The sequence below is a fragment of the Balaenoptera musculus genome, chromosome 6, assembly GCF_009873245.2.
Source record: "Balaenoptera musculus isolate JJ_BM4_2016_0621 chromosome 6, mBalMus1.pri.v3, whole genome shotgun sequence".
Taxonomy (NCBI): Eukaryota; Metazoa; Chordata; class Mammalia; order Artiodactyla; family Balaenopteridae; genus Balaenoptera; species Balaenoptera musculus.
The window spans coordinates 59,554,298-59,698,476 of record NC_045790.1 but is presented as its reverse complement, the minus strand read 5'-3'; the positions used below and the strand labels follow the sequence as shown (position 1 = coordinate 59,698,476).

General features: G+C 37.6%; 2 protein-coding genes across 3 annotated transcripts; both read left to right on the top strand.

Annotated features, from left to right (window-relative positions):
• Window positions 1-12,449: 12,449 nt before the first annotated feature.
• Window positions 12,450-13,154, top strand: TPD52L3 (TPD52 like 3). Its single transcript, XM_036856631.1, is given in 1 exon segment — window positions 12,450-13,154. A coding segment is annotated over 1 exon segment (567 nt). The 5' UTR covers window positions 12,450-12,587.
• A 53,992-nt stretch (window positions 13,155-67,146) lies between these two features.
• Window positions 67,147-143,978, top strand: UHRF2 (ubiquitin like with PHD and ring finger domains 2). Of its 2 annotated transcripts, XM_036854794.1 has the most exons (16): window positions 67,149-67,624; window positions 73,345-73,578; window positions 81,881-82,140; window positions 101,058-101,276; window positions 117,468-117,577; window positions 119,850-120,036; window positions 124,221-124,344; window positions 124,613-124,720; window positions 127,406-127,510; window positions 130,187-130,293; window positions 133,527-133,689; window positions 134,378-134,518; window positions 136,442-136,535; window positions 136,840-136,997; window positions 140,376-140,474; window positions 141,500-143,978. In XM_036854794.1, the coding sequence occupies exons 1-16, from the start codon at window positions 67,472-67,474 to the stop codon at window positions 141,644-141,646; spliced, it is 2,409 nt and encodes an 802-aa protein (XP_036710689.1). In that variant the 5' UTR covers window positions 67,149-67,471; the 3' UTR covers window positions 141,647-143,978. The 2 variants fall into 2 exon arrangements, 1 of the variants encoding a protein (XP_036710689.1); XR_005020237.1 differs by lacking the exons at window positions 136,840-136,997; window positions 140,376-140,474; window positions 141,500-143,978 and adding an exon at window positions 135,168-135,485 and having other exon boundaries at window positions 67,147-67,624; window positions 136,442-136,525.
• Window positions 143,979-144,179: the final 201 nt, after the last annotated feature.

Below are 144,179 nucleotides of genomic sequence, written 5' to 3'. Positions count from 1 at the left end.
AGAAAAAACCCCAGAAAAACAACTAAATGAAGTGGAGATAGGCAACCTTCCAGAAAAAGAATTCAGAATAATGATAGTGAAGATGATCCAGGACCTCGGAATAAGAATGGAGGCAAAGATTGAGAAGATGAAAGAAATGATTAACAAAGACCTAGAAGAATTAAAGAACAAACAAACAGAGATCACCAATACAATAACTGAAATGAAAACTACACTAGAAGGAATCAATAGCAGAATAACTGAGGCAGAAGAACGGATAAGTGACCTGGAAGACAGAATGGTGGAATTCACTGCTGCAGAACAGACTAAAGAAAAAAGAATGAAAAGAAATGAAGACAGCCTAAGAGACCTCTGGGACAACATTAAACGCAACAACATTCGCATTATAGGGGTCCCAGAAGGAGAAGAGAGAGAGAAAGGACCAGAGAAAATATTTGAAGAGATTATAGTCGAAAACTTCCCTAACATGGGAAAGGAAATAGCCACCCAAGTCCAGGAAGCGCAGAGAGTCCCATACAGAATAAACCCAAGGAGAAACACGCCGAGACACATAGTAATCAAAGTGGCAAAAATTAAAGACAAAGAAAAATTATTGAAAGCAGCAAGGGAAAAACGACAAATAACATACAAGGGAACTCCCATAAGGTTAACAGCTGATTTCTCAGCAGAAACTCTGCAAGCCAGAAGGGAGTGGCATGATATACTTAAAGTGATGAAAGGGAAGAACCTACAACCAAGATTACTCTACCCGGCAAGGATCTCATTTAGATTTGATGGAGAAATCAAAAGCTTTGCAGACAAGCAAAAGCTAAGAGAATTCAGCACCACCAAACCAGCTCTACAACAAATGCTAAAGGAACTTCTCTAAGTGGGAAACACAAGAGAAGAAAAGGACCTACAAAGACAAACCCAAAACAATTAAGAAAATGGTCATAGGAACATACATATCGATAATTACCTTAAACGTGAATGGATTAAATGCCCCAACCAAAAGACATAGACTGGCTGAATGGATACAAAAACAAGACCCATATATATGCTGTCTACAAGAGACCCACTTTAGACCTAGGGACACATACAGACTGAAAGTGAGGGGATGGAAAAAGATATTCCATGCAAATGGAAATCAAAAGAAAGCTGGAGTAGCTATACTCATATCAGATAAAATAGACTTTAAAATAAAGAATGTTACAAGAGACAAGGAAGGACACTACATAATGATCCAGGGATCAATCCAAGAAGAAGATATAACAATTATAAATATATATGCACCCAACATAGGAGCACCTCAATACATAAGGCAACTGCTAACAGCTATAAAAGAGGAAATCGACAGTAACACAATAATAGTGGGGGACTTTAACACCTCACTTACACCAATGGACAGATCATCCAAAATGAAAATAAATAAGGAAACAGAAGCTTTAAATGACACAATAGACCAGATAGATTTAATTGATATATATAGGACATTCCATCCAAAAACAGCAGATTACACGTTCTTCTCAAGTGCGCACGGAACATTCTCCAGGATAGATCACATCTTGGGTCACAAATCAAGCCTCAGTAAATTTAAGAAAATTGAAATCATATCAAGCATCTTTTCTGACCACAACGCTATGAGATTAGAAATGAATTACAGGGAAAAAAACGTAAAAAGGACAAACACATGGAGGCTAAACAATACGTTACTAAATAACCAAGAGATCACTGCAGAAATCAAAGAGGAAATCAAAAAATACCTAGAGACAAATGACAATGAAAACACGACGACCCAAAACCTATGGGATGCAGCAAAAGCGGTTCTAAGAGGGAAGTTTATAGCTATACAAGCCTACCTAAAGAAACAAGAAAAATCTCAAGTAAACAATCTAACCTTACACCTAAAGAAACTTGAGAAAGAAGAACAAACAAAACCCAAAGTTAGCAGAAGGAAAGAAATCATAAAGATCAGAGCAGAAATAAATGAAATAGAAACAAAGAAAACAATAGCAAAGATCAATAAAACTAAAAGTTGGTTCTTTGAGAAGATAAACAAAATTGATAAGCCATTAGCCAGACTCATCAAGAAAAAGAGGGAGAGGACTCAAATCAATAAAATCAGAAATGAAAAAGGAGAAGTTACAACAGACACCACAGAAATACAAAGCATCCTAAGAGACTACTACAAGCAACTTTATGCCAATAAAATGGACAACCTGGAAGAAATGGACAAATTCTTAGAAAGGTATAACCTTCCCAGACTGAATCAGGAAGAAACAGAAAATATGAACAGACCAATCACAAGTAATGAAATTGAAACTGTGATTAAAAATCTTCCAACAAACAAAAGTCCAGGACCAGATGGCTTCACAGGTGAATTCTATCAAACATTTAGAGAAGAGCTAACACCCATCCTTCTCAAACTCTTCCAAAAAATTGCAGAGGAAGGAACACTCCCAAACTCATTCTATGAGGCCACCATCACCCTGATACCAAAACCAGACAAAGACACTACAAAAAAAGAAAATTACAGACCAATATCACTGATGAATATAGATGCAAAAATCCTCAACAAAATACTAGCAAACAGAATCCAGCAACACATTAATAGGATCATACACCACGATCAAGTGGGATTTATCCCAGGGATGCAAGGATTCTTCAATATACGCAAATCAATCAATGTGATACATCATATTAACAAATTGAAGAATAAAAACCATATGATCATCTCAATAGATGCAGAAAAAGCTTTTGACAAAATTCAACACCCATTTCTGATAAAAACTCTCCAGAAAGTGGGCATAGAGGGAACCTACCTCAACATAATAAAGGCCATATATGACAAACCCACAGCAAACATCATTCTCAATGGTGAAAAACTGAAAGCATTTCCTCTAAGATCAGGAACGAGACAAGGATGTCCACTCTCACCACTATTATTCAACATAGTTCTGGAAGTCCTAGCCACGGCAATCAGAGAAGAAAAAGAAATAAAAGGAATACAAATTGGAAAAGAAGAAGTAAAACTGTCACTGTTTGCGGATGACATGATACTATACATAGAGAATCCTAAAACTGCCACCAGAAAACTGCTAGAGCTGATTAATGAATATGGTAAAGTTGCAGGATACAAAATTAATGCACAGAAATCTCTTGCATTCCTATACACTAATGATGAAAAATCTGAAAGAGAAATTATGGAAACACTCCCATTTACCATTGCAACAAAAAGAATAAAATACCTAGGAATAAACCTACCTAGGGAGACGAAAGACCTGTATGCAGAAAACTATAAGACACTGATGAAAGAAATTAAAGATGATACCAACAGATGGAGAGATATACCATGTTCTTGGATTGGAAGAATCAACATTGTGAAAATGAGTATACTACCCAAAGCAATCTACAGATTCAGTGCAATCCCTATCAAATTACCAATGGCATTTTTTACGGAGCTAGAACAAATCATCTTAAAATTTGTATGGAGACACAAAAGACCCCGAATAGCCAAAGCAGTCTTGAGGGAAAAAAATGGAGCTGGAGGAATCAGACTCCCAGACTTCAGACTATACTACAAAGCTACAGTAATCAAGACAGTATGGTACTGGCACAAAAACAGAAACATAGATCAATGGAACAAGATAGAAAGCCCAGAGATTAACCCACGCACCTATGGTCAACTAATCTATGACAAAGGAGGCAAAGATATACAATGGAGAAAAGACAGTCTCTTCAATAAGTGGTGCTGGGAAAACTGGACAGCTACATGTAAAAGAATGAAACTAGAATACTCCCTAACACCATACACAAAAATAAACTCAAAATGGATTAGAGACCTAAATATAAGACTGGACACTATAAAACTCTTAGAGGAAAACATAGGAAGAACACTCTTTGACATAAATCACAGCAAGATCTTTTTTGATCCACCTCCTAGAGTAATGGAAATAAAAACAAAAATAAACAAATGGTACCTAATGAAACTTCAAAGCTTTTGCACAGCAAAGGAAACCATAAACAAGACGAAAAGACAACCCTCAGAATGGGAGAAAATATTTGCAAATGAATCAACGGACAAAGGATTAATCTCCAAAATATATAAACAGCTCATTCAGCTCAATATCAAAGAAACAAACACCCCAATCCAAAAATGGGCAGAAGACCTAAATAGACATTTCTCCAAAGAAGACATACAGATGGCCACGAAGCACATGAAAAGATGCTCAACATCACTAATTATTAGAGAAATGCAAATCAAAACTACAATGAGGTATCACCTCACTCCTGTTAGAATGGGCATCATCAGAAAATCTACAAACAACAAATGCTGGAGAGGGTGTGGAGAAAAGGGAACCCTCTTGCACTGTTGGTGGGAATGTAAATTGATACAGCCACTATGGAGAACAGTATGGAGGTTCCTTAAAAAACTAAAAATAGAATTACCATATGACCCAGCAATCCCACTACTGGGCATATACCCAGAGAAAACCGTAATTCAAAAAGACACATGCACCCGAATGTTCATTGCAGCACTATTTACAATAGCCAGGTCATGGAAGCAACCTAAATGCCCATCAACAGACGAATGGATAAAGAAGTTGTGGTACATATATACAATGGAATATTACTCAGCCATAAAAAGGAACGAAATTGAGTCATTTGTTGAGACATGGATGGATCTAGAGACTGTCATACAGAGTGAAGTAAGTCAGAAAGAGAAAAACAAATATCGTATATTAATGCATGTATGCGGAACCTAGAAAAATGGTACAGATGAGCCAGTTTGCAGGGCAGAAGTTGAGACACAAATGTAGAGAATGGTCATATGGACACCAAGGGGGGAAAACTGCGGTGAGGTGGGGATGGTGGTGTGCTGGATTGGGCAATTGGGATTAACATGTATACACTGATGTGTATGAAACTGATGCCTAATAAGAACCTGCAGTATAAAAAAACAAACAAAACAACTAATACTAAACTTTCATTGGGTTATTTGTATGGAAATATGTTAATATAAATGTTTCAGACATTACATGAAATTTCTAAAAATCTTATATTTGTATTTGTATGGAAATATGTATGGAAATATGTTAATATAAATGTTTCAGACATTACATGAAATTTCTAAAAATCTTATATTTGTATTTGTATGGAAATATGTATGGAAATATGTTAATATAAATGTTTCAGACATTACATGAAATTTCTAAAAATCTTATATGTTCTGGTATAATGTTATAAGTAATAATCCTAGTTATTACTTTAAAATGTATATCTCAGAAATAACTAATTTTCTTGTCAACTGCATTATTATGAACTTTCATCAAATCTTTAACCGTGGTCATTTTTAAGTCTTTTGTCATTTACAGACAGTTCTGGGTGTACTCTGATGATTTTGCAAATATGTTCCTATAAAAGGGTTTCATCTTCAAGAAATTCATGGAAAAGACTCTGACAAGTACAGGTTTCTGGTAACTGACTGTACTGCTGAACTGAATGAATAAGCATTTTCAGAACTCTAATGAAAAACTGATGAACTCATAAAAGTGCTAACAAAAGATCAAGATGAAAAAAAAATTAATTACATGGGACTGAGTGAACTGATGAGGATGAGTATAATTTTTGTGACTTTCTGTCTGAATTTAAAAAAAAAAAAATCCCACAAGGACTCAGAGGCAAAGAATATACAAATCAATTTTTCACTGCAAAGTAAAGGAGCTGTTACAGTGGAGGATTACTGGACTGAATGTCAATATTATGACATAGTATGAGTGTGTTTCATGTTTGGTAATTGCAATCATTGTTGCTTTTGTTGTGGTCATCCATGTACAATGCTTGGTGTCAGTCTATTTATGTCTTGTAAAAATAAAATACAGTGTGTGTGTGTGTGAATAAAAAAAAAAAAAAAAAAATAGTGACAGACGTTAACTAGATTTATTATAGTGATCATTTCCCAATAAAGTTGACCCTTGAACAACACGGGGGTTAGGGATGCCAATCCCCTCAGAGTTGAAAATCTACATATAATTTACAGTTGGCCCAATATATCCATGATTCCACAACTATGGATTTAACCAATTGTGGATCATGTAGTACTACATACAGTACGTATTTACTGGAAAAAAATCTATGTATAAGTGGACCTGTGCAGTCCAAACCTCTGTTGTTCAAGGGTCAAGAAATATATAAATATCAAATCATTATGGTATACCCCTGAAACTGTTATGTGTCAATTATACCTCAATAAAAATAAAGTTCAAAAACTGGCAAAACTAAGTAATACATTATTTATAGACACAAAAGGAGGTAAAAACTTATGAAGAAAAAAAGGAATGATCACCCCAAAATTTGGAATAGAGGTTAACCGGGCGGAAGGAAATAGAATGAGAAGGACACGTATCATGCTTCAAAAACACTGGAAACACTATTTGTTAGTTGAGTGGTGAGTACATAGTTATTTACATTTATAATTTTTTAAAGTACATATGTATACTTTTACATGCATATTATATTTCAGAAGTAAGAAAGATAATAAAGAGTTTTAAGTATGAGTTTAAAAAAATGAAGCAGCCCTAGGTTTATAGAGTAATATCGCAAATTTGCTACTTAATAACTATGTGGCAAGTTATTTTCTGTGCATCTCAGTTTCTTGATCTGCAGAAATGGGAAACTGAGTCTCACAGAGATTAATAGTATTTCTAATACCTACCTCTCAAGATTATTATGAGGATTAAATGAAATAACACATGTGAAAGCACTTAGAACAATTCCCGGCACATAATAAGTAGTCAATAAACATTAGATATCTCCATTATTTTTATTATTGTAGAAGATATTTAATAAATGCTAATTTCCCTTCTGTCTTTTCTTTCAGAAAGAGAAGAGGAACCAGTACAAATGAAAGTCCATTCTGAACTCCAGTAGAAGAATCAAGCGGAGCCATTAGTGTTTATAGTTTGCTGCATTACTACTGTATTTCTTCACTTCTAATATTCACATTTTGTGGCGTTTTAATGTTTCTAAAATTGGGATTGCATGATTTAATCAGTGTGTGATTTAATACAGGTTTTTCCTCCTAGAAACCTCTTATTAAAATGAAGATGTGTCTTACAATTGATTGTGTCTCAGAATCGAGGAAATAAAGTAATTATGCTGTTGCCATAGCAGGCATGACAGATTTAAAACAAGAATAGTTAAGCAACTACGGAGTAGAGTCCAAGCCTTAGGTTTTATGTGTTATAGCAAATTCACCACAATGGTCATAATCTTTAAAAGATTGTGAGTTTTCTATTAGCAGCTTGATTGCCCCCAGGTCTCTGCAGCCACTGGGTACAAGTGAGTCAAACTGCTTTGGCCCCCACATTTTGCTGGTTCTAAACCCTCAGAGCCAAGCTTCAGGACTTAAGCACACCACCACCCCACGCCACCAAGTCTCCCCAGTCACTTCTTGGAGTCCTCTATGCTCAGGACCAGCCCTTACATGTGCTTCTAATCTGTTCTCTCTATGGATGTCCAGTCTGTGCCCAGTCCCTTGAGGGAAAGTGTATCTCTTAGTACTCAAAATCTGAACATCCTCCAGATAAATTTTCCTGCTTAATTAAGGGTCAAGTAATCTGGGTCCCTTACAGACATTTTAATAGCAGTCTACGCCTTTGTTGAAACTGCATGTAATTCAGGAAGTGTGTTGGCTGGGGAGGAGGGTGATAGTGAGAAGCAAGTGTAAAAATGTCTTTTTACAACCCCCTGTTCCGTTTTAAGGAATCCTCCTAATTTCTAGATCCTGACTAGAGAAACACACCGAACCCTGGGTTCCTTAGCAGAGCACAGACAACCTATTTCTACCAGCCCATAATTGACCAAGTCTTTACTGACTCATGTGCCAGCTTCACCTACATTCTTCTCTTAGATGACTCCCTACTGTTGTCCCCAGGACTTACCATCCAACCTGCTATCCTCCAACACGTAAGGAGAAAAAACAAAATCAAAACTTCTGGGAAGGGATAATCTGTTCCCCCCACTTTCCTCATGCAAATGAAAACAGGGAATGAGAACACCTTCTGTTGTGAAATTCCCCCTAAAGTCTGCTCATACTGCCCTTTATTTAGTTTAGTTCTTGGGCTTCTTTGCCCTTCATCTTCAGCATTAAGAGGGCAGTTTCTGGTTCAGTCTGAGAAAATTCTTGGAACCACTAGTGTTTCTGCAAGCATCAAAAGAAAAGTCCATTCTCTGGAACAAAATAGTGTTTAAAGAGCCCTTACTACCCTTTGTAGGTCTTTATATATACAGCCTTCATGTTTTCAACAGGAAGAATCTTCATTTTTAATCTAGGGACGTTCCTATATCTTTTGATCATTTTCTTTTCCCTTCTCTTCGCCCCTCCACTTCCCTGTCATTCCTCTTCTTCTACCTCTGAGGATCCATACGTAAAATTCCTCCTAACAAGCCCCTTCATCCCGTACATATCATCTCATGCAAATGCGGAGAGGAGAACATTAGTTCTTCAGATTCAACCAGATTCTGAATTTTAATTTGATTCCCCCAAGGATTCTGGCTACAATTATATACACCACCAAAGAGAGTGAATAACTCTCCAACTTAAAATAAGCTCCAATTTAATATCCTGATAGTATGTTTGGGCTTCAGAGAAGAAAATCCTACGCTATAATATACCTCACTATTTTTTTAAGTTAATTAGTCCATGTAGAAGGGCTGCTGAAAGGAAATGTCACCCTGGTTCTAAATGAAGACCAACTGAACTACTGAAATGTGAGGACTGTTACCTATAACCTGTGCAGTTGTAAACTGCAGCAAATATTCCAGTTCATGCTGGAGAATATCTATGGGGAAGGTGACTCACTGCATATATTACAGATGGAGCTGGGCTATGATGTGAGATAGTTATGAAAATAACTTGCAAACTGAAATCAAATATAATATTATGGCTTTCCACAAGAAAAGCCTAACTACCAATTTTCTTCTCCTACTCTTGAAACATTCTTACTGGATTAGGTTTTCAACTATATGCCTTATTTTCAGGCCCAATTAAACATTTAAACATTTTTCCTGTTTTTCAGCTAAAATGAACAAAACGTTCATGGTAGTAGTTCTGTCATCATAGAAATAAAGTCCTAGAGAACTCACTATGGTTAAATCTAGCAGTGCAAATGACCGGATTACAGGGTGAGTTGTCAGTTCTTTAGAAGCAGTCTGAACCACCAATGTGGATTATTTTACAAGAGCTGATGTAATCAGGAAGCTCTGCATTGACCTTCCATAACAAAAGAAGTCAAGTGGTTAAAACGGCTGACACTGGTACAAGTCCCTAATCATTTCTAGACTCAAGTATCAATTACTACAATCTCGCTCCTTCCATCCCCAAACAACCCAGACCTGGTGAGTGGTATGACTTTGCTTTTACATTCAAGTTTCAATAATTTATTTCCAAAACATAACACACAGGCTTCTAAACATTAAGAGAAAAAAACCATTTTGTTGTATCATTTACCTTTACATTTACAAAGGATTGGTATAAATCCATCATCCTTACTAGAAAAATAATTCAAAGTTTATTCTTTGCTAAAAATAGGTCAATAACGTCTTTCTTGGGAAAAAAATATAGCAATCCATTGTGGGATTAAAAATAATTTTCAAGCTCTTTCTTCAGAGGTTACTGAATCAAATATTTTGGCTGTTTTTAGTGTGCAAATAGCATCGAAAAGCTTTCAGTTTCAGATGAACAGTTTTGTGAGCCTTTCTGTGGAATACTGATTATTTCATTGTCTAATCTAGAGAGCTGAGGTTCTAAAATCATGGGGCAATAGTTTGGTATTTTACATCTTAAAAAGATAGTTTATTCAAACAGTTGGTTAGATTCATTATAAATTAAGTAAAATTTCATTTGATAGATCTACGTTTTCAAAACATATGTGTTGTTTTGTATGTGGTTATGCATAAGCCTAACAAAATGGACTGTTCCATTGTGTAACTTATTTTTCTAGGCCTACTCAGGAGGTCAGAATATTACTAGCTAGGAGGCCCCTTTCCAGAGGCCATGTTTTTCTTTGTTTGTTTTGTTTGTTTGTTTGTTTTTAACATCTTTATTGGAGTATAATTGCTTTACAATGGTGTGTTAGTTTCTGCTTTATAACAAAGTGAATCAACTATACACATACATATATCCCCATATCTCCTCCCTCTTGCATCTCTCTCCCATCCTCCCTATCCCACCCCTCTAGATGGTCACAAAGCATCGAGCTGATCTCCCTGTGCTATGCAGTTGCTTCCCTAGCTAGCTAGCTATTTTACATTTGGTAGTGTATATATGTCCATGCCACTCTCTCACTTCATCTCAGCTTACCCTTCCCCCTCCCCGTGTCCTCAAGTCCATTCTCTACGTCTGCGTCTTTATTCCTGTCCTGTCCCTAGGTTCTTCAGAACCTTTTTTTTTTTTTTTTTTCATATATACGTGTTAGCATACGGTATTTGTTTTTCTCTTTCTGACTTACTTTACTCTGTATGACAGACTCTAGGTCCATCCACCTCACTACAAATAACTCAATTTCGTTTCTTTTTATGGCCAATATTCAGAGGCCATGTTTTGATTTGGGATATGGAAACGAAGTTTCTCAGAGAGGTCAGGTCAATTTTGCTATGAGGGAAATCATTACTCTACCAAAAAGAATCACAGGTTAACAAAAGATTTCATACTTTGAACTGAAGGGTGAGGAAACATAGAAATAAGAAAATAGGCAGTGAGGTTGGTGGCTGAAACAATTCAGAGAAGGATAATCAAGTGCAAGCTCAAATATGGTTATCTGGAGTCTCAACTTGGAATAGACAAATGTATGCTCCGTGTAATTCAGGGGTTTCTTTACCCTTCATCCTCAGTTTTCAAAGAAGAGCACTGGTTCAGGGTTAGAACATTCCTGAAACCACTAGCGTTCTGCAGGCAACTGAGGAAGAGTTCAGCCTCTGGAACAAAACAGTTTCTAGGCAGTCCTTACTGCCCTTTTCAGGCCTTTATACACACAGCCAAATCCCTCATTAGCCTTCATGTTTTCAACAAGGACAATCCTCATTTTTTAATCCAGGGAGGCACATACTTCAAAGTAAGACAATAATAAACACTACTGAGCTATATGAAAGGATTATTAAGTATAAATCCAAAGGTTTGAAGTTGGTTTGGATGCCCAGCTAGATGCTTAATTATAGCTACATAGACATGAGTATGGCAAACAGCTGAAATTTGCTGAGGATCATATCAGGTTCCACAAGATCATGCTTGCAAGAACTACCAGAATATCCAACAAAACCACTAGAAACTAAGACTTGCTCAAGGCTATTCCCTGGTAATGAGCAGCCAGGCAATGAGCTAAATGATACCTGACCACCTGCCGTTACTGGGTTGAAGTCCTGATTTTTCCGCTGTATAAATTACCAGCTCTGAATAGAAAGAAGTAGGGGATATGGTACGTTGGCATCCTGACAGAGCCTGTTCAACTTCTACTACTTTTCTGTGCAGACCACCTCCCACAACTGATAACCATGTATATGGACAGACATGCCTTCAGAAATGTAAGTGGATGCTTGGAAAAGAAAGAAAATGCAACTGCAACATTGAAAACCCATGCACTGTCTATTTGCATATATCTTATTTCTTCTCTCTTAAATTCTCATAGTACAGTAGCGTTTGCTTTTCTTAAGCTTAAACTTGACACAACTATTATAGATTTACTCATTCTCCCTCCCTTTCCCTCCCTAAAATAGACAATTGTGACTGGTCAGACTCACTTTCTAAGTTCCACTATCCCAAGCCTCTGGCACTGTTGATACTTCATGCCATGGGAGCACTGTTAGACTTAAGAGTTTTGAGGGGCCTTCATATACACCTTATGAGTGGTGCCAGGAGTTTCTCAGGCCCCTTTGGGAACCTGGGAAGGGAAAATTGGGAGGGTACAAGAACAGGAGTCCTAGACTCCCTGCCCCACTTTGAGGCAGTTTTTATTTATTTTATGTATGAGGCTTTGTCATAAATTTCTGTTAGCACAAAAAGTTCAACTGATTTTCAAGGTTTTAAAAATGGCTGCTGTGGTGGAAAGAGGTCCGTAAGGGGAGTCAGACTTGGTTTGAAGGGCAGGACCAGTCACCTCTGAGGCAGGAGGGAAAATACCTCTCCTCCCTGACAACTGTAGCAGCACCTGCCTCACAGGGACGTTGTGATGTCTAACCCACTAAGAGCATTGGAGGTGCACAGGCTGAGTCCAAGTTCTGTCCTCCGCGGCCTTCGGGCCAGAAGTCCCACCTCTGCCTCCACGACCTCAACCCAACATACCCTACCCCCCAGCCACACCTCCAACCCCATCCGGAAGTGGACCCGGTAAACCAAGGCATCTATTCCGCAGCCAGGACACTGACCCACTGGCCACAGCGTCCATTCCACTGGCCAAGTTATGGATCCGTCCCACCCCACCCTACAGTCTGACCCCGAAGGCCTAGACTTCGATTCTGCTGGCCAAGACTACTTTTCCTCTGGCCATGAGTTCGACTATCTCTACCAAGAATTGGACCTGGACTCTTTTCATGAAGATCTTCTTTCTCAGCCTATGCCAGGCGCCATGATAGAGACCTCTGCGGCCACGTATGAATCCCACCGGACTGCCGAACCAGAGGATCTCACAGAGGCGGAGAAAAAGAAGCTCAAATCTGAGGTTGGTAAATTGGAGGCAGAAATTGTAACCCTACGCTGTGTGCTGGCAGCCAAAGAGAGACTCTGCGTGGAGCTCAAGAGGAAGTTGGACCTGACGGCCTTGGTGGGGCTGAGGCAGAATCTGTCCAAGAGCTGGCACGATGCTCAGGTCTCCAAAGCCTAAATGAAACAAAAGAGGTGAGCTGCCCTGTCCACCATGGGCTCTGCCATCTGCAGGAAGCTTGGAGACATGAAGAAATCGGCCACATTCAGATCCTTTGAAGGTCTTCTGGGGACAATCAAGTCCAGAGTCGCAGGTGGCAGAGAGCTAGGCAGTGACTGCCTTCCTTCTTCAGCGGGGAGTGGGGATGATCTGCTCCCTGTTTCCGGGAGTAGGGATGATCCGCTCCCGGTTTCAGGGAGTGGGAGTGATCCAGTTTCGGGAAGTAGGGATGACCTACTCCCCTTTCTGGAGCCAGAATGAGCTCCTTGGTAAACTTGCCTGGCCACCTGACCAGTGCAAGAACTCCCTTCCCTCATCCCAATTGCACCTCTGCCCACCAAAAACAACAACCAAACCACAATGGTAAAGTTAATTCAGGAAATGGACAGAGTCCAGTTTTGAGAAAAGTAGCTCCCATTTGTACATAGATATTTGCTGCTGTTGAGATAAAGAATCCAACGTTTTGTATCCAGTTATTTTACACTAAAGTTTATATGTGAAATGTATCACTATACTAGCCTTCCTGGGGTTGCATTTAAATGGACAGGACAATGGTTCCAGAGGGATTTTAGGCCAAAGCCAAAACTCCTTTTTTGGAAAAACCAGTGCATCAAAAGGCCAAAGTAGGTTTCTGTTTAGAACTGGTAAAAGGTATGAAATAATCTGCAATTTTATCCTCTCCCCATTTCCTTCCTTCCTTCCCTAAATCCTAGAAAGAAGCTTGAAAGCTCTACCTGGCCTACGATTTTTATCTTAAAAAGATGATCAAGAAAAATGTTGTTTTTCTCTGAGACCCTCAGAAAGGGGGAAAAATATTAATAGACTAATTGGTACATAATACTATGACTTTTATGAAGTGATTTTTTTTAACTCCTAATTAAGCAAAATAACTTTAGCTTCAATTTAGGAGATTGTCAACTACTTTGGACTCAAGCTGAAATTGCAACTTTATTTTGCCCCGTGCTTTGTTTGTAATCTTTTTATATATCAAAATGAGAGTTTTATAATTGAATCCTTGTGGCCATGTGTCTCTGCCACAGCAGCATGCTACCTAAAAGAAAGAAAATTGCTTCTCCGTTCTGCGGCGATTCCTTGTTAGTTATCACCTTCAGCTGAGGGACTGAAGGGAAAACAGCATAGCCAAATTCAAGAAAGATAAACCCCTGTCTTAAACGACATTTAAAACAGAATGTCTATCCCCTACAATTCTGGCCAGTATGCCTTTTAACGGACCTAACTGATTGTACATCACTGGTCACCTTGACTCCAAGTTTGTCCTTCTTTATAGCTAACCCCAACGGAGAAGGAAACAAAACCCAACCCTCAGGGGATATCAAGATAGTAGGAGCCTGTAGGAACAGGAACCTGGTTTGGGTTTGTTCGAACTTTCTCATATCTGATTTTCACAGGAGCTATGTTTTGGATTTTTTGTTTTTTTGTTTTTTGTTTTTTTCTATTTTCAACATGCCTGGACCTGGCAGCTTCTTTCATTTCCTCCAGTAACAATGCAGGTTAAAAGTTTGTGTCTTATATTGGCTTTTAGCAGGGGGACTAGAATCTTTATTTTCTTGGGTATATATATTGATAATGTCTCACTGTCTAAAGGTAGTCCCTACAGCCTAAGAAAGTGATCCTGTTTTGTTGATTTTTGAACGCTCCTCCTATGTTCCTTTGGTTTTCCTACAAGCAAAACCAAATACCACTATAAATGCAAAAGCACTTGGTAAACTATAAAGTCATTGATGTAAAGTCCACATATTTCTGAGGACAACGTTTTGCCTGGATTAAAATAAGATGTTCAACTATTTTACATGTTGTGTTTTAATTTGTTGTAGTTTTATGTGCTGAAGAACTAGAGAGAAACTTGCAGCATTCATGAAGCCAAAGTAGCCCAACAGGCAAAGGCTTTGACCCCATATTGCAGAAAGCCTTGTGTTAGAGAAAATCTCCAGCTGACATGATGAGACAAACCCAGAACATGTTCTATTTTATGTAGTAATTCAAACAAATGCTGTAACAGTTTCCCCCAATAAATCCTCAACCCCCTGAGAGCAGTGAAGAACACAACTATTTTTGTTTATCATTGTATTCCCATGCCTGGCTTACAGTAGATGTTCAATAAATACTTGTTGAATTAATGAAGGAATCAATATCACACACTTCAGACATCAAATCTTGAATCCAAGAGATTATCAACATGAACTTGTTGACAAGTTTCTCCTGCTTTTAAAGCATTTCACTTCCCCATTCAGAGATAATTTGAGATCCTACTATGTGTCAGGCACTGTGCCAGGCTCTGAAACCACAGAAATCAATTAGACATGGCCCATGCTCTCTAGAAACAGATTTTCAAATCATTACAACTCATTGCAGTAGGTGCTAAAATAGAAGACATATGTAAAGAACTGGTGTTCAACTCTGCCTTGGTAGTCAGAAAAGAATTCAGAGAGGCATAAAGTCTTAGAGGACTAGTAGGAATTTGCCAGACATACAAGAGTAGAACATTCCAGACAATATACAGAGGAACTAAGTCATGAAAGAATGTAATAGAATGGCATGTTCCAGGAAATACCAATAAGTCATTGTGGCTAGAGAGAGAGGGGAAGTGGTGAGAGACGAGGATGGAGAAATAAGCAGGGGCAAGATCACAAATAGTCTTCTGTATATGCTATCTGACATTAGTATTTAATCCTGTAGGAAATGAGGAGGATTTGAAGGTACTTAACTCAAATACATGTTTTAGATGTATCACTCTAGTCACCATAGAAGTAGATTGAGAAGTATTTAAGAGATAGAATCTCCAAAACTTAGAAAGCAACTGCATAGGAGAGAGGGAAGGACAGATTTGCAAGTTGATAAAGATGTAGAATTGAAAAGACTTGATACTGACAATGCTGGAGCTGCACATTCATTTTGCTTTGGCTCTTCTATTGGATTCCAGCATACCTGCATCAACAGCCATGGATACCAAATAAAATGCCTTCATGAGCATGTGGACTGTGGGTCAAAGGTTTCCTCCAGATTTTCTTTCTTCCACTTGCTTCTACCCTTCGCATGCATTGCTGACCCTCATTCCCTAGCCTGTTCACCTTTATAATTTGATCACTTCTGCTCATCTAGCCCTATTTGGATTTTGTAGCCTAGCCTCAGTCTATTTTACTTTAACTAGGCCACTTCAGGATGCAATTTCCAATAGTTCTCAGAATATGTGAACCCTCAAAGATGCCCCGTCTGGCTCAACCCCTGAGAACCACTGGTTGAGAGTGATGTTGGAACAAAATTCCCTGAGGCTCTCAGTTTTCTTGGTCTTCCATTGCTCATATGAGTGAAGGGTCTGGAGTGGAAGGTAGAGACAAGGTTGAAAGTTCCAACTCCCACAGATGACACTCTCCACGCAGCTGGCAAGGATGGGAGTAGAGTACCAAGCCCTTGTTCATTAGCATCATACATACCCCAGCATACTGCAAGCATCACTCCCAGAGAAATTCACCTGCACTTCTGGAAACTACTTTATTCTAACCTTCAGATTTGAGAGAAAATATATCACATACCTACTCTCATGAACTGCATGGACTGCAGAGAGCTGAGCAGTGATCCAGAACTGTGTAGGTCTTCTGATAGTGCTAGGCAATGTGCTTGATGGCCCTACCCATCAAGGGCACAATGATGCCATTTGTTGATTCTGCTAAGGAATGAGGTCAGTCGCATCTGGGCCATGGAATTTCAGTTCTTGTCCATGAATTCCAATGTAAGAAAAATTGATGAGTGCCCCTCTATCAAAATTACTGGGGCCACAGTTACCATCTGAGACCATGTCCCACTCCTGACCAGATCTATTGATAGGAGGCTTGATGATGCCATGACTTCCAGTGCCTAGAGCCTCATTCACATAAGGCAAGTGAAAAGTGGCAGAATGCCTTCAAGATGATGCACCTTGGCCAGCTACTATGAGACATTATCATGGCACTTGGTCATCTCTCAGAAATTACTAAGCAGGTCCCTAAAACAGTCAGAAATGTCTGGCAATTCCTGAGAGTTCACCAGGTAATTTAAAAGTTCCTTCCCTGTTTATCTATACTATCACCCAAATAAATGACCACCTCAAGAAGAGAAGTGGGTTCTTCTGGAAGTTGAAGGTTTTGGTCACCTCTACCCCAATCCTGGCTACCCTGCCTCAGACCCATGGCATTAAAACTTGCAGTTAATTGGAGAAAAAAATGTTACCTAAGTTAGAGGAATAATTCATAAACTTGGCTAAGCCAAACTTTCTTTCTAGAACATTATAACTAAGAGATTAAAAGTCTCAGTTGGGTTGAAACTGGTCTCTACAGTCATATAGATATAGATTTTTCATGTTTTAACTTCATGGTATGGCTTCAAATATCCTAATATTGACTTAGAAACTTGTATTGTAACCGAGGCCACCCACACTTCCAACCAACTGGCTACAAACCTTCAGGGTTCTTACTACTCCTTCAGACACCATAATTCACTGGAATGACTCACAGAACTCAGGAAAGCCCTGTACTTATGATTACAGTTTTATTATAAAGGATACAAATCAGGATTGACCAAATGAAGAAGCACAAAGAATGAGATCTCAGAGGAAACCTGAAACTTCCATGTCCTCAGGATGCATCATCCTGCCAGCACATCAATGTATGATTACCAAACTAGCAAGCTCAGGTGTCCAGCTTCAGGTGTCCAGAGTTTTTATTGGGGTTTCATTACATGGGTATGATTGATTGAATTATTGGCCACATGATTGAACTCAGTCTCCAGCTGCCTTCTCTCTCCAGAGGTTGGGAGGTCAGGTTAATATAATGTGACTCAAATCCCCAAACCTTAATCACATGGTTGGGTCTTTCCAGCACTGCCAGCCCCCATCCTGAAACTATCCAGGGACCTACCATGAATAACAAAGACACTCCTATCACTCAGGGAATTCCAAGGATTTAGAGTCTTCTTACAAGGAATCAGGGACAAAGACCAGCCAATTTTTTTATTATACAGAAAAACAAGCAACAGGAAGCTGCCCTACAAAATGGTCCCTCAATCTCCACAAACACAAACAAAAGGCACTATGCCTCCATGCCAGCCTGTAAACACTTCTTACAGACAATTTGGCTGGTCAATGTTCCTTATCACCACAAAATCTCATAATAATTCACAGCATTGCTTCATTACCCAACATATACCATTCCATAACTCTTATAGCTTCCAGACTGTTATTTACCCCAAAATTCCTGATTATTAGTAACACCCTAGTGGTTGGTAGCTAGAAAAGCCACAGACTACCAATGGAGGTGTATAAAATACCTTCAAAGGCACCAATGACTATTGGATTGAGGCTGTACTGGAGATGAAACATCTGCTCTACTCATCCCTGCATAAAAGTGAAATATGTCTTCCTTAGCATATTCAAAATCTTTATCCACCCTATGGAAGCTGATATCTAATTATTCCCATCTCTGCATATTCATCCCACCTTCCATTGGTCCTTGCTGAGCCTAGTCCATCTAGACCTTTACCCACTTTTACATATTATCTCCCAGTCCCAAAAATAGAAATATTAGACACCTGCTGGTTGGCACCTTGGCTCCCTCTCCCATGGTACTTAATGCCATGGAGATTTTATGGAGCTAGAAAAATGGTAGTGGGAATCAGCCTCCCACTGCAAAATTATCCTAGACCCTGGCCAGGGCCTTTCATGAAGCTCTCCTGAGGGGGTTGGGTGGGGAGTTTAGGGGAGTGGGGTGAAGTGTTGCAGCAGCCATCCTGAACACCATCTCATTTCTTTCTGGCCTGCTGTCACACTGAACTCTCCTTCTTCCTCTGTACTCTGCCCTGCCTCTGTCTGACTCCAAACCTTTGGTCCTCTACACCCCAAACTTTGAACCTACCTCTGGCCCTGTGAATTTTTTATTCAAACCAAGTGTTCCCATCAAATGGCTCTTATCTTTTCCTAATGGACTTAGTTTGCCCTTTGATTTGTGACTCTGTGTTGCTGTCTGTGAAAGCCTGATAAGCCCATCTGAACCTTACAGGAGAGGAGATAGGCAACTCACACATTTAGAGTTACCAAAGATTGGCTAGTTGGTAATGTATATAATTTCCAGGAAGGCAAACATTTATAATAATAAGAGCTAACATTTATCTGCTACTTACTATGGACCAGAAACTATTCTAACGCATTTCAGGCTTTAATTCATTTAATCCTTACTATAGCTCTTTGAGGTAGATTCTTTATTATTCCAGTTTTACAGATTAGGAAACCAAGACTCAAAGAAGTAAAGTAACTTTCCAAAAAATCCACAGCTAGTAAGTGCAGAGCCACATGCAAACTAGGAAGAGAAGTCTCACCAGAAATCAACCCTACCAGCACCTTGCTGTTGGACTTCCAGCCTCCAGAACTATGAGAAAACAAATGTCTGCTATTTAAGCCACCCAGTCTGTAGTATTTTTTTTATGACAGCTCTACCAGACTAATATAATCTCCTTCAAATTTTTACTCAAAAGTCACCCCTTTTGGCCACCCTATGTACACTTTTAACCACCATCTCCTCATTTCTGGGTTTAGAACCATATATCACAGATTACATTTTTGCAATTTGTTTACTGTCTGCCTCTTCAACTAGAATGTAAATTCCATAAGTGCAGAGATTTTTGTCAGTTTTTTTCACTAGTATATCCCCAGCATCTAATGCAGTGTCTGACACATAGTAAGTGTTCAATAGATAAATGAAAGGAGGGAAGAAAGTCCAGGAGCTGACTGGCTTGGTCCTCCTCATATCTCACCAAACTCTACAGGACAGAAAGGAGTCAGGGTTGGGACAATAAGTGAAACCTGGTCTGTACGTAGAATGGGGTCAGCATGATGGCAAATATCAACTTCAACAAACAATCAGAGTAGCCAGAGTCAGAAAATCAAACTAGGTCCAAACCAAGGAGATGTCTGAAGTCGTTAAAAACTTAAGGGCATCTAGGCAGCCAGTGACCAACTCTACCCTATACCTGGTTGTTAAGGCTTCTGGCTTTTATTTCTGATTATTTCACCTGCTCAGATATCTGCATTCAAAGGCTTCTCACTCTTATTTTACCACTCTTGTCCTTAGCTCAGGCAGACTTGGTGGTGATCTGAGGAATGATATGCAAGTTTACTCAGTGCCTTCAAAAGTTTCCTTCCCTTATAAAGCTTGAGAGTCCTAGAAAAAGAAATGCTTATAGTGTTCCCCCAGGTAGCAGCTAGGAGTCTCTCCAGGGTACACCAGGAGTCCCTTGCTTCAGCCTAGCTTCCTCCACTGTCTATCTCTCATTGCTGGCCACCTGGATTTCACCTCTCTCCTCAGTCTTTTTTGATGGCATCTTAGTTTTGGTTTCATCCCTGGATGCTGTCTCTTGAATTACTTTAAGCACTTTATTCATAAGTCTCTTAACAGCTGAACCCAGGATCTCTGGATCCTACTCCTGCATGAGTGGATTGAGAGCAAAGCAATAAAGACAAACCCTGCGACACTCCCCTTCTCCCAGCCACCTCCCCTCTACTTACAGCTTCTTCTCAACACTAGGGGGTGCTACTCACACTGTAATTTTACCCTATTTTGTGCTACACAAACCCCACAGTCATGCTCTTCATCCCTAAACTTCCATCAGTCACATCTCGTGATGAAACATTTATCATTAAAGCCTAAATCTATGACTCCCACTGAAATATGGATAAACCTTGCACCAGTTCCTTATGTAGAAAAAGACTTACCATTAACTAGGGTTTTGACCTTAACCTATAGAACCTACTCGCAACACTGAGAAGAAGGTCAGGGGGAAATTTTTTTGTTAATGTCATAGAATATCTGACTCTATGTATTCTGTGTATTCGCTTCAGGACCAGGCAAGTAGAGGGGACTCCTTGTTCTGATCCAAAATGAGAAGAGAGAAATCCTTCTCTGAAGGAAGAGGTTGTTTGTGGCAGTAGAGGGAGAAGGAAGAGGATCAATAATTGGGATCAGTGTATGAAAAGAAAGAAAAAAAGAAGGAGGGTCACACATGCCAAGGACTGAGGGGGTGGAGGGAGTGCAGGCATGGTGGGATTTGAGGGCCACCTGCACCTAGGCGCCTTGGGTAGGTATCGCCGGTCAGCTGGGGTGCTGTGAGCTGGGAGTGTGGCACACTGTTCTGAGGTGGTGGTGGTTGTGGGAACAAAGGAGGAGCAAGCGCCTCGCTGAGTTCTTTGGGCCAAGCGGCTGTGGTGGTTGTTGCCATGGAGACATCGAGTAGTCAGAACAAGTCTGTTTTGGTTTGTATTGTAAATACCTGGGGGCGGAGACAAGACGGTGGAGTAGAAGGATGTGACCTCACCTCCTCTTAAGAAAACACCAAAATCACAACTAACTGCTGATCAACCATCGACAAAAAAACGCTGGAACCTACCAAAAAAGGTATCCTACATCCAAAGACAAAGAAGAAGCCAAAACGAGACAGGGGCAAACAGCAGAAGCAAGAAGAACTACAACCCTGCAACCCATGGAAAGGAAACTGCAATCATAGAAAGCTAGACAAAACAAGATGGCAGAGGAATATGTCCCAGATTAAGGAACAAGATAAAGGCCCAGAAAAACAACTAAGTGAAGTGGAGATAGGCAATCTACCTGGAAAAGAATTCAGAGTAATGATAGTAAAGATGATCCAAGATCTCAGAAAAAGAATGGAGGCACAAATTAAGAAGTTACAAGAAATGTTTAACAAAGACCTAGAAGAACTAAAGAACAAACAGTGATGAACAGTACAATAACTGAAATGAAAAATTCGCTAAAAGTAATCAACAGCAGAATTAGTGAGGCAGAAGAACAGACAAGTGAGCCAGAAGACAGAATGGTGGAAATCACTGCCATGGAACAGAACAAAGAATATGAAAGAAAATAAATAGGGACTTCCCTGGTGGTGCAGTGGTTAAGAATCTGCCTGCCAATGCAGGGGACACAGGTTCGAGCCCTGGTCCGGGAAGGTCCCACATGCCGTGGAGCAACTAAGCCCGTGCACCACAACTACTGAGCCTGCAATCTAGAGCCCACAAGCCACAATTACTGAGCTCATGTGCCACAACTACTGAAGCCCATGCACCTAGAGCACGTGCTCCAGAACAAGAGAAGCCACCGCAATGAGAAGCCTGCACACTGCAACAAAGAGTAGCCCCGGGCTTCCCTGGTGGCGCAGTGGTTGAGAATCTGCCTGCTAATGCAGGGGACACGGGTTCGTGCCCTGGTCTGGGAAGATCCCACATGCCGCGGAGCAACTGGGCCCGTGAGCCACAACTACTGAGCCTGCGCGTCTGGAGCCTGTGCTCCGCAACAAGAGAGGCCACGATAGTGAGAGGCCCGCGCACCGCAATGAAGAGTGGCCCCCGCTTGCCACAACTAGAGAAAGCCCTAGCACAGAAACGAAGACCCAACATAGCAATCAATCAATCAATAAATAAATCTTTAAAAAAAAAAAAAAAAAAAAAGAGTTGCCCCCACTCACCGCAACTAGAGAAAGCCTGCACACAGCAACGAAGACCAAACAGAGCCAAAAATAAAATATAAATAAATTAATTAATTTTTAAAAAAGAGATTCAAATTTAAAAAAAAAGAAAAGAAAGACAATCTAAGTGACCTCTGGGACAACATTAAACACACCAACATTCGCATTATAGAGGTCCCAGAAGGAGAAGAGAGAGAGAGAAAGGACCTGAGAAAATATTTGAAGAGATAATAGCTGAAAATTTCCTAACATGAGAAAGGAAATAGTCACTCAAATCCAGGAGGCACAGAGAGTCCCAGGCAGGATACACCTAAGGAGGAACACACTGAGACACATAGTAATCAAATTGACAAAAATTAAAGACAAAGAAAAAATAAAAAGCAACAAGAGAAAGGCAACAAACAATGTACAAGGGAACTCCCATAAGGTTATCAGCTGATTTCTCAACAGAAACTCTGCAGGCCAGAAGCGGGTGGCACAATATATTTAAAGTGGTGAAAGGGAAGAACCTACAACGAAGAATACTCTACCCAGCAAGGTTCTCGTTCAGATTTGACGGAGAAATCAAAAGCATTACAGACAAGCAAAAGCTAAGTGAAATCAGCATCACAAGGCCAGCTTTGTGACAAATACTAAAGGAACTTCTCTAGGCTGAAAAGGCCACAACTAGCAACAAGAAGAGGACGAATGGAAAGCTCACTGGTAAAGGCAAACATACAGTAGAGGTAGGAAATCATCCACACACAAATATGATATCAAAACCATCAATCATAGCTCTATTTACAATAGCCAGGACATGGAAGAAACCTAAGTGTCCATCGACAAATGAATGGATAAAGAAGATGTGGCACATGCATACAATGGACTATTACTCAGCCATAAAAGAAATGAAATTGAGTTATTTGTAGTGAGGTGGATGGACCTAGAGTCTGTCATACAGAGTGAAGTAAGTCAGAAAGAGAAAAACAAATACCATATGCTAACACATATATATGGAATCTAAGGCAAAAAAAATGGTTCTGAAGAACCTAGGGGCAGGACAGGAATAAAGACACAGACATAGAGAATGGACTTGAGGACACGGGGAGGGGGAAGGGTAAGCTGAGATGAAGTGAGAGAGTGGCATGGACATATATACACTACCAAATGTAAAATAGATAGCTAGTGGGAAGCAACTGCATAGCACAGGGAGATCAGCTCAGTGCTTTGTGACCACCTAGAGGGGTGGGATGGGGAGGTTGGGAGGGAGACGCAAGAGGAAGGAGATATGGGGATGTGTGTATATGTATAGCTGATTCACTTTGTTATAAAGCAGAAGTTAACACACCATTGTGGAGCAATTATACTCCAATAAAGATGTTTAAAAAAGAAAAAAGAAAACAGCAATTATGAGGAGAGTACAAATGCAAGATATTGGAAATGCATTTGAAATTAAAAGACTAACAACTTAAAACAATCTTATCTATATATAGACTGCTATATCAAAACCTCATGGTAACCACAAACCAAAAATCTATAATAGATACACACACAAAAAAGAAAAAGGAATCTGAACATAACACTAAATATGGTCATCAAACCACAAGAGAAGAGAACAAAAGAGGAAGGGAAGAAAAAACACCTACAAAAACAAATCCAAAACAATTAACAAAATGGCAATAAGAATATACATATCAATAACTACCTTAAATGTAAACGGATTAAAGGCTCCAACCAAAAGATATAGACTGGCTGAATGGATACAAAAACAAGACCTGTTTATATGCTGCCTACAAGAGAGCCATTTCAGATCTAGGGATACTTACAGACTGAAAGTGAGGGGATGGAAAAAGTTATTCCATGCAAATAGAAATCAAAAGAAAGCTGGAGTAGCAATACTCATATGAGACAAAACAGATTTTAAAATAAAGACTGTTACAAGGGACAAGAATGGACACTACCTAATAATGAAGGGATCAACCCAAGAAGAAGATACAACAGTTGTAACTATACATGGACCCAACATAGGAGCAACTCAATATATAAGGCAAATACTAACAGCCATAAAAGGAGAAATTAACAGTAACACAGTAATAGTGGGGGACTTTAACATCCCACTTTCATCAATGAACAGATCATCCAGACAGAAAATCAATAAGGAAACACAGGCCTTAAATGGCACATTAGATCAGATGTACTTAATTGATATTTATAGAGCATTCCATCCAAAAGCAGCAGAATATACATTCTTCTCAGTGCACATGGAACATTTTCCAGGATTGATCACATGCTGGGCCACAAAATGAGGCTCAGTATATTTAAGAAAACTGAAATCATATCAAGCATCTTTTCCGACCACAACGCTATGAGATTGGAAATCAACTACAAGAAAAAAAACTGTAAAAAACACCAACACGTGGAGGCTAAACAATATGCTACTAAAAAACCAATGGATCACTGAAGAAATCAAAGAGAAAATCAAAAAATACCTAGAGACAAATGAAAATGAAAGCATGATAATCCAAAACCTATGGAATGCAGCAAATGCAGTTCTAAGAGGGAAGCAGCAATATAGCAATACAATCTGACCTCAGGAAACAAGAAAAATCTCAAATAAACAACCTAACCTTATACCTAAAGCAACTAGAGAAAGAAGAACAAAGAAAACCCAAAGTTAGTAGAAGGAAAGAAATCCTAAAGATCAGAGCAGAAATAAATAAAATAGAGACGAAGAAAACAATAGAAAAGATCAATGAAACTAAAATCTGGTTCTTTGAAAAGATAAACAAAATTGATAAACCTTTAGCCATACTCATCAAGAAAAAAATGGAGAGGACTCAAATCAATAAAATTAGAAATAAAAAAGGAGAAGTTACAACGGACACTATAGAAATATTTACAAAGGATCATAAGAGACTACTACAAGCAACTATATGCCAATAAAATGGACAATCTGAAGAAATGGACAAATTCTTAGAAAGGTACATTCTCCCAAGACTGAACCAGGAAGAAATAGAAAATATGAACAGACCATTCACAAGTACTGAAATTGAAACTGTGATTTAAAAACTCCCAACAAACAAAAGTTCAGGACCAGGGACTTCCCTGGTGGCACAGTGGTTGAGAGCCCACCTACCAATGCAGAGGACACAGGTTCGATCCCTGGTCCAGGAGGATCCCATATGCCATGGAGCAGCCAGGCCCATGCATCACAACTACTGAGCCTGTGCTCTACAGCCTGCGAGCCACAACTACTGAGCCCACGCACCACAACTACTGAAGAACACATGCCCTAGAGCCCACATGCCGCAACTACTGAAGCCTGCGCACTCCAGGGCCCACGTGTCACAACTACTGAGTCCACGTGCTGCAACAACTGAAGTCTGTGCACCTAGAGCATGTGCTCTGCAACAAGAGAAGCCACCACAATGAGAAGCCCATGCACCGCAACAAAGAGTAGCCCCCACTCGCCACAACTAGAGAAAGCCCGCAAACAGCAATGAAGACCCAACACAGCCAAAAAAAAAAAAAAAAAAAGTCCAGGACCAGATGGCTTCAAAGGCAAATTTTATCAAACATTTAGAGAAGAGTTAACACCTATCCTTCTGAAACTATTCCAAAACATGGCAGTGGAAGGAACACTCCCAAACTCATTCTGTGAGGCCACCATCACCCTGATAGCAAAACCAGATAAAGATACCCCAAAACAACAAAAATTACAGGCCAATATCACTGAGGAACATAGACACAAAAATCCTCAACAAAATGCTAGCAAACCAAATCCAACAATATATTAAAAGGATCATACACTACGATCAAGTGGGATTGATATCAGGGACTCAAGGTTTTTTCAATATCTGCAAATCAATCAATGTGATACACCACATCAACAAATTGAAGAATAAAATATGATCATCTCAATAGATGCAGAAAAAGCTTTTAACAAAATTCAACACCCATTTATGATTAAAAACTCTCCAGAAAGTGGGCATAGAGGGAACATACCTCAACATAATAAAACTTATTTATGACAAACCTACAGCTAACATCATACTCAATGGTGAAAAGCTGAAAGCATTTCCTCTAAGATCAGGAACAAGACAAGGCTGTCCATTCTCACCACTTGTATTCAACATAGTTTTGGAATTCCTAGCTACAGCAATCAGAGAAGAAAAAGAAAAAAAAAGGAATCCAAATTGGAAAAGAAGTCAAACTATCACTGTTTGCAGACGACATGATACTATACATAGAAAATCCTAAAGATGCTACCAGAAAACTACTAGATCTCATCAATGAATTTGGTAAAGTTGCAGGTTACAAAATTAATACACAGAAATCTGTTGCATTTCTATACACTAACAACAAAAGATCAGAAAGAAAAATTCAAGAAACAATCCCATTTACCATTGCATCAAAAAGAAAAAAATACCTAGGAATAAACCTACCTAAGAAGGCAAATACCTGTACTCCAAAAACTAAGAGACACTGATGAAAGAAATCGAAGATGACACAAACAGATGGAAAGATATACCATGTTCTTGGATTGGAAGAATCAATATTGTCAAAATGACTATACTACCCAAGGCAATCTACAGATTCAATGCAATCCCTATCAAGTGGCATTTTTCACTAAACTAGAAAAAAAACCTTAAAATTTGTATGGAGACACAAAAGACCCTGAATAGACAAAGCAATCTTGAGAAAGAAAAATGGAGCTGGAGGAATCAGGTTCTCCTGACTTCAGACTATAATACAAAGCTACAGTCATCAAAACAGTATCATACTGGCACAAAAACAGAAATATAGATCAATGGAACAGGATAGAAAGTCCAGAGATAAACCCACACACCTATGGTCACTTAATCTATGACAAAAAAGGCAAGAATATACAATGGAGAAAAGACAGTCTCTTCAATAAGTGGTGCTGGGAAAACTGAACAGCTACATGTAAATGAATGAAATTAGAACACTCCCTAACACCATACACAAAAGTAAACTCAAAATAGATTAAAGACCTAAATGTAAGGCCAGATACTGTAAAACTCTTAGAGGAAAACATAGGCAGAACACTCTTTGACATAAATTGCAGCAAGATCTTTTTCAATCCACCTCTTAGAGTAATGGAAATAGAAACAAAAATAAACAAATGGGACCTAATTAGGCTCAAAAGCTTTTGCACAGCAAAGGAAACCATAAACAAAACGAAAAGACAACTCTCAAAATGGGAGAAAATATTTGCAAATAATGCAACCTACAAGGGATTAATCTCCAAAATATACAAATAGCTCATGCAGCTCAATATCAAAAAAACAAATAACCCAATCAAAAAAATGGGCAGAAGACCTAGACATTTTCCAAAGAAGACCAACAGATGGCCAAGAGGCACATGAAAGGATGCTCACACTGACATCACATTATTAGAGAAATGCAAGTCAAAACTACAATGAGGTATCACCTCACACTAGTCAGAATGGCTATCATCAAAAAGTCTACAAACAATAAATGCTGGAGAGGGTGTGGAGAAAGGGGAACTCTCCTACACTGTTGTTGGGAAGGTAAATTGGTACAACCACTATGGAGAACAGTATGGAGGTTCCTCAAAAAACTAAAAATAGAGTGCCATATGATCCAGCAATCCCACTCCTGGACATATATCCAGAGAAAATGATGGTTTGAAAGGATACATGCACCCCAATGTTCATTGCAGTGCTGTCTACAATAGCCAAGACTTGGAAGCAACCTAAACGTCCATCAACAGAGGAATGGATAAAGAAGATGTGATACATATATACAATGGAATTTACTCAGCCATTAAAAAGAATGAAATAATGCCATTTGCAGCAACATGGATGGACCTAGAGATTGTCATACTGAGTGAAGTAAGTGAGACAGAGAAAGAGAAATATCGTATGATATAGCTTATATGCGGAATCTAAAAGGAAATGATACAAATGAACATATTTACAAAACAGAAATAGACTCACAGACTTAGAGAATGAACTTATGGTTACTAGGACGGGAAGGGTGGAGGGAAGGGATAGTTAGGGAGTTCGGGACTGACATGTACACACTGCTATATTTTAAAAGGATAACGAACAAGGACCTACTGTATAGCACAGGGAACTCTGCTTAATATTATGTGGCAGCCTCGATGGGAGGGGAGTCTGGGGGAGAGTGGATACATGTATATGTATGGCTGAGTCGCTTTGCTGTGCACCTGAAACTATCACAGCATTGTTATTTGGCTATACTCCAATATAAAATAAAAAGTTAAAAAAAAATAGATAACCAGCAAGGACCCACTGTACAGCATAGGGAACTCTGCTAAATATTCTGTAATAACCTAAATGAAAAAAGAATTCAAAAAAGAATAGATACACGTATATGTACAACTGAATCACTTTGCTGTACACCTGAAACAAACACAACATTGTTAATCAACTATACTCCAATATAAAATAAAATTTTTTTAAAAAAAGAAAGTAAAAGACAAGTGTGTCAGGAGCTACTCTGAAGCTAAGCAAGGGAGAATTCTCAGCTTCTCACAACACATCATACTCTGGTCCCCAGACTCTGAAAGCCTCCAGCTCCACACCTCATTAACCTCCTCCCAATCATCTCTTAGGGAGATTCCCTGCCCTAGGCAACAGAGGCTCAGAAAATGGGGGGTGGGAAGGAGGGAAGAGACTCCATTCCTGGCATGCTTAGTTGGACCCCTGAACATATTTCCCTGTAAAAATACTGCTTGTTGAATGGCCACGTCTTATAGTTCTGTTGGAACTCCACTTCAAAGCATTATAGGTTAAATATAGCTAACCACCGTGTACAACATGGTTTCTATGGAGAATGCATTCTGAGTTCCACATAACTCACTTCTACAAACAAACCACTGGAATTCTGGCATTCCAACAGGGGGACTGCCTGTGCAACTCTCAAATGAGAGAGGAAGATATATTAATGTGTTTTGGGACTGTTGGCTTCATCAGACAAGGAAAGATTGTGTGTCCTTTTTGCTTGACAGCCTTCTTATATTGCCTCCTGATCATTCTAGAGATAAAGAAATACAAGAGAACAAGTAAAATATAAGAGAACGAGTAAAAGTTGGAAGGAGGTATAATTTTAGCTTCTTTGGGCATTTTGATCATGAAAACTACTAAAGCAAATCAGATAAAAGTAAGCTCAGAAAATTAAGTTTACCTAAATTCAGATTATTAAACTGTACTTTAGCCACTTTAGTATAATTGTGGGGGGGGAAGGAATTGGGGGGAAGTGGAGAAAATGACTCATGCAGTCTTCTTACTGAAGCTGAAAGTCTACTAAACTCTGAAAAGATGCCATTACTAAGTGAGCTATAGCTCACTGTTTATGTGCAAGCTTAGACACCAAATCATATTTATTCTTTTTGGGGGCCCTTAGCAAAACAAGACATTAAACTTCTAGTACCTGGAAATATTTCTACATTGCAAGTTATTTTCTGGGAAAAAAAAACAAACCATGATTTGAAAATAGCAAGAGACAAAACAGGCTTTTTAAAATGATTCTTCAGTAATTAACATTTTTACATATAAGAAATGTCTGGCAAATATTTAAAGAGCATTCGTAAGTGTCCGGACAGTGACTTTTTTAAAAAGTCCAATAAACCTTGATATCATTCATCTGAGCACTTCCTATGTGCTAAGGATTTTACTTCTATTATGTTCTTTAATCCTCACTAAAGTCCTGTAAGGAAGAAAGTAACTCTCCCATTTCATAAATGAGAAACTTAAGGTGGAGAGACTAAAGAACTTGCCCAAGTCTTCGAAGCCTGCAAATGGCAGAGTGGACACTTGAATCCAGGTGCATCTAACTCAAAGCCAGGCTCTCAGCTACTCTGTTGCCTCCCAAATAGCAGAAGTCCAGCTGCCACTATTAAACATTAGCCATTATTACCAAGGACTGCCCAGGGGCATCTTTATAGTGCAAGTATCATGTGCAAAACACTTCCAAAGGGTTTCTCAGTAGGAAAGAGTGCACTTGCCAGAGGAAGGTGTTTTTGAATATTATTACCAGTAACAAATCCTTAAAATTAATCTATACTTTTTGTGCAATTAACGATCTTTAAGCAAGTACCTTTTTAGAAATAGACCATGAATAATGCAATCCGCATAAAAATAAGCACAATGTCTTATAGGGATATAGGTGTCCTGCTTGGGGGAGCTGGCAAACAGAGGGGGGACAGGCAAACACAGATGCACGCATGTGTGCACACACATGCGTCCACCTTGAGGAGTGGTTCTGTTATCACCCAAGAGAAAGAGGGAGTCACGGTATGTTCTAGTTCCATCTCTAGCCTTATACAGAGGCTTGTTAATATTGGAAGGCTCAAGCTTGGTGACCTGAACTAGTTCGTTGCATAATCCACTCTTGAGGCTGTCGCTAAACTGTGGTGGAAGTTTGGATCATTTCCCCCAGGATAGCCCATAAAGCTCTAGAGCTGTCAATCCTTTCTCCTGGCAGATGAACAATGCCTATCAGTTCTTGTGGGTGGAACTTCATTGCTCCCTCCTCCCCCCGGACATGACTGCTGGGCTTCTAAAGTTATCACCCTCCACATCTCCTAAAATGCAGTATGTCAGAAATGCAACCAGTTTGCACCCAACAGCATTCCCCACCCCAACCCCCCACCAATTCCCAATCAGAGCTCTGGATATTCATGAATCATTATGACTGCTTAATCTCAGAGAGTTTTACTCAATTCCCTCTAAATCTCTCTGGATGGGTGAACAAGGATGGGCTTAGCTGCCCACAGCAGCTGCTAGACCCAGTATCTGTGAAAGCAGGGTCTGTATCTACATCCCAACCTCCAATGACTGAATGGACCCAGAAATCTGTCCTCAAGACTCTAAATTTTCCTTCTGTAGTGTCATATTCCCCAGGCCTAGGGAGTAAAGGAAAGCAGAGCCGTTGCCTTTTTGCCAGGGCAAACAAGCAGGTGCTCTGAATCCAGCGGTTCATAACAAAATGCTCAATTTCTCCTTGTTTGGGAGGCAGAGGTTGTTCTAGCTAGGGTAGAAGCTAGATTCCAAGTGGTCAGAACTGGAACAGTGTTTGCCATGTGGCATCAGGAGGTCAGATGGGCCAGCTAAATCACAATCCAGTAGGGAAAGCTTACATTGGAAAGCAAGACAAAGAGCTAATACATAACCCAAAGGCCGCAGGTTAGGATTTCAGAACAAGGACTTGAGAATCAGACAAAATGTGGTTCAGTTTACAGGGAGGTAGAGAGCAAAGAAAGGTGTCCAAGGGCACTGCTGTAAAGAACCTTAGAGTGTTTGTAAGTGAAACCAAAAGGATACATGGGCAGCTTCACAGCAAAGTGTGCATCCTTCTACCTCATGCCCAGTCTTCAGGTGAGTTGGAACAGGTCCTCTTTCCAGTTCCAGGCCCAGGGGTATGCATCATACTATACAAAGCTCCTTCCTCAGAGCTGCGATATCACCTTGGCTCCATCTGAATATTTTGGTCTTCTTTGACCTCTGCTTGACCACAGACTAGCTGAAATCTCAAGTCCCTTCTTTCAGAAGATCTTCTGTCCAAAAGCTTTGCAGATATGCCTCAGACAAGGTCCCAATCAACTCTCATTTAAGGCTCCACAGACCTGACTGCAGTCTGACTGGCAAACAAGATACCAATAAAACAAAAATCCCATGCCGCAGAGCAGCTAAGCCCGTGTGCCGCAACTACTGAGCTTGCACTCTAGAGCTCACGAGCCACAACTACTGAGCCTGTGTGCCACAACTACTGAAGCCCTCGTGCCTAGAGCTCATGCTCCGCAACAAAGAGAAGCCATCACAATGAGAAGCCCACGCAAAGCAACGAAGAGTAGCCCCCACTCACTGCAACTAGAGAAAGCCTGCACGCAGCAACGAAGACCCAACACAGCCAAAAAAATAATGAAATAAATAAATAAATTTATATTAAAAAAAAATCCAAAAGCCTTTTCATGGTCTTCAAAGCTTAGATCATCAATCTCAGCTTATTACCACAGCTTCCCATGCTTACCTCCTTCTAGCTTCACTAGTCTTTTTGTTCCTTGATCATTCCAAGCTCCCTTTCCACCCCTAGACCCAGGCCCTGCCCTGAGTCCTGTACTTTATACGGTCCCATCTAGCCTTCCTTCATTTATGTCCTTCCCTATAGGGCAAGGTCCACAAGACAAGGGACATGCCCACCAAGACCCAGTACCTCCCTATTAGATCACCCTATGAGATAATACTTGGGATTCCTAGGACAACAGAAGGTTCTGACCAAACAGCCTCAAGTCTGTCCCTAGAGCCTACAAGGACCTTTTCCCTATGTTCATCCTCCTGAAGGAGCCACTCCCACTGGTATGTACATCTCTAGACTCTGTGTTACACAGCATGTTATGGAATACAGTGACACAGAAAGTAATTATTGAACAAAGAAATAAAATTACTCAACATATTTGGTTAGGTCTTCCCAGAAAAGAAGAGTTAAATTAAATGCAGTGCCTTCAGCTGTGCCCTGCCTGAATGTCAACTCATTAAAGCTTTGTTAAACCAGAAAGCCAGGGAAACTCAAAGCTCAAGCTACCCCCAAGAAAACTTTTGTTCTTGCCTCTTTTGATGAAAAGCCAGGAACTTGCTCCTAGTCTTCCAATATACGCAGTGCTTCAAGGTTTGAGGATTAAACCCAGCATTTGACAAGGCCATTGCCGAACTAATGCTGCAACACAAACTTTATCATTCACAGTCAAGACCGTCTTTTTAAAATATTTTCCAAATCAGAATGTCAATCATATTTGGATTCTGGTGCAGAGATTAGAATAATTAGTACCTGCAATCTTGAAATAATTGCTCATGGACACTGGTTTGCTGACACAAACTAAATGATAAATGTAAATTAAAATGACCAGATGCTACGTGGCTATTCAGAATGTCTATATAGAGAAGAGCAGCTGTCTTTCAAAACTTATCTCTGCTTACCTACATATTTATGTTTCCCTTTCGGTTCAACCACTTGGAGTGTGTGGAGGGCCGTTTTCTTAATTCAGATTTATTAGAAAACAACATGAAGCAAAATTGTCTGCTAATTCTTCATTGGAGGCAAGGAAGTCCCAGGTAGGCAAAAGTGAAGGGAAAAAGGCAAGTGAGGCAAGGAAGGAGAAAAAGGTAAATATTGGTTTGGTCAACCCAATACAATCTTTTTCGTATTTACTGAGCTGGCCATACCTTTAAAAGAGACTTAACAAGTTGTTTGGTAATGTAGGATATCTCCAGAAAGGCATTTTTGGAATTACTTCATCTTGGAATCTTTGAAGGGCAAGAAATGTATTTTTCAGCTTTTTTTCCATCTCCTCTTTCACATAGGGCATTACTTCAATGCTGTTCCTGCCATGTAAAGACAAAGAGATTTTGATACTTCCTCCTGGTGGGAATTGGAAGAAAAGCATTTATTAACTGATACTTGCATGGCAAATGCCAGAGGATAAATCGATGTGCTTCTGTAAAGATAACCATATCCTGCCCACCAGCCATGACTGGGACTGTCACCAGACTGGATGCATGGTGACCCACCAGCATCCACCATCATCCATCTGGTTTTGAGAGAATATAGAGGTGAACTGAAAGGGAATATGATGGGGACCGCCATCCCCACATCCTTCAAGTCCAATAGTAGCACTAATTGCTGCAATCCTTTCTCAGGTGAGGCATTGTTTCTAATTTACATTCTTGAATGGGGGTGGGAACGGTCAGTTTCTGGCACTTCCACTTGGCCTTTCTAAAAATAATGGCCCTTAATCTACATAGTGCAGGGAACCCATGTAAGAGTTCTGATATCTATTCCAGCTAATACCTATTCCATTTATATACTCAAGGACTAGGGAACTAACTACAGACTACCGGGCAGGTCTGCTGACTCACTGGTCCTACTGTGAATTGGACTTGGGCTAATACCCCATTTATCACCTGGCTACCATAACTTCCATTCTAACTAGAAGATCAGGATGGTATTTTGGGTCTCCTAATATCAGTGCCAGAGTCACCTCAGACCTCATATCTAACAGATTTGAAAAGCCTGAGTATTGCCCTTTCCTCTGGCGCAGTTACTCTGGTAAATGACCAAAGGTCCCCTTAGGGAAGGATCAGAAAAATATTTTTCATATATACTATGGTGGCATTGCCAGACTCTTCCTCAAGGGGACCTGGTCTCCCCTTCAGTAAATGGATTCTGGGTCTATAAACCAATTTAGTTCTAGAAACTGGGTGATTTTTTCATTGTAGCATTGATGTCAGCTTTCCAGCTCTCAATTTTCTATTATACAAGTCAAGCAATGCCCTGGTCAGTTCTCCATCTATCTCATCTCTAAAATCACCATAGATCCATGTAGACCAAGGCACTCTAATTGCTACTCTGATTTTGATTTCCATTGCAATAATTATGTCCATTGTGCCTCTGAGAATTGTCCTGCCACTCGTCTCTGTCATTCTGAAATCCCATCAACCTCATTGATATTAGGCAGCCTAACTTCCATGCCACATATGCAGGCATGGTCTGCAGAGAACAGGCACCACCAAGCTTCCTAAAGAAACTGGCATACCTAGCACTAGTATATTTCTTACTGCCTTAGAGGTGGGAATGAGCTCTGGGTCCTTCAGGGAACATAATCAGTGATAGATTCTCAGGCTGTACATGGTAAATCCATTCTAACATTCCTGCTTCCCTAATGCATATACGTCCTTTTTGCTTAATGTAATGCCAAGTTGACTAGCAACATCACCTCACATACTCTAGGCCACTGTCATGACCAAGTTTCAAGGTGCCAACTTGACAGTGTGCTTAAACTAGCTCTAGGTCCTAGAGCATTGAATCCTTAATCATGGGAGAATACCCCCATATCAGTGAATTCTCCCCTATCCAGCCCTATATTATTCCCCCCATCTAATATCCCCAAAACCCACTCTTACACATATTCCCTTGTTTCCTGCTGATATATAGTGGCCAGATCCTGTCATTTGTTTGATAGGTAGTCTATTTCTCCCCTAAGCAGAGACTATACCTTTCCTCTCAGGCTGTGTTGAAATATAATCCTGGTTACTTGCCTGTAGCCAATAAGGTATAGTAGAGGCAGTTTTGAGGAGAACAAGTATCATCTTGTTAGGCCATTGCACAGCCTCTAGGAAAGGGGAGGCTGCTTTCCTTTGTCAAAGAAAGCAGGTAGATTCCACTGGCCCGGGAACATTCCAGGGAATTTTTTAGTTCAGGGTTCTTAGGTTTATCCACTCAAATATCCTCATTACACAGGTCTTTCTGCCCTCTAGCATATTCATGGAAGCTACAAATTTAATTTCCTTTACATCTCTACTGTCTTTATTATTATAATCTGGATCTGATTTTCAACCCATTCTACCCTGAGACCAGACTGCCAGTGACATCTCTGGTTTTCAGAGAATCCTTTAAGTTAGCAATTAGCTGCCCCGAGTCTATCATTTTCTTTTAATAAGATTTCCACTGCCACCAAAAGCAGCCACCCCACATAACAAGTCTTATAATTACCAATTTCCACATAATGATCTCACAGTGCCTTGCCTTCTGCCTTGCATCTCCTCCCAATTAATCACGGGTGAAGTTTCATTAATTGTGATCCCACTGCCAGGGGTCATTATTACCCCAGTTACCACTGGGCAATAGGGTCTTAATTGCTTTTAGTCAAGTAGGCAATCCAACTCCAAAATTCCATCCTGAGAGTTTGCTATTTATGGCTAATCCTGGAATCTATTTTCTTAGCTTCAATTCCCTAAAACACAGAGCCTGAGGCAAAGCTTTTGTGCTACTGTTTTATTGGGAGTGCAATTCCAGGGAAGCAAGAGGAAAAAAGAGAAGTCAGCTAGGGAACGAGAGAAGGCAAATACAAAGTAGAGCATTACTAAGTTGACCACAGCTTCATAAGGTATACAGTGGATTGTCCAGTGGTCATGGGACCTCTCTAGAAAAGCCATAAGAACCACTGTGTCTTGAAATCACTCGTTAGGGAGAAGAAAGGTAGGCAATTTATCTACTGATTCCTTCCTGTTTCCTACTCTATTTAGACAGGTTTGCCTCATATAGCATTAATGCCCCTGCACTTCTACATTCCCTCTGGACATCCACTGGTTCCAGATGGATCAGACAGGCCATAGAGTTACTGTGATAAGCAGCCAAGAACAATGGAACATAATGGATCTGAGAAGACATATAACCTAGGTCTTATGTACCCATAGCACAAATAGGGGAAAATGTCATCTCACAGCTAGAGCCATTCAAAGTTATTGTTAAAACTCTCAAAGAGAAACAAAGCTGGATGCTAGTTAAAGGCAGTAAAGACAGATTTACTCAGTAACTACTGCTGTAGTTAAGGGAGTCCAGTATAAACCAAGCTCAATTTTGATCCATGTAGAGGTGACTGGGCATTTTAAAGGGAGAATGAGGAAGTAGACAAAGAGAATACGTAGGAGCTCAACAGAGTCAGGGAAGAGGGAAATTACAAAAAGTGGGTAGGCAGGTTGGTCAGTATGATTAGGCCATCTGAGTTTTCTAACTGGTTCTTATTGAAGTTAGGTACCCTCCCACAGAGACTGGGAGACAGGGGCCCTATCTTCAGATGTTGACTGAAACAGTAAATTCTTTTGGCAGATTGAGCTTTCCCAGGCAGGTACTTAAGGGGGGGCTTGAACATCCCAGGTATATGGCCTTGAGCTGTTAGAAACCATGCTTTTGTTCAAGGGTTTGTTCAGGTCTCTTAGTGTGGAAGGCAGTGAATGAAATTGTTTGTGCTTAGGGTCTGCAGTCCCTATAGGCCAAGCTTAAGGCCTAATTGAAAAGAGGGCTCAAAGGAACCTAAATTTGGTCAAGGAAACAGTCTTTGTCAGTACATCCATGAACTAAGGACTATGATACATATCCCTATCTGACATCAGCCAGTTCTGTAGGCTAGAACATCCCATACTATAGATGCAAAAGCAAGTCTTATAAAGATGGTACCTTTTACTGCAACCCTTTTGTCTTTTATTTCAACCATTTTTTAACTTCCTGAGGGATGATGACAATGCTAAATGAGAAGATGCATATAAGAAAGCATTCAATAAATGTTAGTTCCCTTACCTGTTAAACTTTACCAAGAGACCTTCTTTGCTCCCAAGGGTGATTTCCTCACCAAATGACCTCTTCAGTAGAGCCCTGGACTTTCAGACAGATGCTCATATACATTTAGCCCCACACTTCTCTAAGAAGGTTGGGGCCTTTAACAGTTCAGGCCTGGGCTTCCCTGGTGGCGCAGTGGTTGAGAGTCCGCCTGCCAATGCAGGGGACACGGGTTCGAGCCCTGGTCTGGGAGGATCCCACATGCCGCGGAGCAACTGGGCCCATGAGCCACAGCTACTGAGCCTGCGCGTCTGGAGCCTGTGCTCCGCAACGGGAGAGGCCGCGACGGTGAGAGGCCCGCGCACCGCGATGAAGAGTGGCCCCCGCTTGCCGCAACTAGAGAGAGCCCTCGCACAGAGGCGAGGACCCAACACAGCCATAAATAAATAAATAAATAAACCCAAAAGTTAAAAAAAACAAAAAACAAAAAACAGTTCAGGCCTGACTCACAGATGGAAGCCTCAGCCACCTTAAAATAAGGACCCCTAATATAGCCGCAGATAGTCTCTTCAGATTTCAACTCTGTCCTGACCTCTGGGCATTCTCTTCTGACATCCACCGACTCCAGCAGGCCAGCCCTGGCTCTCCAAGCTAACTCAGTGTCCTAGAGCCCTAGTTAGGAAAAAAAATTCAGAAACCCCAGTAAGAAAATTATCTTCCTTTGCAGTTGAGTACCAAGCGTGACAAAACAGCAAGAAAACCTGATAAACATCCCCTCACTCCCGACTCTGCTCTATAAGACACTGGTTAGATACACTGCAATTAGTCAAGATTCATTAAACTCCTAAACCTCCAGAGGTGTTAATGAGATAACTCTGGTTTCCTATGGTACAGAGAGAAATGGGTATTTTGTTGTTGTTGTTGTTGCTGCCGCTGTTTTAGGGGATAACAGGCATTACCTCCTATTTATTATAAATTCATGTGTTAGTATCATTGACTTATTAGAGACATAATTTTTAAAGAACAGTTTCCTTCATTTAACTGGCTGTTGGTTTATTTAAATTCAGTTTAATGGCAAAGCCACCTGCATAAAAACTGAGAGGTTGCCCCTTTGAAATTGTTTAATACAGATACACAGTCAAAAATCAGAGTTACCTCTGAATCCTAACCCAACTCTGAAAAACCCACCTGGTGTGCTTCAGAGGATCTACCCTCTACTGTTAAGATGCATTTGGACTTTTCAAACATCTACCTTCAATTTTTTAAAAGAAATCTGAATATTAGATTGTGAAAATCTCTATCACAGAAAACCTGGACCAACAGAATTATTTTCCGAAGAGTCATTTCTCTAGTAATAATACATTGGATCAAGGAGGGAAAATAACCTAGATGGGTTATTTTGTTATCTTAACCAAATTTTGTTAGAAGACTGTGGGCAAATGAGAATCATAGAATCTCATCCTTAAGTTAAATATTTTGACTAATCACCTGCCTAACAAATGTTTGGTTTGTATTTTGCAGGTTCTTGGGACTTGCCCCAAATCAGAATCTGTTAGAATAGTGTGTAAAGAATCTGCATTTTTAACAGGCTACCCAAGTCATTCTCATGGCCATTGAAGTTTGAGAACTAGCGTAGAAGGAGGTAAGCACTCTCATACACTGCTGATAAGAGGGCAAATCAATAGAACTTTGTTGGAAGGCAGTTTAGTAGAAACTCTCTCAACCAACCCTGGATTAACTACGTTATTAGATAAACTGCACTCTATTCTTTCTATAAAACACACTGCTGGCCAGGACCCATCAAGTCCTTGATACCAGTATACTAGTCTTTGATCTGCCCTTTCCATTCTGAATTATCTGCTTACCAAAAGTCAGTGTTTTTTATTAAAAAAAAATACTTTTATGCCAATTATACTTGGTTTTTTTAAAGATTTATTTATTTTTATTTATTTTTGACTGCGTTGGGTCTTTAGCTGCCACGCGGGCTCTTCGTTGCAGCACACAGGCTTCTCTCTAGTTGTAGCAAGCAGGCTTCTCTCTAGTTATGACATGTGGATTTTCTCTCTCTAGTTGTGGTGCAGGCTCCAGGGTGCGTGGGCTCTATAGTTTGTGGCACGCAGGCTCTCTAGTTGAGGTGTGCGAGCTCAGTAGTTGTGGCGGGTGGGCTTAGTTGCCCGGTAGCATGTGGGATCTTAGTTCCCTGGCCAGGGATCGAACTGCATCCCCCGTATTGTAAGGCGTTTTCTTTACCACTGGACCACCAGGGAAGTCCCTGTACTTGTTTTATAATTATTTATTTGATCAATATTATGTAAAAGAAAAGAAGAAGAGTTCTTTCAGGGAAAACTAATTTGAATGATTTAGACAGATTCTAAAGGCACACATACAAATGTTGTCAAATTAGGAGTAACAGAACGGAATACTACTCAGCCATAAAAAAGAATGAAATTTTGCCATTTGCAACAACATGGATGGACCTGGAGGGTATTATGCTAAGTGAAATGTCAGACAAATAAAGACAAATACTATATGATATCCCTTATATGTGAAATCTAAAAACTAAAACAAACTAGTGAATATAACAAAAAAGAAGCTGACTCATAGATATAGAGAACAAACTAGTGGTTACCAGTGGGAAAAGGGAAGGGGGGAGGGGCAATATAGGGGTAGGGGATTAAGAGGTACAAACTATTTATTATGTATAAAATAAGCTACAAGAATACAGGGAAAATGTCAATATTATATAATAACTATAAATGGAGTATAACTTTAAAAAATTGTTAATCACTATATTGTAGACCTATAACTTATATAATACTGTACATCAGCTATGTTTCAATAAAAAAATTAAATTAAATTAAAAAGAAAATGGGGTTATGGATAATAAACACTTAAAATGAGATAAAGTTTTTTTTATACAAAATTCACTTTTCTTTACTACCAGAACTTGTTTAAAAAACTACAGTCTAATGTCTTTAATTGAAAATTGAGAAGTTTAAGCTATTTGTTAGAGAACATCTATGTCTAATTACAAAGGTTATTAAAATCAATTGAGAAAAAAGGGAAAACTACAAATCCTAAATAATTCATTGTGGAGGTCATTTATCCAAGAAACATTACATGAAACTTTAATCAAGGGTCCCATTGTCAAAACAATAGCAACAACAAATTCCTTATATCTGTGAGTCTGTTTCTGTTTCGCATATAGATTCATTTGCATTATTTTTACATTCCACATATAAATGATATCATATAGTATTTGTCTTTATCTGGCTTACTTCACTAAGTATAATATTCTCCATGTTGCTGTAAATCTATTTCATTCTTTTTTATGGCTAATATTCTATTATATATATATAATAATATACACACACATATTTTTCTTTTTTTTGAATTTTATGTTTTTGTACAGCAGATTCTTATTAGTTATCTATTTTATACATATTAGTGTATATATGTCAATCCCAATCTCCCAATTCATACCACCACCACCACCATTTCCCCCCACCACACGCTTCCCCCCCTTGGTGTCCATACGTTTGTCCTCTACATCTGTGTCTCTACTGCTGCCTTGCAAACAGGTTCACCTGTACCATTTTTCTAGATTCCACATATATGCATTAATATACAATATTTGTTTTACTCTTTCTGACTTACTTCACTCTGTATGACAGTCTCTAGGTTCATCTACATCTCTAAAAATGACCTAATTTCGTTCCTTTTTTATAGCTAAGTAATATTCCATTGTATACATGTACCACATCTTCTTTATCCATTCGTCTGTCAATGGGCATTTAGGTTGCTTCCAAGACCTGGCTATTGTAAATAGTGCTTCAGTGAACATTGGGGTGCATGTGTCTTTTTGAATTATGGTTTTCTTTCGGTATATACCCAGTAGTGGGATTGCTGGGTCATATGGTAATTCTATTTTTAGTTTTTTAAGGAACCTCCATACTGTTCTCCATAGTGGATGTATCAATTTACATTCCCAACAACATTTCAAGAAGGTTCCCTTTTCTCCACATTCTCTCCAGCATTTGTTGTTTGTAGATTTTCTGATGATGGCCATTCTGACTGGTGTGAGGTGATACCTCATTGTAGTTTTGATTTGCGTTTCTCTAATAATTAGTGATGTTGAGCAGCTTTTCATGTGCCTCTTGGCCATCTGTGTGTCTTGTTTGGAGAAATGTCTATTTAGGTCTTCTGCCCATTTTTGGATTGGGTTGTTTGTTTTTTTAGTATTGAGCTGCATGAGCTGTTTATATTTTTTGGAGATTAATCTTTTGTCCATTGATTCATTTGCAAATATTTTCTCCCATTCTGAGGGTTGTCTTTTTGTCTTGTTTATGGTTTCCTTTGCTGTGCAAAAGCTTTGAAGTTTCATTAGGTCCCATTTGTTTATTTATCTTTTTCTTTCCACTACTCTAGGAGATGGGTCAAAAAAGATCTTGCTGTGTTTTATATCAAAGAGTGTTCTTCCTATGTTTACCTCTAAGAGTTTTATAGTGCCGGTCTTACATTTAGTCCTTTAATCCATTTTGAGTTTATTTTTGCATATGGTGTTAGGGAGTGTTCTAATTTCATTCTTTTACATGTACCTGTCCAGTTTTCCCAGCACCACTTATTGAAGAGGCTGTCTTTTCTCCATTGTATATCCTTGCCTCCTTTGTCATAGATTACTTGACCATAGGTGTGTGGGTTTATCTCTGGGCTTTCTATCCTGTTCCATTGATCTATGTTTCTATCTTTGTGCCAGTACCATATTGTCTTGATTACTGTACCTTTGTAGTATAGTCTGAAGTCAGGGAGTCCGATTCCTCCAGCTCTGTTTTTTTTTCTCAAGATTGTTTTGGCTATTTGGGGTCTTTTGTGCCTCCATACAAATTTTAAGATCTTTTGTTCTAGTTCTGTAAAAAATGCCATTGGTAATTTGATAGGGATTGCACTGAATCTGTAGATTGCTTTGGGTAGTATAGTCATTTTCACAATATTGATTCTTCCAATCCGAGAACATGGTATATCTCTCCATCTGTTTGTGTCATCTTTGATTTCTTTCATCAGTGTCTTATAGTTTTCTGAGTACAGGTCTTTTACCTCCTTAGGTAGGTTTATTCCTAGGTATTCTATTCTTTTTGTTGTAATGGTGAATGGGATTGTTTCCTTAATTTCTCTTTCTGATCTTTCATTGTTAGTGTATAGGAATGCAAGATATTTCTGTGCATTAATTTTGTATCCTGCTCTATACCAAATTCATTGATTAGTTCTAGTAGTTTTCTGGTAGCATCTTTAGGATTATCTGTGTATAGTATCATGTAATCATCAAACAGTGACAGTTTTACTTCTTCTTTTCCAATTTGTATTCCTTTTATTTCTTTTTCTTCTCTGATTGCTGTGACTAGGACTTCCAAAACTATGTTGAATAATAGTGGCGAGAGTGGACATCCTTGTCTTGTTCCTGATCTTAGAGGAAATGCTTTCAGTTTTTCACCATTGAGGATGATGTTGGCTGTGGGTTTGTCGTATATGGCCTTTATTATGTTGAGGTATATTCCCTCTATGCCCTCTTTCTGGAGAGTTTTTTCCTAAATGGGTGTTGAATTTTGTCAAAAGATTTTCTGCATCTATTGAGATGACCATATTGTTTTTATTCTTCAATTTGTTAATATGGTGTATCACATTGATAGATTTGTATATATTGAAGAATCCTTGCATCCCTGGGATAAATCCCACTTGATCATGGTGTATGATCCTTTTAATGTGTTGTTGGATTCTGTTTGCTAGTATTTTGTTGAGGATTTCTGCATCTATATTCATCAGTGATATTGGTCGGTAATTTTCTTTTTTTGTAGTATCTCTTTCTGGTTTTGGTATCAGGGTGATGGTGGCCTTGTAGAATGAGTTTGGGAGTGTTCCTTCCTCTGCATTTTTTTGGAAGATTTTGAGAAGGATGGGTGTTAGCTCTTCTCTAAATGTTTGATAGAATTCACCTGTGAAGCCATCTGGTCCTGGACTTTTGTTTGTTGGAAGATTTTTTTTTTAATTAATTAATTAATTATTTATTTATTTATGGCTGTGTTGGGTCTTCGTTTCTGTGCGAGGGCTTTCTCTAGTTGCGGCGAGCGGGGGCCACTCTTCATCGCGGTGCGCGGGCCTCTCACTATCGCGGCCTCTCTTGTCACGGAGCACAGGCTCCAGACGCGCAGGCTCAGTAGTTGTGGCTCACGGGCCTAGTCGCTCCGCGGCATGTGGGATCTTCCCAGACCAGGGCTCGAACCCGTGTCCCCTGCATTAGCAGCCAGATTCTCAACCATTGCACCACCAGGGAAGACCTGTTGGAAGATTTTAAATCACAGTTTCAATTTCATTACTTGTGATTGGTCTACTCATAGTTTCTATTTCTTCCTCGTTAAGTCTTGGAAGGTTGTACTTTTCTAAGAATTTATCCATTTCTTCCAGGTTGTCCATTTTATTGGCATAGAGTTGCTTATAGTAGTCTCTTATGATGCTCTGTATTTCTGTGGTGTCCGTGATAACTTCTTTTTCATTTCTGACTTTATTGGTTTGAGTCCTCTTCCTCTTTTTCTTAATGAGTCTAGCTAAAGGTTTATCAATTTTGTTTATCTTCTCAAAGAACCAGCTTGTAGTTTTATTGATCCCTGCTATTGTTTTCTTTGTTTCTATTTCATTTATTTCTGCTCTGATCTTGATGATTTCTTTCCTTCTGCTAACTTTGGGTTTTGTTTGTTCTTCTTTCTCTAGTTACTTTAGGTGCAAGGTTAGATTGCTTATTTGAGATTTTTCTTGTTTCTTGAGGTAGGCTTGTATTGCTATAAACTTCCCTCTTAGAACTGCTTTTGCTGCATCCCATAGGTTTTGGATCGTCGTGTTTTCATTGTCATTTGTCTCTAGGTATTTTTTGATTTCCTCTTTGATTTCTTCAGTGATCTGTTGGTTATTTAGTAACGTATTGTTTAGCCTCCATGTGTTTGTGGGTTTTACGTGTTTTTCCCTGTAATTGATTTCTAATCTCATAGCATTGTGGTCAGAAAAGATGCTTGATATGATTTCAATTTTCTTAAATTTACTTAGACTTGATTTGTGACCCAAGATGTGATCTATCCTGGAGAATGTTCTGTGCACACGTGAGAAGGAAGTGTAATCTGCTGCTTTTGGATGGAATGTCCTATAAACATCAATTAAATCTATCTGGTCTATTGTGTCATTTAAAGGTTGTGTTCCCTGTTTAATTTTCTGTCTGGTTGATCTGTCCGTTAGTGTAAGTGAGGTGTTAAAGTCCCCCGCTATTATTGTGTTACTGTCAATTTCCTCTTTTATAGCTGTTAGCATTTGCCTTATGTATTGAGGTGCTCTTATGTTGGGTGCACAGATATTTATAATTGTTATATCTTCTTCTTGGATTGATCCCTTGATCATTATGTAGTGTCCTTCCTTGTCTCTTGTAACATTCTTTATTTTAAAGTCTATTTTATCTGATATGAGTATTGCTACTCCAGCTTTCTTTTGATTTCCTTTGCATGGAATATCTTTTTCCATCCCCTCACTTTTAGTCTGTATGTGTCCCTAGGTCTGAACTGGGTCTCTTGTAGACAGCATATATATGGGTCTTGTTTTTGTATCCATTCAGCGAGCCTGTGTCTTTTGGTTGGACCATTTAATCCATTCACATTTAAGGTGATTTTCGATTTGTATGTTCCTATTACTATTTTCTTAATTGTTTTGTGTTTGTTTTTGTAGGTCCTTTTCTTCTCTTGTGTTTCCCACTTAGAGAAGTTCCTTTAGCATTTGTTGTAGAGCTGGTTTGGTGGAGCTGAATTCTCTTAGCTTTTGCTTATCTGTAAAGCTTTCAATTTCTCTGTTCAATCTGAATGAGATCCTTGACAGGTAGAATAATCTTGCTTGTAGGTTCTTTCCTTTCAGCACTTTAAATATATTGTGCCACTCCCTTCTGTCTTGTAGAAATTCTGCTGAGAAATCAGCTGATAACCTTATGGGAGTTCCCTTTTATATTATTTGTCATTTTTCCCTTGTTGCTTTTAATAATTTTTCTTTGTCTTTAATTTTTGTCAATTTGATTACTATGTGTCTCAGCGTGTTTCTCCTTGGGTTTATCCTGCCTGGGACTCTTTGCGCTTCCTGGACTTGGGTGGCTATTTCCTTTCCCATGTCAGGGAATTTTTTAATATAATCTCTTCAAATATTTTCTCAGGTCCTTTCTCTCTCTCTTCTCCTTCTGGGACCCCTATAATGCAAATGTTGGTGCGTTTAATGCTCTCCCAGAGGTCTCTTAGGCTGTCTTCATTTCTTTTCATTCTTTTTTCTTTATTCTGTTCCATGGCAGTGAATTCCACCATTCTGTCTTCCAGGTCACTTATCCATTCTTCTGCCTCAGTTATTCTGCTATTGATTCCTTCTAGTGTATTTTTCATTTCAGTTATTGTATTGTTCATCTCTGTTTGTTTGTTCTTTAATTCTTCTAGGTGTTTGTTCTTTAATTCTCCTAGATTTTTGTTAAACATTTCTTGCATCTTCTCGATCTTTGCCTCCATTCTTTTTCTGAGGTCCTGGATCATCTTCACTATCATTATTCTGAATTCTTTTTCTGGAAAGTTGCCTATTTCCACTTTGTTTAGTTGTTTTTCTGGGGTTTTATCTTGTTCCTTCATCTGGTACATAGTCCTCTGCCTTTTTATTTCGTCTATCTTTCTGTGAATATGGTTTTCCTTCCACAGGCTGAGGAATTGTAGTTTTTCTTGCTTCTGCTCTCTGCCCTCTGGTGGATGAGGCTATCTAAGAGGCTTGTGCAAGCTTCCTGATATATATGACATCTTCTTCATCCAATCATCTGTTGATGGGCCCTTGTGTTGTTCCCATGTATTGGCTATTGTAAATAGTGCTGCTATATCTTTTCAAATTAGAGTTTTCATCTGTTTGTATATATACCTGGGAGTGGGATTGCTGGATCATATGGCAACTGTATTTTTAGTGTTTTAAGGAACCTACTATACTATTTTCCATTGTGGCTGTACCAATTTACATTCCCACCAACAGTGTGGGTAGGTTCCCTTTTCTCCACACCCTCTATGGCATTTATTATTTTTAGACTTTTTGATGACAGCCATTCTGACAGGTATGAGGTGATATCTCATTGTGGTTTTGATTTGCATTTCTCTAATAATTAGAGGTGTTGAGCATCTCTTCATGTGCCTGTTGGCCACCTGTATGTCTTCCTTGGAGAAATACCTATTTAGGTCTTCTGCCCATTTTTTGATTGGGTCATTCGTCTTTTTCAATGTTGAGTTATATGTAGTGTTTGTATGTTTTGCATATTATCCCTTTGTCAGTCACATCGTTTGCAAACATTGTTTCCCAGTCCATAGGTTGTCTTTTCATTTTGTTTGTGATTTCCTTTCCTATGCAAAAGCTTTTAAGTTTGATTATGTCCCATTTGTTTATTTTTGTTTTTATTGCTTTTGCCTTGGGAGACTGATTGAAGAATATATTGCTATGATTTATGTCAAAGAATGTTATGCCTATGTTCTGCTCTAGGAGTATTACGGTTTCAGGTCTTACATTTAGGTCTTTAAACCAGTTTGAGTTTATTTTAGTATATGGTGCAAGGGAGTGTTCTAATTTCATTGATTGGCATGTAGCTGTCCAACTTTTCCTACAACACTTGTTGAAGAGATGGTCTTTTCTCCATTGTATCGTCTTGCCTCCTTTACCATAGATTAATTGACCATAGGTGCATGGGTTTATTTCTGGACTCTCTATTCTATTCCATTGATCTACATGTCTAGGGAAGGATTATGCCTCCAGCTTTTTTCTTTTTCCTCAGGATTGCTTTGGCAATTCTGAGCCTTTTGTGGTTCCATATAAATTTTAGGATTATTTCTTCTAGTTCTGTGAAAAATGTCATGAGTATTTTGATAGGGATTGCATTAAATCTGTAGACTGCTTTGGGTAGTATGGCCATTTTAACAATATTAATTCTTCCAATCCAAGAGCATGGGATATCTTTCCATTTCTCTGAATCATCTTCAATTTTCTTTATCAATGTTTCATAGTTGTCAGCATATAGGTCTTTCATCTCCTAGGTTAAGTTTATTCCTAGGTATTTTTTTGATGTGACTTTAAATGGGATTTTTTTTAAACTTTCTCTTTCTGATATTTCATTATTAGCGTAAAGAAATGTAACAAATTTCTGCATTTTAATCTTGTATCCTGCTACCTTGTTGAATTCATTTACTAGTTCTAATACTTTTTGCATGGATACTTTAGGGTTCTCTATATAGAGTATCATGTCATCTACAAATAGTGACAATTACCTCTTCCCTTCCAATTTGGATACCTTTTATTTCTTTTTCTTGTCTGATTGCTGTGGCTAGGGCTTCTAATACTGTGTTGGAAAGAACTGGTGAGTGTGGGCATCCTTGACTTGTTCCTGAATTTAGCAGTAAGGCTTTCAGCTTTTCACCACTGAGTATTATGTTGGCTATGAGTTTGTCATAAATGGCTTTTATTATATTGAGATATGTTCCCTCTATGCCCACTTAGGTGAGAGTTTTTATCATGAGTGTATGTTAAATTTTGTCAAAGGCTTTTTCTGCATCTATTGAGATGATCATGTGATTTTGTCTTTCCTTCTGTTAATATGTGTTGTATCACACTGATTCATTTGCATATGTTGAACCACCCTTGTGACCCTGGAATGACTCTGACTTGATCATGGTGTGTGATCCTTTTTTGTATTGTTGGATTTTGTTTGCTAATATTTTGTTAAGAATTTTTGCATCTATATTCATCAAAGATATTGGCCTGCAATTTTCTTTTTTATAGTATCTTTGTCTGGTTTTGGTATCAGGGTGATGGTGGCTTCGTAGAAGGAATTTGGGACTGTTTCCTCTTCTTCAGTCTTTTGGAATAGTTTGAGAAGGATAGGTATAAGTTCTTCTTTGTATGTTTTGTAGAATTCTCCAGTGAAGCCATTCGGTCCTGAAGTTTTGTTTGCAGGGAGTTTTTTCTCTTTTTTTTTTGTTGTTGTTAATTACAGATTCTATTTCACCTCTAGTGATCAGTCTGTTCAAATTATCTGTTTCTTCTTGACTCAGTTTTAGCAGGCTGTGTGTTTCTAGAAACTTGTCCGTTTCTTCTAGGTTGCCCAATTTGTTGGCATATAACTGCTCATAGTATTATCCTTTGATTTTTTTGTATTTCTGTGGTATCAGTTGTTATTCCTCCTCTTTCATTTCTTATTTTGTTTATTTGGGTCCTCACCCTTGATGAGCCTGGCTAGAGGTTTGTCGATTTTATTTATCTTTTCAAAAACGAGCTCTTAGTTTTATTGATCTTTTCTATTGTTTTTTAATCTCTATTTATTTTCTCTCTGATATTTTTATTTCCTTCCTTCTGCTGACTTTGGGTTTTGTTTGTTCTTCTATTTCTAATTCTTTTAGGTGGTAGTTTAGGTTGTTTATTTGAGATTTTTCTTGTTTCTTTTTTCTGTGTGTGAAATAGGGAGCATTTTCTTTTTTTTTTATTTTATTTATTTATTTTATTTATGGCTGTGTTGGGTCTTCTTTTCTGTGCGAGGGCTTTCTCTAGTTGTGGCAAGCGGGGGGCCACTCTTCATCGTGGTGCACGGGCCTCTCACTATCGCGGCCTCTCTTGTTGCGGAGCACAGGCTCCAGACGCGCAGGCTCAGTAATTGTGGCTCACAGGCCCAGTTGCTTCACGGCATGTGGGATCTTCCCAGACCAGGGCTCGAACCCGTGTCCCCTGCATTGGCAGGCAGATTCTCAACCACTGCGCCACCAGGGAAGCCCCTTTTCTTGTTTCTTGAGGAAGACCTGTATCACTATGAACCTCCCTCTTAGAACTGCTTTTGCTGCATCCCATAGATCTGGTAAGATTGTGTTTTCATTTTCATTTGTCATGAGGTATTTTCTCATTTCTTCTTTGATTTCACTATTGACCCATTTTTTTTTTAGTAGCATGTTGTTTAGTCTCCATGTGTTCATTCTTTTCCTGTTTTTCTTTCTGTGGTTGATTTCTAGTTTCATACAACTGCAGTCAGAAAAAAATGCTTGAAACAATTTCTATCCTTTAAATTTGTTGAGGCTTGTTTTGTGATCTAGTATGTGATCTATCCTAGAGAATGTTCCATGCACACTTGAAAAGAACGTGTATTCTGTTTTGTTTTGTTTTTTGGGGGGGGAGGATGTAGTGTCCTGTAGATATCAATTTCATGTAACTTGTCTATTGTGTCATTTAGGACCTCTGTTTTCTTTTTTTCATTTATTTATTTATTTACTTATGGCTGCATTGGGTCTTCATTGCTGTGCACTGGCTTTCTCTAGTTGCAGCGAGTGGGGGCTACTCTTCATTGCGGTGCATGGGCTTCTCATTGCAGTGGCTTCTCTTGTTGTGGAGCATGGGTTCTAGGCACGTGGGTTGCAGTAGTTGCAGCACACAGGCTCAGTAGTTGTGGCTTGCAGGCTCTAGAGTGCAGGCTCAATATTTGTGGTGCACGGGCTTAGTTGCTCTGCGGCATTTGGGAGCTTCCCGGACCATGGCTTGAACCCATATCCCCTGCATTGGCAGGTGGATTCTTAACACTGTGCCACCAGGGAAGTCCAGGACCTCTGTTGCCTATTGAATTTCTCTCTGAATGATTTGTTCATTGATGTCAGTGGGGTATTAAAGTCTCCTACTATTGTTCTGTTATTGTCAATTTCTCCCTTTACGTTTGTTGGTATTTGTTTTATAGATTTAGGTGCACCTATATTGAGTGCATATATGTTAACAACTGTAATATTCTCTACTTATATTGATCCCTTTATCATTATATAATGCCCTTCTTTGTCTTTCTTTATGGCCTTTGTTTTAAAGTCTATTTTGTCTGATATGAGTATTGCTACTCCTGCTTTCTTATCATTTCTATTTGCATGAAAAATCTTCTTCCATCCCCTCACTTTCAGTTTGTGTGTGTCTTTCAGACTGAAGTGAGTCTCTTGTAGGCAGTATATTGTAGGTTCTTGGCTTGTTTTTTTTTAATCCAATCTGCCATTCTATGTCTTTTGATTGGAGCATTTAGTTCATTGACATTTAAATTAATTATTGATAGGTATGTTCTTATTGCCATTTCAATCCTTGTTTTATAGTTCTTCTTTGCTCATTTCTCCTTTTTGTTTTTCCTTTTGTGGTTTTATGGGTTTCTTTTGTAGTATGCTTGAGTTCCTTTATTTTTGGTTTTTGTGAATCTATTGCATATTTTTGATTTGTGGTTACCATGGAGTTCAAGTATGTTGTGACCCATAACTATATCTACTTGCTTTAAACTGATAGCCTTTTGAGTTCAAACACATTCTAAAAGATCTTTACTTTTATACTCCCCTTCCCCATACTTTGTGATTTTGGTGCCATATTTTATATCTTCATGCTTATCCTTTCACTGTTAATTGTAGTTATAATTGCTTTTATGACTTATTTTTATTGTATTTTAATCTATGCACTGGCTTATTTAAGTGATCCTCAATCCTCTTATATACGTGTCTTTCCTATTATGATTTTCCCTTTCCTATAGATTCTTGCTTGTCTTCTATTTTGCGAAGACCCTTCAACATTTCTGTTACGGTAGGTTTAGTATTGCTGAATTCTTTTAGTTATTTTCTTGTCTGAGAAATTCTTTATCTCTCTTTCTATTCTAAACAATAATCTTTTGGGGTAGAGTATGTTAGGTTGCAGGTTTTCCATTTTCAGGACTTTGAATATATCATGTTACTCCCTGCAATAGGCTTTTATTATTGCTTTATAGACTTTTGAAGTGCATTTATTTACCAGTGTCAGAGTGGGAAAAAATGAGAAGGGAATGACTTTCTCTTTTGATTTTTATAAGCCATTCTAGAAACGATTAAAGTGAGGCATACAGGTATATAAACATTTCCTTTGTCCCAGAAAACATCATTGAGCAGCAATAACAAAAATATCTTACCTGGATTTTCAACAAAATTAAGATATTTGCAGTAGTCATTATCTGTGGTTATAGTTGCTGGAGAAAAGGAACAGATTGTAAATTTTTCTAACTTGAATTTTGAAAAGTAAATTAAAAATGTCTTTTATATCTATAACTTTATGTGATCATGACATCATATTTTAAACCCTAATGAAAGGTTTGGATTTTCAGAATAGGGAGAATTTCTGAGAACAAGCACACCAAAACTTGCCAGCATGCAAGAGCCACTCCAGATTTGCAGACAAACCAGCCAAGCAACCACAGGCTTCTTCTCTTGCATTCACATCAGGAAAGCCAAATCAGAACAATTATTTTTCAAAACAATTTGTCTCAGTACACTCTTTTTATTCTAAAACCAATATCTATTCTTAAGATAAAACATATGTATAGATTCTGTCTCTTTTGGTTATGTATACAAAACTCTTTCTTTTCTCACTACCTATTTTTAGAAACTATTAATTTGAATTATTGAGTTCTTTGTTTTTTAAGAAAAACATTTCATCTTAACGATCTAGCTTTAGAAAGCAAAATTCTTTACTTAAGCTATTTTAGGATTTATCTGATCTATTAAAAGGAAAAAGAGCTCTGAAGATAATCTCATCTAGTTTCTTTTTCTTTTTTTTGCAAAGTAAAAAAGATCAGATCATTGTATTCTTTCTCACAGCGTTTTTTTCTACGCAGTTATTTTTTCTTATCTATTTGCCAGTGAGCTTACTAACATTTTAGATAATTGCATTTTCTAAGATTAATATTCAACATGTGGCTATAATTCATTCAACTCTTAGCAATCTGAGGTTCTACCTGGCTGAAGTAAATTTTAAATTCCTAAATTAGTTCCGGGTTTTTTTAAATAGCATTTCATCCTTTACTTAAGGTATTTTTCTATTTGTAATTAGTAGTAAATTGTAATCCTAAAAGGAAACTGAAAAGTAAGACAATTTTAAGTTCATGGGTGTAGCATTATCCCATAGACTGAATTGTGTCCCCCTCCCCCAGAATTTATCTGTTGAAGTCCTAATCCCCAATGTGACTGTATTTGGAGATAAAGCCTTTAAAGAGGTAACTAAGGTTAAATAGGTCATAAGGGTAAGATTCAAATCCAACATGATATCATTATAAGAAGAGGAGGAAACACCAGGGATGCACCAACACAGAAAAAAGACCATATGAACATACAGTGAGAAGACAGCTATCTGAAAGCCAAGGAGAGAGGCTTAGGAGAAACCAAACCTGTGGATACCTTGATCTTGGACTTCCATCTCCTAACTGTGAGAAAATAAATTTCATTTGTTTAAGCCACCCAAGTTTGTGGTATTTTCTTATGGCAACCCTAGCAAACTATACAACATCTGAGGCATTTAAATCACCAAGTATTTTTAAGCCACAGATAAATGCCTACAAATGATAATTAAAAAAAAAAAACCACAGGAATCTTCCAGTGTAACAGAAAAATAATAAACTGGTTCTATACACAATAGCAAATAGAATGACCATGTTTTAAGGACTACATCATGGACTTCCCTAGTGGCACAGTAGCTAAGAATCCACCTGCCAGTGCAGGGGATATGGGTTTGAGCCATGGTCCAGGAAGATCCCACATGCCACGGAGCAACTAAGCCCACGAGTCACAACTACTGAGCCCGCACACCACAACTACTGAAGCCTGTGCGCCCAGAGCCTGTGCGCCACAACAAGAGAAGCCACCACAATGAGAAGCCCACGCGCCTCAACGAAGGGTAGCCCCTGCTTGCCGCAACTAGAGAAAGCCTGTGCACGGCAACGAAGACCCAATGTAACCAAAAGTAAATAAATAAATTTATTTATTAAAAAAAAAATGACTACATCATGGTTGAATTGATTGCTCCAAAACTGAGCCACATTCAGAGTTACCAACTTAATCACCATATATGTATTGGGACTCAGCCCAGAAAAGATACAGGGAAATCATACTTCCTCTGTGCACCACTACTACCTCTCTTATTGTCCTGATTGGACTTCCTGCTTCAAAGGAGACATTCAGGGCACCTGTTCTATTTCTACTTAGATTCCCAAACTAGAGGACATATAAAAACCCTCAAGCAATATTTTAAGAGTTGCTTTGCTAAAGTTACTGAATCCAAAATCTGACAAGGCCATGACCCTGTCTCAATTACATTCACTCTCCTTGAGTTTCTTTTGACCTTTTTGACAATTATAATTCATTTAGCATATATGCTGACCTTGGATAAAGTTGCTGAAGATATGCAGCAATTTCAACCACATTCATTTCTAATCCATTATTTTTTTCCCCACCAATCTATGAATAATTCAGAATAATTGAAATCCTCAAGGAATATATTTTGAGTATAACCCTACTTTTAAAAATTTGTACCTTGCTTCAATTTGTCCCCATAATTTCATGATATCAGGAAGCTAAATGCAAATGCATTTTGGCTCTTAACTTTCACTTTTTAAAATTATATGCATGGGGTATTTCAACACATGAAAAAAATAATCCAACAGCTCGTATTCTTTCCTATCTTCTCATTCACATGTCATTCCAGTCACTTTATCAAAGATCCTACACCACACTGTGAACCAAGTGTCTGCTTGCTCTCCCCCACCTTTCCCACTGCTGCCTCACCTCAGGTGGTCTCTCATCCCCTCCTGCATTTGTCCATGCTATAGCAGCTTCTCTGTTGTCACATAACTCCTAACCACCACCTCCACAGTGAGGTTTGGTTCACTTCACTACTGGTGGCCTTGTGAATTCTAGGATCACCATCCTCCCTCTCTACACCCTGTTGTTCCAGTTACATTGGCCCCATGGAGAGGTGAGGTGGTAAGGCTGCTCTTCTGTTTACTGCCTTGTCTCTTAATTCCCTCCCCACTGTCCCCAAAGCACCACTAACATAAGGCTGCAGAATGGGTACTATGCTTTTCTGAAAAATTGTGGGAAAGACAGAGTGTATTACAATATAGGAAAAAACATAGAACTGGATGCTATATGAACAGAAATAAAGGTCCCCTTGGACCAGCACCTTAGTTCCTAGACTTGTTTCCACTACCCTCCTTCATAGTTCACTCTTACCCTCCTTTTCCCTTCACAGTGTGGTGCTAACCCTACTTTAGAAATATTCTAGTCCCTAACACAGGAGTAACATACTACTCATAAGCTCTGTGCCTTGTATCTCACCTCCACCTAGAGCAATTCATCTGAAGCTGGACGTTTCCCCAAATCTGCATTGTTATATCTAGGATAATAGTCCTTGGGAATCTTCAGCAGAATTTTGGGACTCAAAGCATACACCTTTTCATGAAACCTTTGCTATTTTAGAGGACAGTTATGCCTCCTCACTCCTCCTATGGAAATCTAGTAGAAAACACACATGCACACACATACACATTCATGTGCACACATAGGTGCACCACATGTGTGCAAAGAGCATATGCACACACGGTCACACACATGCATATATATTCACATACATGTGTGTATGTACCATACCTTTCCCAAAAAACAGAACAACCAACCTCTTATCAATATTCTTAAGTCAGGAACCTGTAGAACACTTAAGAAGATTTTATTTGTTTGTGTGTGTGTGTGTGTGTGTGTGTGTGTGTGTGTGTGTGTGTGTGTGTTTGGTTTTTGTTTTTGTTTTTTTTAATTAATTAATTTATTTATTTTTGGCTGTGTTGGGTCTTTGTTGCTGTGCGCAGGCTTTCTCTAGTTGCGGTGAGCAGGGTCTACTCTTCGTTGCAGTGCACGGGTTTCTCATTGCAGTGGCTTCTCTTGTTTCAGAGTACGGGCTCTAGGCACACCGGCTTCAGTAGTTGTGGCTCATGGGCTTCAGTAGTTGTGGCTCGTGGGCTCTAGAGTACAGGCTCAGTAGTTGTGGTGCACGGGCTTAGTTGCTGCGCAGCATGTGGGATCTTCCCAGACCAGGGCTCGAACCCGTGTCCCCCGCATTGGCAGGCGGATTCTTATGCACTGCACCACCAGGGAAGCTCTATGTGTGTGTGTTTATAAGAAGCTTTTAAATTTAGCTTTTCTTTACTTTTCACCAGATCAAATTCTCATACTGGGCTTTCTCCCTAATTAATCTCTGAAAGAGGAGGAAGAAGAGCAGAAAGCTTTTTAATTTCTCTATACAGATCAACCTGAGGCCAGGGATAAGATTTACATTTTCATTTATGCCACCAACAGATAGAATTTTAAAATCCACTTTTTCTAAGAAGGAAATCTATATAATTATGTGTATGTATATTATAATACACATATGGTAAAGTGAATACATCATAAGTGTATAGTTCACTAAATTTTTACATATCTAAACCCTGCTGTGGCCCCTACCCACATCAAAATATAGAATATTATCATCACCCAGAAGTTTTGCTTGTACTCTTCCCAGTCAACACCAGCAATTCCTTTACTCCCCAGAGGTTTGACTTCTAAAAGTATGGATTAAATTTGCATCTTCTTGAACTTTATATAAAGGGAATCATATAGTATGTGCTTTTTGTGCCTGGCTTAACTTAATCAATAATTTTGTGATTCATTCATATTGTGGCTATATTAGTAGTTCATTCTTTTTTTATTGCTGTACAGTATTCTATTGTATGTATACACTACAATTTGTTCATCCATTCTCCTATTTATAGACTTTTAGGCAATTTACAATTTGGAGCTATTATAACTAAAGCTACTATGACATTCTTGTACACATTTTATTGAACATACGCACTAATTTCTATGCCCAGGTTTCAAATTTGGTTTAATCAATTTGCACTCTCACCAGCAATGTACAAAAGTCCAGCTGCTCTATATTCTTGCTAACACTCAATATTTTCAGTCTTTTTATCTTGAGTCCATTCTACCAAGACTTGTGATAAGTTTTAAGAAACTAAATGTTGTTGTGATATTCTTAAAAGCAACTTTTTTTTTTTAAAGCAAGGAACATGACTTTTTTTTTTTTTAATAGGATTTATTTATTTATTTATTTATTTATTTATTTATGGCTGTGTTGGGTCTTCGTTTCTGTGCGAGGGCTTTCTCTAGCTGCGGCAAGTGGGGGCCACTCTTCATCGTGGTGCGCGGGCCTCTCACTATCGCGGCCTCTCTTGTTGTGGAGCACAGGCTCCAGACGCGCAGGCTCAGTAATTGTGGCTCACGGGCCTAGTTGCTCCGTGGCATGTGGGATCTTCCCAGACCAGGGCTTGAACCCGTGTCCCCTGCATTGGCAGGCAGATTCTCAACCACTGCACCACCAGGGAAGCCCAGCAACTTTTATTTTTATGGGTAAAAACCAAAAAAACAATAATTTCTAATGTCTTTCAGATTGTATCATGATATATTCTGTGGGGTCACTCAAGAAATTATTATATATAATTTTGCCTTATCAGGGATTAGATAAAATGATACTGGATCATAAATTTCAGGTAGATCAAAGTTTACCAGCATCAACTGGTCATGTGACAAAAACATTCAGCCTGTACCAGCACATACATGAAGCGCACTTACAGCAATAATCTGTGGTAGACTGAAATATTGGAAGATTGTGAGAAGTAGAGTAACAAAGTTACTAAAGTCATAAAAGATTATCAATGGTGATCTATTATGACTAGGACTGGTAGGAGTTATGTTTTAGATTAATTACAAAAATGGCCATAATTATTTCCCTCTCTATCCCTTTGCAATGAATCTTTGCAGCTCCTCCTTTTAAGAATAGGAGTCAATTTTCCCTCTCCTTGAGTTTCAGCTGGTTTTATGACTTGTTCTTGGTCAATAAAACCTGGTGAATTGACCCTGTACCAATTCCAAGTCTAGGCCTCAGGAGGCCTTGTTGGCTTATACTGGCTCTTGTAGAACCCTGCACATCCACAATGTGAACAAGCCCAGGCTAGACCTATATGGTGCAGTGACAGATCATCTCAGGTGACGCCATTCTAGATGCAGCCAGCCATCATCTGAGAGAAGAATTATTCAGCTGGGCCTAGCCCAAATTGTTACCACATAGAATAATGAGTTAAATAAATGGCTGTTGTTTTAAGCCTCTAAGTTTTGAGATGGTTCGTTAGGCAGCAAAACTTAAGAAATACAAGAAGTATATCTCAAGTACTTGATGGAGAAGGAATTCTTAATTATTATTAGGAGAAATTCACATTTAAATTGCTTCTGAGTCCTGCCAACAGCTGCTGCTGATAGTGGTAGTCAACATTCACTGAATGGTATGTTAAGTACTTACATGTGATATCTCATTTATTCTCACCACAAATCTACTAGGTACCTAATCAATTACAGTTGAGGAAACTGATGTTTGCCTCACATAGTTTACTCCAAAGCTGACTCCAAAGCTGACGCTCTCAACCACTGCATCACCAGCTAAGAGCGAGAAGCTTACACTGACCCAATACTACCTTTCCTGCTCATCTCAATTTACAGGTAGTAAATTGATAGCCAAGAAAAGCTATGATTTGCCCAAAGCAGTTCCTTCTAACTCCCAGTCTAATATAGTCTTCTGTTAAAATTCTTTGTAGTCTATAAATTATATTAATGCTTATGATAAAAAATTGTGTTAGTTTGTAAAAGAAAATATGTAGGCTAAATATTCTAGAAAAATTCTCTTTCAACAACCTAGAAGGGATAATAAAATTTCTTCACTGTATGGAAACCTTATAAAATGTAATTTTAATAGTACAGTTTTGGAAGGAGTGCATTAGATGTACCTGGTTTATTCACATTGTATAACTAACATTTTAGGTACCAGGGAGAAAATGAGAAAATGGGACTGTATTTTTGTAAATATTTCTCGCAATTGTGTTGTAATTTTTTTTGGCTTTACAAAGTTATATTTTAGGTTTTTAATTTGGGGTCTGGGAGTGAGCAGAGAGAAGGCAGACAGTAGATCTTTTTTCAGTTTTGGAAATCCTCTGGGATTTCAAAAGAGGATCGAAATCTGCCTCAAGGGCCTCACAAACATGATTTGCTTTTTGAACTAATAAAACACCAAATTAATTTAGCTACATGTAAATTTGCCAAGCAGAAGTTAGCACTTCATAATTTATCTCCATCTTGAGCTGACAGAACCCCTATTGGAAAGAGTTCCCTCAGGCTCATAAATCCAAAGCCATAAAATGCTTTTTAAAATAACACCAATGCTTCCCATCCCAAATTCTTTATTATCGCAAATCACTAACAAGATCATTTGAAAACCAGAATAAATTCTATTGACTGAATGCGCTCAGATGTTGTGACAAAAACAGAGGAAAGGGCTTCCCTGGTGGCGCAGTGGTTGGGAGTCTGCCTGCTAATGCGGGGGGCGCGGGTTCGGGCCCTGGTCTGGGAGGATCCCGCGTGCCGCGGAGCGGCTGGGCCCGTGAGCCGCGGCTGCTGGGCCTGCGCGTCTGGAGCCTGTGCCCCGCAGCGGGAGGGGCCGCGATAGTGAAAGGCCCGCGCACCGCGATGAAGAGTGGTCCCCGCACCGCGATGAAGGGTGGCCCCCGCTTGCCTCAACTAGAGAAAGCCCTCGCATGAACCGAAGACCCAACACAGCCAAAAATAAAATAAAATAAATAAATAAAGTAGCTATAAAAAAGAAAAGTGCTTTAAAAAAAAAAAAAAAAAAAAAAAAAAAAAAAAAAAAAAACAGAGGAAAGTAACCATTATTGAGTGCCTGTGCAATAAAACTTTGTCTCATTTAGTTCTTGTGGCACTATGAGAGGTATTATTATACCCTTTTCAGGTACAGAAATCAAAGCTCAGAGAAATTAAATAAGTCGCCCAATGCCATAATGCTGGTAATGAGAAGAACCCAGATTCAAATTCAGGTCTATCTAATTCTAGAGCCCATGTTCTTTCCGTCATGCTACATAACTTCATTAAATCTGCATTAAACAAACTAATTACTAAATGGATATGGATCAGTTATACAGTATTTCTCACTCATGTAAATCTGCAAAATAATGTCAACATGTGTTTTTAACTGGAAAATGAGGAGGCGGGGCGTACCTTTCTATAGAAAGTATTTTAATGTCAGTAACCTTTCTCCTTCACAGGCAATAATCCTTATAGCAAACTAAATATTATATTAGTGAGATTGAAACTATTTTTTCCTCTAAAATAGTCTAGGAAAAAAATCTATTTTTTATCTCAATTTTCTTGTCCTTTTTCATAAATAGTAATAGTTTTGAGGGTGTTCAATACCTTAGAACTTAGGAATTTAGATCATTAGAAAATGTACAGCAAAGTTTTTTCTATGCAGAAATTATAACTATCTGTATAAAAGAAGACATGATTTATCTGCCTCCCTGCAAAGAGGAAGTGAGAGGGCATGAAGAAATGATCTCAGGTGAGGTGGGGTAGAATGATGAAGAGAAGTGTCTTTGCCTTTAGAGGCCCTGCATATTATGCAAACTTGTTTCTCATTCCAAGTAGACACCTGAATACTAGTTCCTCCCTCCCTCCCTTCCATCCTTCAACAACCACTTGTTAAGTATATCTAGGTACCAAGCACTGTTTGTGTTGGAAACAAAGATTAAGAGATTGTCTCTGTTCCCTAGGGAATCAAAATTTTAATGGGGAAGACAATCATGCAAACAAATAATTACAGCTCTGAGTTAGATGTTAGACATATGAACTAAGTATGGGAATACAGAGGAAGTCTTTCCTTCAGCTGGGAGGTATCAGGAAAGGTATCCTCAAGGAAGTGGCATTTGCAGGAAATCCTAACATATGAATTAAAATTTTCTAGGCAGAGAAGACATGGTAGGAAAGAGCCAGTCTAAGTTCAAAAGAGGGTGGCTAGAAGGGTCTAAAGGTAGGTGTTTACTGACCTTTACCCTCAAGAATAAAAGACGAAAAGTGGAGTACAGTGAGGCTTTTCATAAATCAAAATTTAGTAAATCTGTCAATTTTATTCAGTGTTCCTAAAATTTCTAAAATTTCTTCTTAATGCAGAGAAGCATGATAAGGATGGGGTTGGGGATGAGTTATAACCTAAAATAACTTTCAGGGAACACAATATATCTAAAGTGTCATAAATTTTATATTAGAGCTGGGGTCAGCAAACTATGGCCCATAGGCCAAATTCTGTACTCTGCCATCTATTTTTATAAATAAAGTTTTATCAGAACACAGGTACACCACTCATTTACATATTGAGTAGAGCTGCTTTTGTACTACAACTGCAGAATAACTAGCTGCAACAGAAATTGTCTGCCCACAAAAATCTAACATTTACTATATGAGCCTTTAAGAAACTTTGTACTAGAGCTATATATCAACATGAGTAAGTATCAGAAAAATAATACTGAGTTTAAAAAGTAAGTTTCAGTGTTATAAAGAATCATGTTATACAAAGCTTAAAAAGACCCCAAATTTACTACTGTTTAGAGATACATGTATTAAAAGTATAAAGACAGGCATGACAATAATAAATAAGACAATGTTTATCTCTTTGGAAAAGGGAGAGAAAGAGGAATGTAAACAGAGAGGGGTTTTAACAATTTGAAATGTTTTATTTCTAAAGCAAGGTGGTGAATACAAGTGTGTATTATATTATTCTCTATACCTTTTTTTGTATGACTGATGCATTTCATAACTTGAAAACTCTTGGTTGTACAAAAAAAAAAAAAAAGGAAAACTTAGATGGAGGAGTTATGTTGCAGATTCTACTGCCCCCAGATGGCTGCAACATCTTCCATCCCATATACTCTTACAATGTGGCTTTGACACCACTCCCATCTAGAGGCGGGGTCTCTACCCCCTTCCCCTGAAACTGAGTGGGCTTTTGTGAATGTTTTGGTCAAAAGAATATGGTAAAAGTGACACTATGTGACTTTCAAACTAGGCCATAACAAGTGATACAGCTTACACTTTGCTCACTGGAATTCTCACTGTTAAAATCTTCAACTACCATGTAAGCAGCCTGACTGCTTTGAGGCAGCCATGCTGTGAGAAAGTCCAATCCAGCCCAGAGAGAGAGACCACATGGAGAAGTCCTGAGACTTCTTACAGAGAGATGCCTAGCTAGTTCCCTACTGTTCTAGTCCCCATTCTTCCAGTTCTAACTGCATCTGACTGCAGCAGCATGACATATTCTGATCCAGAACTCCAGCTTTCCAACTAAGCCATTTCAGAATTCCTGTCCCACAGAAACTGAGAAACAGTAAAATGACTGCTATTTTAAACCTCTAAAATTTGTTTTGCAGAGCAAGTTGTAAATGGAAGTTGAACACTAAATTGACCCCATCATCAGGAAGTTAAACTCTAACAGCCTTCAGTGGAGAAATCTGAGCAAAATTGATCCAAAAACCCTCAGAAAGGTTGAACAATAAGAAGGACCAATCTCAGAAGGCATGTGACTGAAAACAGGAATAAACTGCAGGTGTTTAACGAGAATCCCAGATCCCCAGTCCTATTTGAACCATCAGGTATTCCACAGAACCAGAGCACTCACTGCAAGAAGGATGAGGATTATTCTCTGGACAAAGTGGATGGGGAGGCCTCCAGAGAAACAAAAGACGGATAGCTGAAGGGTAAAGAACACTGGCTAAGGAGGAAGGACATGGGAAATTTAAGCTCTAACCCTGTCACTCATTGATTACATGTCCTTGTCCAAATCATTTTCTCCTTTGTTAAAGAGCTTAGACAGGAATGATCTATGAAGTAGATTTCCACAATAAAAATCTGTGATTCAATTAAAAAGAGAACACCCTTTAAAATATGGCTAGTTTAAGTAATGAATCACGATATGAAGTGCTTTTTAGTCAATGGAAATTCTAGTTCACTTCTTGTAACATGTAGTTCTTTTAGAAATAGCATTAGAAACTATAATAGAAAACCTCCAGTTAAGGTACTTCTAATGTTTTGTTTTTCCCCACAAGGGACCAATCAAAAGAGTGTGGGCCTGTGGAAAACTGTATGGAGGTTTCTCAAAAAACTAAAAATACAACTATCATATGACCCAGCCATTCCACTCCTGGGTATTAAAAAAACCCCACTAATTCAAAAAGATACATGCACCCCAACAATGTTCATAGCAACATTATTTACAATTGCCAAGATATGGAAGCAATCTAAATGTCCATCAACAGATAAATGGATAAAGAAGATGTGAGATATAAATACACACACACACACACATATATGCACACAGTGGAATATTACTCAGCCATAAAAAAGAATGAAATTTTGCCATTTGCAACAACATGGAGGAACTTGGAGGGTATTATGCTAAGTGAAATAAGTCAGACAGAGAAAGACAAATACTGTATGATATCACTTATATGTGGAATCTAAAAAATAAAACAAACTAGTGAATATAACAAAAAAGTAACAGACTCACAGATATAGAGAACAAACTAGTGGTTACTACTGGGGAGAGGGTAGGGAGGAGGGGCAAAATAGGGGTAGGGGATTAAGAGGTACAAACTACTATGTATAAAATAAATAAGCTACAAGATTATATTGTACAGCACAGGGAATATAGCCAACAGTTTATAATAACTATGAATGGAATAGAACCTTTAAAAATTGTGAATCACTATATTGTATACCTGAAACTTATATAATATTGTACATCAACTATACTTCAATTAAAAGAAAAAAGGGGGAAAAAAAGAGGCTGTGAGCCAAGGTATAGGGAACTGAAGGAATATGTATGAATCTAGGACTGTAAAAATGTTACAGTCCCTAGACCCAAAGAAATAAAAGAAGGCGGCTTCCCTGGTGGTGCAGTGGTTGAGAATCTGCCTGCCAGTGCAGGGGACACAGGTTCAAGCCCTGGTCCGGGAAGATCCCACTTACTGCGGAGCAACTAAGCCCATGTGCCACAACTACTGAGCCTGTGCTCTAGAGCCCGCGAGCTATAACTACTGAGCCCACATGCTGCAACTACTGAAGCCCGTATGCCTAGAGCCCGTGCTCTGCAACAAGAGAAGCCAACGCAATGAGAAGCCCACACACCGCAACGAAGAGTACCCCCACTCGCTGCAACTAGAGAAAGCCCGCGTGCAGCAACGAAGACCCAACACAGCCAAAAGTAAATTTAAAAAATAATAAAATAAAAGAAGGGAGAGGTTACCAGAACATGGAAAAGTGAGTCATGCAGAGCAGGTCACTTTTGGAGGAGTAGTGACTTCCCAGGAAGGCGAGGTGACCTTTCAGGAAGAAAGTCAGGGGAATAAATATACTGACCTCCCTCTCTTCCCATCCTGCAGTTTCCTGTCTGTGCTTCCTCCCCACTGGCCAAACTCAGTTGGAAGCCTGAGAGCACTGACCCCATTGATGTACTCTCTGCCCTTGAACTCCAGGACAGCCAGCCGGTAGAGAGTGGCCCTGGAGGAGCAAAAGGAAGGTAATCATCAAAGATGTGCGGATGAAAAGGTGGTAATCAGAACTTTAGAGACCAGATTGAAATTCACTTTACATATATATGTGTGTGTGTGTTGACTTTGAGAAAATGAGATATTCTGAGGGGTGATAAGATTCTAGAATATTTAGTTCTACGATCAATCTTTTATCTTTCTGTTTTGCCTCTTTTAACTTGAACGAATACTGAATCATGACAGATGGCATAAACTTTAGTATTTGCTTCTCATCCATGTAAATAATTCCTCTTTTCTTTCCTTACTCACATCCAAGTTGTTTCAGCTACACATCTGGTAATAAGGCATGGTATGTCAGAACTCTCTGATATTATGGTTTTTGTCAGAGAACTTCTATCTTGTTTTTAAAACCGGGCAGCTTCCTAAGCAGACAACAGCATTGCAGGGGAAGAGAAAACCTTAGTTACAACATGCACTATGTGGAGAAACACAGAAGGATGTATTTTGTTACATATAAAAGCACTCTGCAGTTATTTATAGCCTAAGTAACATACTATTCACAAAAGCTCATGTTTCCAGATGTAATTAATTTAGTCTGCACAGGACAAATGTATCTTTTCTGAGTCTCACAGCTCTAAGCCCTGTTCTGTCAATCATTTGGGATCCACACTGACTAGATTAACAGAAATCCTATACTGTCCCAGTAGATACCCAATGTTGACAGTAGTTTCCCTCCATCCTCCCCCCCCACCCCCACCAAGGGTTCTCCATGGAAGACCCACCACATTAAGAAGGACAAATTGTCTTATGGGAATGAGTACAGGAGATCTTGACTAGTTCCTCTTTCAGAACTTTTCTACTTCCCTGCAAAACTTTAGACCGCATTTCCAACTGTCACTTAGATATCTCCATGTAGGTATATTTTGGATGCATTTCAAATGCTACACAGTGCAAAGGGAACTCACTGAATTTTCCCAGTTTGCTTCCTCTTCTAGTTAAGAGCATCACCATCTACCAAAACCATCATTTAAGTCTCCCAAACTGGAAACTTGGGAATTATTCTTAGCATTCCATTTTCCTCATTACTCATATCCACACATTCTACAAGTCTGATAGGCTTGATTTTCTAGAATACTCTAGAAGCTACCCTTTCTTCTCTCACCCATTGCCACAAATTTCACCAAAACTGACACAATTGCCTCTTCAATAAGCTTTCTGACAGCATCTCCCCCTCCTTTCCTTGTCCCTTAGTTTTTCCCTAAGGCATCCTTCCACATTCCTTCTTCTGTCTTTCCAAAGGCATATTTAATCACAACAGTGGACTCCTTTAAAAACCTTAGTTTCTCCCTGGGGCCCACAAAATCTACTGCTTTGAATGCTAATATTCACACTGTGTTCTTTTCCATTTAGTCAACCTTTCTCTTATATGCAATCTCTTCTGACCTGTAAAAATGCATACCTCCTGTCTTTGCTTAAGCACTCTCTCCTCGTTGGGCATTCTGTACTTAACTAAATCCTCTCCATAATAATAGCACAAAAATAATTTATTGTGTACCAGCAAGGGATAGGCACTATGCTAAACTCTCTACACTCATTAGATGTTATAAGCACCATTTTACATTGAGGAAATTGAAGTAAATAATTCGTCCAAGATCACATTTTAAGAAAACAGCAAAACTGGGTTTACAATTCAGGTCTATCTCAATCCGCGAACTGAACACTTAAATGCTGCCTTCATTACAATATACCATTTAACTCAGGTCAAGTTGTACCCCTATCTTTAAGCTCACAGATCATTCTAGTCCCCCTTCACTCATCTCTAATTGTTGTTTTAACCAACAACAGACTATTTAGTACTAAATTATTCTTCAATATTTTCATTTTTTCTAAATCTTATCTGAATTGGATTGTAAATTCTTTGTGAGCGGAGAATTAAAAAAAAATCTTAACATGCCTCCGCAATGGCATAGCATATCCTATAATAGCAAATAGCTATCTCTTATTGGGGCAGGTTATAAGCATGTTTAATATTTACACATGTAATGAATACTCAGTATTTGCTTTACTTAAATCAGGAGCAGACAAGATGAATTATATTTAGAGGATACAGTGAATGTAAAATTTTCAACAAGAGCAGAGACCGAAGTGTGTATCTGTATTCCATTTTTTTCTGTCCCTCCCATGTTGGGCCATCTTTTTTTATCATACTACTGGACTTCTCCGTACTTGCAGTTATCTTAAGTGGTTATTACAAAAATGCTGCTCTACCTTTAAGGTAATAATTTCCACCAGCCTGAATAGTCACGTTATGGATTTTGGCCAATATTAAGTCAAAATCTTATATATATAATTTTTTCTACCTTCATATGCTCTCTCCTTTCTTATTTGAAATAAGCCCACTGTTCGGTGTGTTAGGTAACCCTGCTTTGGGCCTGTTTCGGAGAATTTATTCCTGGTAGGCTCTCTGGAATTCCTTCTTCGGGGGTGTGTAATTTTGCATCTTTTAAAAGCATTTTCCATGACCCCGCAATCCCTTAGGCCAAATGCTCACTAACCCGGAAGGTCCACAAACGGAAACCGCGAGAGGCCCTCCGGGCGACGGCACCAACGCCTCCGTGGCCCGAGGTCCGGTTGCGAGCTCAGCGGGCCCGTAGAGGGCGATCCCAGCCGGCCCCGCAGCCTGCAGGCCTAGGGCCGCCACCTCGGCCCAGCGGCGGGAAACCCCAGGAAGCTGGTTTCCGCGCGAAGGCAGCATTCGGGCGGGCGGGAAACGAGTTCGCGAAGCAGAAGGATCCCCAAGGCCTTTCCTGGGTGGCCGGCCTCACCAGGCCGCGTGGCTGGCGGTGTCTGGCTGAGCGCGGTGAAGCGGGTTCATTTCCTTACACGCTTTCTCACAAATCTAGGCCGCGCCCGCGCGCACGCACACCGCTTTTCATGATCATACAAGTGCACGTCAGAGTTTCTCATCTTTGGTGTGTTTTTGAGACCACAGAACCGAATCGGCTAAGCCTGAGGAGTCGCTCGCGCTCTGGGTCGCGAAACCGAGACCAAGGGTGCAACCCATGTGGGCGGCCTTCTAACCGCCAGACACCCGAAGACTAGAGGGCGTGTCCAGGGCCCAGGTGCACGCTGAGGCGCAAGTAACGGCTCTCGGCGGCCCCGCCCCTCCGCCCCGCCCTCCCCGCACCCGCCCATTTTAGTTCCCTCAGGTCTACAGCCACTTCCCTGGTCGCTTCCTCTTTAAGGCGGAGCCCGGGGTAGATCTCGCGAGATCCGGGTTGGCGCCGTGACCTCCATGTGGGAGCTAGAGCTCTATAAGTAAACACTCCGCGCGGTGCAGACAAGGCTGTTTCCTATTTGTGAGGCGGGGGCTGCGAGAGCAGCCGCGCTTCCGACTGGTTCCGGTTTCCTTCCTTCCTCAGCTCTCTTAGGTGGGCTCGCGGTCTAGCATTCGCCGCCGCCTGTCGGGCCCGGCGTCTGGTCGGTCTTCCTCGCTTGTGCGCGCGCTCGCCCGCCGGCCGCGGAGAACCAGAGCAGCCGGAGAAGCGGCGCGGGCCGGGCGGGGCGCGGCGCCCGGAGCGCAGGGGGAGACAAAGCGAAGCCGGCCCCTTCTCCCGGCGCCGAGATGTGGATCCAGGTTCGCACCATCGACGGCTCCCAGACGCGCACCATTGAGGACGTGTCTCGGAAAGCCACAATTGAGGAGCTGCGCGAACGGGTGTGGGCGCTGTTCGACGTGCGGCCCGAGTGCCAGCGCCTCTTCTACCGGGGCAAACAGGTGAGGCGCGCCCACCGCACCCCTCTGGAAGCCCAACAAGGGCAGCGGGGCGCCACGGGGATGCGTGGGCTGGGCGGGCCGGAGGGCTTGGTGCACCGCGCGCGCAGAGCGCACCTAGCTCCACTTCGGGTGGGCAACCCGCGAGGCTCAGAGTGCGGCCCTGGGCCCGCCTACAGGGCGCAGCGGGGTCCTGGTCGACCCCGTTGCAGGTGCGCTCGGCGGGGGCGCCCCGAGCGCCGAGACCTCATCGCCCTTACCAAGCGGGTCACCAGCCGCAGGCATAGCCCGCCAGAGCGCCTGGGTTCCCTCGCTTCCCGCGCTTGGTGGGGTCCGGGGCCCCTGGAGGGCGGGGAGGGCAGCGGGCTCTGGCGGCCATGCCGAAGCGCGGGTGGGGAGGGTCGGAGGCCCCCGCTCCCAACCGCGCTGACCCGGCTCACGGCTCGTATCGCTTCCGTATCTCTGCCGGGCTCCGGGCTCCCAAATAGGAGGGGAAACATACATTGCTCCCTCTGGGGCATAAGACCCGAAGTCTGTCTCCTCACTGTGGAAGGGATTTGTATATACTGAAGATTCGAAGGGTTTACAGAACTTCTGGTCCTCGCTTCCCTCACCTCTTTTCCTATAATCAAATCTATCGTGGGGCAGATTAGAGACCTGGGCTGAAGAAGCTGTTGATGTAACCCGGGACAGGTTTAAACTGCCCAGTGTTTGCCAAGGGGGTTGTTCGCAGAGTGAAAAGCAGTGTAAAAGATTCGTTTTGCTCTTATTTTTCACCTTCTAATAGACCCCTCACTCAAGCTTTTAACACAGCGATTGGAGCATAGCCAGCGCTACATACTTGAAGGCTGAAAGTGTTTTTTGGCGGTGAGGGTGTCTGTGGGCGTCGCTGGTAGTTGAACAGTTTAGCCTTGGTCTGGTCCATTGAAGAAGATTTTTCCTACTCACATGGCCTGTACCTAGAGACCCAGACCCATCCTATTTTATTGCCTTTTTTTTTTTTTTAAAAACGTTAATCCACTAAAGAAGTTGGCATCCTCCAGTTGGTAGATCATAGTTTGGCTCCAATCCTGTGGTTTGAAATAAGTGTAACTCTCTTTGATTTGGTAGAAGTAGCCGTTTTCCTACAGCCAAAGGGTTTGAAAGGAATATTTTTCTCCCCTTCCTAGGCTTACCCTTTGAAAACTGCCCAGAAATTTCAGAGTAACAAGATTACACTCTGAGAAAGAGCCAGGGGTTTTTTTGTTTTCAAGTAAACGATAGCATCTTTGATATGTGTTAGTAGCCAGTTTTATATTGATTTTCTAGTGTTAGACTTGTAAAAATAGCTGTTCAATTTAGTTGTAAACTTTGCTTTAGAAATAAATGTATGTGTATTAAACACTATGTAGCTTTATATTGCTGTGCCTCCAGTGGCTGACACCTTTTTATCTTTTGGTCAAAAGTGAAAAGCATGTAATCAAGTTTATTGAATTTTATTTTCTAGCTAGGAACAATAGTACATGAATTCCTGGGATACTTTGGTGACTTCACCAGAGATAGAAATGAAGCATGAAAATGTATTCCTGGGCGACACCCCTTACAGTCTAATTATCAAATACGATAAAAAGAAAATGTGCACCTGGCTGTCTTTAGGAAAAGGTAGGGATTGGGATAAATTCAAGGCAACAGGGTACATTTTCAGGAAACCAGGAGGCCATTCCAGGTTCAGGGAAAAACTTGAGGATAACAACATTATGTACCTCCTAGCCCAGGACAGTTGATAACTCCCTACTTTGATTTCACTATAGGGATAAACCAGTAGGAATTAGGAATGGACCTTGGGTGCTGTACTTAGTTGGAGACAGAAGGAAGACATCGCTGAAGCTGTGTTTGTTCCTTATGAGCTGACAGGTAGCCATGGCAGTGATTATTATCTCTATTCTCCTTTCCTCTTTGGTGTCTACAGTCCTTGGACAGGATAGTGTGTCCTACTGTTGGATTGGTGTCACAGGGCTGCCCTTATCCTGTAAAACGCCTTTGTGCTTATTAGAAAAAGGCCACCCCTTCCTCAAGATGCCTTACTGCCACATAGTGAAAAATGTCATAAATAAAATCAAATTTACAGTGTCCATGATGTAAATGGTCTCCCCCCTCCCCCCACCTTTGTATGTTAGGTCTGCCGCTTTTAATCCTTGGAAAACATCAGAATCACCTGTGGATATTTATTATAGATGCTCAGCTCACCCCAGAATTGCAAGTGGTTGAATTTAACAAGACCCCATGGGAGACTCTGATGAGCACCAGAGTTTGAAAATGAATGTTGAAGGATAGCCTCATACTAGTTTCTTACTGTTCAAAGTATGGTCCCTGGATCAGCAGGACCAACAGCATTAGCTTCACCTGGGAACCTCACACCAGACCTACTGAAGTAGAATCTGTATTTTAACAAGGTCCCCAGGTGGTCTGTATGCAAATGAAGCTTGAGAAGCTCTGTAATTATGTGATTCTCTCTACTTTAGAGAGTCAGAATGGAGAGCAGCAATTCAGGGCTGTAAGTTCCAGTTAAAGTAGGGTAACCTCATTTGGATATTCTTCTCTGGGAAGTTGAGTTTGCACCCTGGGGGTTGGGGGTTTTTTTTAAGGAAGAGTTATATTGGTGGATCTCTAAATCTTTTTGAGAATCCAGAGTTTTTCCTACTTCGAAAGGATTCTCTACCTTCTTCTCTTTCCTTCCCTGTACCACTGTAGGGACTCTTAGAATAGATAGTAGATGTGGGGCATGAACCAGAACTGAAGAAAAACTGAGTAGTTGCCTTTTGCCCCTGGACTCAGTTTTCACATGGAGTACAAAGTAAAAGTGTTTGCCTACTTAAAGGAGTGTGTGTGTGTGTGTGTGTGTGTGTGTGTGTGTGTGTGTGTGTGTGTGTGTGTGTGTGTGTGTGTGTGTGTGTGTGTTATAGTGTATATGCTGTGAAAGTGTAATGCCCTCCACCTGCATCCCTTATCATTAGCCCCTTGGGAATGACTTCTCTGCCTTCTCAGCCACTGCCAATTCGTGTTTGCTTCCTAGTTTTCCCTTGCATCACTGTTGCCGTTCTTACTGTTACCTGGAATTTCTTCCTTCAACCCAATTCAAGGAAAAAATTCTAGGACTAGTCCTGCCTTTCTAATATTGTAAATTCTGCAACCCCATCTTCTAGGATGGCAGTTATCAAACATTTTCTGCTGTGAGACATTGATGGACTATAGTTAAATGTATGAAACTCATAGGTGTTTGTAATTTCCAAATTACCCAGTCCTTTTCTCCCCCACTCAGCATACTTTAAGTGCAGGTAATTTTCAATCTATACTTTCATTAAATTTGGGAGAACTTTAGTACTTATTCTTATTTTTTTAGCTGTGCAGCTTGCAAGATCTTGGTTCCCTGACCAGGGATCAAACTTGCGCCCTCGGCAGTGAAAGCGCAAGGACCACTGGACCGCCGGGGAATTTCCAGTACTTTTAAAATAACATTCCAACAGTCTTCGCAACTCTTCACAATAGCCTAACTCTGTGGAACTTTCTGTGCGGTGAATAGTAATCACTGTTTCAGGAAAACTGGGAGGGTACCTATGAATTAGGAAGCCCTATATAATCTGGGTAAAAGTCGCTATCCTAGCGAGCGTGAGTAATTGAGGAAAAGTGGTTACTTGTTATTGTGGGCCTAATTTCTGTTACAGGGCTTCATGTCTTCATATGCTTAGCGCTTCACTATGACTTAAGATGCTACTTTTCCTTTCAAACCAAGTCTCACTTTAAGCAGCTTATATTTACTCTGATCACTTCCTAGAAACTAGTCAGAGGGGTTGGGTATAAGAATGCCCCCAAGGTCCCTCTCACTGACACCTCAAATTTCAGTGGAAAAGTGTTTATGGAAATACTTTGGATTTCCAATTATTTCATCACCTTAACAGCTATCTTCATTTTGGGGCATGCCCTACCACTTAATGTGCATGTTCTGTGCTGTTAGTTTTTTCCCTACTTTGAACATGACATTTTTTTTGTAGTTGTCATAATGTGCAACAGCTGTATGTTTAATCAAAGTTGTGCTTTTTCAGTTGTTACAGAATTGGTGTGTTCTTACTTGGGGGTGGGGGGGAGGGAAGGGGATGCTGTTGGAGAAAGTCAAAATGAAGGTGTGAATGTGTAGTTTTTTGCTCCTTGAGGTTTTCCCAGGAGTTCTTGTTTTTTTAATCAGATAAGCCATGTTAACATCCTGTCCCTATAAGGGCTTATCTACTTACTGACTTGGAAGACTCCTTAGACTTATTTGAAATAAGCATGTTAACTAATCTGTGAGATAATGTCTCATTTAATTCCCCCACTGGAAAATTTGAATTTCTCAATCCCTTATTCTGTTTAACGGTGTGAACACTTGTAGTGTGCAGGATTGTGCCAAGTGTACTCTTGGACCACTTGAATTAAAGTTACCTTACCTAGTACATTAGTAAGTCATTCAAGGACAGATTCTCATTCTTTTCTCTTTGGTTGACTTCTCACATATGGCTTTATTGTGTTAGAGCTGTGAATGGTGACAGGTATTAACATACAAAGAGGGAAGAATGAATAGGGATTAAATTGGTAATGTTTTTGGGGAAATGGTAGTTCTGAACTTCAAGGAGTTTAGAAAAATGGCCAACTGACTTTCATAAAGAAACAAAATGGAGACTTAGTTTCCTAGGGCTTCCGTAACAAAGTACCAAACCCTAGGTGGGTTAAGACAACAAATTTATTGTCCAGCAGTTCTGGAAGCTGTAAGCCAGAACTCAGGTTGTCAGCAGGGCCATGCTATCTCTGGCTCTAAGGAAGAATCCTTCCTTGCTTCCTTTAGCTTCTTGATGTTTGCTAACAATCCTTGGTGTTCTTGGCTTGTAAATGTGTCACTCCAGTCACGTGGCTATTTTCTCCCCATGTGTCTGTCCAAATTCAAACTTTTCATAAGGACACCAATCACAATGGATTAGGGCCCACCCTTATCATCTAGTTTTAACTTGATTACATCTGTAAAGATCCTATTTCCAAATAAATAAGGTCGCATTCTGAGTTACTTGGGATTAGGACTTCACCGTATTTGGGAGGGGTTGGGGGTGGGGCTGGTGGACGCCATTCAGTCCTTTATAGAGACCTTGCCAAAATATGGGTAAGTTGCAAGATAATTTATTCACTAGTCATCCTGGAATACTTTTCATAATACAACTTGATCACCTTTACAGAGAACTTTGAGCAAGTTGGAGTAGCATAAGCAAGAATTGTAATTATTCCTGCTTGAATTTTTTTTCCGCTTGATTTTTTAAAATTACTCTTCAGAAAGATAAAATGGTTAAACGTCTTTATGAACACAAGGTCATAAAACAGTTCACTTTCAAAATTCACCTTTCTTGTAGATTCATTAAAATACACAAAACTTGTTGAAGTTTAGAGTTTTTCTGCCTAGGTGATGAGGTCACAGCAGCAGTGATACATTTTTGGTTTCAGTGGCTATCAGATTTCCCTATAGTTGATATAGAATGGTTCTTAAGAATGTATTGAGGTCCTGAGAAGGTGCTGTCATCAGAGGCCATAGGAATGGCTTCACAATCACTAAATTGCAGTGCTCTGTATTTTATTTTAATAATTTAGCTAGGACATTTGAGTAACTAAGGATGTAGAAAGATTGAGTCTTGAGAGAAGCATTTTAATCTTTTTCTATCCTTTTTTTCTAGTTAGAAAATGGATATACTTTATTTGATTATGATGTTGGACTGAATGATATAATTCAGCTGCTAGTTCGTCCAGACCCTGACCTTCCTAGCACATCTAAACAGACTGATGTACAGGCCAAACCCTGTTCTAAGAGTCCACCTAAAGTAAAGAAAACCCCAAGGGTGGGACCTTCCGGTCAGCCGTCTACATCAACTCATGATTTTCTTATTGATCCTGGCATTGGACTATACAAGGTATGTTGTCTTCCTCAGACTTCTGGTTAATTGTGAGAATACAGATATGTTCTCTTCAGGGTGTTGTGAACAAGAAAACATTGATTGCTGTTTGAGAGTAAAGATTGGGCTGTTAACGTTTTAACTTTTAAAAGTAATCTTGAAATACTAGTGAAAGATATATAGACAAATGTATAAAATGTATATGTACAGTGCAGAGAATAATAAAGCAAACACCTGTGTAATTCCACCAAGGTTAAGTAGTTCCTTTTTGAAGCCTCCTGTGTGCCCCTACCAGAACACATCTCCCTCTCCCTAAGAGGTAAACTACTTGTTCTCACTTGTATGGTCATTTTATTTTTCTTTAGTGTTACTACTTATGTATGTATCTCTAAACAATGTTTTGTTTTGCCTGTATTTGAACTTTTTCTTTTTTGCATATAGATATTTTATTTTTCACTATTATGTTATTGCGTTTTATTAACATGCCACAATACATTTATCTAATCCATGATTAATAGGTATTTGGGCTGTTTCCAGTTTTAGCTGTTATAAACTGTGCTGTTTTGAACCAACTATGTGTATCCTGGTATACATGTTGAAGAATTTCTTCAGGAATTTTTACCTAGAAATAAAAGTGCTGGTGGAATTTCGATGCATATTTTATCTGTAGATCAGCTTGGGGAATTGACATCTTTACAATGTTGAGTCCTTCATTCACGAATGATAGATGTCTCCATTCGTTTAGATCTTTGACATCTTTCTCAATTACTTTTCTGTTTACATATCTTTGACTTATTTCTAGCAGGTTTGTTTTTGATGCTGTTACAAATGGTTGCCTTTTAAAATTGCGATTTGTTTGGTATGTAGAAATGCAATTGATTTATTTATTGACCTTTGTTATCCAGCAACTTCTTCAAATTCTAGTAAATTTTGTAGGAATAATTGACAGTTTTGCTCCATCTTTTTCTATCCATATATTTTTTCTTAATTCTTACTGGTTGGGATAAACTGGGACCCAAACTTAATTTTTCAGAGCTTTTTCAAGGCTGAAAATTAAAGATTGGTAGACAAAATGAATTAAGAAAATGCAAATAGAGATCTATGGAAAAATGCAAACAGATCATAAAAATGGAAAGAATCAAAACTGGCAAAGAGTTGTATCAAAGTACCTGGCCTGGCTACACTGATGAATTGCTTTAAACCCACAAAGATATCTAAATTGACCCACAAATGTAAAAAAAGGAAAGCTTTCATTTGTTCTATAAATTTAGTGTAATACTGATACTTAAAACATGATAAAAAGCACACTAGTATCACTACATATTGATGTAAAACCTAAGTTATGTTTTGCAAATAAAATTATAACTGTATATAAGAAGAACATACCTTGACTAATTGTGGTTTGTCAGGAAGTGGGATAGTTCATTGTTAAGAAATATTTTAATATTTCATATTAATAAACCAAAGAAAACAAATGATCTAATCTGTTTTCTGCATCTAAATAAAAATTTGAATTCATTTCTGATTTTTTTTAAAAATCCTTGGTAAGAGGAACAGATGGAATAGATGAATATTTTAAACCACACCCAGCATCATGCTTAATGGTGGGGAAAAGCCACAAACATTCCCATTAAAGACAGGAGCCAGACAAAGAAGCCTGTTAATGCTATTGTTTAACATCTTTCTAGAAGTGCTAGATAATACAGATAAGCAGAAAACAAAGTGTTGTAAATACTGGAGAAGGCAGTCTTTACTTAGAAATACCTGGAAAGCTGAGAAAATACCTTAGAGCATTATGAGCCATCAGCAGAGTGGCTGTTTACCAGTAGCTTTCCTTACTATGATCATTTAGTAAAAGAAAAAAGTATAGTAACAAAACAAAAGTCTGGGAATAAACTTACATGATATGCACAAAACTTACATAAATTAGTGCCTTATGTAGTGCTCACAGTTCAGATTGAATTGTTAATATTGAAAGCCCACTTGCCAAATTGTTGTCTACGTCACTCATTGATTTCATCACTCTTTCAGTTACCAAAACTTTCTACTTGATATTTTTTCATATTATTTAAAAAATAAACTTGTTAGTTTAGAACAGTTTCAGATTTACAGCATAATTGGGAAGATACTACAGAGTTTCCATATATCCCACACCTGGTTTGCCCTGTTGACGTCTTACATTAGTGTGTGGCAGGTTTGTTATAATTAATGAACCATATCTCCTTAGCTTGTACCTAATGTCTTTTATGTTCCAGAATCCCATCTAGGACACCATATTACATTTACATTAGTATTATACTAAGATAGTTGTCACATCTCCTTAAGCTCCACTTGGCTGTGGCAGTTTCTCAGACTTTGTATTTGATGATCTTGACAGTTTTGAGGAGTATTGGTCAGGTATTTTGTAAAATGCCATGTTAGGATTCATTTGTTTTCCTCATCATTAGACTGGATTTACATATTTTGGGAGGAAGAGCACAGAGGTGAAGTGCTATTTTCATCACATATCTAGGGCACTGTACTGTCGACATTCTATTTGGTGATTATAATTTAGGTTTTACATCAATAGTAACTTACTACTGTTGATGTGAACCATAATCACCTGGCCAAGGTGTAGTGTGTGTCACATTTCTTCACTGTCAGTTTATTTTCCCCCACCCCCCTTTACATACTGTATTTTTTTGAGATGAAGTCATTCTATGCAGCCCAAACTGCATATAGTCAGATTATCTACAAAAATTATTGGGAATTCTTTTATGCAGGAGACTTGTCTCTTCTCCATTTCTTCAGTCATTTATTGACATCAGTATGGATATTTTTTCTCCTGTGTCCCTTCCATATACCCCCATTATTTTGGGTTTCTTTGATTTTCGTTAAAGCGCTTTCTTTCTGGCACTGGCACTAGTCCTAGCGCTTTTCTTTCGGGCTCATCTTGTAAGTTTCCTGCTCCAGTCCTGCAGTCAACCATTTCTCCAAGGAGCCTTGGTTCCTGTAGTTGGAGAATGGTATTGGAAACTAAGATCTGGGCTCTAGGTGCTCCTTGCTACTCGGGTGTTCTTGTTTTTAGGGCCCTCAGCTGACAGAGCAAGGAAATACATGTAGTATGTATAATAACTCCTGTATATCCATGTATCTATAAATATGTAACCATCTGTGTCCATATTAAGCTTACATTATTACATTTTAACTTTTAAGGGCAACAGTTTAGAAGCTGCTACTTTTGACTTGATTTGTTTTGGGCCATGTAGGTATGAATTTGTTTTCATAGGAGGACCAGCTTATGAATCTGCAGATCTGAGATTAATCAAGGTTAAGTAGTTAAGGTCGATTTAAATTCTCTGTTTAGCACACTTCTCAATACCCAGTTGTGTCCCCTCCCCCAAACTAATTCAGACAAACATGAGAAGCTACTTCTCTTAGCAGATCTTCGCTTTTTATTTGCAGTGTTAGCACTTTGGCTGTCACCTATTTCTAGTACTTGGTTTTGTTTCGATTTTTAAACATCTCTTATATTTCATATTAATATATAGCATAGATGTTAAGGACTTGAGCTTTGTTGTCAGACTTGGTTTCAAATTTCAATTCAGCCACTTTCTGAGTTTGACAAATTTGGCAAGTAAGTACATTGTCTCCCTTTCCTCATTTAGAAATACACTTGGAACCTGGCATGTAAACTCTCAAAAGGCTACTGTTATTTGTAAAGTAATATGTTTAGTCAAAGCTGCACTTAACCTTCCTCTTCAGTTGAAGAGGCTAACACAAACTTACTTGCTTTTTTGGATGAACCTCGGTAATTGTCATAGATATTTGAAATTTTGACTAGTGGCTTTTTCATATAGAAGGGCTTATTTCTGGATAATCCATTCATTGAATATTTAGATATTTCGTGTATATTTGTACTAGGTACTAGAAATGAGGGGTAAACAGATGATATTGCCCTCTGCCTTCATAATTATATTAGATATTCTTTTGGGCTAGCCTGAAAATGCTCAGAGGCTTCTACTTTTGACTTATTTTGAGTTTGCTTTGAATTTTGTCTTTTCCTTAGAGCGAGTCTCTGAATAGTGGGTATATCAAACTTTCATTAAATTGTGTCTGAATCATTTAAAAATTGGGAGGGTTTTTTTTTCCTCTTCATGAATTCTTGCCTATGTAATTTTTGCTTTATAAAGATTTTTCTTTATGGATGAGCAAACAGATTTGGAGGCTTTCCCTTCCTTTTGCCTAAGAATATTTTTGGACCTCATGATAAGCAGGCACAAAAAGTGGATTTTCAAAGTAGTGTACTCAAAACAGACATAGGTAAACATTTAAACTTTAAGATGAAATTTTAATCTGAAGTTGTTATCCAATATCAGTCTTGTTTTGCCCTATTTGATAACTTTGAGTGATATTTGGTCAATTTCAGATAGCTTTTCACATGTTGTAAAAAACCAGATATCACTATCATGTTTAGAAAGTCTGTGGAAGATTGTGCAGAGGCTGGGTCCATCCATTCCCATTGTACAACACATTGAACCACACTCTAGGAAGCAATTTATTTTCTGAAACCAGGTGGACCTCTGATGCCTAAATTGGTTTTAATTCTGGTTTTTAGATGTGGAAGCTTTGTATGACTCACATCAGATCTTACTGTTGAAATGACTCATTCTGGCTTAAATAATAACTGTTTAGCATGATGATAGTAAGCTTTTAGGGTTTAGCTAAGTGTGTGGCACTGTTAAAACTTTTTACATGTCTATGCTTATTTGTAGCAAATAAAGAGGAAAATTATCAGTAATTACTAAGTAAAAATCATGGATTTCTTATATTTCCTGTCTTTTGTCTATAGTGCAGTGCTGCTTTATTTAACCTTGTTGATCATGAAATGTAATAGACAACAAATAAGAGTAGAACTTAACAAGATATTATGAAGTCAGTGTCCATAAATACCACTCAAATTAAGAAATAGAACAGCAGTACGCCAGGAGCTTCTCATGTGCCCCTCTTTATTAAACTCCCTCCTCCCTAGTTGTAACTACTACGCAAACTTCTATGGTAGTCATTTCTTTACTTTTTATTAGCTTTAACCTTTTATTTATTTATTTATTTTTTAAAATAAATTTATTTATTTATTTTTGCCTGTGTTGGGTCTTCGTTTCTGTGCGAGGGCTTTCTCTAGTTGCCGCGAGCGGGGGCCTCTCTTCATCGCGGTGCGTGGGCCTCTCACTGTCGCGGCCTCTCTTGTTGCAGAGCACAGGCTCCAGACGTGCAGGCGCAGTAGTTGTGGCTCACGGGCCTAGTTGCTCCGCGGCATGTGGGATCTTCCCAGACCAGGGCTCGAACCCGTTTCCCCTGCATTGGCAGGCAGATTCTCAACCACTGCGCCACCATGGAAGCCCACTTTAACCTTTTATTACACTTAACCTCTAATAACCTTTAACCTATGTATGCGTCCCTAATTTTCCTCTTTCTGAACTTTATATAAATGGAACCATATTGTGTTTTGATTTGTAACTCTGAAGAAACACGGTATAATGAGAGAATCATGTTCAGAGTTAGAGAAACCTTTATCAACTTAGCTCCCATTTCTAGCTGTGTATCTTCTGAGGGCAAGTGTATTTCACTTCTGAACCTAATTGGAAAATAAGAATGACGTTGCATTGTAATTTTTAAAGGAGGTAACGTATATAACGTTAAATGGCTAATGGATTTACTAAATAAGCATGGTATGGTAATAAGACCATACTATGAGTTTTAATAAGTTTTAACATAGGACATATGTTGATACTTAGTGGAAGGAGAGTTATTTCATTTGTTCCTACTATATGCTTGCTAGGTTGGCACATCATACAGATTTGTCACCTAATCTCAATATTACTGCAAAGTATGTTACTTTATAAAAGAAGCTGAGGCTGGGACAGGTTAAGTAACTTGTTCAAGGTTACATCTAGTAAGTGATAAGCAAGGGCTTAAACACACAAGCTCTGCAGATAAACCTCAGTTTTCCACAGAACATACAAAGTGCTACAGCTAGCTATGGTAATTTCTCTAGTATTTGCTCTTGGTACTGTTTTATTTTTTAATGATTTTTCCTTGCCTCCCGTACTTGGGGTTTTTTTGTTTGTTTGAGTTTTTATCAAATACTTGGACATGAAAGACTCTTCTCTAAATGTGGCTACGGGCATATCTTGGAGATAATACGGGTTTGGCTCCAGACGACCGCAAAAAAGAATATCGCAGTAAAGAAGTCAAACAAGTTTTTTGTTTTCCAGTGCATACAAAAATTACATTTACACTATACTATAGCCTATTAAGTGTACAACAGCATAATTTCTTTTAAAAATGTACATACCTTACTTTTAAAATGCTTTATTTAAAAATAACCATCTAAGCCTTCAGCAAGTCGTGATCTTTTTGCTGGTGGAGGGTCTTGCGTCTGTGTTGATGGCCACTGGCTGATCAGGGTGGTGGTGGCTGTGGCAGTTTCTTAAATCAGACAGCAACTTTGTCAACTTTGTCACATAGATTGACTCTTCCTTTCACAAACAACTTTGTCACATAGATTGACTCTTCCTTTCACAAACAAGTTTTCTGTAGCATACAAGGCTGTTGCATAGCATTTTACTCACAGTAGAACGTCTTTCAAAATTGGAGTTGAGTCCTCTCAAACCCCGCCACTGCTTTATCAACTAAGTTTATATAGTATTCTAAATCCTTTGCTGTTTCAACAATCTTTGCAGCATCTTCAGCAGGAGTAGCTTCCATCTCAAGAAACTACTTTCTTTGCTCATCCATAAGAAGCAACTCCTTATCCATTCAAGTTTTACCATGAAATTACAGCAATTCACCAACATCTTCAGGATCCACTTCTAATTCTAGTTCTCTTGCTATTTCCATCACATTGAAGTCCTGAACCCCTCAAAGTCATCCATGAGGGTTGGAATCAATGTATTCTAAATCCTATTAATGTTGATATTTTGACCTCTTCCCAAGAATCACAAATGTCCTAATGGCATCGAGAAGGGTCAGTTCTTTCCAGAATGTTTTCAATCAACTTTGCTGAGATCCATCAGAGGAATCACTATGGTAGCTATAGCCTTACAAAATGTATAGTAATGAATAGTAGCAAAAACATAAGCTTTAAGGTCAAGGTGTCTTCAAATCCTAGTTTTACATTTTATCAACTTTCATTTGGAGCAAGTTAACTTGTCAGAGCCTTTGTTTCCTTACCCTGTAAACTATGATTTATTAATTATTAAGGTTAGTTAGACAAGCCTAACTAAAGGAGCCTTGCATAATACCTGGTATATGGGTATTAACTTTAGTACATGCTCACCCGCACCCCTACCCCATGTGATACCATCTGTCAGAATTCTCTTGGATAACTTAAGTGGTCTTAGACCCTCAGGAAGAGCTAGCTTGATTAGGTAATGATCTTGTATTAGTAATGTCTTTTTTTTTTTTTTTCCCTTTTTAAAGACTTTTTAAAAAGTTGAAGGGATGTCTCTTGGTTGTCCCTCCTGAAAGGGCTTTGACCTTTAGACCAATTCCCTCAGCTTTTTTAGGACAGGATTTTTTTTTTTTTTTAAACGCGATTCCTTAGGTAACTCTAAATTTCTCTGGTATACCTGTCTTCTAATACCCTGTTTTCCTTTTGTTAGATTGTATGGTTTAGTTCTGGATCATCCACTAGAGTTGACTACATACATTTTGCATCTTTATAGCTCTGTTCTCTTTATATTTTCTTTGTTCTTCGAGGTACTAAAATAATGCATTTGCTAGTGACTTGCTGTTGGTGGAACTTATCTCCATTTTGTATAGGTAGGTTCACTAGATTCTTTCCTTTGTGCATGTGCGTAAGTCCCTCGTTTTCGAGTTTTATTTTCTGTTTAATACTGTGTTTTCTGGTTGGACTGACTAAATTATCTGTAGGATTCTGAAGAAATTAATGGAACAAATTAATATCACAGTCATAATACTTCAAAGTTCTGGCTTTTTGTTAGTGACATTCTTAATGAATGACATGCCAGAATGACTCTTGGGTACACAAGAATTATATTTTAAAGGTCTAATATAGATATGGGTAAGGAATAGTTAAAGAAAATACCTATTTCATTGAAGAATATTGGGAGGAAAGTTAATTTTCATATCAGTAAATAACAGATTTGACAGTATAATCCAAAAAGAATAGTTTCGTTCTAATCTTTGAAATTACTTTAAACATGAATATCTGCAAATATTAACTATGATAACCCTCAAAATAACTTGAGTTATATTAATGTTTTTGAAGCAGTAGATGAAATTACACTTCATTAACTAATTTTAAACTTTTTTTTAGGTAAATGAATTGGTGGATGCCAGAGATGTTGCCCTTGGTGCTTGGTTTGAAGCACGTATACATAGTGTTACTAGAGCTTCTGATGGACACTCACGTGGCAAAACTCCACTGAAGAATGGCAGTTCTTATAAAAGGACTAATGGAAATATAAATCATAATTCCAAAGAGAACACAAATAAATTGGACCATGTACCCTCTACGTCTAATTCAGACTCTGTTGCTGCTGATGAAGACGTTATTTATCGTATCGAGTATGATGAGTAAGTGCTCATGCTATTGAGGACTTCATTCATGTTTTTGTTTGTAGAAGCAAAATCTTTCATCTCAAGATTGTTTTCAAATAATAGTCTTTCAGAAGAAATCATCTAGGGATCATGTTCAGTCTAGTACCATTTGTTTTTATTTTTGTTTGTTTAGTGGTTGTAATATAATAAGAGCTCCTCAACATTTAGCATCTGGCTCCTAAGTGGTTTGTTGTTTTGGGTATCCTAATACCTGGCTTAATTCAACATGTAAGGGTTTCTCTTTGGTCCTCTATTAGGGTTTTTGCTATGTATTTTAATAATATTCTAGAAAGTATATAATAGTGTGTAATGTAATAACATTCATTCATTTATTTATTTATTTTGGCCATGCCGCGGGGCATGTGGGATCCTAGTTCTCCAACCAGGGATCGAACCCATGCCCCCTGCAGTGGAAGTGTGGAGTCTCAACCATCAGACGGTCAGGGAAGTCCCTGTAATAGCCTTTAGAATGAGGTTGAAATATTTTCTAAAAGCTAATATTGGGATAATTCACATAAAATTTATACATTTAAAGGGTACAATTCACTGCCTTTAATATATTCATAGCATTGTGCATTATCACACACTACTCTTGGAACATTTTTATTTTCCCCCAAAAAACTATATGCCCGGCAATCACTTCCCAATCCCTCTCTCCCAACAAAAAAATTTTTTTTGAATTTTATTTTATTTATTTTTTTATACAGCACGTTCTTATTAGTCATCCATTTTATACAACAAAATGTTTTTAAATGTTCATGTGATAACAGTATTAAGAACTTGCTTTGACGGCTTAGACTTTAACACTGAATTATTTTCCTTACCTATTTTCAAAATCCTAGTATAAAAGTTACTATGGGGAAAGATTTAGTGTTTATTCAACACTAAATGATCTTTGTCTTCATTCAAGTGACATTTTAATATGTATAGAAAGTATGAAACCAAGTCTTTATCAGGTGTGAGTTCAAGATCCTAAAATGGTTTTGATTTTTCTTAACAAAAATGGTATAAAAGACTGGTGTCAACTCAGATTTCCAGGATACCTGGAAAGGGGTCAAAAGTAGATCCCTTTCATCTTTTCTGATACTTCTTATGGTTGTAGTTAACTTGCCAACATGGCTTATTTCAAATGTGCAATCATACTGTTTTTTACCATAGTAGATGATAATAGAACCAACAACTAAAATGAGTATTAAGATCTGGGATTGGCCAGAACTGGCAATATTGGTAAATCGAGCCTGGAATAGAAAGGGATTGGAGTTGATGTGTTAATAGTAACCAGTGTCTGGGTTTATGAATACCATGGCAAAGAAGCAAGAGTGGAGGACTTAAGCTATCTGTATATCGGCTGTCAACAAGTAGAGTTCTTGATTTGCTTCAAGTTTTTATTCTATTTCTTGGAGAAAAGAAGAAATAACTCAGAAACCTGCTACCTGGGACCTGATTCTGGCCAATAAAGGAGTTATTATTTGGCCAAAAAAAAAAAAAATTGTATAGAATGGCACAGTGTAGAAATAGGGTAAGAAGCTTTAAACACTAAGTGAACTAAGGCTTATTAAATTTTTTACAGTTTTAGGGGCTCTTGGTTGGTTTTGGAATAAGACTTTCCAAGGGATAGACCTGAGTTTGGTACAATGTTAGAACATAAATCACAATATCTTAGCGTTTATTTGGTTATTTTTTTTTTTAAGTAAATCATTTTTTTTTTAATTAATTTATTTATTTTGGCTGTGCTGGGTCTTCGTTTCTGTGCGAGGGCTTTCTCTAGTTGTGGCAAGTGGGAGCCACTCTTCATCACGGTGCGCGGGCCTCTCACTATCGCGGCCTCTCTTGTTGCGGAGCACAGGCTCCAGACGCGCAGGCTCAGTAGTTGTGGCTCACGGGCCTAGTTGCTCCGCGGCATGTGGGATCTTCCCAGACCAGGGCTCGAACCCGTGTCCCCTGCATTGGCAGGCAGATTCTCAACCACTGTGCCACCAGGGAAGCCCTGGTTATTTTTTAATGAAGAAGTTTGTGTTGATTAGAATGAATGTTAGTCTAAACCCAACATGCATGAGAAGACTAAAATTATCTGTCCAAAATAATTTTACATGATGGAATTGTTTCAGTGCTGGCAATTTAAAGATATGGTAGCTGAACTTTCTTTGAGACATAAGATATCAGAAGCTTAGTAAATGTCATTCATATCTTCAAAAAGAGAAAAGGACTATACAGAGTAAAGTATGAAATAAATAAAATAGATGAGTTTCTGGATAAAAGTCCCAGATAACAAAAAGCTGGTATAAGCATCTAGAAAAAATCATGATCCCATATGGATGTGATAAAGAATCCTGTTAAAGTTTCATTCGTCACGGTTATCAGAAAAGTTAAAAGCTATAGTCAAGTTCGTGTTAATTTCAATAACTTATTAAACAAGTTCTTATGTTCTTGGACGGAGGATGCATTGAAGACAGATTGTGGAGTATGTGGCTTAGCAGTAGTAATAGATTCTTATTGAGTAGTAAGCTCCAACTTAGTCAATAGAATGTAGCTATCAAATAGTTACGCTGTAGGATGTTTTATTAGAAGTAAGATTATCTAGAACAAGACTGGTGGTGCTACCGTTTTACTGGGCTGGTTATTCTCTACTTGGAATATTGTTTTCCATCTTCGTGCTTTAAGAATAATACCAACAGGACCTGGTGCATCTTTAGAGTAGAAGTCAAAATGTAAAATCAACATGAAGAATAGCTAAAAGAACTAAGTATTTACATTGAAAAGACTGGGATCAAGATAGTTTTCATATTTTAAAAGCTCTGGGTGAAAGTTCTGTACAACATAGAAGGTACGTTTCAGGATAACATAAACTTCCTACCAGTCAAATCTCTAAAGATAGAGAATGGTCTGCACTGAGAAGGAGACAAAAACAAGTGTTGGCTATCTTCAACCTTAGACAGGGGGAATTACTAGAAATGTTACATTGCAAAGGGAAATAAAGTTAGAGGTCATTAATCCAATCACTCTAATTTTTACTTCCAAAACAGTATTTGTGAGACAGTTTTTTTGTAGTTAATAGACTTTAAGTACATATAGGCTGCCATCCCATTCCATTTATGATTCTAATTTAGTACTGACATTTCTCTCAATGAATTAACTTCATTTTTCTCATAGATTAAGTTGAAAGTAATCTGCTTAATTGTCTCCAAACTCTGAGTGCAGCAGTGCGTTTTGAACAGCCTGTCATTTAGCCAGTGCAGAGAGGTATTGTACATGGGGCCAAGGAACCTGTCCGAGGAATTCTTCTGGGATATGCAGTGTTTGTCAGTTTAAAATGGCACTGTTCAAAAGTTACTTTTATAGTGACCTACAGGTCCTAGTATATTAACCAGACCAAATGAATTCTCAGTCTTTGAAATGAATTTCATTAAAAGCATTGCTGTCTCAGAACAATATAAGTAGGTATACTACTCTGCATCTTCAATCCCCACTCCAGTCAGAGCAGAGTTAAAAACAATTTTTAATCTGTGAGGAGTGATACGTATAACAGATTTATGATGTTACTTATTAGGTAGATGTGTTCCACAAAACAACACTCCCAAAAGCCAAATCTAGTAGTTGATATTGTTCTAGAATCTCAGTGAAATCATTTGTTTGCTAATCTTACTCCATTTTTCCTCTCAAAATTATAGATACAAATATTCTAAGTGCATAAAAAGCAGGTTATGTTAAGAGATTTGTTTGAAATGTTTTAAGGTTTAAGAGTTTTACTGTTTTCAGGGGTCCCTTTTCTATAGATTCCTTGATGAACATAGACTGAATTGAGAGCTTCCTACTGCAAATAATATAAAGCAGAATTGTGGAGTTAACATCAAAGTGCCTGCTACAAAGAACATATATGTGGGTTTGTTCTGTTTTGTTTTTTCATGATGGCTATTCTATACTATTCATCTGTCATCACCCTTGCCTTAGCAAGGGCTTTGTATTTTTAGAATTAAACCAATCCAGTAAGTACTTTGGGAGAAAGAGCTAGTAGTACAAATATTAAATCTAGACTTTAGAGATTTAGATTCCAACAGATTCTTAAATCTTCTGTAAAGTTTTAACTTCTTAAAAGCAGCTTTATTTAAGGTATAATTCACATAGCATTCAATTCTCCCATTTAAAGTGTAAAATTCAGTGTTGTTTTTTTTTTGGTTTTTTTTTTTTTGGTTTTTTTTTGGCTGTGTTGGGTCTTCGTTTCTGTGCGAGGGCTTTCTCTAGTTGCGGCAAGCGGGGGCCACTCTTCATCGCGGTGCGCGGGCCTTTTCACTATCACGGCCTCTTTTGTTGCGGAGCACAAGCTCCAGACGCGCAGGCTCAGTAGTTGTGGCTCACGGGCCCAGTTGCTCCGCGGCATGTGGGATCTTCCCAGACCAGGGCTCGAACCCGTGTTCCCTGCATTGGCAGGCAGATTCTCAACCACTGCGCCACCAGGGAAGCCCCCTCAGTGTTTTTTTTAGTACATTAACAGGACTGTGCAACAGTCACCACAATCTAATTTAGAACATTTTGGTCTTCCACAAACCCCGTACCCATTAGCAGTCACTCCCTGTTTCCCTACCCCCACCAGCCCTTCCCCCAACCCCTCTCAGCCATAGGCAATCGGGAATCTTCTGACTCTGGATTTGCCTATTCTGGACATTGCATATAAGTGGAATCCTATAACATGTGGTCTTTTGTGACTGGCTTTTTTCACTTAGCATAATGTTTCAAGGTTCATCCATGTTGGAGCTTATATCAGTACCATATTCCTTTATTGTCAAATAATGCTCCATATTACCACTGTTTATTTATCCATTTATCAGTTTATGGACACTGGTGTTTTCTACTTTTTGCTGCTAGGAACCTTCATGTACTATTTTTTGTGTGTAGGCATTTGTTTTGGTTTTTTGGCATGGATGTGGCAGCGAGATTGCTGGGTTGTATGGCAGTTATGTTTAACCTTGGGAAGAACTGCCAGACTTGTTTCCAAAGTGGCTGCACCATTTTACATTCCCATGAGTTGTGTATGAGGGTTCCAATTTCTCCACATCCTCACCAAAACTTTTTTTGATTAGAGCCATCCTATAGTATAGGAGGTACAATTAACCTACAACATTATGTTAGCTACAGGTGTACAGCATAGTGATTCAGTATTTATACATCACAAAATGACCACACCCCTAAAGTGTGTTTATTGGAGAATGACTACGCCTGCTTGAAACTTTTGTTTTTAGTGGTATTTTGGGCAGAAAACAAAAGGGAAGGGGATTCAGAAGTGAGCAAATGTCAAGGTAATATAGGCAATTATAAACCCATGGAGTGGTTAAATGGTGAATTAAAGAAAAAGAACATCAAATTTTCCCTTATTTCATAGTAAGCTTGTACTGTATATTTCCATAGCTTTCTAAAAGTTGTCTTTATTCCCATTAGTTAGTTACTCTCTGTAGTTATTTAAGGTTTAAAAATGTTAAGGGTCCTGAACATCTAAATTCACAAATCTGTGACTGCAGTCTTCTGAGAGTAGAGATCCTGAAGCTAATTGTGGTGATGAGCCATGATCTTGACTGATAGGGAAGTAGACTGGGAAAGGGGCAATCATTACCTTAGTGTTTCTGGTAGGTTAATATGTCTATAGCATAGCTTACAGCTATTTAATCACATTAACTCTTATATGCCAGACTCTGAGCTAACTTCTTACATGAATGCTCATGTAATCTTTAGAATAACTATAATGTTAGTTACATTAACTCCCATATGAAGAGACCAAGGCTTACTTACATAACTTGCCAGAGGTAACATCTGTTAAATTGTCTGACTCCAGAGCTTAAGGGTTAACCAATATGCATTATTGCCACTCTGCCTTAAACAGGGTACATGTAATTGGTAATAGCCTACATAACTTCAAAGGTCAACGATTTTGTATGACCTAAAGACTTGCTTTAGACTTGGCCTGGGTTTTAAAGCAGACAGCACTTATACAACTTTGAGTTAAACCCTGGGTATGTAAGCAACTGAGGCCACACTACTGAATTTAATCTTTACTCATCATTTGGCTGCTTTATCAACAGATAAAGGCTTAAATCCTTACCCTGCTTTTGTATTAAGAAACATCTGTTCTTAGTGGATTTGGTTTAGATTCCTCTTAATTAGCAGTTCTCAACCCTAGCTACACATTAGTTGTCTAAGGAGCTTTAAAAATATCAGTGCCCAGGACCCACCCCCAGAACTTCTTGTATGATTGATCTTTGGGACCTCAGGGGATTGCTGTCTCAAAAGTTCCTCTGTGATTCTAATGTGTAGCCATGGTTGAGAACCACTGCCTTAGACTAGTGGTTCTCAAAGTATAGTCCTGTCCAGGAACATCAACATTACTTGTTAGAAATCTAAGTTCTTGTACTTACTCCGGATGTAATGAATCGCTCTCTGGAGGTGGCCCTGCAGTCTGTGTTTTAATAAGTCCTCTGGGTGGTTAATATGTATACTCAAGTTTAAGAACCACTCACTGATTGCCTTTTGTACAGCCTTATCAGTTGCTACTAAGAACCAATATGGGGGAAGGGGGTTGATATGACAATTTAAACATAGTAAATATATTAAAGGCTGGAGATGATATACAATACCTGAGGAATCTGAGTATTCATCTTTATTTTAGTACGTGTATAGGTGGCTTATGGCTTGTTGATTTTTCCATTTGTTTCCATATACATAAAGGATTAGTTAAGTCTTTTTCTAAAAGAAATTATATTTCATTCCAGCTAAATGATCTGTATCATGTAAATGAGGGACCATTTTCCACTAATGCAGTCTTTATCTGTACCTTGGCTAACATAGAAAGCAGTGACCATCATGTGTTTGTGGAGAATTTATCTTTTATGTTGTATTGGTACATTCTTTTTTTTCCTTTTTAACCAATTGAAATATTCTGTTTTGAGTTTTGTGGCAATTTTAGTATATCATCATTCACATAATGTTTCTTTTGACTTGATGATAATTTCTCTGAATTCCCCAAACTTGCACTTCCTCTTAAGAACTCAAACCCCAACCCAGACCATACAAAAGGAAAGGTTAACATGGGAGCAGTATTTGCAGAATTAGCTCCAGAACCACTGTTTAAAAAGTATTCTTTATTTCTTCTGTCTGCTCCATCAACCGTTAAGTATTGGTAAATTCTTGAGTGGGGGAGAATACTCTGTAGTAGTTGAATATTTGTTCTGAGATCTAGTTCTGGCTTTCCTGTTGAATTAGACTCTTAAATGCATCAGTCAATAGTTCTAAGACAAGCTTTCTGAATTGGGCTTAGGGTTAAACTAGATCTCAGAATCTCCCCATATACCTTCTTCTAAGGATTCAACAGGTACATTTACAGGTCAGTTAAAAAGGTGAATACTAGTCTTGTCAGTGACTTGGTTTTTTAAATTGCTTCATTAAATTTAGTGTTCTAATTTAGAGACCTTGATTTATAAATTGGAGCTGATTTCTATAAAGAGAAATGTAAGCTAGAAAGCACATAGTAGTTTGAACAAGGAAGTATATATATATAAAGAGGGAAAATGCTTATGAAAGTTATTTTATTTATGTGTCATATCTTAGTGAATTGTCTATGGCTAGGCAAAGTTGAAATCTTTAAACATGAGAGAGAGTTTTCATAGTGACATGAAAACTACTTATATAATCTTTCATGCTCCATAGTGTTCACATTTCAAATAGAAATCAGTTTACCTCAGAAACAAAAACTCTTTTTGTTTTGACTTTTTAGTAGATTATTCTGAAGTACCCTTTTTAAAGCATGGTTCAATAATTCTCTTGTTAAAACAACACTATGTGCCAGGCACTATACAAGTACTTTTTCTGGATTATCTCATGTAATCCTCATTAAACAATCAATGAAGTGGATACTTTTCTAAGTGTAAAGAGGGAATAACTGAGATTTAGAGAAGTTAATATACCTAGTATTGAATAGGTGATAAGTGGTAGACTGAGATTCAGAAGAGCACGTACTTAGAACCACTCTACCATACTACGTCTCATTTTGAGAGAAGCATGCTTATAAAATACCTTAATGTATAAATAAGTATATATAAAATATTATAAAGCAGTTATGTTTGCATAATTAAAAAAATTTCTGTCATTCTCTCCAGTTATGTCACAGAACAGAAACCTTAAATCAATAAACACCTGTGTGTCTTTTTCTGTAAGGAAAATGCATAGCTCGCTAGTATTCAAAGGATTTTTAAACCAAATAGGTTAAACTGCTGCTTTTAACAGCGTGTCAATGTTCTACCATGGGATTGAGATCAAATGGAAATGTCATAGCATCACTTAGAACTTGGAGGGTAACTTACGCTAGGCTACAATTAAAAGCTCTTCTGGCGAACGTCTTAGGATAATGTTGTCATTGCTGCCAGCATTCTTTTAAGATTTTTTGAGCTATTCTAAGCCTGTGGTGCATGCTTTTGAGTATTCTTTTTTTTTTTGATTTTTTTTTTGTTTTTTTTTTGTTTTTTTTTGTTTTGAGTATTCTTAATTATGGCTACTGCAAATAGAAGTCACTGAACCAATTTCGAAAAAAATCAAGTGGTATTTTTAGATAAAAGTTGCTGTTCTATAAAGTAACAAAACTGATTTTCTTGAATGTATTGATGTGATCTATTTCTAAAGGAATCCCAAAAATGTTTTAATGATGTCTGGGTTTTCATGGGAGAAAAGGAATAAGATTTTTAAAAATCAGATCAGAGTGTCATGTTGATCTTGAGTAGGGAGCTATAAATGAGAGGTTTAGTTTCAGAACCCTGGTGCAGTGACCAGTCTCCCCCATTGTTTTTTGGTTGTTACTGACATGTTTGCCAAAGACTTAGAATATTTCCTCTTTCTATGACTTGCAGTGTTCTGAATGGATGATAATCAAAAGGAGGGCAGAAGAAGTTAGATCTTTGACTTTATTGTTGCTCTTCTCTTGTGTTAAAAGATCACTTGGTGCTTAGAAAAATGATTACAGGTATCAGTTAAAATGACTACAGATATCAGTTGATTTCACCTTTTCAAATTTATACATCATTCCTTTACATTAGTGTTTCTCAAAACGATGGTCAGCAACACTGCGGATTCACCCAGGTACGGTATTTATAATGCAGATTCCTGAGGGATACCAAATCCCACCCCCACTCCCTGCATTGGGTGGGCCTGGAGTAGAGCCCAGGCAGCCCTTTCTGCTTTTCAGAAAGGCAGCCAGGAGCCTATTAAGTATACAGAGCATTGGTTCTCTTATAGGCTTTATAGTTTTAGTCATTAGAATCAGAATTTGCTTTGAATTCTAGGTCTTTGGTTGAGTTTTTTGCTTTGTTTTCTTTGAACTTGTTCAGCTTTAATTTCCTCATCTGTAAATACCTACTTGACCATGTTCTGTTTTTTCCCCCAATAACCTTGAAAAGTATCCAGTAATAATAGTGAAATTTTCTGCTTTTCATTTATTAATAAAGCCAGGTTATTTTGGTAAGTACTCTTAAATAATTTATCTTTGGCATAGGTATCTTTTAACCTGATTACATTGTTTCCACTATTAAAACAGTTATACACCATTGTTAACATGTTGTACAAGTGAGATTTATTTCCATGTAATATGTAAAGTCCTACTGTAAGCAGTTTTAAGTAAGTTATTTTTTGTCTGTGAGTAAGCTTTACATTTAAGGTGTGAAACTGAGTAATGTTATCTATTAGATTAAGAAATGCTTTCTTTTTGCATGTAGTATGACATTAAAGATTTGCTAAAGTAGAACATGCCTCCAGGTAAATGTTGTCCTTATTTAAGCATTTTAACACCAGGAAGCCATGTTTTGAAGGAAGGTTTCAGTGATAGTACTTTGCTTAATACAGTTTGAGTCTTCTAAAATGATTAGTTAGCTTACAAGTCACCTAAGGAAATGCACTTTTACTATTTTATAACAAACCTGTTTTAAAAATTGTGCTTAATCAATTTCCCTGAAATTTAATTCCCCAGGTTTTACTCAATGATTTGTTAATTGAAAACACAATTGGTTTTTGCTAAAATGTCACATAGTTCAGGATAATCAAAAGCATGTACTCTGAAGGATATCTCTAAAAGACATCTAAAGAGTATTTGGAGCAATGAAAATGTTACTGGGAAAATAAGCTTAAGGATATTTAAGGCTTATCTGAGAATATAGACTTTATAACACCAAAGTGTTTCTAAATTCTCAAAGATGCAGAGTAGCTAACTAGAATAATCTTATACCTGTAGTGGGGTAATACCTTGACTTCAGGTTCTAAGAACAGAAGATCATGTAGAATAAGAGAAAAAAAGGACCCTAGTCTTATCCTTCCATAGCTGTATGTTGGCTCTTGGCACAGTGTAGTCAGCTTCGGTATGTTCCTTCCTCTCTGCTTCAGGTCTTTGGGGATATCTTGAGCCCTGTTTTAGAAGTTTTTCAAGCTTCCAACACTTCCCAAAATGTTTCATACAGTCTCCTGCAGTTTTCGCCAGTGCAAATGCTGGAAGAAGTCAGCGCTTGGACCAATTTGTAGACTTTGCAGTGGTTATCTTCAGCCATACATTAGACTTCATGGGAGGCAGGGAATGCTGTGTTGGAGGCTGCCTATACTTAAAAAGACTTTCTCTTGCGTACTTGTATAAGTAACAGTGGAGCTAACTACAAGTTTCTTCGTTTTAAGAAATCCAAAAACGTTATCTTTAAAACGCCTTTTTCTTACTATCTCTGTATAGAATTCTTTGTTGCCACTTAACTACCCTAAAACACAGTGGTCACAGTTTATTACATTTTATTAAGAGCTTTAGTTATACAAAAGATTTTTCTATTTAATGAGTTGCATGTTTCCAAACATCTGTAGGCCTGGTATATCCCAAACACACTAAAGTTTGAATGTGGTATCTGCTTCTCAATGAAAACTTGCTATTTTATAGTGTAAGTTCTGTGATAGAAATATGCACAACTAGCATTTAGAGTACCTAAAGTTCTGAGATTATAAGGTAGAGAAGATACTTCTGTATTCCTGAAGGAGAACCACAGGATACCAAGGTTAAGGAGGTACAAAATACGGGGTTACCTGAGGGTAGATTAGTATGGCTGGAGTGTAGGAGATATATGGTGAGTAGTAAGAAATGAAACTAAAGGTGAATAAAGATTTCAGGTTAAACATGGCAGATTAAGTTGCATGTTTGTCTCCACTCCTTCTTACACCCTCCTAGAAGACAGTAAAAGAATAAATGCATAAACCCCCGAGGACAAAAAAATGTGATAGAAGTAAGACACAGAAGAGAAAGCAACAAAATTTTGGAAGGTAAGAAGCTAATGGGTAAAATGATGCCTAACTTAGGCCAGAAAAAGCTGAAACCTAAGGATAAGCCAACAACAAGCAAGTAAATTGACATCGAAGAACCTTTGGAAGGTTCAGACCTTGGATTTACCAGGTACTTTGGACGTAGGCATATGGAATAAAACTGAGAAGAAGAGGATTGGTTTATTTATATGAAAGAGCATTTTAATCACTTCTACCCCCACTCAAGGCTTAAATCAAGAAAGAGGAAAACATGGTATTCAGGAAATAGGATTCAACGCAGGAAGTAATGAAAGGAGATCCCAGCATGACAGCTGTGGAACAGGTCTAAGCCCGAAGAGCAAGTTTTCCAGATTAGAATAGGACAGAGGTCTCTAGAAGATGTTTTGCAACCCAGAACACTAGTAGAGTACCTGAAATGTCTGAACGTAGAAGAGTTTTAACAACTGTGGCAGAATGGGGATAATTAATATGTACATGGAAAATTAAGCAAGTAGCAACCAAAAAGAAGAATTAAGTACTCAACAGAAAACAAAGTTGTGAAAGAAAGGATTTATAATTAAAGCATACTTCATTAGTTAGCTATGAACACTTACTTAGTCAACATGTAAAAAAAAATATTGTAAAAAATACTGATTTTTACAAACAACTTGGTTTGTATAACGTGCTTAAGAGCAAGAGATTTTGTCAATCCTTGCAAGATTATAAGTCCTAGAGCCAGGTGATCAGAGTTTGAGTCATGTCTCTGCTTCTTACTCCTGTCCAAGTAAGTTAACTTCTGTGCCACATCTGTAAAATGGGGATAGAATAGTGCCTACCTCTATCCTAAGAGGTAAATATGTTAACACTTAGAGCAGTGCCTTGTGTTAGTAATTATAAGGAAGAAGAGATGGAGGCAAATGAGCTGTACATCAAGGATGGGTAGAATAACAGTTTGAAGTAAAAAGCAATGTGTAAGCATGTTACTTTAAAATATGGTGGAAAATAAAAGAAGTAGCTAAAAGTTAAACAGTTGCATCAGGGGAATAGAAATCAGTGTGGTGGACTGGGGCAGGAGGCTGCTTGTCCTCATTGTAAGCCTTGAGTGTTAACTTAGAGTTTTGTACTCTTGTGGGAAAACTTCAAAAAGTGGCAAGAGCCTTTTGTTTGGATTTTAACTTGCAGCACAGAGCATTTTATTTTTTATTGTAGAAATCTTTAAACTTATGCAGAGGTTGAGAGAAAGAACTCATCACCTAGCTTCAATCATGATGAACTCCTGGCCAATCTTGTTTAATCCGTACCAGCATCCCCAAGCACCACCACTGGATTATTTTGAAGCAAGTCCCAAACCTTAAGTCTTTTCAACCAGAAATAGCCTTAGCAGCTGTGGTGGGCACAGTGCTCAGATCTTCAAGACAGAACTTGCTGACCTGCAAGGAATGAATGCAGTTAACTGATAACTTTTAGCCACAGCACTTTTGATATCTGTGACAGTGTTTGAGCCAAAGCCACACTCTTTCTTGGCATCCTCCAGCTGGTGACTAAGTGTGGCAGCAGTTCTAGGGCCTGGCAATTATGCCCAACATTGCTCCAGACCTCACGATTGTATTGGCGAAGATGTTGTTTGTATCACACTCTCATGTTTCTCCTACTCAACCCTCTTTTCTTCTCCTTTCAAAGTGAAAGACAGCATCGTGGTCTAAGGGCTATTGCTTCCTAGTCCTACTCTTTCTCCCTATTTTTCATAGGTTCATCCTGATCTTGACATCTTAGCTATTTTCTCAGTTGAATACTCTAAAAGGATCCTTTTTAAAGTGTGCAGAAGACAGCTAACATCAGGCCAGAGATTTACTACTCTTTAAAAGGTCTGTGTGTGGTTGACCTTTGGCTGGTGTTGGGGAACTTAACTTTCAGGAGGATTCCCATCATTCCTTGATAAAAATGGTTCACTCTGCATAAACTCTGCAAAAAAAAATATGATTTATACCAAACACCTGCTTCTGGGAGTCTGGAATTTTGGTATGTGCTAGACATTAAGTGCTTATGTGATGAATCCCTAATAAAAATCTTGAGCATTCTTCACTGTACACCCCTGGTAGTAACATTACACACATGTTGTCGTAATTTGTTGCTGGACATATTAAGCACATTTTGTGTGACTACTGGGAGCGGGCTTCTTGAGCTTGCACCTGGTTTCCTCTAGACTTGGTTCCATGTGCCTTTTCCCTTTGCTGAATTTGCTTTGTATCTTTTCATTGTAGTAAATCATAACCATGGGAAGAACTATGTGCTCTGTGAGAATGAGTCACTGATCCTGGGGTGGGGACCCTAAAGCATTAAAAAAAAAAAACCACATGAAATTTACAATAATTCCTTAAAATCAAATAACCAGTCAATGTTCAGACTGCCTTATTTTCTTAAAATATACTTGGGATTTACAGATAAGGATCAAAATTAAGATCCACCCATTGCATGTAGTTGATAGGTTAAGTCTCAACCTACAGGTTTCCCCTATTCTTTCTTCCTTGCTATTATTTGTACAAGACAAGTGACAGTTTATTCAGTTTTCCCACAGTCTGAACTTTACTGATTACATTTCTGTAGTGGTATTTAACATGTTCCTCTGTTAATGTTAGTTTCCTGAAAGTTTATACAGTCTTCCCTTGGTATCCATGGGGGATTGGTTCCAGGACCTCCACGCATACCAAAATCCATGGATGCTCAAGTCCCTTATGTAAAATGGCATATTTGCATGTAATCTGTGCATATCCTCTTGTATACTTTAAATCACGTCAGATTACTTATAATACCTAATACAATGTAAATGCTATATAAATAGTTGCTTGAGCCTGGCAAATTGAACTGCTTTTTGGAACTTTCTGGAATTTTTTTCTGAATATTTTCAATCAGTGGTTGGTTGACTCTGGATGCAGAACCCATGAGTATGGAGGGACGACTGTACTTAGAGGTTTGATTGGTTTTAAATTTCATTATTTGATAAGACTAGTTTAGAGATGGTATTTATTTACCTATTACATGGCGTTGGGAGGCACATAATACCTGCTGCTTTCTTTTTTTGTGGTGAGATTTGGGTGTTGTCAGCCTGATACATCCATTGTGAAATTTGCTGCCAGCTTTTAATAGTTTTAGTAGCCATTAATCTTTACCTACAGCCACTATTTTATGAAATGTAGTAAAAATAGTGATACCTCATTCTCTCCTTCATTTATTAGCTATAATTTTTTCATAAGGAGCTTTCTTCAACAAGCAGTTGGTTCATATACAAAAAGTAGGATAAACTATTGATTCTTGAACTTTTTCAGTGTTCAGAATGAATAAATTCCCTAGCATCCTCCAGAGATTGGTCAGTGAGATTTTTACTAAGTCTCATTATGAACTAATGGATTTTAATACTTGTTTTACTCTAACTCAGTTCTTTTTGGTGCCCAGATTGTCTCATCTCTGGCCTGTGGGGCTCCTTCAAGTTGAACCTGACATAATGAGGGTTTCTTTGCATTCAGGTACAATAGGATGTCCCAAGCTCTTCTATTTCCTGCCCAGGCCTGGATTCAGCCATTTCTTTAAGGAGCCCTAGTTCTTTTTGTAAGAGCGTATAGTCGGCTGTTCATTGATACCTGTTTTGATCATGTTTCTAGGTCTTAACACTGGAAACAGCTAGGAAATGTTTGTATTGATATTTCCAATTAATTTTAGAGTTGAAGGGTTATCATTTTAATATCCTTAATCTCTTATTTTTTCTCTTACCTTGAAAATCATGGTTTCTATTAATGTCACCACTGACTTGTTTTATTCTACTCATATGATGGTTTCAGACTAACAGTACTAATATTGCAAACAATATGATTAGTGAAAAGTTGGTATGTTTTTTACTTTGTCCTTAGTAAATAGGTATAACCCCACTAGGAATGTATAGTTAGTATATTTTCAAGTCACATGTAATGGTATTTCTCAGTAGTTAAGCCACTCTTTTCATTTTGCTTTTGGTTTTTAGGGATTTCTCACATTTTGTAAATTGTTTTTATAATCAAGTGAAACATTAAACGATCCTATAGGTAAAACTTCAAAACAAGTACATTAAGAAAAAGTGTCCATCTTGGTTCCTTCTACCCTATTTCTTACCTCTTTTTGTAGTAACTAAATGAGTTTTTGTTTATCCTTCTGTCTCAAAATATATGTATGTATGTGTGATTACTTGTATACTCACAAATACATACACACTTATATATGTACATGTACAAGTATGTATTTCCACACACACTCATTAGGTAGAAAGTACACGTAGATACTGTTTGCATCTTGGTCTTTTTTTTAGTTAATGTCTCTCCATAGCAGATGTCATATTCCTTTTTACAGGAGAATAATATTCCATTATATAATTGTATCATATAGTAAGTAGTTTCCTATTATGGACATTTGATTATTTCTAGTCCTGCTGTTACAGATAGTGCAGCTATAAATAGCCTTGTGTATGTGTCTTTTCCTGGGGTTTTTTGTTACTTATGTTTGGGATAGATTCCTAGAAGTGGAATTCCTGGATCAAAAGGTAAATATATAGGCAATTTTGCTGTGTATTGCCAAATTCCCCTCTACAAGGAGACAGTACCACTTTGTATTCCCATCAGCAATGTAAGAATGCCTGTTTTCCCACAGCCTATGAACAAATTGTTATCAGGCGTCACAAAATGTTTTAAGCAGATCTGTGTTTTAGAATCTTTGGCAAAAGTATAATGGAGTCTAAGGTGTAATCCTAAAGACAGGGAGATGTGTTGGCCTTGACAGTAGTCTCAGAGAAATGCAGGCCTTCACTAACGGTGCAGAGTTACATTAAAGAAGTGTTAACAGTATATAGCATAAGGAGGACTTAGTAACTGGATGGAGGAATTGGGGATGACTCCAATTTCTGGGAGTATGAAAATTTAGAGAATATTGACCATCAGCAGATTATGGGATGGGGGAATTTCTTGAATTTGAGGTGCTCCTGAGACATACGTGTTAGAGATGTAGTTGGATATGAATCTGAAGAGAGAATTTTGGGTTAGAACAGAGCTTCTGAGTCATCACTCTATGTGATGTTAAGATATGTGTAGACGAAGATGCCCAAGAAAAGAAAAATAGTGATATTTGAGTCTGGGCGTGTTTTTGACTTTGGTAAAAGTAGTTTTTGGGTCCCTTCTATATCTTTTTATACAGCAACTGACTTATCATCTCTGGGTAGCATTAGAAAAAGTATACTTCACTTTCATGACTTTTACACACTTACTGTATACATAAAGATGATGTATTCATATGCTCTACTTCTATAATTCTGTTCTGAAATCATACTTAGTTTCAGGGCAAACAGCTTAAATTCCTTTGCTCTGATGTAGGCAATGATTTATTTTAACTCATCTCCAATAAGCATTTTAAAAGTTTGTTACAAATATTTCCGTTCTTGGTATCTAATTTTGGCAATCATAGGTAAATGGAGAGCTTTTTACCAGTGAAATACGCTTTTTTACTTTGTTAATCATACAAGAATATATGATAATGTCATGATGTAAAAATCACAATACAGCTGAGAAAAGGATCTCATCTAAAAGAATAGTTTTCTATCCTTTATGGCCTTAAGAATATTTAGTCAGGAAACAAATTCACAACTTTAGAGTTAGAAAAGCCCTAAAATATCTAATTACAAGTCTTCTCCATTTTAGTTCTCAAAACAGCCATATGAGGTAGGTACCATTAGGTGCGTTTTACACATGAGAGGTAGTCATGTGTAAACTAAACACATGTAAAACAGCAAAGTTTAGTAACTTTCCCAAGGATACACGGTAGTAGGAAGCTAAAATGGAATTTAAACCCAGGCAGGTTGAAAATAGAACATATTTTGAGTGAAGAGACCAGTATGATAAAGGATTCAAAACCTTACGTAAGTTGAAGGAAATTCACTTGAAATGTTTTATACTTAGAAGATAGAGGAGGGCAGGGTGACAGGCTTAGACTGTCAAGGATTAGGTCTTTTCGTGGAGAGAGTATATAGATTTCTTCATGGCACTTAAGCTATGGAACTCATTCTGTGTTTATCTTTGATCCAGTATCAAGTATATTCTCTTTCCTGTGTCAGAGCTATGTGAAGACAGAATGGTTTTTCTTAGGGTTAAAGCTGGCCTCTCATCACTTACCATCCGAGCAGAGGTTGCATGGTTATTTGGGAGGCTTGTGGTAAAGGGGAATTTATAGTACTGAGAGGGTAAATGGACCAGATTGTTTCTGAGGCCCCTTGCTAATCCTGAGATTTTTCTTTCCCCAATTAACTAAAATTTGAAGAAACTTGATTAAATAGAGTGATTAAAATTCTACCCAGGGTTAATATCCATTTATTATAAATGAGTTAGGTATACTGTGAGGGTCCTAGGCCTGCATAGTACTTGTTTGATTTGGAAGAGCCAAGGCTAGCTGCTAGAGCTGCTTCCAACTTCAGGCCCACTTAAATTTTGAGTAGGCCACTCAGTTGGTTAAGGGTTAATGGTCTCTTCCCTTAGTTTTCTACATTGTTAATGCTGTCACAGAACGGTATGATATTTAACTGTTCTTGTGTTTCTGCAGCACAGTAGCTTATCAAACTTGAGTATGCTTGAGAATTTCTGAGAAGATTTGTGAAAATAGATCACTGGGCCTCACTCCCGGCGTTTCTGAGTCAGATCAGAAGTGGAGCCTAAGAGTCTGCATTTATAGCATGTTCACAGATGGAACCACCGGTTTGAGAACCACTGCTACAGTAGCTTGGCCTTTCCCAGTAGATTGAGTTTTCCAAGAGCAGGAACCAGATATTACTCATTTCTTTGTCCCTCTACTAGCAAGCAATACATAAAGGCAACAGATCTTAATTTTATGGAAGCCATTGTGGACTGTTACATTGCTGTTTTTGGCCTATGGATACCAGATGTTAGGCCAAAAAGTGAGGAACCTTGTAAAGCTTTAAGTTTGGGTCAGGTTTAGGTTTGTTAAGCTTACATTTAGAAATTCAAGTAAGATCAAGATTCTGCTAGATTTCTTTCACATCGTTCTACTTTCTGATACATACAAAATTCCAGGATTTTTTTGCTCTTGTTTTTTTGTTTTTTCATTTTGCCATTACTAGGCAGCTAGCTACATGTAAGAACTGAAATCTTATCTTTCTCCTTCTGGAAAAATGGAGGCCATTGAAAATGTACTAGATTTATGTTCTTATTATGCGTAAAGCAAATGGCAGAACTTGATGAACTGGTTCCAAGTTCAGGAGGAGGTCAGCATCTAGTCTTATTAAAGTAATTTTTATACATGGGTTAAGAAAATGTGGAAAAGAAGAACTTGGGTTTTTTACTTACCCCTACTCTTTATTCCCTATCACCACCACCACCCCCAAGCTAGCAAAGAATGACTTACTAAGATTTTAGCAAGACTTGTTTATTCTGGCAGTTAAAATCAGGAATAAATATCATTTACTTTAAGTGCCATTAAGAATAATATGATTAGGTTTTTATACATGTTGCATATAATTTTAGTCTTCATTGGTGATAATCATAAGCAGTGTTCTGTGATTCTTTTTTCTCTCTTCTCAGATATCCGGAAAGTGGTACTGTAGAAATAAATGTAAAGGATCTTCGACCACGAGCTAGAACCACTTTGAAATGGAACGAACTAAATGTCGGTGATGTGGTAATGGTTAATTACAATGTAGAAAGTCCTAGTAATAGAGGATTTTGGTTTGATGCAGAAATTACCACACTGAAGACAATCTCAAGGACCAAAAAAGAACTTCGTGTGACTGTTTTCTTGGGGTAAGATTCTCTTCACTGATGCCATTTAATTACTGAATTAAGGAGTGTAATTTTTAGGTATTAAGCACACGTTCTTTAGTAAAAAAAAAAAAAAAAGGAATCTATGAAAGATGGAAATTTCCATACTAGAGGAAAACGTTTTAATAAATTCTTGAGAATTTTTTTATTAAGAATGGCCCTTAAATCTCCATTGCTACTTTAAGGCTGGAGGTATTATTTGAAAGCACCTTGGAAATAATTGAATATCTTATTAGAGAAATTCTTGCCTACCACATAGGATTCTCCTAGGTTAAACCAATAATATACAAAAGCATTTCAATAGCTATGGTTGCTATGAGAATCTATGTTGATATAACACCAGTGAATGTCTACCTAGGCAGCTGTCTGCTGGACTTGCAAGACTAGCAAAAATTTTCTTTTATAGTAATTTTCTTTAATTTAAGAACTTAAAACAAGCTTAATGAAGAGAATTCAAAATGTAAACTATCACCCAAGATTTCATATTACTCAGATATTTCCATTGTTAATTCTTTAAGAAATACTTTTAGATGTTTCCTTCAAGTGATAAAGTACTATGCATTGTTTCAAAGCTACCTTTTTACACTTGGGGAAATAGTATCAACATCGTTTTGTGTTCAGTTCTTCTGAATAAAGTGTATTGCATAAATAGTCACTAATTTACTTTTTTTAAAAGCCTGTTAAAAGTATTTCCAGTTCTTTATTACGATGTTTAAGTAAACAACTTTGTGTATATGTTTTTGTGCATTTCTTTTCTTTAGAATGAATTATTAGAAGTACATTTGTTGTGTTGGGGATACTAGAAAGACCCTGACAGTTTTCTTTTACTTAAGGGAAGCAGCCAAACTAACATTCTTGTCAAGTTCTGGTTAACTGATTATATATATTATGTATTATATATATAATGGACATATATTATCATATCTGTTATAACACGGAGGTGACAAATCTAAGATCAAGCATCTGCTTATGATTAATAATATAAAGCAGGGGTTGGTAAACTATGGCCCACTGGCTACCTGTTTTATGAAAATAAAGTTTTATTGGAACACAGTGATCCCCATTTATGTATTAGCCATGGCTGGTTTTTTGTGTGTGTGCTCAACAGCATTGTTGAGTGGTTGCACATGAGGCTTACAGAATCTTGAACTACTTACTCTCTGACCCTTCATGGAAAAAGTTTGCTGACTCCTAAGATAAAGAAAAAGAATGTTGTGAGCTTATCTTTTAGAAAACAGTTTCAGAAATTTGTACAAACACAAGTGTGATTCTATTGCCAGGCTAAGGACGTAACAATTAACAGAGTTCTAAGCAACTTGAAATTCTGATATGGATACATATCATGAAGGAAAGGAGAAAGCATCTACATAAATTAGTTATCTAGGGATTCTTATAATGTTCTTGAGTGTAGGAAGTGGAAAGAAGCATGTATACACAATGGGAAGAGATAACAGTACTCATAACATTGAGCTAAAAAAGCTTGCTATTTAAAACATGTTTTCCTGAGTAATTCTGAGGTACAGTTAGAGTGGAGCACTCTGGCTTTAGGGACTAGAACTAAGATTGAGTGGAAATTATAGATAGGCAAATATTGGCTCATGAGAAAATGATTATATGATGGCTATTCCAAAGTAAAACACACTGTCCTATAAAGGATTATGTTTGCTGTCATTTAGGTTTTTACTAGACATGTTAGGGATACAAGAGTCAAAAAGGAGTCACTGTGGCTTGTGGATGGGAATTTTTTTTCATTGTTAGAAATCTTTTCCCTTCACTGGAAAGAGTGGATAAATAACCAGAGGGAAAGTATAAATATATTCTGCTGTTGATAGTTTGGGGCTGTTACAAGCAGTGCTGCCATGACATTATACCTCTGTCCTGGTGCTTATGTGCGTTAGTTTCTGTAGGATGTGTCTTGTCTAGAAGTAGAATTGCTGGGTTGTAGAAGTTGTGCATCTTTAACTTTAATAGATAGGACCAAATATTTAAGTGGTTGTACCAGATTGCACTTCCACAGTAGTATGAGAGTTCCCATTGCTCTGCATTCTTAACCACACTTACTTTTGTCAGGCTTGAGTTTTTGCTAGTCAGGTGGGTATATAATAGTATTCCATTGTGGTTTTGATTTACATGTCCCTGACTATTAATGAGATTGAGAACCGTTATGTTTATTGGCAATTTGGATATCTCTTGTAAGGATCCTGTTTCAAATATTAGTGTGTGTTGTTGTAGCTAATTAGGTAGTCTGTCTCACTGATTTTTAGGAGTTCTAGAGAACTCTAAAGTAGAGTAGAGACTTGACCATTTCAGTTATATGTGGAGAAAATGTCTACTCCAATTCTGTGGCTTATCTTTTTTCCCTATGTTTGAGGAGTAGTCTTAATTTTAAGGGGTTGAATTTATCAAAAATTTCCCCTAATGCATATACTTTCTATGTCTTGCTTTAAGAAATCTACTGGGGGTTGGTCAGGGTTGGGGATAGGTGGGGGTGGTCAAAAGGTACAAACTTCTAGTTATATGATATATAAGTTCTAGGGATGTAATGTACAGCATGGCAACTATAGTTAACAATACTGTATTGTATATTTGAAAGCTGCTTAGAGAGTAGATCTTTAAAGCTCTCATCACAAGGGAAAAAGATATTGTAACTGTGAGGTGATGGATGTTAACTAAACTTTTTGTGGTAATCATTGTCAATATATACATATATCAAATCATTATGTTGTATACCTTGAACTTATACAATGGTATGTCAGTTACAGCTCAATAAAACATAAAGTGAGGTGGAGGGGAGAAACTTTTCCCTACTCAGAAAACATAAAGATATTCTCCATTATTACCTTATAAAAGCTTAATATTTACCTTTCTTTAGAGCTTTAATCCACTTGAAGTAGGTCTTTTTGTACAGTGTGAGGTAAGGGTTAGACTTAATACATATGAATAATCATTTTTCCTGGCATCATTTATTGAAAAGCCCATTTTCCCCTCATTGATCTTCAATATCACCTCGTCACATATCTTTATATTTGATGCATCCATCTGGTCTCTATTCTGTATCATTGGTCTGTTTTGAGTGTCCTTATATAAGTTCCACACTTTCATAATATGACAGAGCAGGTCTTCCTACCTTGTGCTTCAATAGTTCTCTGTTCTTAGCTCTGTGTACTTTCATTCGAGTTTTCCAATCATTTTGGTAATTTCTACATAAAAACCATTGGGAATTTGATAGGTACTACATTAAATCTAATCCATGGGTGTGATTTCTCTCCATTTACTTAGGTCTTTATTATGATTTTGTCATGTTTTTATTAGGTGGAACCATATGAAATGTTTTTATAGATTCAAAATGTTTGAATGTTGGCCATTATATGGTTCAGCCTGATATAATTCTCTCCAGAGGTCTGACCTTATGTGTCTGTTATCCTTATTTAACCTCAGATACCACTTGTTATTATAAATCCTTTTTAAATTTCATTTTTCTCTTTGTTACTGGTATATAAGTAACCTTTGATTTTGGATCCATTAGCCTTACTAGAGTTAATAGTTTTAATTCACATGTAGATTGTTTCAGGATTTTTATAATTGTAATCTGTGAATTATGACATTTTTGTGTTTTACTTTTCCTTCGATTGCTAACTTTTGTCTTCATTCACCAGTTGCCTGTTAGTACATTGCTGAAAGGAGGTGGTGAGAGCAGGCATCTTTTTTTTCTCCTGATATCTCTTTGAAAATTTTACCAATAATTATAATGTTTGATGGGTATTTTGTAGGTATGCTTTCCTGGATTTGGTTTGACAATATTTTGTATAGGATTTTTGCATTTAGGTTAATGAGTGAAATTTGTATATTAACTTTCCTATCTTAGCTATCCTTTCCAAATTACGTTGGTTTTATAAAATTATCGTGTGCTATAATATTTTTCTATTTTATGGTAGAGTTTTGTGTCCTTTTCTTGAATGTTAAAACTTCTCAGTAAAGTCCTTTGGGGCTGAGTTTTCTTTGTGGGAAGGTTTTTTGATTTTTGTAATGATAATAGAACTATTCAGATTTTCTATTCTTGAAATAGGATTTAATTTTCTAGGAACCTATTTTAATTTTAGTTTATTGTCATAAGTTTGGATAGCCTCATCTTTTAACGTGTATAGTCTTTGTTAATGTTGTTCCCTTTTTCATTCCTGAATTTAGTTTGTGATTTAATCTCACCAAAGGTTTATCAGTTTTACTATACATTTACAAAGAACTAACCTTCATCTTTGATACTCTCTATTGTATTGAAAGTGCAAAGGAAGAAGCAAATAGAGGACATGATTTTTAATCTGCCTCGGAGATTTGATAAGGGAACTGGGAGTTAAAGTTCATGCTTGTTCCTAATTTTTAGCTTGTGAGTAGCAAAAAGTGAATATGCTTAAACTGTCTAATTCTAGTTAACAAATTCTATTTGATTAACAATGTTGTGTTAGTTTCAGGTGTACAGCAAAGTGATTCAGTTATACATATACAAGTATCTATTCTTTTTTAAATTCTTTTCCCATTTAGGTTATTGCAGATTATTGAGCAGAGTGCCCTGTGCTATACAGCAGGTCCTTGCTGGTTATCTATTTTAAATATAGCAGCATGTACATGTCAATCCCAAACTCCCAATCTATCCCTCCCTCCACCCTTCCCCCCTGGGAAGTTCATTCTCTAAGTCTGTGAGACTATTTCTGTTTTGTAAATAAGTTCATTTGTATCATGTTTTTTTAGATTCCACATATAAGTGATATCATTTGATATTTGTCTTACTTCACTTAGTATGATAATCTCCAGGTCCATCCATGTTACTGCAAATGGCATTATTTCATTCTTTTTAATGGCTGAGTAATATTCCATTGTATATATGTACCACATCTTCTTTATCCATTCCTCTGTCAATGGACATTTAGGTTGCTTCCATGTTTTGGCTATTGTAAACAGCACTGTAATGAACATTGGGGTGCATGCATCCTTTTGGACCATGGTTTTCTCCAGATATATGTCCAGGAGTGGGATTGCTGGATCATACGGTAGGTCTATTTTCAGTTTTTTAAGGAACCTCCATACTGTTCTCCATTGGTACACTGGCTGTACCAATTTACATTCCCACCAACAGTGTGGGGTGCTCCACGCCCTCTCCAGCATTTATTGTTTGTAAAGTTTTTGATGTTGGCCGTTCTGACTGGTGTGAGGTGATACCTCATTGTAGTTTTGATTTGCATTTCTCTAATAATTAACAATATTGAGCATCTTTTCATGTGCCTCTTGGCCATCTGTATGTCTTTGGAGAAATGTCTGTTCAGATCTTCTGCCCATTTTTTGATTGGGTTGTTTGTTTTTTGATATTGAGCTGCATGAGCTGCTTGTAAATTTTGTAGAGTAATCCCTTGGCCGTCACATTGTTTGCAAATATTTTCTCCCATTCTGGGGGTTGTCTTTTCATCTTGTTTATGGTTTCTTGGCTGTGCAAAAGCTTTTGAGTTTAGTTATGTTCCATTTGTTTATTTTTGCTTTTATTTCCATTACTCTAGGAGACGGATTGAAAAAGATCTTGCTGCAATTTATGACAAAGAGTGTTCTGCCTATGTTTTCCTCGAGTTTTATAGTATCTGGTCTTACACTTAGGTCTTTAATCCATTTTGCGTTTATTTCTGTGTATGGTGTTAAAGAATGTTCTAATTTCACGTTTTTACATGTAGCTGACCAGTTTTCCCAGCACCATTTACTGAAGAGACTGTCTTTTCTCCATTGTATGTTCTTGCCCCCTTTGTCATAGGTTAATTGACCGTAGGTGCATGAGTTTGTTTCTGGGCTTTCTGTCCTGTTCCATTGATCTATATTTCTGTTTTTGTGCCAGTGCCATTACTGTTTTGATGACTATAGCTATGCAGTATAGTCTGAAGTCAGGGAGCCTGATTCCTCCAGCTCCATTTTTCTTTCTCAAGATTGCTTTGGCTGTTCGAGGTCTTTTGTATCTCCATACAGATTTTAAGATTTTTTTGTTCTAGTCCTGTGGAAATGCCATTGGTAATTTGATAGAGATTGCATTGAATCTGTAGATTGCCTTGGGTAGTATAGTCATTTTGACAATATTGATTCTTCCCATCCAAGAACATGGTATATCTCTCCATCTGTTTGTCATCTTCTATTTCTTTCATCAGCATCTTACAGTTTTCGGAGTACAGATCTTTTGCCTCCTTAGGTAGGTTTATTCCTAGGTATTTTATTCTTTTTGATGCAATGGTAAATGGGATTGTTTCTTGAATTTCTCTTTCTGATCTTTTGTTGTTAGTGTATAGAAATGCAACAGATTTCTGTATATTAATTTTGTAAACTGCAACTTTACCAGATTCATTGATGAGCTCTAGTCGTTTTCTGGTAGCACCTTTAGGATTTTCTATGTATAGTATCATGTCATCTGCAGACAGTGACAGTTTTACTTCTTTTCCAATTTGGATTCCTTTTATTTCCTTTTCTTTTCTGATTGTTGTGGCTAGGACTTCCAACACTATGTTGAATAAAAGTGGTGAGAGTAGGCATCCTTGTCTCATTCCTGATCTTAGAGGAAATGCTTTCAGCTTTTCACTGAGTACTGTGTTAGCTGTAGGTTTGTCATAAATGGGCTTTATTATGTTGAGGTATGTTCCCTCTTTGCCCACTTTCTGGAGAGTTTTTATCATAAATGTGTGTTGGATTTTGTCAAAAGCTTTTTCTGCATCTATTTAGATGATCATATGGTTTTTATTCAATTTGTTGATGTGGTGTATCACATTAATTGATTTGCAGATACTGAAAAATCCTTGCATTCTTGGGATAAATCCCACTTGATCATGGCGTATACTAGACATTTACAAAAAAACTAACGTTCAGCTTTGATCCTGTCTATTGTACTGAAGGTGCAAAGGAAGAAACAGAGGACATGATTTGTAATCTGCCTTGGAGATTTGATAAGGGAACTTGGAGTTAAAGTTTATGCTTGTATCTAATTTTTAATTTGTGAGTACCAAAAAGTGAATATGCTTAAACTATCTAATTCTAGTTAACAAAATTCTATTTTTAACTTGCCATTTTCTGTTTCTATTTTAGCTTTGAAGAAAATTCAAAACAGAAGTCTAGAGTTTAAATCAGTTTTTCAAATCTTTGGTCACTTACTCTTGTATATTTAATAGTATATGAAATTATACTAGATTAGATATTCCTAAGTAGAATTTGAATCCTATAGCAAAAAAAAAATTTTTAACCTTACTAAAACTATGGATGTACTTACTGTATTCTGTGTCATTTTTTAGGGTTTTATTTACTAAATTTTATCCATACTTGTTTATCATGACATCTCTAGTGATCTTATTATTGAATGTACCATTCTTACAGACTATGAACTTGATGTCCATATCAAGTTATAAATCAAAGCTCACTGTATTCCAACCATATTGGCCTCCTTGTGTTGCTTAATCATATAAACACGCTCCTGTTTCAGAGCTTTTGCACATGCTGTTTCCTCTGACTGGTCTGCTCCACACAGATATTCATTTGGCTTACTTTGTCTTTTGTTTTATTTCTTTATTCAAATATCACTTTGAAAGACAACTTTCTTGATCACGCTATGTAAAATCATACATACAGACAGATACCAGGCATAGGTGTGTGTATATATGATTGAATTCTCCCTTAGTCTAACTTATTTTTCTTTATGATACTGATTATCACCTGACATTTATTATTTTCTCTTGCCCTACTTGTATTAGTTTCCTGTTATTGCTATAACAAATTACCACAGGCTTAGTGGCTTAAATAATAGAACTTACTATTTTACAGTTCTGTAGGTCAGAAGTCTTATGAGTTTCACTGGGCTAAAAGCGGTGTCGGCAGGGATGTGTTCCTTTTTGGAGATTGAAGGAAAATTGACTTCCTTGCCTTTTTCAGATTTTAGGGGCCTCCCAGTTCCTTGGCCTGTGGCCTGCTTCTCCATGTTTAAAGCCAACAAAATTGTATCTTTGACTGTTCATTTGTAGTCATATCTTCCTCAGGCTCTTTCTTCCTTTTTCTACTTTTCAAGGCCCCCTGTGATTACATTGGGCCTATCTAGATAATCCTATTTAAAGGTCATTAACAAAGTCCCTTTTGCCATATAAAGTAACATATTCACAGGTTCCTGGGCTTAGGACATAGATGTCTTCGGGGCCTATTATTCTGCCAAGCATACCACTGGAATGTTAATGCTTTGATTTTGTTGTTGTTGTTGTTTGCTCCTGTGTGTCAGGCCCTGTTCTAAGCACTAGTTAAAATAAATGTTCAGTAAATACAATATTTCATAGAATCTGAAATAAACGGTTTTCCATATTTTAACATCTCTGAAATTATGATGTATCTTAAAATTGCTATTGGACTGACTAAAGTTGGGTTCTTTCAGATATTTGAGTTTACTTCTGCTAGTCACCTTGGAGTACCATCTATAGAACTTGAAGTTAAATTTTCTGCTTGAGCTTTTTTAAACCACACAGGTAGTATGAATTCATATCTGTCAGGGGATACTTTTTCTCCTTATACCCAGGGGTAATATTGAAACAGGCATCTTTGTTTTCTGTATGTGCAAGGTGGTTTATTTGCCATTTTTCTTTAACATGAGAGAAGCCATTTGTTGTCCTAGCTTTGAGGGTCCTTCTTAGACAGCTCATCTCAGGCTTTTTTCTTGCTTGAGGTTTCATAAAATAATATGTCTTATAGTTGTTGGCTTTCATTTGGTGTCCCATCTTTATTTGAGGGTTGTTCTTATACTGACCCATTGCAGGCCAGTTTCTTTTTTGGTAGTATATAAAATAATGCATTTTTACAATTGTTCGTTTATTAGATTTCAATGAAATAAATAGGTTGTTTCCTGAAGGAATGAATTGACTATTTACCTGTTTTGGTTGTGATCTGTGCCTTGCTTCATTAGTTTAGTCAAGAGGAAATGGATGTAGTAAGCCTTCAACTTAAAATGATAAATGACTGGAAAAGTGATTTTAGTTTTAAGCTGTCTGATTTTATGACTTTATTGAAGCACATAGAAGGTTTCTCTTTCCAGGTAGGGTGGAATAGCTGGCAGCAGATCAGCATTCTTACCTAAAACAACTAGAATAGCCAGATCAAGTACAGTTGTCATCTGAAAGGCAGCAGAGAGGTAAGGAGAACGACCAGGGGTATGACTCTGGAAAGGGAAGAACCTTAGAAAGCAGTTAGCTTTTTTTTTTTTTTTTTTAATTTATTTTATTTTATTTTTTAATTTCTGGCTGCATTGGGTCTTCGTTGCTGTGCGCGGGCCTTCTCTAGCTGCAGCGAGCGGGGGCCACTCTTCGTTGCAGTGCGCAGGCTTCTCATTGCGGTAGCCTCTCTCGTTGCAGAGCACAGGCTCTAGGTGCTCGGGCTTCAGTAGTTGTGGTGCCTGGGCTTCAGCAGTTGTGGTTTGCAGGCTCTAGAGCACAGACTCAGTAGTTGTGGCGCACGGACTTAGTTGCTCCACAGCATGTGGGATCTTCCTGGACCAGGGCTCAAACCCGTGTCTCCTGCATTGGCAGGCGGATTCTTAACCACTGCGCCACCAGGGAAGCCTGACAGTTAGCTTTTGTAGTTGCTTTTTGCCCTGGGGACTATGCTAATTATGGATACAGGGCAAACCTCACTGAACAACTGGCGGCAGTATGGAGACAAGAAATCAGAGCTGTTGGCAGATATGTGGGATGCCTCAAGCATATGACCTGTGTTCTCTTAGGACTTTTGCCAGTTACTGGGTTTTCCTAGGCAGGAGGCTAAAAACATAAGTAAAAAACAAAGTGGAGTTTTTAGCAGTCTTAGAAGGCAAACATGAATTTGGGGATCCCGGGTGGAGTGGTCCCACAGAATATACAACAGGCTCTTAGTTGAAAACTGTAGATGGTTAAGGCAGACAGGTAGACTAAATCTTACCAAAGCTGAAGAACCAGCCTTGCCTCAGCAGAGTTGCTAATTAAAATGTTAAACCACTGCAGTATCTCTCCAGCAGAAGGAAGATTGGACCTTCTTAATGGTAAGATAATGACTGAAGCCTCTAATGTGGTTTTTTTTTTAATGCTTTTCTTTTTTTTTTTAATTTATTTATTTTATTCTTTTATTTTTGGCTGCATTGGGTCTTCGTTGCTGTGCGCGGGCTTTCTCTAGTTGCGGAGAGCGGGGGCTACTCTTCGTTGTGGTGCGCAGGCTTCTCATTGTGGTGGCTTCTCTTGTTGTGGAGCGTGGGCTCTAGAGCACAGCCTCAGTAATTGTGGCACACGGGCTCAGTAGTTGTGGTTCACGGGCTCTAGAGCGCAGGCTCAGTAGTTGTGGCACACGGGCTTAGTTGCTCCGCGGCATGTGGCATCTTCCCAGACCAGGGCTTGAACCCATGTCCCCTGCATTGGCAGGTGGATTCTTAACCAGTGTGCCATCAGGGAAGCCCGCCTCTAATGTTTTATATATACTATCTACCATGGAATCAAAAATACTGTGCTACCAAAAGACAGGGCCACATAATCAAAAACCAGAAGAAGATAAACCAAGAACAGAAATGGAGTCATAAGTGATCTTGATCAAGTTATCAGGCAGGAACTTTAATTATAATTAATATGCTTAAGAAAATAGTTGAAAAGATAGAGAATTTCAACTGAGAATTAGAATCTATAAAATAATCATATGGAGAACAAGAAGTGAAAAGTACAATTTCCACAACTAAGACTTCCTTAGGTTGGTTTATCAGCAGATAAGACACAGCAGAAGATAGGATAAACTCAAAGGCAAGTCAGTGAAAAATATCCAACTAAAACATTGAAAATATAATGGAAAATAATACAGAAAAGACTGTTGTATATGTGGGACTTTGTGAAGAGGTGTGTTTACATCTATTTGTAGTTCCCCAAAAGAGAGTAGGGTGAAAACTATTTGAAAATGTAATAGCTAGAATTTTCCAAAACTGATAAAAGACGTCAGTCGAAGATTGAAGTTTTGCAGTTCCTAAGCAGGATAAATAAAAAGAAAACAGTGGCATATCGCAGTAAGGCTGCTGAAAACTAAAGATAGAGTCAGAGGGAAGACGGCTGAGTTTTAACCAGGAGTAGTGTAAGCTAGAAGACAGTGGAATGGCATCTGAAAACACTGACTTTAAAAGTTCTCAACTTAGAAATACATTCTTTATGAAAATACACTACAAAAATGAAACCAAAATAAAGACATCAGACCACACCTGAGAGAATTCAGTACCAACAGACTTGCACTAAAAGAAATACTAAAGGGAGTTCTTTAAGCAGAAGGAAGATGATCTCAGATAGAAAGAAGGAAATATAGGAAATAATTATGAACAGAGGAAGGGTAACTATGTGAGTACAAATAGACTACTGAAAAAATAAGTTTAAAATATGTGTAGAATAAAATCATGATAACCATGTGAAAGATGGGATTAGTAAATGAAGCTTTGAGATTCTGACATGATCAGGAAAGTACTGAAAGTAAAACGTAAAGCAGATTGATTTTTCAGGTTTGCATGGTGCATTCTCTAAGAACCACTAAAAATTAATAAAATATTAGCAAATTAAGAGTGGAAATAGAATAATACAAAAGAAGGCAATCAAGAAGAGTAAGACAAAAAGGTAGATAAAGTAGAAGACATGGTAAAATGGTAGCAACAAATATATCATCAATTATATTAACTATATATGAACTAAATATTATAAAGACAAAGATCAACAGACTAGATTAAAATAAAAACAAAACTCTTAACGCTGCTTATAAGAAAATCTCCTTAAATATGAAATCACAGAAGTTGAAAATATAAGGATGGATGGGATTCTAGGAAGATGGCAACAGCATAGATTTTAATCTTCCTAGATATCCTTATAAAAACAAATAGAACGAAAAGATCTAATCCAAAAATTAAGGGCAGTATCTACAAACATTTAGGGTGATGTGGTATCTCCCACAAACACCAAGATAGCTACTGAGATAAACAACTGAAAGCTACAAGACCTGTGCGGTATCGGTAACTATACAAGAGGAAGAAGAGGGTAACAGGATATATGATTGACCCAAGAACTCCAAAATAATAAGTTAAGTTACCTCAGCAAGCTATCTCACCTGAGAGTAGCAGCTATGATGGCCATCTTTTAAGATGACCCCCAATAATTCCTGCCTCCTGGTACTCAACACCTTGCAGAGTTCCCTCCCACATTTTATTAGGGTTGCTCTTTGTGACCAGTAGAATATGGCAGAAGTGATGGTATACCACTTCTGAGATTGGGTTATGAAAACATGGAAGCTTCCATTTTGGGCTCTCTCACGTCACTTCCTCTGGTGGAAGCCAGCTGTTATGTTGTGAGAATTCAGACAGCCCGTTGGTCTTCCCCCAGTTGAGCCTTTATATGAGACTGTAGGTCTGGTCAACAGCTTGACTGAAACCTCAAGAAAGATCATGAGCCAGAACTACCCAGCTAAGCTGCTTCCAAATTGCTGATCCACAGAAACTGAGGTAATTTTTGTTTTAAACTGCTAGTTTTGTGGTGACCTGTTATGTAATAATAGTTAACTAATACAGTAGCTGAAGCCAGAAATGGGTATGCACCCCAGTTTGGATGAGTATACACAGTTTTCAGTAAGGTCTGAAGAGATTAGAGCCCTATGAACTCTCAAAATTAGTCAGCTAAAGTTCCATTCCAGGACAAAGTCCCATATTGAGAATAAACTACTAGGAATGCAGTCCAAATTGAGTAGGACAGGAACAGTAAGGACAAAGGAAAAAAGGGTCCAGTTAAAAAATAGGGAAGGGGAATAGAGCCAGGAGATACCAAAAGGAAGTTTCTATAGTGTCAGTTTTTTAAATTAATTTTTGAGGCAAAATTTACTTAAAGCAATATGTACCATATTGCAATATGTACCATATAAAGCCACCACTGTAATCAAGATATAGAACCTTTTCATTACCCCCCCAAAAGTCCCTGTGGGCTCCATCAGAGTCACAATTACTACCACAGCCCTCAACCTTGGCCTCAAACTACTGATCTGCTTTCTATCAGATTAGATTTTAGCTGCCATAGTTTTGAATGCTTCTCCAAAAAACAACAACAACAAAACTGAGTTATATGGAGCTCTGTGGCTGTGATCTAGCAAACCTAATTGAAGTTATACCCTCTAAAGGGTCAAGAAAATTTTATAAAAACAAGCAAAAGAAAAGCATTGATGTCAAATCCATACAAAATTAGAAGAAAAAGAAAAAATAAGGAACCAGGATAGCACCCTTACAAGGAAAATATCCCAGAAAGACATCCATGAGTCAAGAAAAGGTAAGCCAAGAATTTTAAGTCTAGCCAAAGTGGCCTTCAGTATAAAGGCTGGAGACAAACTATCATTAACTTATAAGAACTAGGGGAGGAATTGTTCTCATGAACCCTTCCTGGGAAATCTTGTAGAGAACTAGTTTCAGACCATCAAGATGACTGTAGGCAATTTGACATAGAGTAGTAATAAACATTAAAAATATTTCTGCATCTAGAACTGGGACTAGAGGGAGGTACATAAGGGAGAAAGTGTAGTATGTAATGGTTTTATGGTCTGACACTGTAGATATAACTGTAAGACATGGCAGAAATATACAAAGAAATTTTAAAGTATTTTCTGTAATCATAATGACAACTGGTGAAAATGTCATATGTAATGTGGGGTAAAGCAAAGAAGTACTTGTAGCATTCTAATTTAGGTATCCCTGGTGTCTTTGAGAACTAGGATTTTCTGATTGTGGGGGAAAGGAGAAAGAGAAATAATTGCTTTGTCAAAAGCAGACTTATCCTTTAGTCCTGAATTTGAACAGAAAGTGTTTGCATGAACTCATGAGGTATCTTGTACATGTATTAATGTGTATGTCTAAATTTTGTAGCTTGGTCTAGAAATAGTGATCAATCCAGTTTTAGAAAGCTTTTCCAGTGCCTGAATTGTGGTCTTGAAATAACCATTTCCACCTAAAAGAAACTAGGCTTCCTTGGAGATAAGACTACAGACTGGGGGTGGGGGGCAGGGGTCGGAAGCTGGGGCGAATTGAGAGTAACATCTACATATATACTCTACCGAATGTAAAATAGATAGCTAGTGGAAAGCAGCAGCATAGCACAGGGAGATCAGCTCGGTGCTTTGCGATGACCTAGAGGAGTGGGATAGGGAGGATGGGAGGGAGGGGATATGGGGATATATGTATGCATATGGCTGATTCACTTTGTTGTGCAACAGAAACTAACACAGTATTGTAAAGCAATTATACTCCAATAGAGATCTATTAAAAAAAAAAAGACTACAGGGTGGGGGCAGAAAATGTACAAGATGAACTGAGAACAAACATCTTGTCTTGCACATAACAAGGAAGCCCACAAAGACTGCTAAATTCTTGTCAGAAAGATTTGAGAATCAACTGGAAGATCCCATTAGCCAAAGATGAGATGATTTGAACATCAATAAGGAAAATAACTAGCATGGATTGAAACACCTCAAATACATGAACTCCTAGTTATATAGAAACTCATTGGTCACCTACATAGAATGTTTGAGAACTGTGTTTTTTAAACTGCTAAACAAAGCATTTCATCTATATTTGTTACACGAGCTATACCACTGAGTCACCAAGTAATTGATGAGCTCAGGTTTCTCTTTATGGAATTATTCCAGCAAATAAGTAAAAAGGGAATGAAAGAACTAGAATATCAACATTTTCCAATCCCCAGTGAATTAATCTAGGCATTGAGCATCTATGGCTGCTGTAGGAAAAGACAACTAAGTAATTAGGTGCTTACTGATGAAAATAGACCTATAGACAGTTTTACCCAAAAAATGAACCTGGATTTGTGTAAACATTTAGAGCAAGGGTCAGCAGTTTTGTTCTGTAAAGGGACAGATAGTAAATAGTTTAACCTTTGGCCGCCAGATGGTCTCTGTCACGATTCAACTCTGCTGTTGTAGCGTGAAACCAGCCATGGAGAATACATAAACTAATAGGCATAGTTATGTTCCATTAAAACTTTATTTTTAAAAACAGGCATCAAACCAGGGGTTTTCAGCCTTTACTCCAGATCCAACTACTGATTTACTGGAAATATAAATGACAGAAAAAACTAAAGTACACTTTGGGAATGCAGGTATCAAAATTGAGACCATGGGAAACTCTATAGGACAAATGGTGGGGCTTCTTCAACAAATTATAAGGAAAAATATTAGGAATTTAGTTTTTGAAACACAAAACTATATCATATACTTAGGGAGGCAGACAGGTGAGAAGATTGAAGAAAATTAAGGTAAATATAACTCGTGGAAGGGAGTGAAGAGGTTGTGACTGGGAGGGAGGACATGAAGTGCTGAGGTAGTTGACAGTCCTATCTCTTGTCATGGTTGATTACAAGGATGTGTACCTTATAATTGGCTAAACCATACATACATTTATCTATAAATTTTCTGCATTTGACATTAAAAGTTTTAAAAGGTGAAATGATTGAAAAAGTCACCAAGCAAATGGTAACCAAAAAAACCAAAGGTACACTTTTGATACAAAATGCATTACTAGAGATACAAAGACATTTCATAAGATTTAAGGATCCTTAATCTGTATGTACCCAATAATATATCTTCAAAAATACAAAGCAAAAGTTGATAGATTAAAAGGAGAATTATACAAATCCACAATCACAGCAAGAAACTTTGAAGAAGTATATGCAAACAGCTATAAATGTGTCTATGAAAAATATGGCTTAGTATTTGAAAGACTTTTCTTTGTAATAAGAGGTCATCTATTTACCCAGAAACTTGCCATATTTATTGGAAATATGTTTAAATCTTTTATTTTAATTGGGAGTATCATTTTACCTAGTCTTTAAGTTAAATTAAACTTACAAGATAGCTATCTTCTCACCAGATGATCTGAGTCTTGAATTTTTTTTTCCTAATATTAAAAGTGACACAACTTCAAATATTAATTAATCACTGGACTTTTCCTACTGCTGGAAACAATAACTCAGTGATTAGAATAGCTATAATCCCCATTTGTAAATAGGTAGTGTTCAGCGAGTTTCCAAACTGACTTTTAATTACTATTTGTGTATGATTTAGATTTTGCTGGCAGAGGTTAACCTTTCTTCCTTTTTTAAACAGGGGTTCTGAAGGAAAATTAAATGACTGTCAGATAAGATTCATAAATGAAATCTTCAAGATCGAGAAACCTGGAGCCCATCCTCTTTCATTGGCAGATGGAAAGTTTTTAAGTATGGATTTTTCTTATGGGCTGAGACTGCATTTATTGTTCGTGATTGCCATTTTAACTGGCCAGGGAATAACTTTTCAGAAAGTATAAAATTGTAGACCATACAAATTTATTTTCAAGACAACCATTTTGATATAAGATCTATTTTGGTTTAATGGATTTTTCTCAAATGATAAAATTTGTTTTCAAAAAGTATTTTCTCATCTTGGCATTTTATTGCCATTTTCTTGCTGTTTCGTTTATTATAGAGTCTGTCCAGATTAAAAACCCACTTTGGTAATGTTGTGGCCATTTAAGATTAATTTTGAATAGTGAGACTTATTTTTATACTAGTAGAGCCTGAGAAGAATAATGCTGGTTGAGCCCTGAATTTCTGGGAGGTAGTGAATGAGGTTTATGTCATCGTTAGGATGTTAGAATGTAGCCTTATCTCTTCCTTGTATATATTTTACTTAATATCATATAGCTAGTTGGTAACAGAGGTAGACTAGATTCTAAGTCTTTTCATTCATGGTTCAATCACTATCTTTCCAAATAGGTTACAGTGTCTCATACTCGGTCAATTCTGATTTTTTTTCTGGAGAACAATTCATTGACTTTATGCTGTGTGTCAATGTCTAGTATATTCTGGGTAAAGAAATATTCAAGATTAAATAGTTCTGCCTAACCTCTTCTTACCACAGTTGTGCAAGATTAGAACAAGACAAGACCTTTAACAGATCAATAAATAAATTTCCATGTTACTGGTCTAAGCCATACTCATTTTTTGAGGCTGCAATGCTAATACATCTACGTGAATTAAGAACCTTAAGGCATACTGTGTATGACTGTTTCTATGGTTTATGACTGTATGGTTATATTCTAGGAATAAAGGTAAACTTGATGAGTAAACTTATTTAATGTGACTTACTTGCTCTCAGTAAAACACAATAGAAAAACAAGATTGACTAGGTTTTTCTTGTGTTTTCTCTCTCAGTATATCTGCATATATATGTTGTTCTCTCCTCTGTCTAATGCTAATCATGTTATAGCTACAGCTTTGAACTTCTGTGTAAAGAAACCATTTCAGAGCCACAGCCAGATTGCCATTGACCAGATCACTCTCCAAACCAAAAATCTAAACATACCTTTGGCATTTTAGGTCTGTGAAATTTCCATTACTTATATATGTTGTCACAGCTACCTTAGTGGAAGTGAAACAAAATTGTAACCTTCCATTCATTAGCAAGAATAGGCAGTGTGATCAGTCAGAAAGTTAGTACTGAAATCAGTGGCAGTTTTCTTTCCCCCTCTCTTATTTGTCAGGTCCTTGTTCCCTGTTTCTCATATTGAACAATCAGCTCTGATACGGTAAATTCTTCGCGAATTTATTGTGTGCATTTGTAAGAAATTCAGAGTATAGAACTATATAAGTTATAGAACTCCCAAGAGGTAATCACTCTAACAATATATGTCATTCTAGACATCTTTCTGTATCTATATAATTCATCTTTGTGTATCTATAGAGTTAATTTTGTGTAAAAAATTTATTCTGCAATTTCCTTTTTGAATTTAACATATTTGGCTACGTCTGTATTATAGTTCTTATAAACTTACCTCATTTTACACAAAATCGATCCAACTGTTACTCTTTTGACATTTAAATTTAACTTTTGGTATTAGCATTACTATAAGATTTCTGTGTATGTATGTATATTTTATAATTTCAAGTGAATATTTTGGCAGAAGGTGTTTGGGTTTAGATGGGGGAGGCTGGCGGGATGGGGGAAGTCGGGGGGCAATAAGTGGAACCTGTTAGTTGCCAGAGTTCTGAACCAATTGACAAGTAAGATAAAAAAATAAAATAAACTGTTAGATACTGTTACTAATAAAGAGTGTATTGGGGGCATAGCAAAACCAAAATGGGTTTGCTAACTTCTAACAGCCGTACCCCTCCTAGTTCAGTCCACCCAAGGAAAGGTTTGGATCTGCAGAATAGGTGTTACCTAATAGTTTCGTTTATTAAGTAGTTAGATCCAAACAACTTTGTTCAAGTATTGTATTTTGCTTGAAATTTTAATATATCTTACGGTGCCCCGTGAGTTCACTGCATTGCCCCTAGGCATCTCGATGCACATTTGGGGAACTTTAAAGTACTACACTGGATTATTCCTTATGGTTCTTTTCTCTTTGTTAAAAAAGCTGCATGTTATTCTCATGGGTTTTTCTTTATAAGATTCATAGAGATAAAAATGATTTTAAGACTAGGCTCGCTATAATTTTGTTCTTAATAGGGAAAAATGACCCTGAATGTGACTTTTGTGGTGGAGACCCAAATAAGAAATGCCGTTCTTGCTCCTGTCATATATGTGGTGGAAAACAGGAACCCAACATGCAAGTTCTATGTGATGAATGTAACATGGCCTATCATATTTACTGCCTGAATCCTCCTTTGGATAAGGTCCCTGAAGAGGAATACTGGTATGATTATCAGGGGATTTTTGTTGCTACTGTGTTAAGAATTGCATGTGAAATGTGTCTTTGAAACACCAAAAGTAGATTTCTAAAGATACGTAGTGTATATACATTTTTGATAGGTAAGAGGTAGATTTATTGAGAGAGACACACATTCTGTAGGCAGAATGCGGTCCATCTCAGAAGGCGAGAGCGGCCTACGTAGTGTATATTAAAGGGCTTAAAATTGTATAACTAATGGTTATTTGGCATTGATACCTTTATTCAGTTATAACAACAGCTTCTGACCCAGTCTCTCGCTCCATTTTTTAATCTCTCCAGTCCCTTCTCCAATATGAGTACTGTGTTCTTTCAGAAATGCAAATTTGATAGTTACTCCTTTGCTTCAGAGGCTTTATGTTACTGTACAGGGCCCTGCACAGTGTTTTTTAGTTGATTTCTCCCACTGTATCCCTTGCCACTTTCCTCTTTTTATTTCCCCAAATACTCTATACCCTAGCCAGATTAAATATCTTTCAGCTTCTTAAATAAGTCATGTTCTTTATCTTCTCTGGGTTTACACTTGATGCATTTTCTTCTTGGAAACATTTTCCTCTTTGCGTAACTTCAGGATGATACTCATCCTTCAGGTTTTCACTTAAGTATGACTTCAACTGGGAAGCCTTTGTAGATGGTTCCCTCTACCCCTCAGTTATTTTAAGATGTGCCTATTAAATGTTTTATAATGTTACTTAACAGTTAAGTGCTTCATACATGCAAGACACTAATAAAGTGCTTTGTATGGATTATCATACTTAATCGTATGAGGTTAATAGTAGAACCAGGCACCAAGGTGAAATATACTTGCCAGAATCTATACTTGTACTGAGTAGTGTTAGCTACAAACAGAAAGGATTAGAAAAGAGACTGGGGGATAATGTTCCCAGTTAAAGTTATAATACGCTTCTTAAGATGTCATATTAGGAAGTTTTTTCTTTTTAGACTACGGTTCATGTTGTTAGCATGGAAGATTAAGTTAGAGGGATGACAGACTGTACTCAGAAATACTAACATCACCATTATGTAGCTGATATCATTGTGAAGAATAGGTTGTTCTCCATTCCTTTGGTCTCTCCCCACCTGTTGGGAAGGTTGTTGTATTACAGCAGAGGCTGTAGGGGTGGGGGAAGAAAAAAAAGGATACAACTTCTTCCTTTAACCCTCTGCCACTACTTTGCATGGTCACACCCTGCATTTTACCATCACCAGTAATTATATTTCCTCTGAAGTCTCATGTGCTTCTTCCTCTTTGTTTCTGTGGACGATGTGTTCTTGCTTCACTAAATGCGAACCTTTTCTTCCTGCTCTCACAGTTTCGTATCCTTTTGCATTTTGAGGAACTTCACTCTTGCAGTTAATTGCACTCCCGAATTGCCATTACTGGGTTATTCTCATTAGTATCCTAGAATCTCTTGTTTTCACAACACATGCACATACACACTTTCCTAGGTCCCATTTCTCCCACCTTTGTATTGTGGGAGAAAGCTGCCCACTCCCTTGCTTCTCAGAGCTGTCTCCACTGATTATTTCCATTTGCTCTCCTCCTGTCCATACCCCAGCACTCCAGTCTGACCTTCCCTCTCACTACTCAACTATATCTGCTTATATTAGGCTTACACATTTTATGCTGCCAAACCCAAGAGTCACTTCTGAGTCCTCTCCTTACTGTCCTGTTTACCTGCTAACTCTGTTTTTGTAGTTTGTATGATATCATCTATTCTCATTTTCCTCCAGCCTCACCGGCCTTTCCTTGGTCTCTTGTTGGTTTTCTCTCATCTACCACATTTCAGAGTTTCCCAAAGCACTACCCATGTTTTCTCTCTTCATCCTTGCTCCCTAGATGACCTCATGTAATCATGAGACTTTAAATACCAAGCAAACAGCTTGGAATTTATATTTTCAGATCCAGTCTTCCCTGAGCTTTATATTCCCTATATTCAACTGCCTGCTTCGCTAGTATCACAAAACTAGTGAGTCCAAATAGAGATCTTGATTTCCACAAACGTGTCCCCTAAAATCCCGCTCCTCACCTAATTTTCAGTAGGTAATACGATCATCTCATCCACTTGTTGAGGGCCAAAAAGCTAAACTTAATTTTGATTCTCTCTTCTCCCCACTCACATCCAATAACACATGAGCAAATCTTACAGTTCTCCATAATGTTTCTCTACTCTCACCACCCAGTTCAAACCACTATCTCTACCCTGAACTGTATGGTAAATGCCTAACTAGTCTTGCTTTCACATTGTCTACCAGCTGTCCTTCTCGCCAGAGCAGCAGAATGATCTAAGTCCTGAATCAGGTTACTCACCTGTTTAAAACCCCCTAATGTCTTCCTGTTGCGTTTAGGATAAAATCTCAACCCTTGCCATCTATGACCTGCCCCCTGACTACTTTTATGTTCTTCAGAACGTACCATTCCTTACTATGCCTCAGGACCTTTACATTTAACGCCTCTTTGCCTGGAATGTCTTACCTGGCCTCTTGATAGGAATCTCAGCTGGAATCCCACCTCAGAACCTTTAACTATTGTATCTAAAGACACATAACATTTCTAATCACTATTACCACCCACATAACCCTGATGTATTTCCTTTATAGCATTTACCACTTTCTGAAATTGTTTCATTTTATGTACTAGTAGTTTTCCTTAATTGTTTACAAATATTTTGATCACAAACATTTATCCCTACCCAGTGCCAAAATAGTGCCTGAGTTCTTAACAAACTTGATGAAAAGATGGATCCCAGGGATGACTATAATTAGAAGACTGTCTTAGATTACTCTATGGAGTATTTCTACATTCATATCGCGGTCCTTCACTTTACCTGGAATTCCTTAACCTTAAATCTTCTTTTCCACTTCTCCAAATTATGTTGTCTGGATATTTAACCTCTGAGCTCATTTTCTCATCAGAGATAATATCTGCTTTCACCATAAGATCTTTGATAAAATTATAGGGTTAGCACATCAGGTACAAGACAATCTTTCTTACCACAAATTAATTTTTGGAAGCCTTCCTGATTTCCAAATTAGTAGGGATTTTACTTGATAGTATTTATTGCCGTATCATACATAATTTTACCTTGAATTTGTTTCTGTATCTCACTGCCCGACTAATTTTCTCAGGGACCGAATTGTTTACATGTCTCATAATTAGGCAGTCAAAATTAACTAGTGGGTACAGGTGTCATCTTCTTTACTCTGTAGGCCACATGGCATAGATCATTATAAAATGGGAAGTATAGAAAAAGAAATCTAAGACTAATGGGGGAGTGGCCAGTTGATCTTTGGATATACTCAAAGTTTCCATATCTTGGTGACTCAAGAATAGTCCCATCTCATTCTATAGACATACTTCTGCTTTGCTTTTTAGAAATGATATAAGGCAGATTATAATGGTGTACAAGTTACAGTAGAACTACAGATAGGCTAAAGGACAAACAAGTATAGAGAATTGAAATTGAGCTAGAGATAAGGCTAATGTAAGCAAGCATCCTTGAATCCAGTGTACTTGTTATAATAAACTATACTTTTTTTTGTGGGGGGAACATTTTATTTGCAGCAATATTCTCTAATTAGAAAAGTCATAAAATATCTACAAAAAGCTTTCTGGAGGTAATATGTGATTTTAGCAAGGTGACAGGACATCCGTTCAGCACGCAAATATCAATCACATTTCATTATGCCTGCAATTAGACTATACATTTTTGAATCTGAGAATTCTAATAACCAATTTAGATGGGGAGATATATCAGTTGCATGGATCATTGTTCAGTCTAGAATCATCTATTCTTACCACTTTTGCTTTAATGATAAAAACTTCAAATGAATAATTTCTACTCTGAGGATTAGTGATAAGATCAGAGTTTATGGTGCCATTTAAATTGGACAGCCTTGTTTGGCTTTTGCATTGCATTTGAGAATTTGATAATAAAATCTTTTAAGTTCTCTAAAAGAATGACAAGTTTTTTTCTGTGAGCTTAATCATGTAAATATTTTGAAAAGCTTAATACTGAAATGCCAACTGAAACTCTGTAATATACACCAAGTATTACATCTTAAAACTTGTTCTAACCTAGAAAGGCCATTATTCTGTTATTGGCTTTAATATAATATTATCAAAATTCCTTTTCCTCTTTTTTTTTAAGGTATTGTCCTTCCTGTAAAACTGATTCTAGTGAAGTTGTAAAGGCTGGTGAAAGACTCAAGATGAGTAAAAAGAAAGCAAAGATGCCATCAGCTAGTACTGAAAGCCGAAGAGACTGGGGCAGGGTAAAGAAGGAAGTCTCTTTTTCTTCCTAGTTACAATGTTTATAACTGTGACGCAAGTTACAATGTTTCAGTTCCAATAGTAGTAATGGTATAAATGATGTTAAGAATCTGAAATGTTAACAAACAACTATATTGATTAATCATATAAATTGTTAAATATTAATCATATAAATTGTTAGGTTTTTATTTTATCCACATTTTATGGGAATTAAGGGCTTTCTTTAAGATTTAACATAACTGATTTCTCAGTTTGTTCGGTACCTTGTAGGGAATGGCCTGTGTTGGTCGCACTAGAGAATGTACTATTGTTCCTTCTAATCATTATGGACCTATTCCTGGAATTCCTGTTGGATCGACTTGGAGATTTAGAGTTCAGGTATGTTTTAAATTGGCTTAGTTGAAAGGGTAAAATTGGGTATAGTTCAAATTGTAGCAGTGTCAGTGTCGATTGATTCTAAATGGGCTAACCTAGGTAGTATCACAGGGCATTCAGTTGTTAGAATGAAAGATTTCCTATAGGATGGGTAGACTCTTGCTCATAGCTTAGCAGACAGAGGAGCACACATCATGGAATTAGGCTTCCTCTAAGCCTTTGAATCACTTCGTTTTACTATTCTGTTATAGTTATGGTAGTTAAAGTTATTAAGTGTTCTGAAGAACTTTTCTTGCCAAGAATTTAATATTTGAAATAGATCTTTAAGTCATGCAGTAAGTTCTCATTTAATGTCATTGATCTGCAAGGAAGCTCACTTAGGGTGTTTTCTTTGGGGATTATCCTCTTGAATGAATGTTAAAATATTGGTTAGAGGAAATGTCAGATAATCCAAGGATTAAATTACTTCTCTTTTCCTCTTAAAGAAAACTCTTGTATTTTTCTAATTTCTTCTTTAGAAAAGTAATTTTTTCATTATGGAAAATTTAATGTGGAAAAAAAAATCTCTTAGGTAAAGAGCAGTTTCCAGTTAGACAGGATTCTGAACTTTAAGAGTCGAATAGCACTGGTGCTTAGACCACTGATAAAATTTTAAGATTAAAATAATGTAATACATATACATAGCATGGAAAGTTAAATACTAGAGTATGATTTATATTTTAAAAACCTACCCTCTTTTTTCACCATTTTCTGTTTCTAAGAGGCAATCACTTTAAAGTTACTTTTTCTGAATTTACCTCCTTATTTATAAATAACATGTTTGTACTGCTTTTGTCTTTATATTTTGGTTTTATTAATCTCTTTCTATGGAAGACAAGAATTTAGTTTAACACACCCTGTCCTCTCATCCTTGCAATGGTTATATCATAATTTTGAATAAATCAATTTTCAAGGCTTATATTATGACTTTGGATCTATAAATACAGTAAAAAAAAAAACTGAGTTCAGGCATACCTCATTGCATTGCACTTTGCTTCATTGTACTTCACAAATACCGTGTTTTTTACAAATTGAAGCTTTTTGGCAACCCTGTGTCAAGCAAGTCGATAGGCGCCATTTTTCCGACAGCATTATTTTTTAATTAAGGTGTGTACGTTTTTTAGACATAATGCTGTCATACACTTAAGACTACAGTATAGTGTAAATATGACTTTTATATGTACTGGGAAACCAGAAAATTTGTGTGACTCGCTTTATTGCAATATCTACTTTATTGTAGTGGTCTGGAACCAAACCTGAAATATCTCTGAGGTATGCCTGTACAATAATAAATAAGATTTATTTTTTATGCTATGTATTATTTATAATATTTATATATGAAATAAAAATTATAATAAAATACACTTAGTGTATTTTTAATTGCCTTGTTCTTTGTTTGCTTCTTTTTTTTGTATGCCTGTCATTCATTCCCAGATTGTAAAAGCCTCATTAATATGGTCTAAGATGACTGAGGTCATTGGCCTAAGCATTTAGGAGGATAGATTTGCAGTTTAGGAAGTAGGGAAGATTCAGCATGATTTATTATCGGGGTTGGTGAGGTTGGGAATCAAATGGTCCTATGCTCTAAAGTACCTAGTGTTTCCAAGGCCTAAATCCAGGTTCTGTTGCTCTTATCAGCTTCTCATCTAATGTGCCTCTTTACCTAGCCCACTATACAGGCTTGGATTTACTCTGCTAAGAACAGTTGTGTGATAAACAAATGAATTAGAATACTTCTCTTAAGAAGTTTGAGGTACACAAAGAAGTGACACTTAAGTTTAAGTGAGCCAGAATTGAAGATACATGGGGAAAAGTAGTAGGCCATTGAAATAGAAGAATTGCATGAATAAACTAAAAATGGGTAGTATGTTTATCATTGAGTAGTTGGGCTCAAATGTATAGGCTCCAAAATGGAGAAGCTGAAGATAAGGCTGGGAAGGTAGCTAGGCGCCCGGTTGAGAGAGGATAATATGTAATATTTAACTTGGGCTTAATATACTATTAAGACTGTTTAATACATGTTAAGCAGTTGAAAATTAAAAGCAGATATGTTCTTAAAAGGATCATTCTGTTTGTGATAGGTAGAATGAGTTTGAAGAAACAAAACTGCTGGAGGCAGTGAAAAAGGGTATGTTTTAAGTATTCATACTCAAACTAGGCTTATATCAGTGAAAGTAGAAAAAGATGGTTTTGAGAGATTTAGGCGATCAAATCAACAATATTTGTGACCAGATGGGTTTGAAGAATACAGAAGAATGAGGCTGAAATGACTCTTGCCTTTTTGACTTGGCTAGGGAACAGTGCCATAATGAAAGATGAGAAATGAGAAAAAAAGAGATCTAGAGCACTTACAGTAAATTATTTTTTGCCCAAATTGAGCTGGAATTACCAATAGACATAGGATAATGATTATTTAATAGTTATTTTGAAACTCACAATTCTAGGCCTGAGCAGTTTTAAGGGTCATCAATTCAGTACCTGAAGGATATATAGTTGGGGAGAAGTAGTCTGTGAGCAAAGCTTAGAATTCTGTGTGATATTCAGTTCTTAGTTGAAGCTTTTAGGATACAATAACATGTGTGAAACCATTTTGTAAATGTAACTTAACGAACTGTTCAAAGGTATTTTGAGTCTCTCTTGATGTTATAGGTGAGCGAAGCGGGTGTCCATAGACCCCATGTTGGTGGAATTCATGGTCGAAGTAATGATGGCGCTTACTCTCTTGTCCTGGCTGGTGGATTTGCGGATGAAGTAGTAAGTCATGATACAAGCTTGTTCTTTAGAACCTGTCTCGATCATTCAGTAAAATACAGAAGCTTTGTCCAGGATAAATCCCATCTCTTTTAGCATCGTTTTTATGTTGAAGTGGTCAGTTCTTTACCAGTTAAAAAGTAAATCAATTGGCAGTCCTTAATCTTTGTGTGTACTGATTATTGCAGTGAAAATAGTCACATTTTCTTTAGAGCTCATTTTTAATTTTGGACTCATTTACATTTTTAATAATTGTAGATTGACATGTAGCGTTAGAAATAATACAGAGATGTCTTTGCCCTTTATTCAGGTTCAGCCATTGGTAACATCTTGCAAAACTATAGTTTAATATCAACCAGGATACTGACATTGATACATTCAGGACACTGAACATTTCCCTTACCACAAGGATCCCTCATGTTGCCCTTTTTTAGCCACCATACTATCTGTTCCCCCAAACCCCCTTAACCCCAGACAACCACCAATCTGTTCTCTGTTTCTATAATTTTGTCACTTCAAAAATTTTTATAAATGGAATCGTATAGTGTATAACCTTTGGGATTGGGTTTTTTTCACTCAGCATAATCCTCAAATTGTGGCATGTGTCAATAGTTCATTCCTTTTTATTGCTGAGTAGTGTTCCATGGATATAGGTGTACCACAGTACAACCATTCACCCATTGAAGAACATCTTGGTTATTTCCAGCAAATAATGCTGCATTAAAAATTGTGACAGGTTTTTTTGTAAATATGAGTGTTCATTTCTTTGGGATAAATGCCCAGAAGTGTAATTGCTGGGTTGTATGGTAGTTGCATGATTAGTTCTTTAAGAAACTGACAAAAAAAGAAAAAAAAGATGGAAAAAAAGAAACTGCTGAAGTATTTTCCAGAGTGACTGTACTACTTCTTGTTCTTATCAGCAGTGTATGAGTGATTCAGTTTCTCTGCATCCTCACCAGCATTGTGTTGTTGTTTTCTTTTAGCCATTCTGATAGGTATGTAGTTATAGCTCATTGTATTTTTAATTGACATTTCCCTAATGGCTAAGAGTGTTGGACATGATTTACTTATTTGTTATGTGTATATCCTCTTGGGTGGTGTAGCTCTTCAGGTCTTTTGCCCATTTTCTAATTGGGTTGTGGGTTTTGTTTGTTTTTACTGTTCATTGGATGTGTAGTTTGGAGGTATTTTCTCCCAGTCTGTTTCATCTGCGTGCTTTCATGGTATAATGATGAATTCAAGTATAGATGAGTTAATGACATAGAATTTAACTATTTTTACATGATTATTTGCTGCTTGAAGAATAATCAGAAATGTTTTTGTTCTTATGTTTCAAACACTGTTGAACTTATGTTGTCCCTATTAAGCTCTCTCCTACCTAGTTCACAGTACTTTTTCCTTTATAGCACTACCACAGTTATAACTTTAAAAGTCGACAGGGTTATAAATATGAGCATTGTGAAGTCAATCCAGAGACCATTTGGAAGACTGTATCTGATCAATTTAAGAAGTATTCTGGACTATTTTAGATGTACTTATTTATTAGAATTCCTTCAAATGGAGTATACACTGAAGATGAAATTCCTTAACACCTTATTCTTTAAAATATAGACCTCAATTTTGGGTCAACAAAGTGAATTGAATGAAGGTTTTAGGACATATAGAAACACTTAAAACCATGAGATTTTAGTTATGACTTTTAATCAAAGGAAAAACTAGATGCAAAATAATTGACCTTTATTACAAGCAAGAATTAAGTAGAGAAAACTTCATTATCTTAAGTTCAGTCTGAACTAGTTAAAATAATCTTGCATTGAAGAAGAACCACTATTGAGATAGTATTAGTAGAATTAATTTACATACTGATAGTTACTTTCCTCGGTTTAAGTACTGAATCAGGCAAAAACAATAGCAATATAAATTTGTAGCTACTATAAAAATACTCGTGGAGCTAGTTTTTAATATCTTCTTTGGGCGTGTTTTTTTCACATTTAGTAGATGCTATACAACTTTTAGTATCCAAATTCTTTTCTAACTTTCTTCTTAATGGTAGGTAATTGTTTTATGCCAATATAATTTGAGTAAACCCATAGACTGTAAAATGTGGGGAACTTACAATGCTGTTACGATTTTTAAGTTTGAAATTTAGCAGCAAACTTGGATATGGTGATTCACTTTGTTATAAAGCAGAAACTAACATACCATTGTAAAGCAATTATACTCCAATAAAGATGTTTAAAAAAAAAAAACAGTAAGCCTTGGATATGGTATAGATTGCTGTTGGGAAATCAGTTTTGGAGTATTTATTAAAATGGTGCCCTGTAAAGAACCTACAAATTAATATTGATAAGTTGATTTTAATAACATTGAATTAAATTAAACAATATTCCCAACCCATAAGACCTTATTTTGTAACATTCTATAAATTATTTGTATAAAAATAGCTATGTTTGGAGGTGTTGGAAGCTATAACCTTAAAATGAAATCTTTAGATCAAGTGATACAGCTTGAAGGTATATTACACACAAGATTGCATTTGAATTTTGCCTTACTTTGGTAGATACCTTGAGAGAACATGTCAACTTATAACATCCGAACCAAAAGTTCTGACTCTGAAACAAGAATTGGTGAATTATACCTGGCTTTAGGTGTTTTAATGCCAAAAATGTTCTCCTGCAGGACCGAGGTGATGAATTCACATACACTGGGAGTGGTGGTAAAAATCTTGCTGGTAATAAAAGAATTGGTGCACCATCGGCTGATCAAACATTAACAAACATGAACAGGTACTCTATATTGTTAGTTTGTAAAGACTGTTTAGAATTTGGGCTTTGTGTAAAAGTTGGATTATAGGACTATAATTTATAACTTACACTGTAGAGGAGAATCTTAAATTGTGAGTTAATATAGCTAAAATACAAATCCTATTACCTGATTAGTATATAATTACTTATAAGCTTCCTAACTTATTTCTTAGTATCATTTTTTTAAATGACATAATTCCCAGTCTTAATACATGTGCTTTGCATTTGGAAACATGTTGAAACCTTTAAAGGAAAGGAACCTATATAATTTAATGAAATTGAGGACAAGGTGGCTTATCTACTACCACATAGGTCAAAGTTATGTTCTACTAAACACAGATTTATCTTTTAAAGTGACAAACTTCTTTTTAGAGGAGACTAATGTGAAATAGGGTTATGTTTGGGAGCCACATTTATGTGCATAAGTGAAACATCAGATAACTTAATCAGAACTACACAAGGTGCTTTTAGGATTTATGATAAAATGTCTTTTAACTGTTAAAAAAGAGAATGTTTAGGTACAAAAGAGCCACCTTGTGCTGACTTTATTCTATAGAAATATTCATGATATTCCAGCTTCCATGGGAATAGAAAATTTAATAACTTCAAAACGTTTTATTTCGTAAATGGCATGCTAATACCAATAATTAAGTAACCCAAACCATCAGATATCAATGACCACATTATAACTTGTCATACTGATAATTTTGTGATCATGAAGTTGAAATTTTTTGTATCCTATTATTAAGGGTATTTTGTGGAATATTGAGTAAAAGTGAGTATTTTTCGCTTTCCTGAGTCTAAATCACTCAATTTTAAGTAGTGTGTCCTTAATTTCTGATTACCATGTGAAGTAAAGAATATACTTTATGATTTCAAGACTTTGTTGCATACCAAGTTACATAGAATCTGTTTTTATGTCTTCCTTCTATATTATTTCTGACAGTAGGATTATTTTATTGAACCAGCAGAGGAGACAGGTCAGATTTGCTGGTGAAAACATTGCTGAGGTAGGAGTCCAGCCCCTACGCAGTCTTTTTCTAACAAGAAAGCAACTCTTTAGGAAGAATGATCTTAAAAGGAATTACAAATATTTCGATGTGTATTGTCAATGAAAATGTATCTTGAATTTGCAAAAGGGCTTTTTCATGTTGTCAAATCTGAAAATTATACTTTCCCTTTAATAATAAGATTATTTGGCTTGAATGAAACTTCCTTTGTAACTACCTGCACTTGTAATGTACATGATAGATTCCTGTCAAGCTTTTGAAGAATCTAATAAATATACCCTGTTTATCATATGTCACAATCTCAGAAAATAATTGACAAGTAGTAAAAATGTATATATTAATAAGGAAGGTAGTGAAAATGAAATAGAAACTCAAAACAATTTAGAATTGACTTATCACAGAGACTCTAACATTCCTTCAGGTAATTTATACATTAAGCTGTGAGTACACCTTGTGATTGTAAAGGCCTCTTAGGCAAAGGTACCTATATGTTTTATAAACACGAAAGCTGAGGTGAAAGCTCTGACCCATAGTATACTCTTTCCTGACGTGTATATGGTCTAACTCCTTTTTTGTTTCTCTACTAAGAGGTAGTTTGATACCTGCTTTTTGCTTTTGAGAAGTTTGTTCCCGTTTCTTCTCAGCTCTTCCACTTTATGAAACTGAAGAGGGCAGCAGGTAACCTGGCCATCCTTTATCAGGGCGGTTAGAGGCAATCGATTGAGCTGTGGATAGAGTAATGGAAAAGCCTTGTTGTTTTGCCTAGTTTCATCCTCTTAGACTCTTTACACAAACTTGAACAGACTGCATACTTATGTGAAACTAGAAGTGAGTTAATAATTCCAGTTAATGGTGCAGTCATTATGATGGAAGGTACCTGTGAGCACCAAAGCATTCCACTCATTAATGTGAAGATAGTACATATCTCCTTCTTAGCTCTTTAAGAGGATGAAGTATATGTATCTCAATAGGTATTCCATAAATAATACCAGCCCTAGAATTGATGGCTACATTTTCTTCTACCTCAGAGTTTTAATGCATCTCCCATTTGAGATAAAAAAGATAACTTGGTGACCTTTAACTCTGACCACGTCTATTAAAAAAAATTTTTAACAAAACACTTAAGTTCATTTACTTTAACTATGATAGAAAGATTATAGTAGATTAGTCATTTAGTCTTAAGGTCTTTTGTTTGTTTGGGGGTTTTTTTGTTTGTTTTTGAGCTTGCATAAAAAGAACTATACCCTGAAAAAGCATGTTGTATCATATCTGATTTTACCAGATTTGAGGGGAGGGTATCTTTTTTTTAACCTTAAATGTTCTTAGTGGATTCTTTTCACTTAAGATATAGGTGTCTTAGAGGAAAAATACTAACTTTAAATACATTCTAGTTTGTCTTTTGGGGAGCAGGACTAAGTTTCCCCAAGGAAGGTCTTCTAACGTCTATTAACCTTACTGATTAATTACTACTAGGTGAGTACGCATACTAAGGAAGCTTCAGCTAAATCCAGTGCTGTTTCCAGCTCAGTGTTCCTCCTTGTTCATGTGTCGTCAGTAAAATGTAGTGATCTTGAGCAGCCAAAAATCTTTATTGTCATGATTTAGCACAGGTATTTGAATGCTTCAGTTTTATTTAAACTTACCTTTTTACTGGAAGTCTTTAAAGGATATTCTCATATTAAACTTGTTCTTATTATCTTCTAAACTTAAGGAATCTCTATTGTCTGGAATGTGGAAAGTAGACCTAGGAAGGTCATTCATACCTTGCTGACAAATTTATTTTTCTGGATTTCTTTCTACATTTTTCCAGCAATTTACCTCATTCCCTTATCAAAAATAACTATTACAACAATCACTTGCTTTAGTTTTCCAACTTTCTCCCTTCCCTCAACAAACGTTATTTAAAGCAAATTCCATGTATTTCTAGTTGTTTTCTATTATACGTGGCACAGATGTTATTACTTTCAGAAGAACCCTACAGGCTATCTGAGAACCAATCCCCTGGCTTGGGGGTGACATCAGAAAACTGATTTGTCTTCTCTGCTGGTGGGGGAAAGCATAATCCTATTATCTGGAATAATATGGAAAGAATCATAGAATCTTAACCATCAGGTAAGGCATAATTCACCTTTTAATTGAGCTAATGATGCGATTATATACTTGAAGAAAGATTACTTGGTATAAAGACTTTGTTTTATTTTTTAGGGCATTGGCCCTAAACTGTGATGCTCCATTGGATGATAAAATTGGAGCAGAGTCTCGGAATTGGAGAGCTGGTAAGCCAGTCAGAGTGATACGCAGTTTTAAAGGGAGGAAGATCAGCAAATATGCTCCTGAAGAAGGCAACAGATATGATGGCATTTATAAGGTGCTCTATCTGGCATGACATCTTGTTAGTCATTCTTCCTGGGCTTTCAAGACAGGGTTGCCACAGGGAACTGCTCTACTGTGGGTGGGCTAAAGGAAACAACAGACCATCTTAGTTGGTCTTTCTACTTTTTCTGGAAATACAACATGTACAAAACGAGCTCTTAATTTTGACACTTGTCTTTTAAGGCTTATCCAAAGTCCCTAAAGGCAGCGTTATATTTTGGGTTAAGTTTTTTTACAAGTATATATTCTCTTATGATAAAACTGTTCAAATAACTTGGCCGTTGTAGACATTGATTCTTATATCTTCCAGAATGATTCTAATTGTAATAGATTTTTCGAAGCGGAGCACATCATAATTTTGAAAATAGGTTGCATTCTTTGTTTTAAAAATGAAGATATCTACTGCCACCATTTTTATCTACTATTATGCAAAATTCTATTAATTAATGAGCATAATCTTGCTGCTACTTCAAATTTATAGCAATCTATACTTAAGGGAATTATCATAATTAGGAAATAAGGTCAAAACGATATTTAAGTGCATATTTTTTACTTACTATTACAGCAGAGCAAGTATCTTTCAAAGTTGCATTTAGTTCTGCCAAGTTTACTTAAAACGCTATTATGACATGAATAAGTCTAAACTTTACATTTCAAACTAGTACTGAAATATTATGATTTAGGTGGTGAAATACTGGCCAGAGATTTCATCAAGCCATGGATTCTTGGTTTGGCGCTATCTTTTAAGGAGAGATGATGTTGAACCTGCTCCTTGGACCTCAGAAGGAATAGAACGGTCAAGGAGACTATGTCTACGTTTGCAGGTTAGATTACATTTGTCTAGGCTACTTGTATTTTCATAAAAACGTATGCCTCTGTACTATCTATGTGCCTTAACACTGGATATAACCCACAGCAGTTGGTCAGTGGACTGTAAGGGGTGAGGAATGAGATCATGCAAGTATATGGAAGGAAAAGAAGTAAAAAAGTAGCATCCTAGGTGTCAAACTGCCCTAAGACCAAGAATTGTGCTTGGGGAAAGCTGGGCTTGACGATGAAATGTAAAGCGCAGTTGACCCTTGAACACCATGGGTTTGAACTACATGGGTCCAGTTATACACGGATTTTTTTCAATAGCAAATATTTCAGTACATATCTGTGGTTGGTTGAATCTGCAGATGCGGAGGGCCAACTATAAGTTACACAGGAATTTTCAACTTGAGAGGATTGGCCCCGCCCTAACCCCCTGTGTTGTTCAAGGGTCAGCTGTATTTCCAATTCAATCTGGACTTGAAGTATGAGGGAAAGGGATACCTAAAATTTAGATATAAGACGCCTTGAGAAGGGAAGTTTATCCTAGAGGGCACAGGGGGTGTGTCTCTGGTAGGGGAAGGGGGGAGGTGGCTTATAAGAGTGGTCTGCTTTCTACCCTTCTCACTTTTCCTCACCCCTTTTCTCTCTTCCCCCTCAAAGCTGCTTCCTTGTCCTGTCACCACCTTTAGTGCTTTGCCTTTTTTTTTTCCCTTTGCCCATGCTCAGCTGTTAACCCATATAAGACTTTGTTGGTTTTTTGTGCATAATGGATGGTATGGCTACATTTCCCCTCCACTGCCTATACACCCTAGACTTTGTCCCTGACACTGACTTCAGAGCATGGTTTGAGTTCATCCTCCATCATTCCCCATCGCTGTGCTTCTCGTAAAGACTACCAGCTTTGTCATTTCCCCTGGCTCTGCCCACACTGCATGTGTAGGGGCTGAACTATGGGCAAGTGTCTGACCACCCAGGCAGGTGAGTGTGTCTCTTCTAGTGCAAGTCTGTTTCTGTTTTTGTTTTCTTTTTAAACTCATAGAATTGTTTAAATGAGACCCATCAGCTGCTAAAATAACTGCCAAAATAATTCCTTTTATAACTAAATATTTTTAAAACCTATTGTTAAATCCATTTTCAAAGGATTTTTTTTTCAGGTCTACTGTTCAGCAGAGCAGTGTTCTAGATAGGTTAAATTTGAAACAGTTGAGCAGAACAAAGCATATAAGCCAGTCAGCTATGATGAGTTAATATCATTGATGAGGGCTGTATAACATATTGAGCTTTAAATATGAGTGTTATCACAAAGCATGTCCAAAAGAAAGCATAGCCAATAAAACACAAGGGTAATAGGGTAGAATTTATTCCTTAAAGTCTAACCTTTTGGTTGATAAAGAATTCAGTAATTTAGTGGCTTTAGGTCTTCTAAAAGCTCTCCCGCCCCACCCCACCCCTGCCTCTTAATTTGGCGAGATAGAAATTTGGCCCTTCATGGGGTATTTTGTTTTTAAGATTGGCTCCATAACTTAGTGTAACCCCAACTATATGAGTATCATCTATTGTGCTCTTTGGTTGATCTTCACTTACCTTCATATCTAATTCTACTTTCCTTTCTTCCTCAAACTTTTTAAGCTCCCTAGTTATAACTCCTAAAAAGTTCTTTCTTCTTTTTGATCTGAAACTAAGATCATCACATTATTAAATGGAATATCTTTAACAGTCAAAGCTACATGGTTTTACACTGAATTGGGGATTTTTAATAGTCTTCTGTCCTTTGAATTCTGTTTCTTTAAACGTCTGTGTCCTTTATATAAATCTTTTCAATTTAGGGAAAGTATAGATTCCTCCCCATTCCCCTTTTTAAATTTCTGACAAGGATCTAGAACCCCTCTTCTCTATGAAGCTTAAATCTACATTGTACTTTTTTCCCTCGTCAGTATCCAGTAGGTTACCCTTCAGATAAGGAAGGGAAGAAGACTAAAGGACAGTCAAAGAAGGCCAGTGGAGCCTCAAAAAGGCCATCTACAGATGGTAGGTAATGATTGCAGGACATAAATCTGAATAACATAGTTTCTAATAAAGAGAAAACTCATAAGAAATTAAAAGAAAAATGAAGGGATTTTTTTTTTGGTGGGGGTGGGGTGGGGTGAGCTTTTTGTATATCTTAATAGTGTCAGAGCCTAAACAAAGTATCCTAAACTATATGGGAAAGTTAAATGCTGCTCTACCCTGGTTATCTTCATGCTAAACGTACTTGGTGCCAGTTTACTCTTTCGTTTCATAGTTCTGCTTAGAACCACTTGTAGTGTGCTGATGTATTTTTAAATAAATCTAGATGATTGTCCAAGTGCCTCCAAAGTACTGAAAGCATCAGATTCAGGAGAAGCAGTTGAGGCTTTCCAACTAACCCCTCAACAACAACATCTAATCAGAGAAGATCATCAAAACCAGAAGCTATGGGATGAAGTTCTTGCATCTCTTGTGGAAGGACCAGTATGTAAATATTTTTTTAATAAGTTTCTAATATTAACAAATGATGAAAAATATTTTCCCTATGAATTATCATTTTCACAAGTGAGTTAAAACTTGATCCTTTTATCCAATCTTCTCACCCAGTACGGCCACCTTTCAGAAATGAGGCAGCACTTGATGCTTTTAAATTGATTTTAGTCCTCTTAGATGTTGGTTTTTTGACCTCTCTGTGCTTGAACTTGATAATTTATGGTGAGTTGCTGTTCATAGGAAGAATTTTCAGTTGTGGAACACATTCAGTTTAATCTGAAACTCATCAGGAAAGTTTTGTTACAGCTCAAAGTTACCTGATAGAACAAGTCTTAAGCAATTCAGCATAATTTTCAATGCCCGCATGTTCAACCTAGGAGTAAAATAAACCAGCATTTATTTAAGTATTTCATGTTTTGGATTTTTTTTCCTTTTTTTTTTTTTTTTGGTAATGATAAAATTTTAAAATGAAAAGGAATTTCAAGGTTAACTGACATCTGGGTTTTGTGTTAAGCTGTGTTTTGCAATGAAGCTTTCTTATCAAATCCCAAAAGGTAGGGGTTTCAAATGTAAATTGTTCATTCTTTGCTCACTGTTCTTATTGTCTCTAATTTTGCTTATAAATTTAATTCTTCTGTTTTCTTAGATATTAGCCCCTTGTCATGTGTAATATCGTTACTCTTCTGCTTTCTTTCCTTCAAAAAGAAAAGCTGCTGTTGTGGGTGAGCTCTAGTATCCTCTCTTGAAATTCCACTTTGTCATTTTTTAGTAATTTCTTCCTTCCAATGTTTTCTTCATTTTTCTGAGCACATTGACCAGAACTTCTTGTGTGTCTGAAATGGGGTTAATGCATATCTATATGCCCCTTTTATGTGGATTTAGAGGGAACTCTCATAGTTTTTGTGTTGCTTTTTGTTTGACAAATAGTCATCATTATGGAAACATCTTCCTGATACAGTTTGTAGACTTAGAAATGAATGAGGTTTATCAGATACCCTTTGGATTGATACTGGAGGGTTTTTTTTTCTTTGTTTCGTCTATAAATGTGATATTTTGCGTTGTCCTTGGGTAGAATGAGACTTACACGTTTGGAGGACAGAGAAAAGTGAGTTAGCTCTGTGAGAAGTGTTACTTGCTTTTTAGCCAAGAGAGAACCAGGCATATGGAGAGTCTGACTCTGGTACGTCAGATTCCTTTTCACTTAGAGCAAGTAAGAAACAGCAAGCAGTTGTTGGTCATGGTCTGATTATTTTCTGGTTGGAGAGGATACAGCTGGTTAGTGATAACTCAGGTGACTTCCAGCTGTGAGTGGGCAGAAGACAAAGTAGCAGATACAGGTGAAGGATAATGCCACCTGAGTGCACATGGAAGTTCTCTTTTGTACGTCTGTTGTCTGGGTTGGACATGTGTATTAGGCTTCAATCTGTGGCTTTTCATATATCCTGTTTATCATTTTTAACAAATTATTGAAGTGGTCAAATCCTGCAAGACTCGGTAGGTATGTGCAAATCAAGTGTACTTTTCAACCTCTTCTTTCAATTTAACTTTTATGTGAAAGTCACCAATTGACAGTTCTCAAACAAACAAAAACAATAAAAATCCTGCCCCTGGTGGCAGGGTCTTACATACCTATACCTAGGTCAGGTGACTGTGACCTTGCTGCTAGTGGTTACTCTGAACATTTGTGTACTATTGCCCTGCGTAGGTTTCATGCCCATTCTTTTCACATAAACCAGGAACACATTTAGTAAGCCAGAAAAATCAGGTTTTGGCCAGCAGTGACTTTTAAATAAATGCATATATTACATATGTATGCTTATATCCAAACACCTTCCCAAGGCCCTATATGATCTGGCATCCATCCCTACCTACCTCTGCATTCTCCTCTTGCTGCTGCTCTCTCAGGCCCAAACTGCTTTAGCCACAGTGACATCTGTGCTATTTAAACACACTCAACCTGTGCCTGTTCCTAGGCCTTTACACATATACTATCTCTCTGACTAGAATTCTCCTCTCTGTATCTTCATGTGGCTTGTTCCTTCATATCTTATAAGTCTCTGCAAAATACTACACTCCTCAGAGAGGCCTTCCCTGGCTATCCTTTCTAAAATATAGACCCTCCTTACTCTGTTGCTTTAATTTGCCTTGTTTCGTCAGATACTACTATATGAAGTTGAGTTTTTAAAAATCTGCTCTCCTAAAGGAATATAAAGTTCCATGAGAGCAGAGACTTGGCCTTTTTATTACTGCTGTGTAGATGAGTGCCTGGTACATTGTAGGAACTCAAAATGTTGATACTAAGTATGCTCATATTACAGGCACTGTGGAGATACTGGGGAAATATCAGTCATTAACAAAGTAGTTTGTCAGAGAGAAGGTACCTGGTATTAAAGTTAAGTTTTTTCCACATCTCCCCCTAACTGGTATATTCTTCTAGTGTGTTGAATAACACTTCATTGATAATTCACTTGAGCTTTATAATCCATGCTTAAAAATAAGTTATTATCAAGACATAACTATGAAATGGAATCTTTGGGGTTTTTTTTTACTTGAAATTCCTGTAGATTCTACTTTTATTATTAACATAAAGAACAAACATAAAATATACTCCCCTACTACCAAAAAATAACTGAGTTGAGGATTATCCTGGTGACTATTCAAAAAACTACTTTTCCTTCTAGGTTAAACAAACAGCTTAGGTAAGATGGAACCCAGTAATGGCTTTTGAAGATTATAGACTACCCATCTGATCATGTTTGCTTTAGAAAGCTCGACCTTCTGTAATTTAGTCCCAATTTGAGTAAACAGTAGCACCAGGAAAATATGGGATTTGGGGATTGGGGCAACATATCACAGAAAATTATTCTAGGTAAATAAATATGTTGATTCTTTGGGGTCTTAGATACTAGAGTATTATTGCCAAGTGCTTTTATCTTTTTTAGCATAAAAAGTAAGTATTGAAGTTTTTTAAGAGAAGAGGATTGAATATATAGAGATATATTAGAATACCATGGAGCTTTTTGAAAATAGATCTGTATGTAATGACCTGAGACAAGCTGTTCATGATTTTTTTAAGTGAAAAATAGTAATCTCTGGAATATGAAGTTTACTTTTTGAAGCCATATGTCCTGACTTTGCAACCTTTGCAACTCAATCCGAAGATTTAAAAACTAATGTGTCTATCTTACGGATGGGATTTCTGCAGTTTCCTATTACACATTTGCTTGTTAGTTACAATCACTACTTGATTTTTTTCTTAATAGAAAACATACTAAATGGGATTGACACTTTTTTCCCCAATTATTTGCAATTCTTTTAATATATTATGAAATGCTAACCTTTTTTTCTTCTCCTTGGGTACCATTCTAGAATTTTCTGAAAAAATTGGAACAATCTTTTATGTGTGTCTGCTGCCAGGAGCTAGTTTACCAGCCTGTGACAACAGATTGCCTCCACAATGTCTGTAAAGTAAGTAGAACTCCTTTCTCATTTTCCCTTGTTAGGCCAGAAGGCACACTGACCTCCAAACCTCTTTTCAGCATGCGAACAAGCATTTTTTTCATGAAGCAGAATAGATAAGGAAACTTGCTGGTTAGGAAACGTTTAATTACATCTTGGTGGTGAATCCATGTTTTAATTCTGTAGTAATTCAAATCTGTATAGTCTCAACATTCTATCATGTTTGAAATTATTGAGGAGGGGTTGAAATAGAGAAGGAAGTAATGTGTTGTTGCTATTTTCTGTTACAGCTTACGTATGTTTCATATATTATAGTGCAAACTGAAATAATTTCGTGTACTTGAGGGAACCTAGAACAGATTCTGTCTGGCAGCATGCCCAGAGGAGTTGAATATTGTCTTATCAGTGTGGTGTAAAGGGAATTTGAATTTCAGTCAAACCAAGGTTGGAATCTTGTTCTACTGATTGGTGGTTATGTGCCCTGACCTAACTTCTGAACTTTAGTTTCTTTTGTAAAATGGAAACCGACCTTCCACTAAGTGTTTGTATGTGACCTTGAGTCAGTTAAGTAGAGCTAAATATATTTTTGGAAAGCACATTATACATTGACTTCATAAAGTAGATACGTAATTTAGTTTTAAGCAGGGGATTCCTGAGTTGTTTTTCTTTTGTGCTCTATCAGGAAAGATCAGGATTAAAATCCAACCTAGAAGGTGAGGCTAGTGGAAACATGCAGAATTCTAACATTCATTTTTACTGGATGAGGAAATTAATGTATACAAAAGTGGTCATTTACCTGAAGTCTCACAGTATGTGTCAGAGGTGGAACTAAAGCCACGTCTGTAGGTTAATTTTCATAGTGCACATTCAGGCCTTGACAGTTGTTCATGTTTTATGTTTCTCTTGTTGCCAAACAGTAAGTTTCTAGTTCTGTTTAAAAGCCTAAGTTGTTGAGTACTTTCTATGTGCTTTACCCTCAGGTGAAATTAGGTGTTTTTTTATTTTGTTTCATTTTGGTTTTGGTTTTGCCTTAGGATTGCTTACAGCGCTCCTTTAAGGCTCAAGTGTTCTCCTGCCCTGCTTGCCGGCACGATCTTGGCCAGAATTACATCATGATTCCCAATGAGGTTCTGCAGACTCTACTTGACCTTTTCTTCCCTGGCTACAGCAAAGGACGATGATCTGTCTACTTCTACTGTGTTGCTCCCTGTGGCTTTTTGGACAATAAAGAATCTAAAATGGTTGGGGTGGGGGTGGGGGGTGGAAGCAGTGGTGGACCATATCTCTCACGTTCTGAAGCAGCTAATCCTCTTTCCTACGTAGCCATCATCTTGTGTGTGTAGTAAGAGGCCCATTTCTCAACTGTCTTTTAAATATCAAAAGGTAGTTCTTGTCAGTTTAACAACTAGTTTTAATGAGTAAAAAGTCAAAGCCTCAGCTCTAGTTGATATCCAAGTTATGATTTATTTTGCAACTACCTCAGGACAGAAAAGACTTATGGGGATTTTTTAAATCATTGAATAATTAGTTAAATGAAATTTTAGCTACACACTGCCTCCCAAATATTAGTTGTGCCTGGTTCATGTAATTTGATTTTCAGAAAAGGAAGTGACACTTGAGATTGTTGGAATGAACGCAGCTTCTGTAGTGTGCATAATACATTTTTAATGTCTTCTTCCATTACAGTGTGTGTTTTGCAGGACAGGTTCATTTTTTTAGCCAATTTTGTGAGCTCCATTGTGCTTTTTTCTGGTGTTTTATGCAAGCTGACTACTAATGAAAACAATATGAATGCATTGTTGCTGCATTAGTGTAATGTGGTGTGGTTTTGCACTTAAAAGAGGTATTCAGATGATCTAGTTGTAAATGTTCATGTGAAAAGCCTCTTCTGTACTAATCAAACTGCTTTTAGTGAGTCTCACCAGTGGTTTTACATCTGCAGAGCATTGAGGACTGGGCTGACTTTTTGAGAGGATTGAAATTGCTTCATATTGTGATCCTAAATTTTATATTCACTATATTCCCTAAAGTATACCTTAATAAATATTTTATGACCAGAAAAATAGCTCATCTTGTTTCACTTTTTTACATTTGTCTGGCTTATATTTGTAGGTGTTTTTAAGAATCAGTCATTTCCAGAGTATTTCATTGTGTGTTTTTACTGAAACATTTTGCACAATTTTTTACTCTTGATTTTTGGTATTGAGAACTAGTATGAAATCTTAAGCACTAAGGGACAGATTTCACCCTGGGGTTTGATCTTTTGGGTTTTTTTTAACTAAATGGGGAAAAAGTTTCAAATTAAGAACCTAGTGACTATTCTTTTATCTATAACAACCAAGTCTTAGGTTCAATTTAAGCATAATCAGTGCTACTTATTTCACAAACCTGAGAATATTCTAAAACAGTTCTAGTTTCTGAAACTAAATTTTCATAAAACTTTTAATATTATCGAATCAGTTTTCCTACCCTGAATTCAGAGCCATAAATAGAGCCAATATTTATTGAATATTTGTTTTGCATTTGTTCATGTATATTTATTTAATTCTACTGACAGTCCTAATAGGCAGGATTTCTTATCCCCTTCTTATGGATGAATAACAAAGGCACAGAAAGGTTAAGAAACTGGCCAAAGTTCATAGGGCAAGGAAGTGCCAGAGCTGTGCTGTAAACAGGCTGAGTCCAGACCTGGCAATCTACTTCTGGGCTATGTAGACTCTCACATTTGAATATAAGCCAGACTGGTTTCAGTGCTTTTCCTGCATTCAGTTAAGCTCAAAATCAGCTCTGGGAAACACAGCACCGTGATTGGAGCTACTGTCACTTAGGGCTAGTTTTAAACATTAGAATCATTTTTATTTTGAAGAATCAAATTTAAATTAGATTGAAAATGAATCATTAAATTGCATCATCTAGTATTTTATTTCCTCTGGCATTGGCCATATCGCTGCATGAAGGGTGGGGAATACCTTCCAGTTTCAGCTACTTGAATTTGTTCTACCACTTTTTAGGGAAATAAGGAATTCCCACATTTATGCTGTATGTTGTTTTAACTTTGCTATAAAATGATAGATTATGAAAAAAAAGCTGATTACAGCTTAACATGTTCAGAAGTGTCAAGAATGTCCCAAAGCTAAGCAATTTTATATTACTCTTAAACTTTTTTCTAAAGACTTCCAAGTTTTTTTACATAAGTATTTCAGTTTGTATCTAGAAGATACAGACTTTCAGAAAGCATAACCACAATGTGTTGTCACATGTGTAAAAAAAATTTGTTAACTAATTATATCATCAAATCTAGTAAATATTTGTTCAAATTTCCATTGTCTCAAATGTCATACATGGATATTTAAGTTTGTTTGAATCAGGATCCAAATAAGGACTTTACATTGTTACTAATTGCTGTCTTGTAAGTATCTTTAATCTGTGTATATCCCCTTAATCTTTTTTTTTTTTTTCCTTTGCCTTTTACAATTTGCATTTTGAAATGTTCTGGAGCCTTTCAAACAGAATAGATTTTGACAATTATAACCATGTGGTATAGTTTAACCTGTTTCTCTTTATTTTCTGTAAATTGGTAGTTAGAATTCAAGACTGACCAAATTCAGGCTTGAATTGGGTGGTGGGGGGTGGAGGGCGGGAAGACTTCCTCATAAGTGGTGTGGTCATCCTTCAGGAGGGTGGTACATAATGTCTCGTTGTCTCTTGGGCTTA

What these genes read in the sequence shown, in the direction of transcription:
- UHRF2 (XM_036854794.1), top strand. Translation starts at nt 67,472, where the DNA reads ATGTGGATCCAGGTTCGCACCATCGACGGCTCCCAGACGCGCACCATT. An exon ending in TCTTCTACCGGGGCAAACAG is followed by an intron (nt 67,625 to 73,344) that starts GTGAGGCGCGCC and finishes CTTTTTTTCTAG; the next exon opens with TTAGAAAATGGATATACTTT. An exon ending in GCCGAAGAGACTGGGGCAGG is followed by an intron (nt 124,345 to 124,612) that starts GTAAAGAAGGAA and finishes GGTACCTTGTAG; the next exon opens with GGAATGGCCTGTGTTGGTCG.